The sequence below is a fragment of the Leucopleurus acutus genome (assembly GCF_964270905.1).
Source record: "Leucopleurus acutus genome assembly, chromosome: 15".
NCBI lineage: Eukaryota > Metazoa > Chordata > Mammalia > Artiodactyla > Delphinidae > Leucopleurus > Leucopleurus acutus.
The window spans coordinates 47,390,259-47,534,437 of NC_139157.1; positions in this window are offsets into that span (position 1 = coordinate 47,390,259).

The window sequence follows — 144,179 nt, forward strand, 5'->3', positions numbered from 1 at the left end:
TCTACCTGCAATGCCAACTGTAGCTAGCAATGGTCAACTTTTATGTCAAATACAACCCATTAAGTCTCCAAGCTAGTTGTCACACCCCCATTTCCTGCATTTATTAGGAATCTCAGGAGGGGAGCCAAGTTAGCAATAATCAGCCTCTCCCATACACTCCAAATGGCCGCACTTATCATGAAAACCTAAAGCTCACGTCTAGGGTATTATTTTCTACTGGTCCCAATATGTCCAGTCTTCAGAGCTCCAGAACTGTGTGAGACTCCCAGTGCGGCTGGGAGAATGTCCCTCTCCCTCACCGCTGGGCCATGCTTTGTTACTTGAGCTTATGTCCACAGTCTGAGTGGTTCCAACCAAGCACAGCACTCACCTGCTCCTTGGACTGGGTGGGGACACATGTTACAGTATCTCCTCCATCTCCCTCATCTTCTTTTCTTGCTGCCAGTTACAAAATAAAAATTCCCATGCATTAGATGAGAAGCAAACATGGCGGTGGTCTGTATTTGCGGGAGAGGATGGAGAAGGGGTCGTTTATTGGAAGCAGTCAGTTCACTATGCTCAGAATAAACCTTTATTAAACATTCTGAATTTGAATGATGTCCAAGGAGGGGAGAAAATATAGACTCAAGCTCTATTATATTCATGGCCATTTGAGAGGAGGAACCTCCTCCTTAAAGCCAGAAAAGTCATGTCTCATTCTCTGTTATATCCTCCATACACTTGCTCATAATGGAACATCAACAGTTACTGAAAGCATGAATAAATTAGTGAATATTCCTCTCTAGCCAACTTAATATATACTCAAAAGATGTGATTTTTTTTCAAATTTTATAATATATCTTAATATTTATTTAATGAAGTAAACGCTTCATTTCATAAAATAGATGTGACCAGGGGATTGTAAGACAACTGGTACATTTATTCTGTAGGTTGGAATTCTATCATGCGAATTTTTGGAAGATGTGATTCTTGTCAGACCAAAACATTTTTTTTTGAAGACATACTTTTTAATGTGTATTCTTACACCTTTTGAATTTTTTTTTACCATATGCATGGATTACTTCTTTTTTAAAAATAAATTTATTTATTTATTTATATTTTTAACTTTGGCTGCGTTGGGACTTTGTTGCTGCGCACGGGCTTTCTCTAGCTGCAGTGAGTGGGGGGCTATTCTCTGTTGCGGTGTGCGGGCTTCTCATTGCGGTGGCTTCTCATTGTGGAGCAGGGCTCTGGGCACGCGGGCTCAGTAGTTGTGGCTCGTGGGCTTCAGTAGTTGTGGTGCACGGGCTTAGTTGCTCCGCTGCATGTGGGATCTTCCCAGACCAGGGCTCGAACCCGTGTCCCCTGCATTGGCAGGCGGATTCTTAACCACTGCACCACCAGGGAAGTCCCAGACCAAAACATTTTTGATGAAGTATCAGGGCACTGAAAATGACGGCTTCCTGTGTGAGTGGGGATAATAAAACATGTTCATTAGAACATGTTTTATTAGAGATTGGGCTCAGATCAATCAAATGAGACTCAACGAAGAAAAACAAAGTGGTTCCCATATGAACAAATATGGAGGAAGCAGAGAATTGGGACTGTTGGTCCAGCTAAGCACAAGTCATAAATGGTTTAGAATCCACAGAGGGCCTCACGGCAACAGCAGACCGTGGTGTGTTGGGCTGGGCTGCAGGGATTTTACTCTAAGGTCAAACAGGCATGTGTTCATTACTTTGGATTTGGCCTTCACTAAGTACAAACCCGGTGGGGATACTAAGTATATTCTTCAAGTTCCAAATTTCAAAACCAATGTAGACCAATCAGAGAAGTTTCTGAGGAAAATGAGAACAATAAAAGTTTTGAAAGGTAAGTCTTATGAGAAAATACAAAAAAAACGGCCTATGTTTGTTTTTTAAGGAGAGAGATGAAGGGGAGCCATGAGTCTTTAAGTGATTAAAGTGACTTTACAGAGAGGACAAAAATGATTTAGTCTCTTAAGTGAAGTAAGTCAGAAAGAAAAAGACAAATCCCATACGATATTACTTATATATAGAAACTAAAATATGACACAAATGAACTTATCTGTGAAACAGAAGCAAACTCACAGACATAGAGAACAGAGTTGTGGTCACCAAAGAGAGAAAGGGGGTAGGCGAGGGATAAATTAGGAGTTTGAGATTAGCAGATATAAACTACTATATATAGAATGGATAAACAAGAAGGTCCTACTGTATAGCACAGAGAACTGTATTCAATATCCTGTGATGAACAATAATGGAAAAGAATACATACGTATATAACTGAATCACATTGCTGTACACCAGAAATGAACACAACATTGTAAATAAACTATACTTCAATTGAAAAAATGATTTAGGGGCTTCCCTGGTGGCGCAGTGGTTGAGAATATGCCTGCCAACGCAGGGGACACGGGTTCGAGCCCTGGTCTGGGAAGATCCCACATGCTGCGGAGCAACTGGGCCCATGAGCCACAACTACTGAGCCTGCGAGTCTGGAGCCTGTGCTCTGCAACAAGAGAGGCCACGATAGTGAGAGGCCCGTGCACGGCGATGAAGACTGGCCCCTGCTCACTGCGACTACAGAAAGCCCTCGCACAGAAACGAAGACCCAACACAGCCAAAAATAAAATAAATAAATTTATAAAATGGCTGATGTATATTTTTTAAAAAATGATTTATTCTCTCCATACACAGTGGAGAGTTGAAATAATAAAGACATGGTGCCGACAGTGCTTCATGAGCGCTGGTAAACCCATGACATAAGACAATGAGGACAAGCATTGGCATGGTCTGCTCCACTTGGAGTAAAGGCTGGCCTTTAGTCAACATATTACTCAAAAGCCCTGCTTTTCCACCAATAGCATAAACAAAATCTACCCTCACAGAAACCTCAGAAGGAGGAAACATTTCTTTATCCTCTCACATAGACGGTATCAAAATAAAAATATTACATTCTCAGAAAAAGCAATATGGTAGAGTGGAGAGGCGTATGTGATCACCACCAATGCCAGTTCCTTGTAATTCCTGTGCATGTGACTTGTTGAGGCCTTCAGGTGCTGGAGTAAGTGGGGATCTCTGTCCTCTGTGAACTTGGTACACTTTAATTTGGTTTATGCCTCCCCAGTATAGGCCTAAAACCTGTACAAGTTATACTGAGAAGCCAAAAGGAGGGTTTTTCATAGCATGCTGAGCAATATGGCTCTCCTCCAGATGTCTAAGCTCCCATACATCACCAGGGATACAGCCATAGGCACTCTACAGAAAACCTGATGGCTTCTCTCCAGCTCAGGCCTGCTCTGTCACCTCAGTCCCTCACTCTGGGCATATCTGTGCTGTTCTGTGTCTGCATTCTCTGTCCTGCTGCCTCTTCCCTAGTTCGCAAGCATGCTACTTTGTCTCCTCAGATTAAAGCTTCTTGTGTTGCCTCTGCTTGGCCCTCACTTCAGACTTTGCCTCAGTGTTTTCTTTTGGATTTCCTGGGACCGCATGTATGAGAGCCAGCCTCACCTCCCCACACGCCAGGTCGGAAGTCCCGGAACCCTCAGTCTAGGAAGTATCAAGCTTGATCATGCTACCCAAGGTCACTCTGAATAGAAATGAATTTTAAGTATCTAGACGCGTCATCGAGATGAAAAGTATAGACATTTGGCCCAGATTCAGAATCTCACAACCTGCCACTCTGTAAGAATGTGAAGGAAGGAGATGGAGGTCCCCTCCCCGCAACCAGGAAAAAGCACTCTCTCTGTTCTGGTAAGACTTGGGTCACAAACAGTATGCCTCCAGGGCTCAGAGAGGTGATGGAAATGGCTGAAGTGGACCAGGAAGAGGAGTGGTGGGAACCGTGGCCCAGTGGAGAGCACGCCCATTTGTATTAGTCTGCTAGGCCTGTCATAACAAAATGTCACAGACTGGGTGGCTTAAACAACAGACATTTATTTTCTCTTAGTTCTGGAGGCTAGAAGTCCAAGATCAAGGAGCTGGCAGGTTTGGTTTCTTCTGACACCTCTCTCCTTGCTGTGTGGATGGCTGTCTTTTTGCTTTGTATTCACATGCTCTTCCTCTCTATCTGCCAGTGTCCTAATCTCCTCTTCTTATAAGGACACCAGTCATATTGGATTAGGACCCGTCCAAAGACCTCATTTTAACTTAATTACCTCTTTAGAAACCCTATCTCCAAATCTAGTCACATTCTGAGGTACTGGGTGTTAGGACTTCAACATATGAACTGGGGGGACACGGTTTAGCCCCTGACACCATCTAAAAGAGGAGTCATTACTTGACTCTTGCTAACGTGTGCCGTCATAAGATGGGCCCAACATGGATGGTACATCTTATTTCTCAGGAGAAAGCAGAAATCTGGAAGTCCAGGTGAAATCCTCAATTCTTAAATGTGGGCTGTAGGGGTCCCCGGGGTAGCTAGTTTATGACCTCTTCAGTGAGGCATGTGGCTCCCCTTGGAGCCCCACAGTGGGCATGGCCACTTGAGATTAGGAAGCCTAAGCAGCTGCTAAATGTTCACTGGCCAGCCCCATGGGCCTCTTCCCCCAATAACGTGCTGATCTTGACCTTGCAATGGAGAGAAGGGCTGAGGGAAGACCAGCCTCAGCAAAGAGTGGAAAGAGAAAGAGCGCATTTCTCCCTAAAGCCCGGGCTCTGGGGTGTAGCATCCTGCCCCAGGCCCCAACCTGATTCTGCTTGGCCTTTCCAGGGCAGGAGATGACACCACGTGGCAAGTAGCCCAAAGGGGAAACTGAACAAACTATTATGTGGAAGTCAAAGTATTTAAAATTGTTGCTTTTCACACCACAAGCTTCACCCCCAGCACCAGGGCTCAATAATCTCACTGACTCACATCAGCACCACTGTCTTCAGGGATAGATGGATGGAGTATGGGTTGTTTTTTGTGTGTGTGTGGAGGACACAGGAATGCATGGGAGAGTTGGGTCCCCAAAGAGCCTACTCAGAAGCCCAATTCTGAGTGATCTTCAGGAAAACACAATCAATCGGACCTGGCTCTGTCCCCAAGAAAATCCTATAAGTAGGTACAGAGAAGAAACTAGTACATTTCAGAAAAGATCTGTTATTTCTCTGGGCTTCTTTCAAACACTTGGTTAGAGATGCTGCTTCCAGGTACAGCGCAGTAATTATGGTGGTAGAGGGACTGTGGGCCAAGAGTCATATTTGACCCTTAAAAGGCATAACTGTGCCAAATTCTGTAGAGTCCTAGTAGCTAAAGTCCAACAGGCCCCAGAGCTGTCTGGTAGGGGCCAGGGACTAAGAAGAATGGTAGTTAGGCATCTGTCAAATGGGCAGGAGAAAGGTCATGTCCCGAGAGGCAGAGGTGAAACTAGCAAAATAGATTCATGTGGGCAAGGGCCATGATCTAATTCAGGGAGGGCAAACAGGATTGCACTCATGTGCCAATGCTGATTGGTAGTGGCTGCTGGGAGTTGAACATGATCTGCAACCTTATGGGCAACCCGAAGGAAAGGCAGCTGAGACTGATTAGCTCTGTCTGCCCTGAACACAGGATGGGGAGTGGCCATGACTGTTTCATCCCTGCTCTAGGAGGTCAGGCAGTACCAATCAAATACCCAGGTTTGGAGATGGGAAACATCAAGGGTGTTTCAGCCACCGAGAGGCCAGAAGCTAGGTGAGGGGTCTCAGTACAAGAAGCCAGAACAGAAACAAGGGATTTCATGTTATTTGCCTGGGGAGAAAAGCAAAAACTTAGGAGCATGGAGGTTAAAGCAGAGAACTTGAGGTGCTGGTTTTTAAAAGCTAACTGATAACCGGAAGGCCAGGAAAGAGGTAGGAACAGGTGGTTCTCAATTGCCAAAACAATCAAGGGGCCAGGATGCAGGTAAATAGGGAAAGGAACGACAGCAGCAGTGATCAGGATGTGTGAGCGCCTGGAGGATGATTTGTTTGCCAGAGGAGCCAGGCAGCAGATACTCTCAGACCGAGGGATGTGGATGTGCATGTCTGACAGAGAACCCAGCTGCCTGCAGCTGCGTAAGAAAAAGCTGGGTCCTAAAATCACTTCAGGACCCAGCCGAAGACACGCCAATTTCTGGACTGCAAGCTCACTTATTCACTCGCAGGAGTATTTACTAAACAGCTGCACTGTGTCAGGAGCGGAGAGGAAACAAGACATACTTGGGCCCTTGAGGAGCTCAAAGTGAGGCAGGAAAACCAGGCAGGCCCCGGTCACCATAGTGAATGTGCTCAGCACTGTGCTAAAGGTAAACACGGCATGTGGTACACACAGGGCACAGGGGCGGCAGAAATGAATGCTCATATCCGAAAATGAGCTTGTTGGATGCAGGAGCCAGGACAGCAAATACTTATACAAAACTACCTAACATGTACCAGGCATCGTTATCAATGCTTTACACAGATTAACTCATTTCCTTCTCTGAGGGAGGTATCTCGTTATTGCCATTTTACAGACGAAGAAACCGAGGCTTAGAGATATTCAGTAACTTGCCCAAGGTCTCATATTTAGTTAAATGGCGGAGCCACAATTCGAACATTTGTGGTCTGCCCCCAGAGGCTGTGCCTTGCTGCTTCTTGAGGAAAGGTTAGAATTAGATCTAAAACGTCATTCTTGAAAGATGTTTCAGGGTTAAAATGGACCTTGGAGTCCATCTAGTCCAAGTGATACACCGGATTGGGATAGTTAGGCTAAAGCCCTCAAAAATCTTGGAATTCTAGATTGTTCTGAACCCTCTGAGACTTCAGAAGCATCCCACACTTCTCTATTAAGGGTTAATATCCCTAGGACAAAATTAATGGGTACTTGGCAAGGACGCTACTCAATCTGAAATAAAAAGAAATCAAGGATGAATGATCAGGAGGCTGGGGGCTATCGTACCAATAAGAAGCCATGATCCCTTGCCCAGTTTCCAGATATGAGCACGTTCTGTGGACTTGGAACCTAATAACTGAAGGAGAGGTTGGGTCCCCGGGACGAAGGACCCTGCAACATCATGGCAAGTGTACCCAGTAATGATTCCTCCAATCCTCCCCCAGAGAGAGGTGTGACCACTTGCCACACATACAATGAGGAAGGGAAATGCCCAAACATTCTGAGGTCTATTGAACATAAGATCTGACTTGATATTGATAACCGGAGACTCAAAGCATCAGCATGGCCCTCCTGTTAGAGTGAGGACATATCAGTTCCAAGTAATAAGTGGAGGTAGCCTGGCCCAGGTCTGGCTTACAGTGGGCCCAGCGTATCCATGGACCCATCCAATGGTCATTCCCCCAGTTTCTAAATGTACAGTTCAATACAAATACACCCACATTGATGCCTTGATCTGTGGGGAAATCCAAGTGGAAAACTCTGAAACAGCATTCTTCCCAAACCCAGTTCAAAACAGTAAATCAAAAGCAATAAAGCTTCCTGGAGGAATGGCAGAAGAAAACCCTAAAGGATGCATCTTACCTCCATTTACTTCACCAGTCGGGCCTCTGCAAAAACCAGACAGGGCCTGAAGGATGACCGTAGATAATACCACTCAACCAAGCCCAAATGCAGCTGCTGTACCAGATGTGGTATATTTGTTGGACCAGATGAACATGGCCTTGGTTACATGGAATGTAGCCACTGAGCTGGCAAATACAAAAAAGAGGACCAGAAACAGATAACAGTGTATATTTATACTGTGGTTTGAAGGCTAGATTAACTCTCCCACCTGCTGTCATAATATAGCCCAAAATAAAAGCCTGGAGTCGTTAGACATCCCACAGAATATCACACTGATCCATTATACTAACAACATCATGCTAATTAGATTGGATGGGCAAGAAGTGGCTAATGTGTTGCAGGCCTGGCTAAGCCACGTGCACTCTGGAGGGTGGGAGATAAACCCTATGAAGATTCAGGAATCCACCACATCAGTAAAAATTTTAGGTCTCCAGTGATCTGAAGAATGCCACGGTGTCCCCTCCAAAATAAAAGATAAACTATTGCATCATGCACATTGCTCCATGTAGAAAGAAGGCCAACAATGCCTAGTTCCAGGAACCTGGTTCAGACTTATTAATACTTCACACCACGCATGGGGGTTGGGGAAAGTGGGCAACAAGAGTACTCCTGGAAGCCACCGCTGCTCAGAAATGGCCAGCACCAACTTAACCATAAACAGAAATGAATGCAAACCACTTAATCCAAATGCATCCCTACCTCACTTTCTTTTACCAGGAACCCAAAAGGCCACTCCAACAATACTCAACACAGAGGAAGTAAGAGTATAGATCTTTCTAAAGTCTGTCCAGTGGACACAATGCTAGGGCCCCTCCCAGAGCCTTGAAAGGAGTCTGTACATGTGAGGGGCCCTGGAGTTCAAGTGCCATTAGCTTCTAGGTAAATCCATCAATGGCCAGGAGCCAAGAGAACGAGCACCTAGGTGAGACTTGAGGCGGGGGGTGCGGGGGGTGGTGTCAGGCCAAGGCTGGACCAGATATGAGTGCTTACTTTTTAATGCACTTCCAGAATCTCTTTCCTATTCCTATGTATATAAATGTTTTCACTACTGTGGCAATTGCTCAAGACTTTTTGTTTGTATATTTTATCAAACTAGATTCCATCAAATACTCCCATAATTAGGAATTGTTGGTGAAGTACAGGCACTGGGAAGGGAGCTGGCTCTCCATCCTCATCCAAAGAGAGACATGGAGGACTTCCCTGGTGGCGCAGTGGTTAAGAATCCACCTGCCAATGCAGGGGACACAGGTTCGAGCCCTGGTCCCGGAAGATCCCACGTGCTGCGGAGCAACTAAGCCCATGTGCCACAACTACTGAGCCTGTGTGCCACAACTACTGAAGCCCGTGTGCCTAGAGCCCATGCTCCGCAACAAGAGAAGCCACTGCAATGAGAAGCAACAAAGAGTAGCCCCCGCTCGCAGCAACTAGAGAAAGCCCACGCACAGCAACGAAGACCCAATGCAGCCAAAAATAAATAAATTAAATAAATAAATTTTAAAAAACAAGAGACATGGAGACCAAGAGTCTGGCGCCTTAGCTGCTTATCTGAGTGGGAATTAGAAAGATCTGGACATTCTTGCCACAGTCTAAAATTCAAGAGCTTTAGACCAAAGCATGAGAGCTTGTGGCTTCAGTTTTCTCCATCTGCAAATCGATGATATGTACCAGCCAGTGACTGCCAGATGAGTGGCACTATTGAACTGCAAAATATTAGTATCATTGCTTTTCCTCTTTGATCTCATGGGGCAAGATAAATTTATGATATTGTAATTGTTTCCATGGCAGCAAATCATATTGTCCCAAACAGGGGATTTTATGACTTCATGGCTGGATTAAGAAAAAGGAGAAATCAGATTGAGAGTGAGAAATTTGCTCAAGAATAAATATCTTTAATGATAGCAAAGGGAATAGCGCAAACTACAGATAGGCAAAATTGCTGTTGGTTTAAATGTTCTTTTCACAAGTTCATCTCAGTGCAGAAGCCCCTTCTCCAGGCACGTAATTTGGGTAATGATGCCTCTTTGCTTGAGTTCACAGAAGGCTAATGGTGAAGCTCATCTATTTCGGGAATGCTCCAGCAATGCTAATACTAATTGTTTTGCAGCAAATATCTGGATTTCTGCTGTCAGCTGTTTTGTTTGGCTTTTCTGTTTGTTTATTGTTGTTTTTTTAACTCCCTCAAGGTCTTATCTACACAAATTGATTTGAAATTAACCAATTTCCAGATAAAAATTGGCCTTTTGTCATCTGAAAATCTGTCAAAAACTCTCTCTCCTCACTAGAGGCATCTGCTTTGCCTTTCTTAGATTCCTATTGACTTTATTCCCACATTTCCAAAGTCTCTCATTAGTTTCTTCCTATTGCCTGATAAGAAAACAAAATTTCTTTCTAATTTTGAAGTCACTTAAATTTACCTCAGTTTCATTTAACCATAGACAACAAACGATGACTTGGGATTTTAAAACTCTAGGTCTCTCCCCCTTCTCTCCCTTGTCCTCCTCTCTCTTTTCCCCCATCTCCCTTCCCTTTCTTCTCTCCTTCCTTCCTTCCCCTTCCTTCTCTCTCTCTCTCTCTCTCTCCCCCCCTTTCTCTCTCTCCCCATCTCTCCCCCAACCCCACCCCAGTCCTTTCTTTGCATAGTACCTTCTAAGAGTGATCGCCTCCTCTCTTCCTTTTAACCCTCAAAAAACCCAGAATCTTCAAGCTCCTCCTGATTTGCAAACTTCTTGACAACCAGCTGGCCCAGAAGCACCACGTGGCTTCCACTCTGCACACCCTGCAGATTCGCTGCTTCTTATCAAGTTCCCTCAGTGACGTTCTCCATTCTTATTCCGAAGACTCCACCTTGTTGAATACTGTACAACAAATTGTAGGTAGACCTCAGATTTCTTGGTTTTCTAGTGCATGTAAAAGTTATGTCTACACTATCCTGTAGTCTTTTAAGTGTGCAATAGCATTATGTCTAAAAAATGTACATACCTTAACTTAAAAATACTTTATTGCTAAGTCGTAGTAGTAACATCAAAGATCACTGATCACAGGTCACCATAACATATATAAAAATAATGAAAAAGTTTGAAATATGGGGAGAATTACCAAAATGTGCGAGAGAGACATGAAGTGAGCAAATGTTACTGGAAAAATAGCACCATACACTTGCTCGATACAGGGTTGCCCCAAACCTCCAATTTGTAAAAAAAAAAAGCAGTATATGTGAAGCACAGTAAAGCAAAACACAAAAAATGAGCTGTGCCTGTACTCCTCAACGTGACTCTATTATCAGCTGCTCTGTGATGGTTAGTGTTATATGTCAGTTTGGGTAGACTATGGTACCCACTTATTTAATCAAATGCTAATCTAGGGGCTTCTGTGAAGGCATTTGGTCAATGTGGCTAACATCTACAATAGTTGACTTTTAAGTAAAGGAGATGACCCTGGATAATGTGGGTGAGGCTCATCCAATCAGCTGAAGGCCTTAAGAGCAAAAACTGAGGGTTTTCAAAGAAGAAATTCTGCCTCAAGACTGTAACATCAACTTCCGCCTGAGCTTCCTGCCTGCTGCCTGCCCTACAGATTTAGGACTTTCCAGAACCCTACATCATGTTAGCCAATTCTTAAAGTAAATCCCTTTGTGTGTATTCTCTGAAGAACCCTGAGTGACACAGGCACATAAAGAACACACTAGGTGTTCAGTGACATGCCAAGCAATATACTATGAAAAATAAAGGACACATGAGATGTGGTTCATTTCCCCCGAAGAGCTTACAAGTCATGGGAGAACCAAAACTAACTGTGCCTTCACCTGCTCTGGCCGGTGACTGGTGGGAGGATGAGATGCAGAAGGCAGTTTGGAGGTTTGAGGAAGGAGAGAAGCCCTGAAACTGCCATTAGCATCTGCTGGGTGAACGCGCATTTCGCATGAATGGAGCTATGCCAGGCAGAGGCAAAGGAGTGTCGAAGGGGGAAGAGTGAGAATTGGAAATGAGCCCAGCCTTTCTCCAGCAGGGCTCTGCTTCCAAGGCACAATCCTTACCTGGATCACCATCCACCTCCAGAAGAAGGTGGCCCTTCCTGAGTGCCCACTTCATCAATAAGACCATTTTGCCAACTCCACGACAGAGAACTTCAGAGAAATCTTTAATTCATTTTTGTCTTTATTAATCCATTCACAAATCCTGCTGTCACTTTTGTCTCTTGATATTTAGCCTTCCTACCTTTCTTTTTGTACCGTCACAGCCTGAGAACAGACACTGGTCATTTCCCATGGGAACCGTCTTCCACCCCTCTAAATCTACTACCCTCCTCCACTGACCCTTGCCACCTCAGCCAGAATTATCTTCCCCTGTTGGCATTGTTTTTTATTGAATCATCATTCTTATTTTACTTTTCTTACCCATCTTGGGCTGGGATTCTAGCAGCTTTCCACATCACCAAAGACAGAGCCAAGGTGTTGACCCTTCGTATCCAAGGACAGGGAGCTCTGCCCACTTTGCCTCTTCATTGTGTCCCTCCCCCTTGGCCTGACCTTCTTCTTGCCCCAAACCTGTTCCTAAGCTGTACCACATGCTCAGCCAGGCCACCTGGGAAAACTTGCTGAACCAATGCAGTACCCACACAGGCCTCCCCGGCTCTACCTGGTCATGCGGTTTCCCCCACTCCCTTCATCTTCTTTTCACCTCGTTCACGGGCTCATCCTCATCTGTCACTCCCACTCCTGGCAGATAAGTGTGATGTTAAGGGAACACATGGCCAAGGTTGGCCTGAGTCTATGGCTCTAGCCTGTCAACTCGAAGGACGGTTTCCACCTGAAGCAATTGCTTAGGTCCTAGATCTAAACATGTAGGGTGGAGGAAGCCCTCATGAAACCAGGGAAGCCCAAGCACAGGGATGTGCTCACAACTTTAAAAACAACAGTAAAAGGCAGCATTTCCACCCTGAAGTTTTGTTAAAAGGCAGTAGCAGGGCAAGCCCAGTTATTACTGCAAATGTGTACTGTGACTGTATCAGCCTTCAATGGGTTGAAGTTACAGGAAAATATTCCCTCCCCCACCCCCAAATCCCTATTCCCATCACAAAAACAGCAAGGTCATGGGCCAGGAACTGTGATTTTAGCCTTTCTCTGAAGACCCTCCCTCTGGCTCCTGACAGAGTTTGGAGATCACCCTTTGGCCCCGTTTTTCAGAGGGAATGAACACCATCAGCCTGTGAGCTAACTTGGCCTAAACATCACCCTTGAGACTCAGAACCTGGCTTCAGAAGAGTGGGAGGGGCAGAAGACAAGGAGAGAACAGAGACGGGGCAGGAACCCTCTCTGGCTGATTACTGTTATTGAAGTACCAGGTCAGGGGAAAGAAGTCTTCAATAGCCAATAGCCAAGAGAAGAAGTGGGGCTTCCCTGGTGGCGCAGTGGTTGAGAATCTGCCTGCTAATGCAGGGGACACGGGTTCGAGCCCTGGTCTGGGAGGATCCCACATGCCGCGGAGCAACTAGGCCCGTGAGCCACAACTACTGAGCCTGCGCGTCTGGAGCCTGTGCTCCGCAACAAGAGAGGCCGCCACAGTGAGAGGTCCGCGCACCGCGATGAAGAGTGGCCCCCGCTCACCACAACTAGAGAAAGCCCTTGCACAGAAACGAACACCCAACACAGCCAAAAATAAATTAATTAATTAATAAACTCCTACCCCCAACATCTTCTTTTAAAAAAAAAAAAGAAGTGGAGAGCCGGCCACCTTCTGAGAGTCACTGTCACCAAGGAAGGGTGAGCAGGGGCCCCTGACCTTCCCCACAGACACTGCCCGTCACCCCTTTCTGAGCTCCCCACTCCAACCTCTCCCGTTCAACCCTCCCTCCAGCTGGCAAACACACCCCACAGTCAGAGAGGTTGATGCCATCCGGAGTGAACTCTAAAGGTAACCAATAAGGCTTAAGAAAAACAAATCCCAGTGATCTATTTGGAGGAAATCTGCTGGAGAAATAAAAAGACAACGTTTTGAGTAGCATCTCCAGCACTGATGGTTGTGCGTGGTGCAAGTGAAACAGAACTTCAGTCCTGAGCTTCTCTACCAGGGAAAACAGTAAGGAAACGTCTATCTCGTCTTTGTTTGCAGGGAATTTTAGAAGCATTCCCATCTCTGCTGTTTTCATTCTGTGCTCTTAGCCAAACGCAAATCCTGAACCACACACTGGAGGTCGCTGTTCGTTACACTCCAACCTCATCTCGAAGTCGGGCGGGGGAAGGCCTGACGGCCTCTCCTCTCCACCGTAGGGCAAGCAACTTGCAGGCTGCAGCGGCAGGGAAATCTGCTTGGTCACACCCAGGCCAGGTATGTCAGGATGCAGGGGCCTGCAAGTACGTTGCCCTTCGTTACACAGACAGAAGTAAAAAAGGGAAAAAAGCAAATTACCCAAGGTGCTTCAAATTAATTTGAATTTGGTTGTGAAGTACTGCATACTTGGTGACCTTTAAATACTTCCCCTATTCCTGCATCTTCCCTTCCTCAACTACCCAATGGAATCACTTCTTTCCAAGTGACCCATCATGCACAAGAAGAAGGACCTAAATAAAAGCCAAGGTTTAAACAGATCATACCTGCAGTGAGCCACCACTACTGACACCACCGTGTTGGTATCCTTCCCAGCTGGTTCTGTGCCCAGAATATAAAACGGGTAAGAAATAAAATGACAAGACAACAAAGCAGATAACACTGTAAGCAATTACAGCTTCTCTTGATGCTGAGATTTCTAGAACTGCTACTCAAAGAGCGATACCATTCTAATCGAAGGCCATCACCCATGAACCAGAGTGCAGGCTGGCTGACTCCTATTATTCCTTTCCTAATTCTCCTACTTATGTTCACCTGTCCCTTCTTTAGTCCTGACTTTGTAAGCTGCAATTCATTCCACACAGACCAATCCCAAAGGCAATATAGAGGCCGGAGTTGGCGTAAATATCAACGGCGTTATTGTTTCCAGGCAAGTCACAAAGCATTTCTTTATTGTTTGCTGCATTTCCACTTCTGTCCTTTACTCTAGATCCAAAGTAAAATCTAGATGGTGACCCACAGTCGTTACACAGGCAGACACTGCTACAAGACAATGTATAATTCAGCGTTAAGATCGTAGCACAGGCTCCAACTCTCAGAGAAATTCCTAAAAGATATAGCCCAAAGCACTGATGTAGACGGCAAAGATCTCTTGGTGAAGAGTGGGGCTTAGACCCTTCTGCCTGCAGGCTGCGAGCAGAGGTGGGAGCACATGGGGCTGGGAGCAGCACAGCAGGGCCAGAGAAGTAAACAGGAGCATGGCTTTCCTGAGGAGGTGGGTCGCCTGCAGCCCAGCTGGCGCTCTTGTCCCAGGCTGAGGTGCTGTAGCTGAGTTGGAGGGGAAGAAGGGAACCACCAACAGTGCCAGAGCAGGAGGGGCACGATGTGTATCACGATGAGCAGTCTGGCTGTACACTTTTTTTCCTTTATCGTGGTAAACTATCCACAACATAAAATTTACCATTTTCATCATTTTTAAGTGTACAATCCAGTGCCATTAGCATATCCACATTGTTGTGCAACCGTCACCACTATCCATCTCCAGGACTTTTTTTTATCATCTCAAACAGAAACTCTGTACCCGTTAAACAATAACCCCCCATCCCCTCCTCCCTCAGCCCCGATAACCTGTCATCTACTTTCTCTATGACCTCATCCGATCTAGGTATCACATACAAGTGGAATCATACAATATTTGTCCTTTTGTGTCTGGCTTATTTCATGTTGTGTAATATCTCCAAGGCACATCCATGTTACAGTACGTGTCAGAAACTCATTCCCTTTTAAGGCTGAATAATATTCCATTGTACGTATATACTATATTGTGTTTATCCATTCATCTGTCGATGGATATCTGGGTTGTTTCCACTTTTTTGCCTGTTGTGAGTAATGCTACTATGAACATTGCTCTACAAGTATCTGTTTAGGTCCCTGATTTCAATTCTTTGGGGGTATATACCTAGGATTGGAATTGCTGGATCAATATGGTAATTCTGTGTTTAACTTTTTTTTTTTTTTTTTTTGCGGTACGCGGGCCTCTCACTGTTGTGGCCTCTCCCGTTGCGGAGCACAGGCTCCAGATGCGCAGGCTCAGCGGCCATGGCTCACGGGCCCAGCCACTCCATGGCATGTGGGATCCTCCCGGACCGGGGCACGAACCCGTGTCCCCTGAATCGGCAGGCGGACTCTCAACCACTGCGCCACCAGGGAAGCCCTGTTTAAGTTTTTGAAGAACTACCCCACTGGTTTCCACAGCAGCTACACCACTTTATATTCCCACCAGCAAAGCACAAGGATTCCAATTTCTCCACATCCTCACCAACACTTATAATTTTCTAGGCTTTTTTGATGATGGCCATTCTAATGGGTGTAAAGTGGTATCTAATTGTGGTTTTGATTTGCATCTTCCTAATGGTTAGTGACGCTGAACATCTTTTCATGTGCCTGTTGGCCATTTGTATATCTTCTCTGGCGAAATGTCTATTCAAGTCCTTTGCCCATTTTTGAATGACTGTACACTTTAGAGCAGCGGTCCCCAACCTTTTTGGCACAAGGGACCGGTTTCGTGGAAGACAATTTTTCTGCAGGATGGGCCGCTGTGGGGATAGTTCAAGTGGTAATGAGACTGATGGTTTAGGCAGTAATGCCAGCGATGGGGGAGCGGCAGATGAAGCTTCACTCGCGCCCCTGCCACTCACCTCTTGCTGTGCAGCCCGGTTCCTAACAGGCTGGTACCTAACAGACCGGTACCGGTCCACGGCCCAGGGGTTGGGGACCCCAGCTTTAGAGGAAGTATGATGTTTCAGTTCTGGCTTGGCCCCTTCCGACCTGTCTGACCCTGAACTGGTTACATAATTTCTCGGTGCCTCAGTTCCTTCATTTGTAAGGTAGAAAAAATAGTATTTACCCTATTCGATTGTATGAGGATTGAGTGAGCTCATATCTGTTAAGCAGTATGCATAGCGCCATAGCAGACACGCAGCGTTAGATTTAGGACTACATGAGGTGGCTGGGAGAGGAGACAGACTGAGTATGGGGGAGCAGTCGGGAGACAGCGTCCTGCCACCAGAGTTGGTGGGAATGGCCTCACTCATGTCCTGGTCCAGCCTCTTTATATAACAGGAGAGGAAAGAGACAAAAAGTGAAGCCCAAGAGCCCAGTGGCAGGAGGGGCCCTCGAGACTCCCTTTCCAGAGCCCAAGTCCAGGACTCTTTCTACCACACTTTCCCTCTCTGCCTTCGTTTCAGCCTGCGGCATTTGTTAATGTCTTCGTGGGAAATGACTTGAACATCTTCAGAACCACCTGAAGCTCTTCTTACTGGCATCACAAGCTTTCATCCACGGGCCTGCAAAAGCTGTCAGTTCTGAGGCTGGGACGGCAAGCTGGTGCGAGCCAAAGGCAGTGTTGCCTCCAGAATTCCATTTTGGAGAAAAGGAACCCTGGCCTCTCTCAGTGTTCGGGGCGCTCCAGCTTTCAGACGGCATCACAGTCCTAGATGACCTGTTCCCACCTTTCCCCCTTACCTCCTACACGTGTGGGAAGCCAGTTAGAGTAGAAGGCTAGGGCCCATGGGACCCGCACACAGGGCCCAGGAGTGCAGGCAGCTTCACCCACATCAGATGGTGGTCTTTCTGATCAGAACCATGCTTAACTTTGTGTAACTCTGATTACTCTGTGCCTGCCAACAAGGATGAAAAGGCTAACTGCCTCCCAGCTCCCACAGTGGCAGGGGACAGAAATTGGTGGATAAATGACCAGAAAATGAGCTGAGGCCGTATGGTCTGCAGAAGGTTTTCACAGCACCTCAGACACAGAACACCTGACGTTACTGATGCATCAGTATGGCCTCATCTCACAGTGCCCAAAGCTGAAGTTCATTTTCAATTTCCTAAACTGTCCCACCTCCAGCAGCGGAATCTGTTAATTTCAGCTTAGGTCAACCCAGCCACCCCGCGTCTCTCTCTTAGACCTGGCGGATGTGCTTTCTCCCGTCCGTTGCCCTAAACAACACAGCACCATGCATTTCAACTCTGATGAAGCCGCACGGCCCCTCTTTGCACAGTCTGCTTTCTGATGATTCACATCAAATTTCCTGTTTGTCTTCTTTTATCGAAGCATGGCTCCTGGTGTTTTTACCCATCTTCTCGTGGTGCATCCGGCCCAAGAAAACTTACCGCACTTGTCAGTTTAGCAGCTGTACTCCTCCGCTGACGCCACCCCAGGCAGAAGAAGACAGTTTCACATTTTAAAATGTTTTGATTATTTCTTCTTATACTTTTACTCTCTTTTTCTAGGGTTAGTAATAGTGGGTTTTTACAACCCCAGAGTCCTAAATACATCTGAAATAGCCTGTCCAAGAGCAAGAAGCACGAACAGGCCCATCACAAGGCCTCCCCAGGGCAGGAGGACGAGGCCAAGGGAACTGCAGCACGAAGGATGGCCCCCCCAGGCCCTACACAGCCATTTGGAGGATCAAGTCAGGGCTTTGGAGGTTGTCCAGTACAACACGGATTATTGACTCTGCCCACAGAAGGCAGCTGTGGTATAGACGGGTGGTTTTCAAACCGTGCTCCCCAGAGGTGCCGAGACAGAGACAGAATAGGTGGAGAACAAAGGAGAGACAGGCACTGGGCCTTCTTCCCTTCAAACAGAGCAGCTCTGAATTTCTATGCTTCATACACACTTTTCCTTAGAAGAGCATCTGTGGCCCCAAACATGCAAACCCACTAGTGAACTAGAAAGGGCTTTGTCCTGGAAGGCGGGTGCTGGGTCCAACCTAGCTCCGTGGCCTTTGGCAAAACACTAAGCTTGAAGTCTCCCTGCCACATCTGAAACTGAAAGCTTTAGGCTAGGAGATTGTCAAGGCCTTTAACAAAGTCTCATGATCTCCTCTTGAATGTTATTTGTAACCTTTAGATGGCCATGTCAGTTCCAAGTCAGAAGGACTCGGGACCGAATTCCAGCTCTGCCCCTGGCAGCTCTGTTACCTAAGGCAGGACCCTCCTCCTACCTGAATTTCAGATCACCCTCCCCTGTGACCACAAATAAAGACCTTGCAAGGTTATTGTGAGGATTAAAAATAATATCTAGAATTTTTCTCAGCTCAAGTAGTTGTTCGATAAAGGGTAGCTATGACCTGTCATGATTCTTATACATTTCCCTTAACTCCTTAGTGCCAGGAACTTGCCCTCTGGGTATCTGAATGAAAGTTCACCAAGATGTTCATACAAGGATATTCATAGCAGCAAAATTTATAATACCAAAAAAAAAAAAGTTGGGGGAGGGAGGACATATAGAATGTGCCCATCCATCAGGAATTGAATAAATAAAGCACAAATTAGGCCTTTCTGTATATTTGTATTTTGTGACCATGGATAGGTTTGTTCATTGATCTGTTTTATCAAAAGTGAGATTATAGCCTTACCTTTTGTTTATCTCTTCATACTTCTCTATATTAAAGGTAAGTTCAATAAATGTTATTTTTTAATGCAAAATTTTCTATATTCTCTATATATTTGGTAAGTAAAGAAATTCTGACTGTAAAGAGGCTGAAGATGCAGGTGATGATGTGTCACTTTCAGAGGGTAAAGGAATCCTGGGGTGTCCTTCAGGCCAGCTACCAACAAAGATAAGGCTCTTCAGATGGATTTTCTCTGGCAAAGCTTTTTTTCTGGACCACATCTGCTCCACCTGATGAATTACTTGGTCCTTCCTGGGATCTTCTCCAAGTGAAATAACCCTCTGACCCTTGTTTTTCTTTTTCTCTGTTTTACAGCAGAGAAACTAGGAGAAAGGGGAGTTTACAGTTCTCACCAGGGCTCAAAACATTTAACCAAAAGCTCCTCTGCACATCATCAGGGCTCTCCAAGGACAGACTCAGCGTCTCCATTTTCAATGTAGCTTTCTCAGCAGTTGGGTTGGAGAGTGAAGAGGCTTCACATTGCCAAGCAGATAATCTATCCCACTTAAAGAAAAAAAGGGCTACTCTCCTTACAGATAAAGCTCAGATCTTTGAGGTCTCTCGGTTTTATTCTTAAGATTTCTTTTCCTAACTGACTTTAAAATAAAATGTTCATTTTTCAGGTATTCAGCTCAGTGCTAAACAAATATCCCCACCTTACAAATTAAACACTAGCCAATACGAGATGAAAGGTGCAGGATGTCTGGCCTAGAAAATAAATTTGCAAGTAGGATTGTTTGGTCCCTTTCTCATCTGTGAACATCCCACACACACATGTTGAATATCACACTACTTCCTCTGGCTTCAGGGCCCCATTACAACATCCTGTCACACCTGACTTCTTCTGAAGTGTGTGGAGCTCTACACAACCTTTCCATCTCCTTCCCCACACGCCCTTCTACCACCCTACTCCCCTATCCTCATACAAACTTGAATTTTCTCCCTCCTCTTGTAAATATCAGAAGGAAAGTAGCTGATTCACTAATTTAGCTTATAGTGTGAATGACTGATGGCCTGATAATTTTCTCAGGGAAAGTGCAGTTTTTATCAGAGGCATTTAATGCAAATCTTTACCCTGCTGAGATGATAAATCCTCCACATTTTCTTTCCTCTGTTCCTAACCCAGCCCAGAATTGGATGTTGGTCCACAATCCTATTGTGGGAGGGGTCCTCAGGGCTCATAAGATCTCAGCTCATCAAGAAAAAAGCAGTTTCTTTCCTGGTAGACTGTTCTCCTGTGGTCCCAACTCCTTCCTATTTGGGTATCACAGTCTTCCCTTCCCTTCCTCCACTTTCTCCCCATGGCCCAGATCACAGGGGACTCTACTCTTACAACCAGGTCTCCTAGATGCCAGCCTTCCATGCCCAGACACGCATCCCCAGGCTTGGGGAGCACTGCATACAGAAAAGTAACTAGGATCTAGGCTAAGGGTCCCATTCATGAAATCATGATCACTGCCTGTTCAAGAGCCCCTGAGATGTCTTGAGTGTGCTTTCAGGAAGCACTTACTTTTCTCCTATCTTCTGCCATTCTCTACCCTCAAGATTCCCCCTGCAAGGACCACTGCCTCCTGGCTGTCCTGTAGCTCCTCTAATTACCTTGTTGTGTTTCTCTGAATCACAGTCTTTTTCTGAATCACTGTCTAGGGGTGAGGTCTGTTTCCCACCATTTTTAAAAAGACCTTTTGTAAGCCAAAATATGAGACAGTTGGGCCTACTCAGTGGCTTGGAGCTGCCAATGGGACCACTTTTTCATTTGAGTACAATTTTTATTTTATTACAGTTCCCCTTCCCTTTGGAAGTTGGCACAAATCCTCCAGACCAGGAGATATTGTGGAATGCTGGCTACACAAAATATCACAAAAACAAACATAAGCTGAGTGTATTGCTTACCGCAGGAAAGGAGAGCACTTTTCCTCAGAGTCTTAGTAGCATCTCCGAGCAGGAAGACCTAAGGAGATATATTTACTGAGATTTTGAAGTCTGGCTTAAGACAGGTGTTTCAAAGTAGGGGTATGGTCAAGACTGAGGAAGGATCATGATACAATTTAGGATTGGTGGACAGAACAAGGCAAGGATTTTGAGGCAAGAGACTCAAAGAGTCTTAGGGTATAAACTGTCATGGGATGCTTTTTTTAATTAAAGAATAGATAGGTCTTGCAGGAAGTTCCTACAATGATCAATAAAGTTATCTGTTCTTTTATCTCCCTGGCCAAGTGTTTCCTAGAAGAATGAAGTTATACGTTGAAGACAGCGGAAGAGTAAAGTCATGTGTGAAGAGGAAGCTGAGTAGGAGGTTTGATCCTCGATAGTAGTAAGAGGCAATAGTGCTGTCCTCAATCATCTCCCTCTATTTCCATCCTGTACAGCCATCCCCACCCTTCCTTTCAGAATCTGCAGACCTAGAAGTTTCAGTCCATCTTCTTCTCTCATAATGATTCCTTCCTCATCCACTTCACCATCTGGCAAGGTAAAGGATTCCTATTTTCATGCCTAGCCCAGCCACGCACTGTCTCTCCTCGAAGCTCATCCAGATCTCCCGCAAACGGAATTCCTTCCAGCCTTCTGGGCAGGCCCCGACAGGCCTGAACTCACACACAATAGGTATGCACCAGTGGTGCTTCCTCTCATGGACACTTGAAGATTTTGTATAAGAGGCAGAATGTAAAATGTGGGCATCTAAGGTGGCACCAAGTTTGAAAGTACCACAGAAAATTATCCACATTAATTACTTTGATTACTGAAGGAAATGGGACAGAGATGGCTACGTGTCCTCCAACATTTTACTCCCCCCTTTCACGGTATACAGTTATCACTGAATATTGGCTGCCCAGCCAGGGACCACATTTCCCAGCTTTGTTTATCTCTAAGTGTGGCCATGTGACTGGTTCTCACTAAAGAATATAAGCAGAAACAACTTCTGTCCTTCTAGGTCAAGGCTTTAAGAAGTGAGTGTACCTTTTTCACATCCTCCTTACCCTTCTGCCAGCTTGATGTGGATAACGCTAAGGCCCAGGGGATATCGGGAGATAAAAGAGCCCTGGGTCTCAGGATCATCAAATGGAGGAAAGACACCTGCCATGCCGGAAGTGATGGAGAAATAAATTCCTATTATGTTAACCATGAAAAAGGTTTGGTCTACTTGTTACAGCAGCTAATTCAGGAAGTAAAATGACAATAATACTCCCGTAAGGAGTCAGGAGAAAATGATCTCCATTTTAATTGTTTTGAATTAAAAAACCACACCACAGTGAAGAAAATCAGGTTCAACCTGTGGGACAAATTAATTTGGCTTTTGGCGTATTAATAAAGTGGCAGGTATTTACAGAACGTATTATTAGCTGACCATCCTTTGAGAACCAGTTTGCTTCTTGAGAAAGGTTTTGGCAGCTCTGAATAGGCTGTTAGTTCTCATTGTTTCCCTGCTCATAGTAATAAACTGAGATTATTATAATTTATGTATTTCAGATGGAATGAAAGGTAGAGGCAAAGTCACATTTGAGCCATTCTCAATACCTAGGCCATTCTTCTGGAGCTAAACTTGCTGCAGAATCAGGAGAACAGGGACTTCCTTAGTGGCACGGTGGTTAAGAATCCACCTGTCAATGAAGGGGACATGGGTTCGAGCCCTGGTCCGGGAAGATCCCACATGCTGTGGAGCAACTAAGCCCATGCGCCACAACTACTGAGCCTGTGCTCTAGAGCCTGCGAGCCACAACTACTGAGCCTGCGTGCCGCAACTGCTGAAGCCCACGTGCCTAGAGCCGGTGCTCTGCAACAAGAGAAGCCACCGCAATGAGAAGCCCATGCAACGCAGCGAAGGGTAGCCCCCACTCACCGCAACTAGAGAAAGCCCGCGTGCAGCAACTAAGCCCCAAGGCAGCCAAAAAAAAAAAAAAAAAATCAGGAGAATAATCTCTCCCAGCGCCCTTTTTAATACCCTCTTGACTGGAAGAAAGAATGCCCTTGCCACAAAGGAGCCCTCACTTCTGGGGACTGTCCTGCAATTTTGCCTCCCTAAGCGTGGGTGTTTAAGCTGAGTCAAAGAAAAAAATAGAACATGCCTACAGGATAGGCGAGAGCCCTCTTCTCCCTACGTTCCTATCATATTCTAGAGAAGGACATAACGTTGATCAAGAAACAACATCCATGCTAGGTTGCCTGGGACCACACGTGTACAAGGACTTAGCCATGCTGGTTCCCAGCCCAAGAACAGGGCGCTCAGCGGCGCCCTGTCTAATTCTGACGTTACCCTGCACCCATATGATGGTGGCAAAGCATTTGATCCCACCAATTCTCTATAAAATAAGGTTGATAAAATTGGCCAATCTCATGGGGGAGATGTAGTTAAGAGACAGTAAATGATTACAGATAACAGCAGTGAGGGAAATACACAGTACCAAATATAAACACTACAGACATGCTATGAGCCTCGATGCTGGGACGGGTCTTTCTATCACAAGGTAAAAAGAGTCCAGTGGATTAAAAAAAAATCTTTTAAAAAAATTTCCCTTTCTCAGTAAAACTTTTATAATGGAAAAAAATGTAGCATTTGTCTCATCCATCCTGAGGACAAAAGAATTCTACAGGCAAATAATGTCATTAGAAGAAGCTGTCCAGCTCACACTTGTTCATTCATTAGTAAGAGCGTGCAAGCTCTCTAGCAAACAGGTTTTGTGACATTCTCAGGTGAGGAGGTCACGTGCAGCACATTCCCAAGGGTGAGCCTGGATTTGGTGGAGTTATGTGTGGGCAAGGCCCACACGAAAGCAATGCAGGTGTTTTTTTGAGTTTTAGGTGGGAGTGAAGAGAGAAGCTGGCTTCAGAGACTGGAGGGCTTGGAAACCTGACAGATTCAGCGCTAGGTGCTATTTTTAGATAGTAGTTCTTCAGCCTTATTGACATGATAAATGCCAAGTAAAATAAGACTCTAAAGAAAGGCCCCTTATTTAACCACCAAATGCAGCAGAGAATAAGCTCTTCTCCTTAATGGGCACCTTTACTCAGTTGGTTATACCTCTTAACTTCTGGGTAGAAGTTCACATTTCAGTACTTGAGGAGTGGAGGGAATGTCTTAGGATTTTATTATTTTTCATAACATGAGATTCTAAAATAAAGAGATCTAAATTTGGTTTGGGTTCAAGTGTACTTTTTGTCTTAAAGTTTCCCAATGGAAATACCATTGAAATTTAGACCACCTGAGGGCTTATGAAATCAGAGATAAGTGTCGTCTTGACTAGGCTTTGTGGTATTGTCCCCTCACCTCCGGAGCTGGGACCTGCTCCCCTCACCTCCGGAGCTGAGGTGAAGGACAGCCCAAGCACACCTTCTGTACACCTGTCTGCTCTCCAGGAGCAGCAGCCACAGAAGAAAAAGTGGCTGTCCTTGTGGTCTGTTTCAATTTGAGGAAAAGATACCCATTGAAGTGAAGTCAAATAAAGGAGATTTCTTATGGGAATACTTGAAAAATAAAAAAGAAGTGGAGGGCTTCCCTGGTGGCGCAGTGGTTGAGAGTCTGCCTGCCGATGCAGGGGACGTGGGTTCCTGCCCTGGTCCGGGAAGATCCCACATGCCACGGAGCGGCTGGGCCCGTGAGCCATGGCCACTGGGCCTGCGTGTCCGGAGCCTGTGCTCCGCAACGGGAGAGGCCACAACAGTGAGAGGCCTGCGTACCGCAAAAAAAAAAAAAAAAAAAAAAAGAAGTGGAGTTCCAAGGCCATCTGAGAACAGGGGCTATAATAGAGCTAGGTCGCGGAAGTGCTGAGGTGTGGTCCTGCCTTCAAGGACACTCAGTGGACTCCAGAGGGAAGAATGAATGGATCTTCACTCCAAAAAGTTCCAAGATCTGCTAAAACTTGTGTCAGATGATGCCATCCCTCTGCTCAAAATGCTCCAGTGACTCCCCATCTCACTCAGGGTGAAGACAAAGTTACTACTGCGACCACGGACCCAGTATGACTCTCATGCCCTCCCTCACCCACTGCTTCCCCCTCAGTCACTCTGCTGGAGCCATGCTGCCCCCTTGTGGTCTTCCACACCCCAGGGACACTCCTGCCTCAGGGATCTTGCACTTGCTATTCCCTCTGCTTGGAACGCTCATCCCGTTACCTGCTATCACTTCTTTTAGGTCTTTGCTCACATGTCATCTTCTCAGTGAGGCCTCCCCTGACCGTGATACTTCCTGTCCAATGTACCTGCATTCTTTTAAAATCTGGGGGTTATGAAAAATTTTAAACATCCTCAAAAGTAGTATAATGAACCCCCATCTATCCATCATCAATCAGATGTCTAAATGTTACCGATCCTATTTCATCTATTCCTCCTCCTTATTTTCCCTGCATTGTTTCTAAACTTCCCCAGCACTGGTCACTAATGTAAAAATTTCTTCTTTCCTTGGTTATTTTATGTCTCCCGACGTGCATGTCACTCCACAGGGGCTGGGATGTTCGTCTGCTTTGTTCCCTGCTGCATCACCAGCGCCTGCCAGAGTGCCTGACGCACAGTGGATGCTCACTCATTATGGCGACTGGAGCAATGAAGCAGGTACACCACAGTGCCGCCTGGTTTCTTCCCTGCACCCTCCCCACCATCTGACCTGCACAGCCGCGAATTCCCCAGGCACCCCTACTCTGACTCCACCCAGTGGCTGTCAGCCACAGCAGCCACCTGTCCCCCTCCCAGATTCTCAATAGTTCCCAGGTCACATTCCCAAGAGGCAAAACCAGACTGGCCGAGCTCTCTGTGTGCCATGTCACAGCATTCTGGCAAGTCTATGAATTAACTTCCCCAGGGTCCTCTGGTCCCTGATGGTCATGTGACCCAAAAGTGGGTACCCAAGAGGGGTCCTAGGTGGGGCATTTGCCTTAGAAAAAGGTATGAGTGAAGGACATCCCTCTTCCACATGTAATTTGTTAGCCAATGTGATGAGATTAGCCTATGTTTCTTTTTTTTTTTTTTTTTTTTCTGGTACGCGGGCCTCTCACTGTTGTGGCCTCTCCCGTTGCAGAGCACAGGCTCTGGACGCGCAGGCTCAGCGGCCATGGCTCACGGGCCCAGCCGCTCCGCGGCATGTGGGATCTTCCCGGACCGGGGCACGAACCCGTGTCCCCTGCATCGGCAGGCGGACTCTCAACCACTGCGCCACCAGGGAAGCCCTCTTTTCCTTTTTTTTTAATAGAACTTTATTGGAGTATAATTGCTTCACAATACCGTGTTAGTTTCTGTTGCACAACAAAGCGAATCAGCCATATTCATACACATGTCCCCATATCCCCTCCCTCTTGAGCCTCCCATCCTCCCTATCCCACCCGTCTAGGTCATCGCAAAGCACCGATCTCCCTGTGCTATGCTGCTGCTTCCCACCAGCCAACTATTTTACATACTGTAGTGTATATATGTCGATGCAACTCTCACTTCACCCCAGCTTCGCCCTCCCACCCCATGTCATCAAGTCCATTCTCTATGTCTACCTCTTTATTCCTGCCTTGCAACTAGGTTCATCAGTACCATTTTTTTTTTGTTTAGATTCCATATATATGTGTTAGCATATGCTATTTGTTCTTCTCTTTCTGCCTGACTTCACTCTGTATGACAGACTCTAGGTCCATCCACCTCACTACAAATAACTCAGTTTCGTTTCCTTTTATGGCTGAGTAATATTCCATTGTATATATGTGTCACATCTTCTCTATCCATTCATCTGTCGATGGACACTTAGGTTCCCTCCACGTCCTGGCTATTGTAAACAGTGCCGCAATGAACACTGTGGTACATGTCTCTTTTTGAATTATGGTTTTCTCAGGGTCTATGCCCAGTAGTGGGATTGCTGGGTTATATGGCAGTTCTATTTTTAGTTTTTTAACGAACCTCCATACTGTTCTCCATAGTGGCTGTATCAATTTACATTCCCACCAACAGTGCAAGAGAGTTCCCTATTCTCCACACCCACTCCAGCATTTATTGTTTCTAGCTTTTTTGATAATGGCCATTCTGACTGGCATGAGGTGATACCTCATTGTAGTTTTGATTTGCATTTCTCTGGTAATTAGTGGTGTTGAGCATCTTTTCATGTGCCTCTTGGCCATCTGTATGTCTTCATTGGTGAAATGTCTATTTAGGTCTTCCGCCCATTTTTTAACTGGATTGATTGTTTGTTTGATATTGAGCTCCATGAGCTGTTTGTATATTTTGGAGATTAATCTTTTGTCTCTTGTTTCATTTGCAAATACTTTCTCCCATTCTGAGGGTTGTCTTTTTGTCTTGTTTATGGTTTCCTTTGCTGTGCAGAAGCTTTTAAGTTAAATTAAGTCCCATTTGTTTATTTTTGTTTTTATTTCTGTTACTCTAGGAGGTGGGTCAAAAAGATCTTGCTGTGGTTTATGTCAAAGAGGGTTTTTCCTATGTTTTCCTCTAAGAGGTTTTTATAGTGTTGGGTCTTACATTTAAGTCTTTAATCCATTTGGAGTTTATTTTTGTGTATGGTGTTAGGGAGTGTTCTAATTTCATTCTTTTACATGTAGCTGTCCAGTTTTCCCAGCACCACTTATTAAAGAGGCTGTCTTTTCTCCATTGTATGTTCTTTCCTCCTTTGTCATAGATTAGTTGACCACAGGTGTGTGGGTTTATCTCTGGGCTTTCTATCCTGTTCCATTGATCTATATTTCTGGTTTTGTGCCAGTACCATACTGTCTTGATTACTGTAGCTTTGTGGTATAGTCTGAAGTCGGGGAGCCTCATTCCTCCAACTCCGTTTTTCTTTCTCCAGATTGCTTTGGCTATGTGGGGTCTTCTGTGTTTCCATACGAACTGTAAGATTTTTTGTTCTATTTCTGTGAAAAATGCCATTGGTAGTTTGATAGGGATTGCATTGAATCTGAGAGTGCTTTGGGTAGTATAGTCATTTTCACAACATTGATTCTTCCAATCCAAGAACATGGTATATTTCTCCATCTGTTTATGTCATCATTGATTTCTTTCATCAGTGTTTTATAGTTTTCTGAGTACAAGTCTTTCTCCTCCTTAGGCAGTTTTATTCCTAGGTATTTTATTCTTTTTGTTGCAATGGTAAATGGGAATGTTTCCTTAATTTCTCTTTCTGATTTTTCGTTGTTGGTGTATAGGAATGCCAGAGATTTCTGTGCATTCATTTTGTATCCTGCAACCTTACCAAATTCATTGATTAGTTCTAGTAGTTTTTTGGTGGCATCTTTAGGATTTTCTATGTATAGTATCATGTCATCGGCAAATAGTGACAGTTTTACTTCTTCTTTTCCAATTTGTATTCCTTTTATTTCTTTTTCTTCTCTGATTGCTGTGGCTAGGACTTCCAAAACTATGTTGAATAAGAGTGGCAAGAGTGGACATCCTTGTCTTTTTCCTGATCCTAGTGGAAATGGTTTCAGTTTTTCACCATTGAGTATGATGCTTGCTGTGGGTTTGTCATATATGGCCTTTATTATGTTGAGGTAGGTTCCCTCTATGCCCATTTTCTGGAGAGTTTTTATCATAAATAGGTGTTAAATTTTGTCAAAAGCTTTTTCTGCATCTATGAGATGATCATATGGTTTCTATTCTTCAGTTTTTTACTATGGTGTATCACATTGATTGATTTGCATATATTGAAGAATACTGCATCCTTGGGATAAATCCCACTTGATCATGGTGTATGATCCTTTTAATGTGCTGTTGGATTCTGTTTGCTAGTATTTTGTTGAGGATTTTTGCATCTATGTTCATCAGTGATATTGGTCTATAATTTTCTTTTTTTGTGATATCTTTTACTGGTTTTGGTAACAGGGTGATGGTGGTTTCGTAGAATGAATTTGGGAGTGTTTCTCCCTCCACAATTTTTTGGAAGAGTTTGAGAAAGACGGGTGTTAGCTCTTCTCTAAATGTTTGATAGAATTCACCTGTGAAGCCATCTGGTTCTGGACTTTTGTTTGTTGGAAGATTTTTAATTATGGTTTCAATTTCATTACTTGTGATAGGTCTGTTTATATTTTCTAATTCTTCCTGGTTCAGTCTTGGAAAATTGTACCTTTCCAAGAATTTGTCCATTTCTTCATGGTTGTCCATTTTATTGGCTTATAGTTGTTTGTAGTAGTCTCTTATAATCCTTTGCGTTTCTGCAGTGTCAGTTGTGATTTCTCCTTTTTCATTTCTAATTTTATTGATTTGCATCCTCTCCCTTTTTTTCTTGATGAGTCTGGCTAAGGGTTTATTAATTTTGTTTATCTTCTCAAAGAACCAGCTTTTAGTTTTATTGATCTTTGGTATTATTTTCTTCATTTCTATTTCATTTATTTCTGCTCTGATCTCTATGATTTCTTTCCTTCTACTGACTTTGGGTTTTCTTTGTTCTTCTTTCTCTAGTTGTTTTAAGTGTAGGGTTACATTGTTTACTTGAGATTTTTCTTATTGCTTGAGGTGAGACTGTATTGCTATAAACTTCCCTCTTACAACTGCTTTTGCTGCGTCCCATAGGTTTTGGGTCGTCATGTTTTCATTGTCATTTGTCTCTATGTATATTTTTTATTTCTTCTTTGATTTCTCCAGTGAGCTCTTTGTTATTTAGTAGCACACTGTTTAGCTTCCAGGTATTTGTGTTTTTTACAGTTTTTTTCCTGTAGTTGATTTCCAATCTCATAGCATTGTGGTCAGAAAAGATGCTTGATAGGATTTCAATTCTGTTAAATTTTCTGAGGCTTGATTTGTGACCCACGATGTGATCTATCCTGCAGAATGTTCCATGTGCACTTGAGAAGAAAGTGTATTCTGCCCCTTTTGGGTGGAATGTTCAAGGGTCTGAGAAAATACTTGAAGAGATTACAGTGAAAAACTTCCCTAGCATGGGAAAGGGAATAGTCACCCAAGTCCAGGAAGCACAGAGAGTCCCATACAGGATATACCCTAGGAAAACACACCAAGACACATATTAATCAAACTAACAAAAATTAAATTCAAAGAAAAAATATTAAAAGCAGCAAGGGAAAAACAAAAAATAACATACAAAGGAATCCCCATAAGGTTATCAGTTGATTTTTTCAGTGGAAACTCTGCAGGCCAGAAGGGAGTGGCAGGATATACTGAAAGTGATGAAAGAGAAAAACCTACAACCAAGATTACTCTACCCAGGAAGTATCTCATTCAGATTCGATGGAGAAGTCAAAAGCTTTTCAGACAAACAAAACCTTAGAGAATTCAGCACCACCAAACCAGCTTTACAACAAATGCTAAAGAAACTTCTCTAAGCGGGAAACATAAGAGAAGAAACAGACCCACAAAAACAAACCCAAAACAATTAAGAAAATGGTAATAGGAACATACATATTGATAATAACCTTGAATGTAAATGGATTAAATGCCCCAATCAAAAGACATAGACTGGCTAAATGGATACAAAAACAAGACCCATATATATGCTGTCTACAACAGACTCACTTCAGACCTAGGGACACATATAGACTGAAAGTGACGGGATGGAAAAAGATATTCCATGCAAATGGAAATCAAAGGAAAGCTGGAGTAGCAATACTCGTATCAGATAAAATAGACTTTAAAATAAAGAGATAAGGAGGGACACTACATAATGATCAAAGGATCAATCCAAGAAGTAGATATAACAACTATAAATGTTTATGTTTCTTTTCAAGTGGGGGGTAACTCTCCTGGGCAGCCTCTAATCATTCCAGCCATCGTCAGAGTTACTGTGTGTCCCATAGAGAAGATATTTTTCACCAGGCTCCACCTGTGAGGAAGGAAAGGATGCAGAAAGAACAGCTTGCCTCAGTTCAATAGCTTCCATCACTTTCAAGGCTGTCAACCAGCAAAGGCTTCTGGGCATCAGACACTCTCCAATTAGGCCATCAATAAAAGCCAGGGGGTGTTACCAGCCATGAGGACAAGTTAGGAAATGGAAAGACCGGAAATATGCTAGCACCCCAGCAACTACAACTTGGATGGCTTGTCCAAAGCTCCTTGCCCAGTGTTTCCAGTCTACCTGCCACAGGTGTGTGGCTTCCTCCTTGGTCATCTCCTGTGTAAATCAAGCACTGACCAGGCAAGGGCAGATCCAGAAGAAAACATCAGGGCTGCTGCATTCATTTCAGTGAAGACTTTATTTTCACCAGGGCTGGGTGGCCCTGATAGCTCTGCTCCACCTGGCTGCCACTTGGGATGACTTGTGGGGCCACTTGGTTTTCAAAGTCATGTAATAACGTTGTAGAGACTCAGTAGCAGTGAGTCCCCATTCAGATTCAAAATTTTTAATTAACAGTATTTCCTCTACTGGATGTTGGATATGTTAGCAATGAGAATTGATTGGGACCTCACATGTGCATAGCCTTTTCTGGATACTTTCAAGAGTAGAAGTGGTATTCACCTGGTACTATCTGGCACAGCCTTCCTGCAGTTAAAATACTGCAATACTTCCGTACCACTTAGTAAGTAGACAATGCCCCAAGCACCCCACTCTGAAGTTCCCAGCCATCTCAGCCCCTCCTCCCAGACTTCTGCACCGTGGTATGACCCAGGAACGAAAGGGTTAATGATGGCCCACAGAGACCACAGGTATCCACTGTGATGGCTCAGCACCGGTACTAGACCAGTTGTTAAATATTTTGACTATCAGCCCTCTCCCCTCCCCCCGACCCCAGTGCCTCGCTTCTAAGTTAAAAACAACAACCACCGCCACCCCTCATTTTAGACATTTTTATCCTTGCTAATTTATAGAGAAGGATGCAGTGGGATTGGGATTGGGCCAAGTCTTAATCCCATACAGAGGCAAGACAGCCAGAAACAGAATTAATCATCTAAGTGGCGATGCTATAAGCATTTTCCTCCACTTTGGACATCTCTCCACCAGAATGACGTCCACAAGGACAGGAATTTTTGTCTGATTTGTACACCGCTGTATCCTAGCACCCAGAATTGTGCTGGGCACACAAAAAGCGCTCAATAAATCAATACAGCTCTTGAATGAAGGCATGAATTCCCTGATCTGATGGCCCAGTTCTTGCCTAACTTGACAAATCTGGGAAACCCTAAAGCTTTTCAGGACTTCACAGTTTTGATTTTTTTTTCCAGAATTATTCAGTCTCTTCACACCTCGAGGCCCAGAGGAAGCGTGTCCACCATGCTTGCCATTGCCAAAGTCTCCACATCTGTCGCCATGTGTTTCTGGGTAGCCATCCTCTGTGATCTATAAGGCATTCCATTTTCTCCAAGAGACTTTGATTTTCATTTCCAGAAAATTAGCCTCACACATGACATCATGTTGACCGATTCAGCAGAAGCCGCTCCAGGATCTCAGCCAACACAGGTCAGACAGAGAGAGGAGGGCAGCACCCTGCAGTCATGGCTCTGTGAGAGCCACACCGTTGTGGCTTTTTGTCTCAGGGTGCTCCCGGGGAGTGGAGGGGTGTCAAGGACCAGGAGGAAGAGGCTCTGGCGGCAGAGGCTTCCGAGACTCGGAGCAACCAAGCTGACATTCTCCAGCCTCTGAAGAAAGCTGCTCTGGAGGGTGGAAAAGTACTGCATTTGATTCACCAAGGTGTCTCTCATCCCCTACCCACTGCTCAGCTGTGCTCCCCGGATGTGTGTTTTCGCTCAGCAAGTTCTCTGCAGGGTTTGAATGGAAAGGGGGTGAAGTCTGAAGGAAAACTTGAAATCTGTGACATTTGAGAATCAGCTGTCTTGACTGTTTACAAAACTGTAGACGAAAGTGTCGCCCTCGGAACACACATCCCACAGGCAAATCCACACGTCCCTCTTGACATTAGTCTGGGGACCAATGTGGCTCCCACAGCAGATTCTCCAACGAGAGCCATGCCCCACAGGGCCTGCGTTCTCAGATGGATTGTATCTGTCTACTTCAATCTAATCACAACACCCATGGCACGTCCTACCAGGAGTCACAATGATACTTTGCTTTTAACCCCTTTCATCCATGCATTGCCATGCAGTTTTCAAACTTTAATGAATACCCTCTCTCAAAGTAGCGAGTGTCATTATCCCTGTGTCAAGGTTTGAGGAACCGAGTCACCCACAGGCTGTGACTCACAGGCCACAGGCTGAGTCAAGACGAGAGGGAGAGTCCAAATTCCTGACCAACAACTGCCCATACCACTGGCCTGACCCCATACCCATGGCCGGGCATTTCTTATTTGAAGCTGCTCACTTCACCCCACACCTCCTCTGAGGTCTTATTCTCATTCTACAGCTAAAAAGGGTGTGGCGGCCCAGGAGGGGTGGAGAACAGGAGAGAGGGATGGTTGAACACACATAACTCAGCACCTGAGGACCTCAGATATGGTCAAGAAAGTGAGCCTGAGGTAGGAGTTTTCTCTCATGAACGTCAGACCACAAAGCCCCGTCTCATTCCCCAAGCCTTCCAGAGGTCTCTCGCCATCTACGCTTGGTCCATGCCTCCCTAGAGCCTCAATTCTTACATCATTGCCTCAATCCTATGCCATCCCTTCTGGAAACACCTCCACTCCCTGCATTCCCTCTCCTGCTGATGGTCCTTTCTCTGAGGAGAACTTTGAAACGTGTCCCTTCCTGACCCCAGCGAAAGTTCTCACATTCTCTCCAATTTCATTCTCAGCAATCGAGATGTTGAAGGAAGGGACCCCCCACTAATGTAGGACCCCTGATTTCCTTCCTTTCTCCCCATCCCCTGATCCCACAGACACCCACAGTGCTCTTCCCCTCCTAACTTCATCTGGCCAAACTCTTCAACCCACTCCAAGATGACCCTCTTATATTAATTATCCTAAGTGACTAAACTAAATTCTTCATACTTTCCTTTCTGTCACCCTGCTTGTGACCAGCCCCTCCCTTTCCCCTCTTCCTTACATGCCTTGTCTCCTTCTGCAAACCCTCAGACCCAAACACCATTGCCCAGAAGGCCTGGCCCTACAGCTGACCTTCTGTATATGGAACTGATGGCGCTCTCTAGAAAAGGAAGCCAGGAGCTGATTCCATTAGGAACCAGCTCTCAGGGCATGGGAGATAACATCGTGTAGGGGAGATACACGGATACCTGGGAAAGTGTCTTGATTAGAGGTGGGGTTCCCACATGTTGCAAACCTTTTTCTTTTCCCAGAAGGAGGAGATACGTAAGGAAGGGGAGTCCTGACAAGTTCTCCTTCATCAAGAGGCAGTGCAGTGCCGTGGCCAGGGGAATGGGCTACGGAGCCCGGCTGCCTGAGAGCAAATCCTGGCTCCATACTGACCAGCTGTGAGACACACAGCTTTCTTCATCACTCGGCACTTCATTTCACTCTTCTGTAAGCTAAAATCATACCTCATCCTCAGGGTCATCATAGAAATAAATGACTTAAGGCATCGAAAGTTCCTAGAGCAGTGTCTCGTTCTTAATAATTGTTAGAAGCCAACATTTCTTTCTACAAACAGTTACTCAGTCCCAAACACTGTGCTAGGTTAGGAGCTGGCCCTCCAGGAGTCTAGGGGGGGAGACGGACAAACAGATATTCACCATCACCATGGTCCTGGCATGATGGGGATGTGCACAGGGCACTATGAGTTTGCCTTTGTGTGAATCAGGAGACAATTCTAGCCCCAAAGGCACATGCTAAGCAGTGGAACTCAGGCTGGAACTCAGGAATTTATTTCCTCAGCCAGGTGACATCATGCAGTGAAAAACACCTGCACACCTGTACATGGTGGAACTTCAGAATAGCATAACCCACCCTGGGGAGGAAAAGGAATGGGTCAGAGATGGGTTTGGAGAATTGATGGCTGAATTTATCCTGATTAGGGATTCATTCATCAAAATGGATGGGGGAATCCGAAGCAGGGTTCTAGGCAGAGAGAAGAGCATTAACAAAAGCAAAGAGGCAGGAAAGAGCACACTAAATGCAGAAAAGTACAATTAATTGAGTACTACCTTAAGCATGCGGCAGGGGATGGCAGTCGGTATGTTAAGCAGGGGCCAAACAAGGCAGCAGCGGGCCCACCAGGTCTAAGGGAAGATGGCCACAGGTTCAGCTCCTTACACTGACTCTGAGTTACCGACTTGAACCTGGTTTCCTCTTTCCTTCTCTGTTCTATTCTGGGGTAACAGGGGGTGTTGCTAACAGCTGGCACCCTCAGGGTCAGTGATCTAACAACAACTTTGGGCTGCCGTACTTTCTGGTCATCAAGATTAGACTGGAACCCTGTGTCAAAAGGGAGTCTCTCTAATTTGTCAAGAATCACTAAATGAAAGGTTAAATTATTTGTACCCTCTCTGCTCTATAACTTCCTCTGAAATCCCAGCGGGATCCTCACTTAAGTCACTTCAACAAAAGAAGAAATGGATACACTCTGAACGTAGAAATAATATTGCCAAAACACTGCACAGTTCCACTGAAAATGAAATACACCATTTCATGGCAATGTGGACATTCTCAACTATAACTTTGCTTTGGAGATTCAATTCCTATTTCACGTTTTGTTAATCAAATGTCACGGACAGTGAATATTTGCTTTCTCATTTTGCATTCTGGGAAAGCAGAGTAGATGGATTTCCAGGGCAGCCATATCAGTTTATACACAAAGCAACCCTAGACCTGAGAACTCCTTACTCCACCTCCACCTAGAATTCGACCCTTGACCCAAGTCTCTTTCAATCATCTCATTTAATTATTCAATAACTGTTTATTAAGTATCTAGTGTGGGTCATAAGAGACACATGATTTGAGTTTCTAACTTTTTGGGGAAGACCAATATGCAAATGGACAAATTAAACTACCGGGTGACCTGAAAAGAACAGAACAGAAACAGAAACAGGACAAAACGTTTGGAAATCGGAGAAGGACCAGCTTGGTTCGGGAGAGTTGGGAAAGGCTTGATATAAGAGGAGGACTTTAAGCTGGCTCTCGGAGGCTCTCTGGTGTTTCAGAAAACAACAAGCCATTCCATCAGAATGACTGTGATGGAAGGTTTGAGGGTCAGAGTGACAGGAGCTGAGCCATAGATGTAGGTTGGAACTGAATTTTGATGAGTCAGAGTCACGTGGTCAGGTTTGGTTTTTTAGAAAGATATTTCTGGTTGTATAAAAAGGATGGACTGGAATGCAGTGCAATGAGAAGCAGGGATTCCATGGATGGAGCCATTGTGACCTGCCCACGTGAACAATGGTGATGGCCTGACCTAACATGACACAGTGGGGGTATTTGTGAGGTGGAATTCTCTGGCTTTGTGACAGACTGACTATGAAAATGAAAGAGAGGAACAGTTCAAGAACGACTGGAATTTCTAACCTGGGAAACTGCGGAAGTAGTGACACCGTGAATCAAGATCAAGAATACCTGAGGTAGAGGACGTGATGGATAAAAGGGTTCCATTTGAGATGTATTAATTTTGAGGTGACTTAAGGCAGTCCAATTGGAAGTATCCAGTTGGTCACTGGGAACATTTGACTAAGCTTAGGAGAAATAACATGGCTGGAAATAGGGATCCAGAAATTATTATGCAGTGAACTAGATGAAATTGTCAATATTTGATCACATTTTACCTACAAAAATAGCAATTTTATTTGGGAGAATATTTCATATGGGAAAATATACTGAGTGAGAGGGAAGAGATGAATCCTAAAGGCAGGACACTATCTGGGAAACACTGACTTCTAAGGGCGGGCAGAGAAGGAGAAATTGTGAAGAAAATTGCAAAGAATTGGTGGAAGATAGTGACATAAGGGAAATTGAAGAGGGAGGAATGGTGGAGAAGCCAGAGTAAGAATGTTCATCAGAGAGGAGTGGGGAGAGGGCAGACAGCAGAAACAAGAAGAACTACAGTCCTGCAGCCTGTGGAACAAAAACCACATTCACAGAAAGATAGACAAGAGGAAAAGGCAGAGGTCTATGTACCTCATGAAGGAATAAGATAACACCCCAGAAAAACAACTAAATGAAATGGAGATAGGCAATCTTCCAGAAAAATAATTCAGAATAATGATAGTGAAGATGATCCAGGACCTCGGAAAAAGAATGGAGGCAAAGATCGAGAAGATGCAAGAAATGTTTAACAAAGATCTAGAAGAATTAAAGAACAAACAAACAGAGATGAACAACACAATAACTGAAATGAAAAATTCACTAAAAGGAATCAATAGCAGAATAACTGAGGCAGAAGAATGGATAAGTGACCTGGAAGACAGAATGGTGGAATTCACTGCTGCAGAACAGAATAAAGAAAAAAGAATGAAAAGGAATGAAGACAGCCTAAGAGACCTCTGGGACAACATTAAACACAACAACATTCGCATTATAGGGGTCTCAGAAGGAAAAGAGAGAGAGAAAGGACCTGAGAAAATATTTGAAGAGATTATAGTCGAAAACTTCCCTAACATGGGAAAGGAAATAGCCACCCAACTCTAGGAAGCACTGCGAGTCCCATACAGGATAAACCCAAGGAGAAATATGCCGAGACACATAGTAATCAAATTGGTAAAAATTAAAGACAAAGAAAAATTGAAAGCAGCAAGGGAAAAATGACAAATAACATACAAGGGAACTCCCATAAGGTTAACAGCTGATTTCTCAGCAGAAAGTCTACAAGCCAGAAGGGAGTGGCATGATATACTTAAAGTGATGAAAGGGAAGAACCTACAACAAAGATTACTCTACCCAGCAAGTATCTCATTCACATTCAATGGAGAAATCAAAAGCTTTACAGACAGGCAAAAGCTAAGAGAATTCAGCACCACCAAACCAGCTCTACAACAAATGCTAAAGGAACTTCTCTAAGTGGGAAACACAAGAGCAGAAAAGGACCTAAAAAAACAAACCTAAAACAATTAAGAAAAGGGAAATAGGAATATACATATCGATAATTACCTTAAACGTGAATGGATTAAATGCTTCAACCAAAAGACACAGGTTTGCTGAATGGATACAAAAACAAGACCCATATATATGCTGTCTACAAGAGACCCACTTCAGACCTAGGGACACATACAGACTGAAAGTGAGGGGATGGAAAAAGATATTCCATGTAAATGGAAATCAAAAGAAAGCTGGAGTAGCAATACTCATATCAGATAATATAGACTTTCAAATAAAGAACGTTATAAGAGACAAGGAAGGACACGTAATGATCAAAGGATCAATCCAAGAAGAAGATATAACAATTATAAATATATATGCACCCAACACAGGAGCACCTCAATACATAAGGCAACTGCTAACAGCTCTAAAAGAGGAAATCGACAGTAACACAATAATAGTGGGGGACTTTAACACCTGACTTACACCAATGGACAGATCATCCAAACAGAAAATTAATAAGGAAACACAAGCTTTTAATGACACAATAGACCAGATAGATTTAATTGTTATTTACAGGACATTCCATCCAAAAACAGCAGATTACACTTTCTTCTCAAGTGCGCACAGAACATTCTCCAGGATAGATCATATCCTGGGTCACAAATCGAGCCTCAGTAAATTTAAGAAAACTGAAATCATATCAAGCATCTTTTCTGACCATAACACTATGAGATTAGAAATCAATTACAGGGGAGAAAACGTAAAAAACACAAACACATGGAGACTAAACAATACGTTACTAAATAACCAAGAGATCACTGAAGAAATCAAACAGGAAATCAAAAAATGCCTAGAGACAAATGACAATGAAAACACGATGATCCAAAACCTATGGGATTCAGCAAAAGCAGTTCTAAGAGGGAAGTTTATAGCTATACAAGCCTGCCTCAAGAAACAAGAAAGATCTCAAATAAACAATCTAACCTTACACCTAAAGGAACTGGAGAAAGAAGAACAAACAAAACCCAAAGTTAGCAGAAGAAAGAAATCATAAAGATCAGAGCAGAAATAAATGAAATGGAAACAAAGAAAACAATAGCAAAGATCAATAAAACTGAAAGCTGGTTCTCTGAGAAGATAAACAAAACTGATAAACCATTAGCCAGACTCATCAAGAAAAAGAGGGAGAGGACTCAAATCAATAAAATTAGAAATGAAAAAGGAAAAGTTACAACAGACATCGCAGAAATACAAAGCATCCTAAGAGACTACTACAAGCAACTCTATGCCAATAAAATGGACAACCTGGAAGAAATGGACAAATTTTTAGAAATGTATAACCTTCCAAGACTGAACCAGGAAGAAATAGAAAATATGAACAGACCAATCACAAGTAATGAAATCGGAACTGTGATTAAAAATCGAAACTGTGATTAAAAATCTTCCAACAAACAAAAGTCCAGGATCATTTAGAGAAGAGCTAACACCCATCCTTCTCAAACTCTTCCAAAGAATTGCAGAGGTAGGGACACTCCCAAGCTCATTCTATGAGGCCACCATCACCCTGATACCAAATCAAGACAAAGATACTACAAAAAAGAAAGTTACAGACCAATATCACTGATGAATATAGATGCAAAAATCCTCAACAAAATGCTAGCAAACAGAATCCAACAATACATTAAAAGGATCATACACCATGATCAAGTGGGATTTATCCCAGAGATGCAAGGATTCTTCAATATATGCAAATCAATGTGATACGCCATATTAACAAACTAAACAATTAAAACCATATGATCATCTCAATAGAGGCAGAAAAAGCTTTTGACAGAATTCAACACCCATTTATGATAAAAACTCTCCAGAAAGTGGGCATAGTGGGAACCTACCTCAACATAATAGAGTCCATATACAACAAACCCACAGCAAACATCATTCTCAATGGTGAAAAACTGAAAGCATTTCCTCTAAGATCAGGAACAAGACAAGGATGTCCACTTTCACCACTATTATTTAACATAGCTTTGGAAATCCTAGCCACAGCAATCAGAGAAGAAAAAGAAATAAAAGGAATACGAATTGGAAAAGAAGACGTAAAACTGTCACTGTTTGCAGATGACATGATACTATACATAGAGAATCCTAAAGATGCCACCAGAAAACTACTAGAACTAATCAATGAATTTGGTAAAGTTGTAGGATACAAAATTAATGCACAGAAATCTCTTGCATTCCTATACAGTAATGATGAAAAATCTGAAAGAGAAATTAAGGAAACACTCCCATTTACCATTGCAACAAAAAGAATAAAATACCTAGGAATAAACCTACCTGGGGAGACAAAAGACCTGTATGCAGAAAACTATAAGACAATGATGAAAGAAATTAAAGATGATACCAACAGATGGAGAGATATACCATGTTCTTGGATTGGAAGAATCAATATTGTGAAAATGACTATACTACCCAAAGCAATCTACAGATTCAATGCAATCCCTATCAATTTACCAATGGCATTTTTTACAGAAGTAGAACAAAAAATCTTAAAATTTGTATGGAGACACAAAAGACCCCAAATAGCCAAAGCAGTCTTGAGGGAAAAAAAAACGGAGCTGGAGGAATCAGATTCCCTGACTTCAGACTATACTACAAAGCTACAGTAATCAACACAATATGGTACTGGCACAAAAACAGAAATATAGTTCAATGGAACAGGATAGAAAGCCCAGAGATAAACCCACACACCTATGGTCAAGTAATTGATGACAAAGGAGGCAAGGATATACAATGGAGAAAAGACAGTCTCTTCAATAAGTGGTGCTGGCACTAACAAACGCAGTAAGGTAGATAGCTAGTGGGAAGCAGCCGCATGGCACAGGGAAATTGGCTCGGTGCTTTGTGACAGCCTGGAGGGGTGGGATAGGGAGGGTGGGAGGGAGGGAGACGCAAGAAGGAAGACATATGGGAACATATGTATATGTATAACTGATTCACTTTGTTATAAAGCAGAAACTAACACACCATTGTAAAGCAATTATACCCCAATAAAGATGTTAAAACTAATAATAAGTGGTGCTGGGAAAACTGGACAGCTACATGTAAAAGAATGAAATTAGAACACTCCCTAACACCATACACAAAAATAAACTCAAAATGCATTAGAGACCTAAATGTAAGACCTGACACTATAAAACTCTTAGAGGAAGACATAGGAAGAACACTCTTTGACATAAATTACAGCAAGATATTTTGTGATCCACCTCCTAGAGTAATGGAAATAGAAGCAGAAATAAACAAATGGGACCTAATGAAGCTTAAAAGCTTTTGCACAGCAAAGGAATCCATAAACAAAACGAAAAGACAACGATCAGAATGGGAGAAAATATTTGCAAATAAATCATCAGAGAAAGGATTAATCTCCAAAACATATAAACAGCTCATGCAGCTCAATATTAAAAAAACAAACAACCCAATCCAAAAATGGGCAGAGGACCTAAATAGATATTTCTCCAAAGAAGATATACAGATGGCCAAGAAGCACATGAAAAGCTGCTCAACATCACTAATTATTAGAGAAATGCAAATCAAAACTACAATGAGGTATCACCTCACACCAGTTAGAATGGGCATCATCAGAAAATCTACAAACAGCAAATGCTGGAGTGGTTGTGGAGAAAAGGGAACCGTCTTGCACTGTTGGTAGGAATGTAAATTGATACAGCCACTATGGAGAACAGTATGGAGGTTCCTTAAAGAACTAAAACTAGAATTACCATATGACCCAGCAATCCCACTACTGGGCATATACCCAGAGAAAACCATAGTTCAAAAAGACACATGTACCCCAATGTTCATTGCAGCACTATTTACAATAGCCAGGTCATGGAAGCAACCTAAATGTCCATCGACAGACGAATGGATAAAGAAGATGTGGTACATATATACAATGGAGTATTACTCAGCCATGAAAAGGAACGAAATTGGGTCATTTGTAGAGACATGGATGCATCTAGAGACTGTCATACAGAGTGAAGTCAGAAAGAGAAAAACAAATATCGTATATTAACACATATATGTGGAACCTAGAAGATGATACAGATGAACCGGTTTGCAGAGCAGAAATTGAGACATAGATGTAGAGAACAAACGCGTGGACACCAAGGGGGGGGAAAGTGGCATGGAGTGGTGGTGGTGGTGTGATGAATTGGGAGATTGGGATTGACATGTATACAGTGATGTGTATAAAATGGATGACTAATAAGAAAAAATAAATAAATAAAAATCAACATTAAAAAAATAAAAAGAAAGGAGTGAGTATTCAAGAGCCTCAAAAGGTACAGAGGATGCAAGGAGGAAGACAAAAAACAGGACCTGAATCCGGCGGTGGAGAAGTGACTAAAACCTCACCGGGAATTTCAGCTGAATGATGAGACAAGAGGTTGAAAAGAGAGAGCTGTCAGCAGGTTTTCTTTGCTTGTGTGTCTTGTTTTTTAAGGTTTGGGGACACTTGAGCATATTTGTGTATAAAAGGAAGAAGCCAGAGAAAAGAAAGTAATTAAAGATACAAGACAGGAGAAATTGGGAGAGCTGGGTCCTAGAGGGAGCAGAGGAATAGACTTAGATGCATGGGGGGAGGTTTGCCCCAGACAGAGGGAAAGGGGTGGCTCATTGAAAGCAGTTTTATGTCCCTAACTATCATGTGCCTCTCTAGCCACTCAGACAGATCGAATTTATTACTGCTATGATGTCGTCATGGGACAAAAATCCTTCTCAAAGAGAAAGATGGCAGAGATTTTAATTACCGGAACTTCTTTCCTGAGATCGGTTGCCATGCCTTTGATATATTCTTGGGCACACCCACCTCACAGGCTGAAGCACCACCACTAAGCCCTCTCCACTGGCTGTCATGGGCCCACCCTCACAAGAAAGCCATCTCCTAAGAAAGACTTTAAAAAAACCCAATCAGGCTCTTTGGAGAGAACTGAAGAATGGTACCTGAATTCACTATGGTTGTCAGTCTCTGGAGAGATGTTTGGACGTTTCTTCTGGCCCTGAAACTGAGGGTCTCAACTCCTATCACTGAGAAGAGTTGGGGCAAAGGGGTTCCCTTTGGGGCCAGTTTCTAACACAAACAAAAGGAGAAATTAATCCCCCAGGAAAGTTGGTATTCTTTTTTAATGATGGATGACAAACATAGATGCTGTCTTAAAATTCCCAGCTAATCCTGTCCTAGTTCTCATTACTTTAAGGCCAAAGTGCTAGGATTATGTACTTTGTAGTCATCTAACCAGAATAGTAGGAGAAACAGGGTTAGGAACACAAGTCTCCTCAACCATGGAAATTAATAAATTAAAAAACCCAGCAGCCCAGCCCTCTAACAAAAGAGCCTGCAACCCATTAGGTAAGGGACTCAAGTTTCCAGCTGAGCTGACCATAGACCTGGTAGCCTGGGGAATGTGAGGTCTTGATAACAGAGATCAGGTGAGAGGGTCAGGGGATTAGGTGAGAGGCCAGGAAGGTTCCCACTAAGCCCCTCATACATAACCCACAGAGTACTTACAGGGATCCTAATTGTCAACTTATGGCTGTCTCTAGTACAAGAACCCTATCTGGTACAAGACGCTCAGTAAATATGTCTCTAACGAATAAGCAAGTGAAGAATGAGTGCTATTGCCAGGTAACTATACTATTTTTGCAAATAAGACTTCAGCTTGTCTTAGTGCTTGTGCACGCATCAGAGAGAAAATGAGGTGGGTCCTTTGGAGAGCTATCTTACCACCAGTTTCTTATCTCATATTACGAAACCAGTTTTTAAAAACAGACCACAGATTTTCAATCTGTGGGGTGTGTGTGTGTGCATAGATATGCATAGACACACACACACACACAATGGGGAGTGTAAGCATCAGTAAGACTATAGCTTGAAGTGAGGTGATCTGGGATCCTGAAAGATTATGAGAACACTAACACAATTTTATACCTAGTAGCATCAAGGGGATTTGTACCAGCCTTTTGAGATAAATAAAACAGTAATAAAATTTTTCCAGCATGAGTTTAGCTCCTGCCTTTTGTTCCCTTCAGATTCCCTCTTTTTTTCTATAATCTTCCACATTTTTCTTGCACTGTGAAGTGATTTTGTTACTATGGAAACCACAGGGTCTGCATAAAGCTCACGTATGATGTCAACTCATAAAATGATTGAAATTTGTCCCATGGCTTGATAAAAAGCATTTGGAGGAATTACCATACCCCAATATAGTAGTGTGCCCATATAAAACACATATCTGGGAATATACCTTATTTTTTTTCAAAGGGTGGACATTTGGGGGGGCCAACATGATTAATGAAGAAATATCTCACATATGCTGCTCTGAATGACCATATAGCTTGGTTAGGAAATTCCAGGTTTATAAAACCACAGTAATTATGATTTATAGCGTACGGAGTTTATCCCTCACACGCAAAGCTCTGCCTTGCTTGCCAGGCACTTAAGTCCTAGCTTTCTGCAAGAGCTTTCCTAGGAATATTTGACAAGAGCACATCAACCATCTAAGGGGGATCTTTTAGGTGACTTCCTGCCTGAAGGCAAAAGATAGAGAAGCTCAGCTGGCTGAGTCCTTTCTAGGCCAAGGAGAGCCTATTCTCCCACGGAATACCTTTCTCTGTTTCTTAGGCCAAGTTCTGCCTCCAGACTAACACATAGGTTTCTGATGTCATCTTCTGGCTTTGAGTCTGTATGTGATTCACTGGCAGTGGAATCTGTGCTAACACTCTGAGATCACTTATTACTCTTTTAACTAGAGGGAGCCTGGGAACCCACAACCAAAAATCTACCTGGTTTATTTGAGGAGAAGCCCCAGATCGGCGAGAGCTGCTAGAGCTGCTAGAAAACAAAGACAGAAGTCGAAGAGAAGGCAATTTAAAAAAAAAAGAAAAGAAAAGAAGGTGAGCCGCTCTGCTCCCTGGCTTCCTACTCTCCCCCTCAGCTACCCTTCCCTCCGCCAAGTCACTTGCTGGTGTATCATCACAACACCGCTCTGGAGAACGTTCTCGCTGCGTAATAAGATAGCATGATTATATGCATCAGAGCTGCTGAGGTTTTCCCCTATTTTCAAAGCAATGAATATCCTGTGGAAAGATAACAACACTTGTGAATAAGCCGAGATGACTTCCCTTGAACACACAGACAGCGGTTTGAAGGAGAGACCCGAGGACAGCCCTATTCATGTTTTTATTCTTTGGACAACCTAACCGCGTTGTTCCGTGGTGCCCCCAGGAACAAACCTGTCTGTAAACATAATTAGAAGTGTAACATCTTCAAAACTAAAATATACATTCACTCTTTCTCTCTCCCTCTCTCTCCCGCTTTACACCAAATAGCCTATCTAGTGCTGAGAGAAATGTGGAGATGTTCAACGTTCTTCAAAGTCCAGCAGAAACTCAGGGAGAACAGTTGTTGGTGGGGCTAAAATTTCAAAAATGTCAATCCTTGCAACACTTCTGTTTACTAAATATTGACACCTGATTCCACAGGTAAGAAAACCGAGACCCAAAGAGAGTCATCCATGCATATCTCAGGGTCCTTGTCTGGACCGGACTTCTGGGACCCAGGCTATTTTCTTACCACTAAATCAGGCTGTCCTTCAGAGTAGGCTGTGGCACTTCTAAAATAGCACGTAAGTGTGGTCGTTTGTACCACAGCTCACTAAACTCTTGGTTCCACTCAGATTGCCCTGAACAGCATATGCTCTCAAGTGAAAACATCACACCCTTGCTTTTATAAGGCTTGGGTCAAGTTCTTTTGACCATATGGACTCTGTCTGTAGCGTGGAAATGAAAATTGTCCATAGCTGTCAGAATATATTTTCCCTGGAGGGGAAGCAAAGCATCCTGGGGCTTATACCACCAGCCTCAGTGCCTCACTTGGCCACAGCCTCGTGGAGATTCTGAGGCAGGCACTAGAGACCTGATTTCTTTTATTTTGGTGGTGGTTTGGGAACTAGGATCTTTCTTCTTGAAAAATCTGTTCTTAGGCAGTAAATACCAAACTTAGGGGGCTGAGTCACTTTTCCTTATCCAGCTTTGTGTTTTGCTTCTTAGGCAAGTGGGAACCCTTGGAAAACCCAATTTTTATGAGTGTACGTGTGTGTGTGTGTGTGTGTGTGTGTGTGTGTGTGTGTATGAGAGAGAGAGAGAGAGAGAGAGATAGAGAGAGAGAGAGAGAGAGAGGGAGAGAGAGAGAGACTTGGGGAAGGGGGAGGAGGAGAAAAGATATATATTTATCCTAGAACTGATTTATAGCAGATAATTCAAGTTCTTAGTCTGTGGCCTTGAAGAAGACTGTGGTCTTACTAGCAGAAATGAGTTGATGTGCTATTTGCTGGGCAAGAGTTTCAAAAAAGAAGGGAAAAAAAAATAAAAACAGCCATGTGCAGAAAATGCCTTGGCAGATGGAACACATCTCTTCCAGACCCCAGGTCCTTCATTACCAAGTATCCTCCTTTTCTTGGTGTTGGACCCATTCACTGGTGGGGAAACAAATGCCAAGAGTTTCCCAATAGCACCACTGAAGCTTTCTGATATGAAAATCTGGACTGTTACAGGAAACTCTTGAACAGAGACATCTAGCCTGCTTTGCCGAAAGGCTAAGGGGGTTTCTTAACCTAGCTAAGCAGGGCACAGCCCTGTACAGCATGATGCTGTGTCTTCCTTCTCTGTTCTTGCCTGAGCCTGGAGATGCAGGAACTCAGAGAAGTTGTTTGTTAAACTTCTTAAACTTCTCACTTGATTGACTTCATCTTCTAAATCTGAAGCAGACCACAAGAGTAGGACTACATTAATAGGTAACGATCATTTTCATTTTGTCCCAAGACCAGAACATGCATTTATTTGGCAAACTTTAATGGGATATGTTGATAGGGACACAGTGAGGGACCTGCCAGTTTTCTTTAGCATCTGAGTCTTGCTTTCCACAAATACTCAATTAACCTACATGCACATTAAACTTCTGTTATGTGTTTGGAATCATGTAGACACTTTAGGGAGACAAAACAGACAAGGCTCCTCATACTGATAAGGGAGCAGAGATTAGCGTTGATTCGCATGTGAATGGACAACTAAAAATACAAAGGTAACCAGAGTGAGGTGTCATAACTCATCAGGGTATAAGCACATCATATTTTCATCTTTTATTTATTCCTTCATTCAACAAAATATTAATTTCCACCTATTATGTGTCAGGCACTGTTCAAGGTGTTGGGAATAAAGGAGAAAACTAAACAGACCAAAAAAAAAAATCCCAGTTTGCATAGTTACTACACTCTAAAGGAGCAAGTCAGACAATAAAAAGTAAATAAAATATAGATAGATCAACTGTGTCGGATGGAGATAAGTGATATGGGCCAAAATGAAGCAAGAAAAGCAACGGAGAGTGTCAGCTATGTGTGAGGTGGGGAAGGGGTTTGAAATTTAAATAGAGTTGTTGGGGAAGCCTCACTGAGAAGGTGACAGTTGAGCAAAAACCTGAAAGCAGTAAAGGAGGGAGCAAGGTAAAACGGGAGAGGGGAAGAGCGGTCCAGGCAGAGGGAACAGCAAGTGCCCATGTCCCGTGACGAGAGTGTTGCTGACATGTGTGTGTGGAGCAAAGCAAATACAGGGAAAGTATAAAAGAAGACATCAGAGAGCTATGGGCTGGGCAGGGCATGAGCCAGATTATGGAGGGTCATTTAAAGCATCAGTCCCCAACCTTTTTGGGACCAGGGACCGGTTTCGGTTTCATGGACAGCCGGAGGAGAGGCAGAGGGGAAGGGGGGATGGTTCAGGCAGTGATGCGAGTGATGGGGAGCGACGGGGGAGCGGCAGATGAAGCTTGACTCTCTCGCCCGCCGCACAGCCCCTTCTGTGCGGCCTGGTTCCTAACAGGCCGTGGCCCGGTACTGGTCCACAGCCCAGGGATTGGGGGCCCCTGATTTAAAGGACTAATGATCAGTGATGTTGAACACCTTTTCATGTGTTTATTGGCCATTTGTCTATCTTCCTTGAAGAAATATCTATTCAAGTCCTTTGCCTGTTTTTTAATCGGGTTTTTTGGGGTTTTGCTGTTGATTTGTAAGAGTTCTTTATATATTCTGGACATCAAAACCTTATTCGATACGTGGTTTGCAAATATTTTCCCCCATTTTGTAAATTGCTTTTTCACTCTCTTGATAATGTCTTTTGATGCAAAAAAGCTTTTAATTTTGATGAAGTCTAATTTATGTTTTTTTCTTTTGTTTCCTCTGCTTTTGGTGTCATACGCAAAATATCATTGCCAAATCCAATATCATGAAGAATTCCCCCTATGTTTTCTTCTAAGAGTTTTATAGTGTTAGCTCTTATGTTTAGGTCTTTGATCTACTTTGAGTGAATTTTTGTATGTGGTGTGAGATTAGGTCATTGGAGTGTTTTGAACAGAGGAGAAAACACGATCTGGCTTCCATTCTTTAAAGATCACTGGCGGCTGTGTTGGGGCCAAAGTGCAGCCAGCTGTGCTTTATTCAATTCTTTCACGTACCAACAGTTGGATTCCCAAACCACATCTCAGTATGCTTTTATAACTTCTCAGTCACACCTTTGTTCAACAATTGTCTAAATAATTTGATGCTACTTTTGCATAAGTATGTGCACAGATCCCCCCTCCCCGACCCAACAAAAACCCTAACCCATTTTATGGGGAATAGAAAGATGACTACTTTCCTCTACAATAATATTACGCTTTTATTATTATTTACTTCTTGAAGATGCATTCAACAAGTATTCATTGCCTGTACTACAAGCCAGGCACTTTCCTAGGTTGAGGAGTTAGAGTGGTGAGAAAGGCAGATCTTATGTTCATGGAGCATACATTCTTGTCATGCATTAAAAAAAACTGACCTACTGAACAAATGGTCCTCATAGCCAAGGATTACAAAAACAATAATTAAATCAACTCTTGAAAAAAAAAACACCCTTTCTATTCTCGGTTATACCTAAAAAGTCTATTGAAACATGAAAACCAATCAATGTCAATACAATTGGTAAATAATTCATAGAAAACTGTGCTACTCAAACGCAGATGTTTATTTTTCCTGTGGCCATAGTCAGCAAACCATATCTGTGAATTCATTGAGTCCTACTTTGTTTTCAATTCAGAAACTACTATGTGCCATGCACTGTTCTGGGAGCTAAATGAATAAGAATGCGGTGTGAGCTGACATGAGAGAGGAGGGCAGAGGCCAGATTGTGGAGGGCCATATAGGCCCCTGGAAAGAGTACGCCTGCTTAGAACATGGTCCAGGGTTAAATGATTTCAGGTGTGTTCTACAGTGTGGCATCGTGGCTCTCAACCCAGCTCTGCATTATAACTACCTAGGAGTGTTTTTTTTTTTTTGGCTGCTTTGGGTCTTCGTTGCTGCGTACAGGCTTTTCCTAGTTGCGGCGAGCGGGGGCTACTCTTTGTTGCGGTGCGCGGGCTTATTGCGGTGGCTTCTCTTGTTGCGGAGCACAGGCTCTAGGTGCACAGGCTTCAGTAGTTGTGGCACATGAGCTCAGTAGTTGTGGCTCACAGGCTCTAGAGTGCAAGCTCAGTAGTTGTGGTGCACGGGCTTAGTTGCTCCGCAGCATGTGAGATCTTCCCGGACCAGGTCTTGAACCGGTGTCCCCTGCATTGGCAGATGGATTCTTAATAACTGCACCACCAGGGAAGCCCTACCTTAGGAGTTTTTAAAATGCCAATTCCTGGGCCCCACCCTCGTAGATCCTAATTTAATTGATCTGGGGTAGAGCCAGGCCATCACTAGCTTTTAAAGCCTCCCTATGGGATTCTAAAACACAGCTAGGGCTGAGAACCAGTGCTGTGGAACTTTGTGGCTGCATTTACCTACTCATCCATGTATCAAAGAAGCCCAGCGTAGCTGCTTTCTTTGAAAATAACTTGCATTGCTTTATTTTTTTCCTTATAACCAAAGTAACATCTGCTTATTGTAGAATAATACATAGAAAAGAAAAACATCACCCCAAATCCCACTTCCCAGAGATTTCTTCTATCAACATTTTGGTGTATTTTCTTTTTGTGCATTTGTTTGTGCTCTTCGTCCTCTAAATGGTATCCAACTTCTTTCATCATTTAATACTGTACCGTAAAGAGCCATCCAGTGTCAGAACGGAGGACTATTTTGACCCTGCCTGCAGGTGAACTCTCAGCCCTCCACACACAGAAATGGGATAGTTCTGTTTAGGCAAGTATGTTTGCTTGACTCTTAATTTTCACTTTTTAAAAAAGGACCTTAGTCTTAATCTCTACCTGACTGATTATCCAATCACATCTCTCCGTCCTTCACCAACAGCAGAGGGTACCCATACTCAGGGACTTGCCTTGAATTCTTTCACATGCTTTTCAAAAGCCTGGTTGACAGAGATATCTATAGAGGATTGCCTGAAGGACACGAGTCTGTTTATTCCTCTTGGTACTCTAAAATGTGTCCTTGCAGTGCGCCAGACGTTGGAGGATTGCATGCATAAAGCACACTATTTTAACTCCTTGTAAAAATGCTTTTACAGGATTGAACCGCAGCTGTATATCATTAGTCTTATTGGCATCATAAGAAACGGTTCTCTGAAGTTTGTCATCATAACTATTGTGAAAGTAGACACATTATTATGCTGGATATCATTTACTTTTATCACTCGGTGTTCCTTTTATAAGAATCCACAAAAGTGCTCAGGAAAAGAACCACAATTTCTATATATTAACCTCATGCACCTCGTTACTCTTAATTTTTTTGTCTCCATTTTCCTTTGGCAGCCAGGAAGCTCAGTAAAATGGTACCCCAACTAGCAATTATGTCTTACCAGGGTATGCAGTCATGCATTTCCTCTTAACTCTGGCTTTATGAAATCTCTATCCTCATTTTCCCTTCACCTATTTTCTCTTTAACTATTGATTTTAACTTTTTAAGTTGGGTATATTTTTGAAGTCTTTGGGGGAGTGTGGAAGGGAGTGGGAAGAAAACAAGGAAGAGAAGATAAAGAAAATATAAAAGGAAGAAGAGAGAGAGAATGGTGGGAGGGGAAGAAGAAGGCAGGCAGAAAGGCAATAAAGGGCAGCCTAATAAATAGTGTCAAAGCTGGGGCACAGGCGTCTTAAGGGGGAAGATATCACCTTGTGTCTGATTGTGCTGGACAGTGATGGCCTGAAGAAGTCAATGATAATACAAGCTCTTGCAGAGAGCCTGCCCTCTGCAGGGCCCTCTGCCAGATACTTTAAATGCATCACCTCATTCAACCTTCATAGCAACCCTTAGAGAAAGGCACTGTCTCAGATCTTAAAAAAACCAAAATGCCAGGGATATAGAGAGGGGAAGTAACTTGCCCAAGTTCACACTGTAAGTGGTGAAACTGTTTTTTTTTTTTTTTTACATCTTTATTGGAGTATAATTGCTTTACAATGGTGTGTTAGTTTCTGCTGTATAACAAAGTGAATCAGCTATACATATACATATATCCCCATATCCCCTACCTCTTGCATCTCCCTCCCTCCTACCCTCCCTATCTCACCCCTCTAGGTGGTCACAAAGCACCGAGCTGATCTCCCTGTGCTATGCAGCTGCTTCCCACTAGCTATTTATTTTACATTTGGTAGTGTATATATGTGTGAAACTGGTTTTTAATCCAGGTGTTTGCTAACCACCACAAGCCTGCAGATTAAGGCTAATATGACTCTTAAAAATGGACCGTTGAAATCTTTCAGAGAAATCAAAACTCCAGCCAAGTGGCCTTTCCTTTTTAACAGTCCCTTACTTTACCATCATCTTGGTGTCTCTGTGTGTGTGTCTGTCTGTGTGAATGTGTGTGTTATAAAGGATGACTTTCCCCCCTTCATCCATCTATTTCCGTCTCCCAAAGAAATGTACTTACATTGAAAATAAGATCAGGAATGGCAGGGAAATAGGACAGACTTGCTGGCAGGAAGAGCAAGCAGGAAAGCCAAACGGACAAAGGGAAAGCTGACAAGACAGAAGGAAAAGAGTGAAGGATGGGAGAGCAGCCGGGAAAAGGCTCTTGCAAAGAACTGAAACCCTGACTGAAGGCCAGGGAAAAAACAAAGACGATCTTGGCAGCAAGCCTGGCATAAGAAGTGGCAACTAGAGCTAAAATAACAACGAGGTGCTCAGGAAAAGATGAAGTTCTAAGGAGAGAAAGAGCGAAGGCTTTTTCACCCCCTCCTCCCACCTCTGGGTCCACAGCACAGGGCTGGGGTGGACAAGGCACAGTGCGGGGAGCGCAGCACCTGCCCTAAGCCCTCAACACCCCCATCATAACCCAACTCTTACATTTTAAAAAATTGGAGAGCTCGAGGTTTCTATTTTTAGTAAAGAGAATTTTTTTCTTTTATCTCCAATTACGCAGTTGTTCTACAGAATCGTAATTTCCCAACAGCTCGAAGATCCAATTAAAACACAGCATTTTTTTAAAAAAATCTCTAAAACCCCGAGGGAGCTTTACGCTAATGCACAGATGAAGATGGATTCGTGGACTCTCGGGTGCTGACCGACAGCTGCACCATGCAAAGCGAGGCTCTGTTCACAAGTGCACTGATGCTCCGCACGGGGCTTAGTGGTTCCATTAGCAGGAAAGTGGAAACTCATCGTTTTCCTCTGGGTAAGGGACATAATCTCTACTTCAACTCGGTCTTTTTAAAAATTATCCCGGTCACAACACAGCTGGCCATACTGTCAAAAGATTCCATTCAGGAAAGCACCCAAAAGCCCAGCATTTATACCCTGAATGAAGATAATGACAATTCTTTTTTCTCCCCTCCAACGTTTTATTTTGAAAAGGTCAAACCTACAGGAAGGTTGCAAGAAAAGTACAGTGAATATCCATATACCATTCAACTAGATTGGCCAATTGTTAATATCTTGCCACATTTATGCCTTCTCTCTGTGTGTGCGTGATACCTATACATACACACGTAATTACACGCTCACTTTTTTGCAGAACCTTTGAGCCTTTAAAGAGTTGTCTGCTGACGTTATAATCCTTTGCTCCAAATATTCAGCATATATGTTCTAATAACAAAGACACCGTCTTTCATCATCACGGTACAATTACCATATTCATAAAAATTCACAATTGACAACTGACATAATACTATTATCTAATAATATACAGCCTACATTCAAACTTCTCCATTTATCCCAATAATATTCATCATAGAGGAGTTTGCCCTCCCAATCCAGGATCTTAACAAGAAGCAATCATTATATTTCATTGTCATGTCCCTTTAGTCTCCTTCAACCTAAAGGAATCCCTCAGCCTTTTAAAAACAATTCTTTCATGATATTGACATTGTTTTAAGAATCCAGGCCAGTTATTTTGCAGAATGCCCTCAATTTTCATTTGTCTATTTGTTTATTCACGATTAAATTCATGTTAAATACCAGAAATACTGTTAGTTTGAATCAAGTGAAACTGTCATTTTTAAAGACCAAAACCAGTCAAATATCAGCAATTTAACGTGGTTCAACTTAACGCATAAGGAATATTGTGTCCTTATTATATCACATCAAGGACACATGATGCTTGTTTGTCCCATTATCAGTGACGGTTGATGGTGTGATTAAAGTGGTATCCACTGGATTTCTCTATTGTAAAGGTATCTTTTTCACCTTTGTTATTACTAAGAACTCTATTATTAGGGGATCCTTTGAGACTATGTAAGTATTCTGTTTCCCAGTGGTCTTTTGTCCAGTTATTTTATCATTCATTGATGATTCTTGCCTGAATCTATTAATACTATGGTGGATGTAAAATGGTGTCTTCCTGTTTCTATCACTGCTTCCGCATTTGTTAGCTGGCATTCTTCTGTAATGTGCTTTACCTTCCCACTGTTTACAAACTTTTCAGTTAGCAAGGACTCATGAATTAAAGGTTTTATCTATTTATTTATTTAGTAGAAAAGAAAAAGTTTAATGAGGAACAACACAATAACATAGTCTCAAAGTATATTCCCACAAATTATTTGAAAAATTACTATTTTCTCCTTGTAATTAACAAACAAGGATTTACTGTATAGTACAGGGAACTATATTCAATGTCTGGTAATAACCTATAATAGAACATACCAAGTCCTTCTTGTTTTTCTAATGCCCGTACACATTCCTCCTACAATGTATATTATATACTTTGTCAAATGTAAGTTTACATGTCCTGAGAGGCAGTTCCAGAACCAGTCATAGAAGTGAGACTTTTAGTGTTTGTATTTGGTCTGAACTTTCCATCTTTTTTAAACAACTTAAGTCAGTTTCCTAAATTTGATTAACTTTTATTGGGAAACTATTCTTGGTTGTCGCCACTTTGTTGCTATCTGTAGTTATACGTGATGGAAGTATGTGATAGAGGGGAAAGCATGGGCCTGGGAGCCTCATGGGTTTGGACTGAATCCTGGCTATGCCTCTTAATGGTTATGCAAGCTTGGGAAAGTTATCTTACCTCTCTAAACTTCCATTTCCTCAACTAAAAAAAAAAGAGAGAGAGAGATTCTAATCCCTGACATAGGGTGGTTGTGAGTACTCAGGAAAGCTGTATACAAAGTGACCAGTTCAGTATCTGGCATATAGGAAGTGCTCGACTGAGTGGTAGTTATTATTAGTACTATTAATGTCTTTTTTTTCCCACACTTACATTTCTTTGCAGGTTTTACCCATTCTTAATTTTACATCTCCCAAATTATTTTTCTACAAATGCATAATTTTGTACTTCTCCAAAGTGAAAAGTCATTTTACTCTTTCTTATCCATCTCTTTAATTTAGGTCCTTTTGCATCTAATTGACCCTTCTTGGTGTTGCATCCCCTCCTAACCCACAGCATCTGCAAACTTCACTTAAACCATATTTCTTTCATTTCTTTGCAAAATTTGTAATCCTGAGTTCATTTTATATTCTCCTTATCCTCTTCCAGAAACATCCTCTTCCGAAAAGTTCGTTTATAGTCACCCTATATTTAGTTAGGAAGTTTCTTTCCTCCCTTGCTTTTTCTCTCTCACTTGCTTTTCTCTCTCCCTCTCTCCCCCCCACCTCTCTTTCTCCCTCTCCCTCTCTCCCCCCCACCTCTCTTTCTCCCTCCCCCTCTTTCCCCCCCACCTCTCTTTCTCCTGCCCCCTCTCTCTCTACCTCTTTTTGCTTTTCTTTCTTTCAGGTGATAGGTATGTTTTGGAGTACCTGCTAGGCCAGACAGTGTACCAGTAGGTTCCCTGATCTCAGTCTAGTAAGAAACAGGTACATAATTCAAGGTAGACCAAATATTACAAAGTTATAAGGTGACTAGGAAATATAAAGGAGAAAGAAAGGTAGGATGAGTAAAAGCTGGACATTTGGTGTCTTGGAAGATAATTGGTAAAAGTTTAAAACGAAACTCTATTCTAACCTAATCTTAAATAAAGTTAAAATTTTCATCTAACACTGCAGGTTCACCAGGATTACACATATTTATGGACACACTGTACACATAAGTGCCACATTCAATTTCTAATGCAGAAAAGTCTACTGCTATCATTTAACCCTTCCATACAAGGAGAACAGTGTCTGATGCTATAAATAGTAAAAAAAAAAAAAAAAAAAAAAAAAAATCCTGGGTAATTTTTTCTGAACTATCTTCCAATTTACTCTTCTCTTTTTATCTTCATCTATTATTTTTAACCCATATGATGAGCTTTAAATTCCAATTGGGTTTTTTCTAGAAGTTCTTCATGGTTCTTTTTCAAAATTGTTTGGCTATTCTTTGAAATTTCTTATTCTGTGTAGGTATTTTCAAGCTTGTCTTTTATTTCTTTAAACATAGCAAGCATGGTAGTTTTATAGTCCTTGAATAATAATCCATTATTTGAAGCCTTTGTAGATTTGTTTCTCCTGTTTTCCTTCTTGGTACCAATCTCCTTGGGTGCTTAGTTATTTTTTTACAGTGAGCAGCTCATTTTTCATGGAAACTTATTTGTGGGACTTCTTTGCGGCCTATTATGAAGAAGGTTTCATCCAGAGAGAATTTCTTGTTGCTTCTGCCCAGCTGCCTGAGGCCGCTGCCATTCCCAGACCACTTTAATCTAAATTTAGGCTTGAAGTTTTTTAACTACCCAAATGATATGAAATTTGTGCTAAAAAAATGCACCAGGGCAGATTTTTGTGGGCTAAGATGTGTCCCTTCTGACACTGGCTCTGCTCAGGACCAAAGCCACTTTTCTTAGAGTCCACTGGAGGTAGGGGTAGGAAGGATACATTCATTTCTGATTGACCCCTCCCCTGAGGATGTAGCCCTTTGGGGTCCCAGTTTTATGAGCAGGGTCTCCCATTAGATAGTCCCCTACCTTAGATAGGCCCTAGCCTTTGTTTTATGTCCTCTCAGTCTTGGACCATTAAAACAAATCCAAGTTTGCTGGGTTCAGCAGTTTTTGGCAAAAACTTAAGGGCAAAAATAGTTTTCTTCTCAGATTGTTTGCCTTTACTAAGATTGGCCTGATCACTTTTTACAATATTTTTAACCCTTCTAGGCTTTTAAAACGTTTTAAATTTCGAATTATCAAGATTTTCCGTTTTCTTTTAATGGGAGTGTGCAAATCCCTCTAAGAAATAGAACTCTAAATCCGCAGTAACTGTAGCAACTTCTCAGACATCACAGGATCATTCAATTTTTAAAAATCACAAAAAACTACTTGCTTAAAAGTTTTCCATCCCTAAATATTCCAAGTTGTTTACTTTCAATTATAAAACCTCTTATTTAAAATACATTCAATAATCTCAATAATAGGTGTGTGCTCTGGCAAATCCTGGAAGATAAAACTTTCAACACTGATGGTTTATATGCGTGTAATCTTTATGATAAAATCTAAACTTCCTAGAAGAAGCAGAGAATAAAGTATCTTGGGTGGTTACATGTTTTGGCCAATAATGGTTAAGCCAAAAATGGTCTTTTTGTTTTATTTTTATTATTTAAATTGTCTTAAATATGTACAATATACATTAGTTAAATATGCAAAGCACAGTTTAATGATTCAGATTCTTACAATATTACTGTTATTAAAAACTCTCAAAGGTATTTAACACCCTTTATTTCAAAGTAGCCTCTAGAAGTTGTTCCAAAAAAGTTAAAGTATACATTTAATATACAAACCCATCTAATGTTTACTTGGTATTTGTCTATTTGTCATCCAAGTCAAAAGGTGAGAGACAGCAAATGGTGTTTGGTTAATTCAGGCTAATAAATTAGGTGTGCTTCAGTTAATTCTGGTTTTTATTTCCAAACAATTCTTATTTTTCACACAGTGAAAATGGCCAGAATTACCCCTCTTCCACAGACCGGCAAACAGAATGTTACCGATTGATTCAAGTAGTAAATGATCAGTTCAATGTTTAGGTGGTGGAACTGTGCTTTTATTTCCCCTGATACAACTTTGGAGGGAAATTCAATCATTTTTAAAACCCTGAAAGAAGGCTTCGGTGGTAATTCAACTGGCAAGAAAATCCAACATATAAGCAGTGGAGTAGGACTTGGGAAATCCTCTGACTCAGTGGATTTATTCAACAATTATTTACTGTGCACCTACCTTGGAGACTACGTGAAACAGTGCAGACACACAGTAAACAAGACTGAGTGTCTGCCCTCCAGGAACTTTGTTTCCTAAGGCAGTCTAAGACCCTTGGAGGTAGCAGTGGGGACGACAGTTTTCCTTCTCCACCACTTTCCCTCCCCTTCATCTCTGTTCGTCTCAGCAATTGCCACTGCCCCATTGTAAGCTAGGGTGCGGTTTTGGGGGAATATGATGGGAACTGGGAGGTCCCCTCACCCCAGCATCCGCCTTGTTGACCAGGGTCCCAGCCTGGTCCCAGGCATGCATGATCTTAGTTCCCTGACCAGGGATAGAACCTGCACCCCTGCAGTGAAAGTGCAGAGTCCTAACCACTGGACCGCCAGGGAATTCCCCTGGTTCCATTTCCTCATCACCTTCTCTAGATGTCCATCCTATACCTCATCCCAGAGCTCACACACTGGAACCCAGCAGTACCTAGGTCAGGCTTTATTCTGAAATATGGATGCTTATACGATGGTCTTATGTAGCACCCAAGGCAGCAGAGGTCCTCCTGACAGAGCAGCTCCATCCTCAGATGAGTTTGCAGGGGTTGATATCAGTGACAAGTCTAAAGTAGAAGGATGTGAGTGGACTTATAAGCACACAGGAGACACATCCTGGGGATTCCTAAAAATAACTGGGGGGGAGCTTCACCTGGGAAGCTGAGGTCCTTATCTGTCAGTGGGAGCATCAAACCAGCAAAAGGTAGGCTTTTATGGTTAAGGCAATCTCATTGTTATCCAAAGCTAGTGAAAACTGAAGACATTCAGGACACGTACGTTGTCTCCCTGACTCCAAAATGCAAATCAAAAAGAGAAAGAAGGGATTGGAGAGGACCACGGAAGATCCTCAGAGAGAGCCTTTTACTCTCAAAGTCTCTTTTAAAAAGCCACACGACTGCTTCACAGTTGGGCATATGGGAATGAAGGAACAAGATTGAGTAGGCTCTGTCCCACAGTGGGTCTTAGAGGAAAGGACCAGGTAAGAAGGGATAGTGTCAGGAGATCAGAAGAAGTGGGCAGCCTTGTTCTGGATGAAGTCAGAAGAAAGCAGGCATTTACTAGGACCAAGAAATATGCCCAGACTTATTTATGCCAGTGGGCATCCTGGACTCCCTCCCCCAACTCTCCCCTCAACAGTAACTTATTCCATCACCACCCCTGCAGGCTCACACTCACCCCTTCATCCACCCACCACCTCCTCCCACTTCATTTTAACGCAACAAACAATTTACGAATTTTAGTATCATGACTCTCAACCTTGGCTGCATATTAGAATGACCTGGGGAGATTTTTAAAACCCCAGTGCCCAGGCCAATTAAATCAGAAGTGAAACCAAGGCATCAGTAGATTTTAAAGCTCTCCTGGTGATTCCCGTGGACAGCCAAAGTTGAGAACCTCTGTTATAGGAGCACGAATTATTAATAATAAACTGAATACTGCCTAGCTTTTCTTCAAAGGCAGACTGTCAAAAAGGAAAGCAGACTGGTGGGCTAGGGTACAGGAGGAATATAGAGAGCAGAATTTTGTATCAGTAATGAAGACAGTGTGTGTGTATCACCCCTGTGTTCTATGAAGAGTTCATTCAAATTTAGAACAAAAACATTGGGATCTTACAAAGGAAATTGCACAAAGGTCATGAACAATTCACATAAAGAATTACAAACCGTAAACAAACACAGAAATATCCTTTTTGCTGATAATCAAAAAACCTAAATTATAAGCAATCTTGAGTTTCCATGTCATAACCACTAATGTAAGAAGTAAAGCTTAAATGACACTTAATTTTGATGAGATTGCAGTGAAACCAATATGCTCACAAATTGGTTTTAAAAAGCTCTTTCTGGGTAGCAAATGGCAGCATGAAAAATATTAGAAAGGTGTATGGGCCCATGGACTACTAGAGGTTTATTTTCAGGAAGTATTTAAACTGAAGCAAAAATATCGTAAATCAACTGTACTTCAATAAAAAAACAAATACAAAAAATGAACTGAAGCAAAAAGAAATACACCTGACAACAATCTCTGCAACAAATTCTAAATAGCAAAAAAAAAGGAAACAACCTAATTTTCCAACTTCAGGGTAATGGTTTAATAATTCATGGTATACCAGCACCTCAGAACATTATGCAGTCATTAAACTGACAACTGTGAAGACTGTGAGGAAATGTGGAAAAAAACTCTCCCTTGAGGGGCCTGTGCCCCAGGCTCAGCACAGCCCCTCTGCACAGCACTCCGCCTGCCGGGCCAGTCTGAGGAGGAAGCTGTAATTTGACCTGATTTCCCAGCTTCCACTGAGAGACCACCGGATGTAACTCCTGTCAGCTCTCACATCTCTGCTCACGTCCCTCAGGACGGGGAGCCCAGCCTCCTGCCGCCTGGGCTCTTATCCCCAGAGCTCTGAAAGTCCCCTCATCTCACTAAGCCTTCTATCCCCACCCCCAAAGCCCTGCAGTCTGTCCTCTGGAACCCATGAGGTGTGATCCGCAAGCCCCCTGTGTCCCCAGCTTCATCTCTGAGCCTCACCTTGTCATCCTAACTCAGTGGTTAGAAAGCATTTTAGCAACTGGAAATGATAGTTGTCAAAATGACTGGATGCTGCTTCTGCCAGGGGGTAGGATTTGCTGCAATGAGCACAACAGTCCCTCACAAGGAGGAATTGCTCTGTATCCTGCCAGATGAGCATGTAACTTAGGAAACCGTTTATAATCATCTGAAGCCAGAATTTAACTCTATTCTATATAGAAACCCCAAGTATTTTTCATACAGTGGTAAAATATGTTGAATTTTGCAGAAATAAAACTTCCACGTTAAATTGGGGGAACACTACGCTTTGTTTTGTGCACCTTCAGAGAGTTGGGCAACATTTTGGGAAATCGCGTCCAGGAAGGCAACACACCTCTTACGGTCTGCCTGTACTGCAGTCGCGTTCACAGTGTTCCCTTAATGGGTCCAAATAGTGAACAACTTCATTAGGCCTTTTAGCAGAGCCATGACCAAACACTTTTACATGTCAAAATGAAATTATCTTATTGTTAAGTTACTTTCCTTTTTATCTTTGTATTATGTTACAGCTAGGGAGTTACAGATATTACAGAATATCTGTTATAAAAGGGGAACATTTGTTTTAATCAATATTTTTTTATTGAAGTACACTTGATTTACAATGTTGTGTTAATTTCTGCTGTACAACAAAGTGATTCGGTCATACATGTATATACATTCTTTTTTAATATTCTTCTCCATTATAGTTTCTCATAGGTTATTGAACATAGTTCCCTGTGCAATACAGGAGGACCTTGTTGTTTATCCATCCCATATATAAAAGCTTACATCTGCTCACCCCAACCTCCCACTCCATCCCTCCCTCGGCCTCCTCCCCCTTGGCAACCATCAGTCTGTTCTCTATGTCTGTGATTCTGTTTCTGTTTCATGGATAGGTTCATTTGTGTCATATTTTAGATTTAACATATAAGTGACATCATACGATATTTGTCTTTCTCTAAAAGGGGAGCATTGAGTCTAGTAGGGATGAGCATGAAGCTTCCTGTGTAGCTCTTGCAAGTGGAGACTGTTGTTCCTCCATCCTCTCACACAGAACCTCAAGCTGGTCCCCCATCGCTGCCTCCACAGCATGCCTGCTATATTCTCTATTAAAAATCTCAGTTCTTTCTGAAGAACATGTCATCAGACTATAGCACCCATGACCCCCCTGCCTCAGTGCTCTCAACCACTGACTCCCAGGTCACTACCCTTCATTTATTGATTTTTTTTTTTTTTTTTTTTTTTTTTGGTGGTACGCAGGCCTCTCACTGTCGTGGCCTCTCCCGTTGCGGAGCACAGGCTCCGGACGCACAGGCTCAGCGGCCATGGCTCATGGGCCCAGCTGCTCTGCGGCATGTGGGATCTTCCCGGACCGGGGCACAAACCCATGTCCCCTGCATCGGCAGGCGGACTCTCAACCACTGTGCCACCAGGGAAGCCCTATTTATTGATTTTTAACATGTGGCTCAACTGTCTTCCTTTCTACCAACCCTTCTGTCATCATTCCTGGAAACCTCAACCTCTCTGAGGACAGTCTACCATCATCCCGGCTTTGCAGGTTCTTCATCTCTTCACCTCTGAAAACATTTTCCCACCCTACCTTAGCCACCTACTACCATGGTTATATCCCAGTCCTCATCACCACCAGTGAGGGCACCACCCCTAATATCTCAAGTTAAAGCCTCCACTCTCTGAGTACTGCTTGTCCTTCCAGCTCAGTCATTCTAGTGTCCTCCTCGCAACAAGGCTTACACCCCATTGGGACTCCTGATTCATTGGACCCATCATTGCTCTGCTCTTTCTCCCCCTACCCACATTTCTGCCCCCGTCCATGTCTTTACCTTTGTCCTTACTATTGACCAAGTTCTGATCCCATGATACACAATTTTACACAAACGCACACCCCTATATCTATATCCATACCCATACCTCCTTTGTTGCTTGTCCTGTTCATTTTATTGTCTGACAAAGTTCCAACCACAGTTAAACACTCTACTTCCTGCTGAGTGTAGCTGAGAAAAACACATCATCTTTCAAAATGGTCTAACTTTATGACAAAAACTTTCAAGTTGGGGGCTTCCCTGGTGGTACAGTGGTTGAGAATCTGCCTGCCAATGCAGGGAACGCGGGTTTGAGCCCTGGTCTGGGAAGATCCCACATGCCGCGGAGCAACTAGGCCCGTGAGCCACAACTACTGAGCCTGCACGTCTGGAGCCTGTGCTCCGCAACAAGAGAGGCCACGATAGTGAGAGGCCCGCGCACTGCGATGAAGAGTGGCCCCCGCTCGCCACAACTAGAGGAAGCCCTCGCACAGAAACGAAGACCCAACGCAGACAAAATAAATTAATTAATTAATAATTTAAAAAAACAAAAAACTTTCAAGTAGGGGTTAGGTTCATTCACACTGATAATATAATCCTAAAAGATGTCTCTAGGGAGTTGACGTTCTCACTGTCTAAGGGCAACTCTGTCACATTTTCTCAAATCACTAACACCATCCTCCTCTCCTCACCCTCTGATGATGATCTGAACTTTTATTTCACCGATCGAATAGACCAAATTTGATGAGAATCACTTCATCATTCCGCTAATAAATCTAACAACCTATCTGCATCTGCAGACGGTACACATATTACGTCTTTACCAATATAAAATGGATAAACTGTCCATATTCTCAGACCAACCCTCCACTTGAGCACTGAGTCTCATCATTCCCATCACGTCTCACCTGCTTACAACCTTCTTCCTCCAAAGTATACCTCCTCTTATGAATCACTATTTTGTCTTCTCATTCCCAAAGTCTGCACACTTACTCTTATATGTGCCCCACCCTTAACTGCATCCTTTTCCAGCTCCTACACTATTTCTCTGCTTCTGCTCACAGCAAACTCAAAAGTTGTCCCTACATGATGTCTCCATTTCTTCACCTCTCATTCTGTCTGTAATGCATCTTATCAGGATTTCACCCTCACCACAGCACTGAAACAAATCTTATTAAGGTTGCCAACGACCCCCATTTGGCTAAACCCAATGGACAATTCTCTGTCTTCAATCTTATTCCACCTCTCAGGAGCATTTTACCACATCCATCATGTCCTTCCTTCTTAAAGCATGTTTTCACTGCTTCTAGGATACTACACTATCCTGTTTCTTCTCCTGTCTTACTGGCCACCCATTCTTAGTTCCCTTTCCTTCACTTGTTGCTTCTCTTCTGCTCAACCCCAAAGTCTCCTGAGCTTAGTTCTAATCTCTTTCTCTTCTATCTACCTGATATCTATGGCTTTAAATATCACCTACAAGCTGATGACTCTCAGTTTATATCTCCAGCACCAACTCTTCTCCGGGGTTCAGATGCATATCTCTCAGTACTTATTTGGCAACTCAAACTTAGCATAACCAACAGGAAATGCTTGATGCTCCCACCCACCCCCCCTGCACAGTCCGCTCTTTCACGACTCTTCCTAGTCACCTTTAATGGCACCGTCATCCACCCAGTTGCTCAGATCAAAAACCGAGGAGTCCTCTCGGACTGATCCCTTTCCCTCATCCTCACATCCAATCCAACAGCAATCCTCTGACTCTACTTATTTTTCACTGTGGGAAATACAAACATGTAGCATGTATCTGTTGTCAAAGTTACTCTTGTGAATGTGTGCCACTGACTGAGGCTCAGACCACAAGTGAATCCAGCCAGTCAGAACTCACCAAATCCCGACCACTTCCAGACACTCTCAAAGTGTTTATTACCCAGCTGTTTCAGCTGTCTGTTGCTGTATAACAAACCACCCCAGAATTTAGCGGCTTAATACACAACAGTTGTTTATGTGTTCCCGATTTGGCAGATTGGGCAGCTCGTGGTGGGAATCTCTGATCCACAGGGCAACCACTGGGGAGCCAGCTGGAGCTGCAGGGTCTACCCCTACCATGGTTTCACTCACAGGCCTGGCAAATTGACATCGACCACTCAGCTGAGGTTATTGGCTGGTGACCTCAATTCTCCCTTACGTGGGCTTCTCCCCGAATCTTCTTGGATTTCCTCACAGCAGAGTGAGTTCCAAGAAGAAGGAAAGAGAAGTTGCCAGTCCTCTTACAGAGTAGGTCTGAAATTGGTATGGGGTCACTTCTGTTGTACTCTATTGGTCAGTCACAGGGCAGCCAAAATTCTAGGGAGTGGATAGACTCTACTGCCTAATGAGGGGCAGTGACAAAGAATTTGTAGCCATTTTTAATTCACTACACCAGCCTTTTAAACAGTATAACTGATCTGTAGTTGATTTGGTTCTTTAGAAACAGTGGTGTGCTGGTAAATGTTGAACAGCTGACTGGAGGGAAAGGGGGAGCAGGTGCTGATTGACAGTATTTGCCTATTGCCATGGTGTAAACTCCCCCACCATGACTGATTTCAGGCTACAAATGATGACATCGACAAACACAGAGTTGGGAAGAAACGCACGCAATTGGCTCTTACAAGCCACTACAGGCTAGCTCCGGGAACAACACTGACCAACTGAAAAAGAAAATTCTGCATGGTTGTCCAGACAGTAAATGGTTATTGAGGGCCTACTATGTATGAGGCATTAGGAAGAGAGGTGACCAAAACACACCTGAAATCTGCCCTCATGGAGCTTGCATTCTAGTAGAGGAGTCAGATAATAAGCAACAAAGTATTGATTGAATACTATAATGATAGGTGCTATTGTGGAAATAAAACAGGACAAAGAGGAGAGAGTGGGAAGTACTCTTTTAACATAGGGTAATCAGAGAAGACCTTTCTGAAGAGGAGACATTTAAGTAGGTTAGCAACCAATAACAGCAGAAGCTAACTCTTATATATCACTTTCTATGTGCCATGAACTCTTTTGATCAGATTACATATATTAATTTATGAATTAAATTCCATAAGAAAAGGACAAATTTAGTTCAATAAAAGATAATGCTATAGCCCTTCAAACATATGTCTAGAGCAGAAGAAAACATTTGAAATAGGTAATGCCAAAAGCCAAAAGCTGGCAACTTGGGAAGGACGTGATTTGCATTTGACTCTCACCCAATCCCATTAACTGTGGTACCACCTGTGGTAGGGAACGCAGTTGTGAGAGGACGATCTCAAGAGTGTGTGAGAGGGGAGACAAGATTTACACTCAGGCGCTGAAGCCATTTAGGAAAGGGTTTACAAACTGTCTTTAATTGTGATATCATGGCCTTCCCAACAAGGGCTGTATCCAAGAGAAATGCCATAAATGTACGGTGTGTTTTATGGTCCAGACATCTTCAAATTTATCCTCAAAACCACTCCATGAAGGAGCTAGGGCAAGAAATAACCCTTTTTCACAGATTAGGCATCTTGGACTCACTAAACAAGAGAGGACTGATTTTCTGGCTCTAAATCAAATTAATTCAGTAAATACGTATTGAGTGCCTGTGATGGATCAGGCATGGTGCAGGTGCTGGGGGCGAATTCTTCCCTCCCCACTTCCCCACCAGCCATCCACAGCCCTGGGAACATGGCGGTTGTGATGCCACACTCTCACTGGCTCCACACACGTACCAGGGTAACATACCCCCACTGATGTCTATTTCAGGCACAGGAGGGAGGCAGGGAGAAGTGAGACCCCTTCTGGGCATAGCAGTGGATTTGGAATCTCACACATTCCTGCCTTAAGCCCCCTCTTTCAGCAAGAAAGAGCAGAAACAATCCATCCCTGATTTTTTAATTTCCCCATCTGTAAAGCAATCTCAAAACTAATTTCCCTTAAAACTGAACATCCTTCTATAATACTATATACCAAAATACAGATTTTGTACTCACCATTTTTTAAATCCTAAGAGATCTCCTCTCCCTAAATACATGCTGTCATTGCTCTCAATTAAACAAGTAAGAGCTGGAGCAGGCAAGAGAAACCGTGCTCCCTGGCAGAGCCCTGGGGCTGATGAAAAGCATTGACTCAGTGGGTCAGAGAAACACGTCCCCAGAGACACCATCTAAAAGCACACTGAGAAATCTGAGTTGAACCACGTGTCAGAGACCCATTGAGCCTTTTAAATGGTTAAGGGAAGGCTGTGATCGGCAGAGTGAAGGGCAGCTGAAAGATCAAAGACTCCACAGAGCAAAAGACAACCCAAGTCGGCAGTGAACAATAACTTGTTTTCTTCCTTAAGGAGCAAAACATGCTAGGGCTAAAGCCAGAGTGAGTACATTCAGGCTTTATCAAATGGCGCAGGAAACGTGTATGTGGTTATGCGAGTGAGGGAGAGGTGCAATAAAAAACTAGTTTATATGGTCCATAAAGATTCATTAAATCTGTCTTGAACTGTGAGGGAAATGACTGGAATTAGGGTCTCCAGTTTACAGCCAAAGGGACCAGTGTGAAAGGAGTAAATTGCTGGAACACTGTTAAGTAGATGAACAGAAGCAGAAAAGAAAAAAAAAAAATCCCAAATATCTTATTCCCCTGGACTGTCCATCAGAGAACATATCCTTTATCTTAAAATGATGGTTATCTAGTTACTTTCAGCCTGGGGAAAGATCTGAAAAGTGGCAAAATGCCTGATCTATAGGCTCTCTTGGGAAAGGAGTAGGGTTGATAAGAGATTTTCCTATCAGTGGAAGACCAAGATTGACTTTCAGCTAGGAATCCAGCCAATTTAGTACTTCTTTCCTATTGTGAAGAAATACTATATATGGAGCCTTATATAGTATTAAGCCTTAAAGAAGCCTTAAAGAAACTGGTTAGAGGGGAAAGATAAAGCAAAACCCAAGTGTAGAAAGGCAGACAAGTAGGCTCAGGTGGCTGGGTTTCTATCCAAATCCACCTAATTATGCATGTGGCTTGGCTGGCAGTTTGACACCAGCTAGGCTTGTCCCCAGGCACCCAGGCTAAGCCTGCAACCTCCAGTCTGCACGGGGTGGGTGCAGTATAAACCTTGTATAAGCAACCCAGGTTTTCTGTCCTTGTGCCCAAAGGAGAACGCCCCCAGACTGGAGTGTACTCTTCTTTTTAGAATTGTTCCTTCTTTGAATGTCCAAGATCCAGCTACTCTTTGTTCCTGCTTACACATAGCTTAATACAGTCTCTCCTCCCTCCCCTAGGCCTTATCCTCTTCCTTTTTCCACTGATCCCACCCAGAAAGGACTGTATTTCATTGTCTGTAACTAACTCAGTCATGTTTCCTGCACCAAGGATATTATCACAAAAAAAAAAAAAAAAAAATTCTACTACTTGGTGGCATTTACAGGAACATCTGAAAAGAAATCTTGTGGACCTCAGTCTTGTTCTCCTCTCCAAGCAAGCAAAGCCAAGAGGGACTTTCTTCATTATGAGGTGAATTTTACAGGGATGCATCTTCCTTCTGCTGTTTTCTCTTCCCTCCTTCTCCTATTTCACTCCCAGCCCCACCCTCAAGCTGCAGAGTGAAAAGGGAGCTTACTGTCCATGCCCTCCTCCATACACTCAAGGATGGAGGGTGACAGGCCCCTGCAGACTGGGAGTCCATGCATGGGCAGATTCCCAGGCTCTGGATGGTGTCCATGGCCTGCCCCTCTTCCTCTGTGTCAATCATCCCCTTCTCCCCCGCCAAGCCAGCTGTCTGCACCTGGACATCTCTGTCACTCTGCTCCCTCACTCTGCCTGGCCAGAGGCCACATTGGCATGGTTCCTGCTGGGGTCTGTACTCTGCTGTGGGCAGCCAGCTGGAACTGGGTGGGGGTGGGGTGGACACCAGTGCCCGAAGCAGCAGACCATGCCCTGGCTTCACCTAGCTTTTTACCTGGTGTAAACAAATCTACAGGCTTCCAGGGAGCTTTCAAATGTGTGCTCTAATCAAACGAACAAGCGTATTGCAAAGTCTTCCTATTAGTGAACAATGTAGCTTGGGTTTACGTGGGAAGGCATATCTGTAGACCAAAGTCAATATTATCATTCAACTAAATAATATCTTCAAAATGCAATTATAAATATTCAGCAAAAATAGTAGATTTTTTCAATAACCTTCAATTTATTTAAAGTTCCGAGACTTCCCAAAGTTCATTTAATCTCTCATGAGTTTTCACACAGCAACACTTCCAGGAACCAGAATTACACTGTTTTTGCAGGTCACCCCAGTCTACACCCCATTTTGTTGAGGCTCCTTGGTTATAAGCAACAGAAAACCAAATCTACTGACTTAAGCAGAAAAAGGGAAATTGTTTGGAAGACGTCTACATAGCTCATAGAACCAAGTGAAGAATGTGAAGGAAGGAAGGAACGAGGTGGTGCTGAGGCCCTCAGCTGCAGGAGGTCCCGGCCGCCTCACAATGCATTGCCGTGGCCCTGTGCCCTGTGCATTCATTTTCTATTGCTGCCATAACAAATTATCAAAAATGTAGTGGCTTAAAGGAACATAAATTTCTTAACTCACAGTTCTGTAGGTCAGAAGTCTGGCATTGCTCAACTGGGTCCTCTGCTGAAGGCCAAAGTCCAGGTGCCAGCCACGCTGAGGTCTTATCTGGAAGATTAAGGAGAGAATCTACTTCTAAACTCACTCAGGTTGTTGGCTGAATCCACTTTCTTGTGATTATAGGATTGAGGTTTCCACTTCCTCAATGGCTATCAGCTGGGAGACCTCATCAGCTCCTAGAAACCACTGCACTTTCTTCTCATATGGCCCCTTCCATCTTCAAGCCAGCAGTGGGGTGTCATATTCCCCTCGTGCTTCAAATCTCTCTGACTTCTGCTGCTTTGAAAGAACCAGATAATTAGATCAGGCTCACCCGGAGAATCTCCCGTCTTAAGGTCAACTCTGCCACATAGCATAACAATTGTGGGAGTGATAGCTCATCATCTCATTATATTATAGGTTGGGGGGAGGGGATTCGAAATTCTGCCTACCACACCGGGACTCAGGTCCCATAACTTTTAGTCCCTGTCTGTCTGTGTCACTCTTCACATTCTCAGGAGAGAAACTCTGATTGGCCAGTTTGGGTCAGGCGTCCACCCCAATCAATCAATTATGACCAGGGGACATATAAGAGGGGTCAACACCTGATATCAGCGGCTGTTCTGAGAGAGGGTAAGATTGTTGGGAGATGGGCATGGATCACAGGAGAAGCTGTTGGAGGGGGACATAGGGAAGTGAAGCAAGGAGAGTCCCATGCGTAGCTGGCAGACAAGCCAGCCCAACAAGGTGAAGAGCCTAAGAGAAGCAGGAGCCTAGTCTATGTGCTCATATTTTGTCCTTGTATTTTCCACCGGGGTTAAAAACCTGTAATGTTCACACTATGCAAAATAGAGCTGGGACTGGTTTGAGTTAACGAGCACATTTCTGAGAGCTATACGTTTTTCCTCTGAAGAGTTGGGGATCTGTATGCTCCCCTATACTTCCCTCCAAGGGTTTATGACAGTACCCCACAATGGGGGTCAGTGGAAAGCAGTCCAGAACCGAGCAAAAACCCTCTGGCTTTATTAGGGTATTTTCATGCCCTTTTTCCCACTTCCAAGAAAACCAGGGTTTGGGGGGCATCATCCTGCTGATTTTAAGGACTAGAAAACTGAATCCCCAGGCAAAAGCAATGGTTTTCTTTGAGGTGAGGTCCAAGGCTCTTGGAGAAAAGCCCTTAGGAAAATATCTGATAGATATTTTTCTTTATGGTAATGGTGACAAATGAATGCTCCACTTTTGTATAGTAGCACTTCATACTTTTCAAAGTAAGAAAAATCAAAAGATGGCGGAGGAGTAGGACGCGGAGATCACCTTCCTCCCCAGATACACCAGAAATACACCTACACGTGGAACAACTCCTACAGAACACCTACTGCACGCTGGCAGAAGACCTCTGACCTCCCAAAAGGCAAGAAACCCCCCACGTACCTGGGTAGGGCAAAAGAAAAAAATAAACAGAGACAAAAGGACAGGGACGGGACCTGCACCAGTGGGAGGGAGCCGTGAAGGAGGAAAGATTTCCACACACTAGGAAGCCCCTTCGCGGGCGGAGACTGCGGGTGGCGAAGGGGGGAAAGCTTCGGATCCGCGGAGGAGAGCGCAGCCACAGGGGTGCGGAGGGCAAAGTGGAGAGATTCCCGCACAGAGGATCAGGGCCGACCGGCACTCACCAGCTCGAGAGGCTTGTCTGCTCACCCGCCATGGCGGGCGGGGGCTGGGAGCTGAGGGTCGGGCTTCGGTCGGAGGGCAGGATGAGGACTGGGGTTGGCGGTTAGTGGATAGTGCACCACAGCTAGCTGGGAGGTAGTCCGGGGAAAAGTCTGGACCTGCCGAAGAGGCAAGAGACTTTTTCTTCTCTCTTTGTTTCCTGGTGCGCGAGGAGAGGGGATTAAGAGCGCTGCTTAAAGGAGCTCCAGAGACGGGCGCGAGCCGCGGCTAAAAGCGCGGACCCCAGAGACGGGCATGAGACGCTAAGGCTGCTGCTGCCGCCACCGAGAAGCCTGTGTGCGAGCACAGGTCACTCTCCACACCTCCCTTCCGGGGAGCCTGTGCAGCCTGCCACAGCCAGGGTCCCGGGATCCAGGGACAGCTCCCCTGGGCAGAACGCACGGCGCGCCTCAGGCTCGTGCAACGCCACGCCGGCCTCTGCCGCCGCAGGCCCGCCCCGCACGCCGGGCCCCGCTCCCCCTCCCGGCCTAAGTGAGCCAGAGCCTCCGCATCAGCGGCTCCTTTAACCCCGTCCTGTCTGAGTGAAGAACAGACGCCCTCCAGCGACCTACACTCAGAGGCAGGGCCAAATCCAAAGCTGAACCCCTGGGAGCTGTGAGAACAAAGAAGAGAAAGGGAAATCTCTCCCAGCAGCCTCAGAAGCAGCGGATTAAAGCTCCACAATCAACTTGATGTACCCTGCATCTGTGGAATACATGAAAAGACAATGAATCATCCCAAATTGAGGAGGTGGACTTTGAGAGCAAGATTTATGATTTTTTCCACTTTTCCTCTTTTTGTGAGTGTGTATGTGTATGCTTCTGTGTGAGATTTTGTCTGTATAGCTTTGCTGCCACCATTTGTCCTAGGGTTCTAGCCGTCCGTTTTCGTTTTTTAATTTTTTTCTTTTTTTTCTCTTAATAATTATTTTTTTTATTTTAATAACTTTATTATATTTTACTTATTTTATTTTACTTTATCTTCTTTCTTTCTTTTTTCCTTCCTTCCCTCCTTCCTTCCTTCCCTCCTTCCTTCCTTCCTTTCTTCCTCCCTCCCTCCCTCCTTTCTTTCTTTCTTTCTTTCTTTCTTTCTTTCTTTCTTTCTTTCTTTCTACTTCTACTAATTCTTTCTTTCTACTTTTTCTCCCTTTTCTTCTGAGCCATGTGGATGAAAGGCTCTTGGTGCTGCAGCCAGGAGTCAGTGCTGTGCCTCTGAGGTGGGAGAGCCAACTTCAGGACACTGGTCCACAAGAGACCTCCCAGCTCCACATAATATCAAATGGCGAAAATCTCCCAGAGATCTCCATCTCAACAACAGCACCCAGCTTCACTCAACGACCAGCAAGCTACAGTGCGGGACATCCTATGCCAAACAACTAGCAAGACAGGAACACAACCCCACCCATTAGCAGAGAGGCTGCCCTAAATCATAATAAGTCCACAGACACCCCAAAACACACCACCAGACGTGGACCTGCCCACCAGAAAGACAAGATCCAGCCTCATCCACCAGAACACAGGCACTAGTCCCCTCCACCAGGAAGCCTACAAACCCACTGAACCAACCTTAGCCACTGGTGACAGACACCAAAAACAATGAGAACTACAAACCTGCAGCCTGCAAAAACGAGGCCCTAAACACAGTAAGATAAGCAAAATGAGAAAACAGAAAAACACACAGCAGATGAAGGAGCAAGATAAAAACCCACCAGACCTAACAAATGAAGAGGAAATAGGCAGTCTACCTGAAAAAGAATTCAGAATAAAGATAGTAAAGATGATCCATAATCTGGGAAATAGAATAGACAAAATGCAAGAAACATTTAACAAGGACCTAGAAGAACTAAAGATGAAACAACAATGATGAACAACACAATAAATGAAATTAAAAATACTCTAGATGGGATCAATAGGAGAATAACTGTGTCAGAAGAACGGATACATGACCTGGAAGATAAAATAGTGGAAATAACTACTGCAGAGCAGAATAAAGAAAAAAGAATGAAAAGAACTGAGGACAGTCTCAGTGACCTCTGGGACAATATTAAATGCAACAACATTCACATTATAGGGGTTCCAGAAGAAGAGAAAAAGAAAGGGACTGAGAAAATATTTGAAGAGATTATAGTTGAAAACTTCCCTAATATGGAAAAGGAAATAGTTACTCAAGTCCAGGAAGCACAGAGAGTCCCATACAGGATAAATCCAAGGAGAAATACGCCAACACACATATTAATCAAACTGTCAAAAATTAAATACAAAGAAAACATATTAAAAGCAGCAAGGGAAAAAAAACAAATAACACACAAGGGAATCCCCCTGAGGTTAACAGCTGATCTTTCAGCAGAAACTCTGCAAGCCAGAAGGGGCGGTCAGGACATATTTAAAGTGATGAAGGAGAAAAACCTGCAACCAAGATTACTCTACCCAGCAAGGATCTCATTCAGATTTGATGGAGAAATTAAAACCTTTACAGACAAGCAAAAGCTGAGAGTTCAGCACCACAAAACCAGCTCTACAACAACTGCTAAAGGAACTTCTCTAGGCAAGAAACACAAGAGAAGGAAAAGACCTACAATAACGAACCCAAAACAATTAAGAAAATGGGAATAGGAACATACATATCAATAATTACCTTAAATGTAAATGGACTAAATGCTCCCACCAAAAGACACAGATTGGCTGAATGGATACAAAAACAAGACCCATATATTTGCTGTCTACAAGAGACCCACTTCAGACCTAGAGACACATACAAACTGAAAGTAAGGGGATGGAAAAAGATATTTCATGCAAATGGAAACCAAAAGAAAGCTGGAGTAGCAATTCTCATATCAGACAAAATAGACTTTAAAATAAAGACTATTTGAAGAGACAAAGAAGGACACTACATAATGATCAAGGGATCGATCCAAGAAGATATAACAATGGTAAATATTTATGCACCCAAATTAGGAGCACCTCAATACATAAGGCAAATACTAACAGCCATAAAAGGGGAAATCGACAGTAACACATTCATAGTAGGGGACGTTAACACCCCATTTTCACCAATGGACAGATCATCCAAAATGAAAATAAATAAGGAAACACAAGCTTTAAATGATACATTAAACAAGATGGATTTAATTGATATTTATAGGACATTCCATCCAAAACAACAGAATACACATTTTCCTCTAGTGCTCATGGAACATTCTCCAGGATAGATCATATCTTGGGTCACAAATCAAGCCTTGGTAAATTTAAGAAAATTGAAATTGTATCAAGTATCTTTTCTGACCACAACTCTATGAGACTAGATATCAATTACAGGAAAAGATCTGTAAAAAATACAAACACATGGAGGCTAAACAATACACTACTTAATAACTAAGTGATCACTGAAGAAATCAAAGAGGAAATAAAAAAAATACCTAGAAACAAATGACAATGGAGACACGATGACCCAAAACCTATGGGATGCAGCAAAAGCAGTTCTAAGAGGGAAGTTTCTAGCAATACAATCCTACCTTAAGAAACAGGAAACATCTCGAATAAACAACCTAACCTTGCATCTAAAGCAATTAGAGAAAGAAGAACAAAAAAAACCCCAAAGTTAGCAGAAGGAAAGAAATCATAAAAATCAGATCAGAAATAAATGAAAAAGAAATGAAGGAAATGATAGCAAAGATCTGTAAAACTAAAAGCTGGTTCTTTGAGAAGATAAACAAAATTGATAAACCATTAGCCAGACTCATCAAGAAAAAAAAGGAGAAGACTCAAATCAATAGAATTAGAAATGAAAAAGAAGTAACAACTGACACTGCAGAAATACAAAAGATCATGAGAGATTACTAAAAGCAACTCTATGCCAATAAAATGGACAACCTGGAAGAAATGGACAAATTCTTAGAAAGGCACAACCTGCCAAGACTGAATCAGGAAGAAAGAGAAAATATGAACAGACCAATCACAAGCACTGAAATTGAAACTGTGATTAAAAATCTTCCAACAAACAAAAGCCCAGGACCAGATGGCTTCACAGGCAAATTCTATCAAACATTTAGAGAAGAGCTACCACCTATCCCTCTCAAACTCTTCCAAAATATAGCAGAGGGAGGAACACTCCCAAACTCATTCTACGAGGCCACCATCACCGTGATACCAAAACCAGACAAGGATGTCACAAAGAAAGAAAACTACAGGCCAATATCACTGATGAACATAGATGCAAAAATCCTCAACAAAATACTAGCAAACAGAATCCAACAGCACATTAAACGGATCATACACCATGGTCAAGTGGGGTTTATTCCAGGAATGCAAGGATTCTTCAATATACGCAAATCAATCAATGTGATACACCATATTAAAAAACTGAAGGAGAAAAACCATGTGATCATCTCAATAGATGCAGAGAAAGCTTTCGACAAAATTCAACACCCATTTATGATAAAAACCCTGCAGAAAGTAGGCATAGAGGGAATCTTCCTCAACATAATAAAGGCCATATATGACAAACCCACAGCCAACATCATCCTCAATGGTGAAAAACTGAAACCTTTTCCACTAAGATCAGGAACAAGACAAGGTTGTGCAGTCTCACCACTCTTATTCAACATAGTTTTGGAAGTTTTAGCCACAGCAGTCAGAGAAGAAAAGGAAATAAAAGGAATCCAAATCGGAAAAGAAGAAGTAAAGCTGTCACTGTTTGCAGATGACATGATACTATACATAGAGAATCCTAAAGATGCTACCAGATAACTACTAGAGCTAACCAATGAATTTGGTAAAGTAGCAGGATACAAAATTATTGCACAGAAATCTCTTGCATTCCTATACACTAATGATGAAAAATCTGAAAGTGAAATTAAGAAAACACTCCCATTTACCATTGCAACAAAAAGAATAAAATATCTAGGAATAAACCTACTTAAGGAGACAAAAGACCTGTATGCAGAAAATTATGAGACACTGATGAAAGAAATTAAAGATGATACAAATAGATGGAGAGATATACCATGTTCGTGGATTGGAAGAATCAACATTGTGAAAATGACTCTACTACCCAAAGCAATCTACAGATTCAGTGCAATCCCTATCAAACTACCACTGGCATTTTCCACAAAACTAGAATAAAAACTTTCACAATTTGTATGGAAACACAAAAGACCCCGAACAGCCAAAGCAATCTTAAGAACGAAAAACGGAGATGGAGGAATCAGGCTCCCTGACTTCAGACTATACTACAAAGCTACAGTAATCAAGACAGTATGGTACTGGCACAAAAACAGAAAGATAGCTCAATAGAACGGAATAGAAAGCCCAGAGGTAAACCCACGCACATATGATCACCTTATCTTTGATAAAGGAGGCAGGAATGTACAGTGGAGAAAGGACAGACTCTTCAATAAGTGGTGCTGGGAAAACTGGACAGGTACATGTAAAAGTATGAGATTAGATCACTCCCTAACACCATACACAAAAATAAGCTCAAAATGGATTAAAGACCTAAATGTAAGGCCAGAAACTATCAAACTCTTAGAGGAAAACATAGGCAGGACACTCTATGACATAAATCACAGCAAGATCCTTTTTGACCCACCTCCTAGAGAAATGGAAATAAAAACAAAAATAAACAAATGGGACCTAATGAAACTGCAAAGCTTTTGCACAGCAAAGGAAACCATAAACAGGACCAAAAGACAACCCTCAGAATGGGAGAAAATATTTGCAAATGAAGCAGCTGACAAAGGATTAATCTCCAAAATTTATAAGCAGCTCATGCAGCTTAATAACAAAAAAACAAACAACCCAATCCAAAAATGGACAGAAGACCTAAATAGACATTTCTCCAAAGAAGATATACAGACTGCCAACAAACACATGAAAGAATGTTCAACATCATTAATCATTAGAGAAATGCAAATCAAAACTACAATGAGATATCATCTCACACCAGTCAGAATGGCCATCATCAAAAAATCTACAAACAATAAATGCTGGAGAGGGTGTGGAGAAAAGGGAACCCTCTTGCACTGTTGGTGGGAATGTAAATTGATACAGCCACTGTGGAGAACAGTATGGAGGTCCTTAAAAAACTACAAATAGAACTACCATATGACCCAGCAATCCCACTACTGGGCATATACTCTGAGAAAACCATAATTCAAAAAGAGTCATGTACCAAAATGTTCACTGCAGCTCTATTTACAATAGCCCAGAGGTGGAAACAACCTAAGTGTCCATCATCGGATGAATGGATAAAGAAGATGTGGCACATATATACAATGGAATATTACTCAGCCATAAAAAGAAATGAAATTGAGCTATTTGTAATGAGGTAGATAGACCTAGAGTCTGTCATACAGAGTGAAGTAATCAGAAAGAGAAAGACAAATACCATATGCTAACACATATATATGGAATTTAAGAAAAAAAATGTCATGAAGAACCTAGGGGTAAGACAGGAATAAAGACACAGACCTATTAGAGAATGGACTTGAGGATATGGGGAGGGGGAAGGGTGAGCTGTGACAAAGCGAGAGAGAGGCATGGACATATATACACTACCAAACGTAATGTAGATAGCTAGTGGGAAGCAGCAGCATAGCACAGGAAGATCAGCTCGGTGCTTTGTGACTGCCTGGAAGGGTGGGATAGGGAGGGTGGGAGGGAGGGAGACGCAAGAGGGAAGAGATATGGGAACATATGTATATGTATAACTGATTCACTTTGTTATAAAGCAGAAGCTAACACACCATTGTAAAGCAATTATACTCCAATAAAGATGTAAAAAAAAATCATTGAATTATATGCCTTGTTAGGCTCATTTGAGGGAAAAAAATGTACAGTTGGCCACATTTATCAAGTGCCCACTTTGTGCAGAGTTCCCTGGGAGAATCAGAGAGATAGGAAAGAAGCAAAAAGACGTTGGGATACAGTGGAGGAAAGGGGACCAAAACAAATTATGCCTGTAACTGTGTTTTACTTAAAATGAAAGAGAGCTTCTCCAGAAGAAATGATACAAAACCCTCTAAAATCACAAAATGAAATTAATTTGTATTAATTAAAGTTCATATGTCATACTGAACACAGTGGTTAGGACAACCTCAAATGGAATCACAGGTCCAAGGCTTGTAGGAATGACTGTCTTTGTTTCACTTACTTCAGCTCTCACCGCCAATCTGTTCCTTACATTCGTCATTCTTACTACCTAGAAATTTTTCCCTCATTCCTTTAAACTGTTTTCCTCCTTGTCTTCAAAACTCTTCTGAAATGACTTATTCCTTATACCTCTTCCCTTTGCCTACCTGTTCTTTATTATCCTCAACTCCCCAGTTACTCTCTGAGTACCAACCGTAGGTCCCCCAGCAAGAAAAATGAGCACCATCTTATCTTTGGTAAGACAGACAGAACAGTTCCACCAGCCCAGGGCTTGGTCCCATCCTATGAGATGACCAGAGGGGTATTGAAACTATCTTCACTGATCCTGGGTGGTCATTTTGTTTTGGTTTGCTTTTTGCCAATTTGAGAAACAAAAAACATCATCTCATGTATTATGAGTTCCTAGTGATTCTACATGTTGGTTAAAAATTCAGCCTGAGGGAGACAGGGAAGAATAGAGAGTGACTTCTAATGGGCGTGAAGTTTCTTTTTGGGGGGACAAAATTGTTCTAAAATTAGATTGTGATGATGGTTTCTTGACCTTATAAATACATTTAAAAAACCACTTTAGGGCTTCGCTGGTGGCGCAGTGGTTGAGAGTCCGCCTGCCGATGCAGGGGACACGGGTTCGTGCCCTGGTCCGGGAAGATCCCACATGCCGCGGAGCGGCTGGTCTCGTGAGCCATGGCCGCTGGGCCTGCGCATCCGGAGCCTGTGCTCCGCAACGGGAGAGGCCACAACAGTGAGAGGCCCCGTACCGCAAAAAAAAAACAAAAAAACAAACCACTTTAAAAAGGTGAATTGTATGGTATGTGAATTGTATCTCAATAAAGGTGTTTTTGAAAATTAAAAATAAAAGAATGGGGAGGGGGAAACTGATGCAATAATTATATTCCACATATATAGTTATTATATATAATTATTGTTATGTCTTAATTTACTCTTTGATATGCCTAAGGTTCCATTTATTTCCCATTGGTTTATTTCTGAGCTGCCAGTGTACTAGATAGCTGAATCGGTCTGATCTGTTTATTTAATTTAATATTAATCACTTCATTTAATGCAATATACTATATATATTCCTGCTGAATTTATGTTCAATTTTAACAATAATTTGTCTACTTCTTTATCAAGTAATCAACATTCTGAGAAAAATAGAATTAAGATATTTGATTCAACTGCTGGGATTAAGTCCTCTAAGTATTGCTAGGTGGATCATTCTATTCTCTCCAAAACGAGTTTGTTCCAGAAATCACAAGGACAAATAAACACAATTTCTTTTCACGTCTTCAAAAAAATAATAAAGGGCCTCCCTGGTGGCGCAGTGGTTGAGAGTCCGCCTGCCGATGCAGGGGACATGGGTTCGTGCCCCGGTCCGGGAGTGTCCCATGTGCCGTGGAGCAGCTGGGCCCGTGAGCCATGGCCGCTGAGCCTGCGTGTCCGGAGCCCGTGCTCTGCAAAGGGAGAGACCACAACAGTGAGAGGCCCGCGTACCGCAAATAAATAAATAAATAAAATAAAATAAAATAAAATCCAGCCTGAATAACTTATATTTAGGGCAATTTATTGATGCTTCTTGTCTATCATGTGATCAAATTTGTTAAGCAGTCCATGGACATTGGGAAAGTATGGGCATACCATTTTCTATGCAAAGTCTTCTATATGGCTAGTTAACATGCTTATTGATTTATTCAAATCCTCTAAAATTAAAAGAAAATCTAATGGTGTCTGTCAAAGACCTTTTTTAAAATTTTTAATTGCAGTAAAACACCCGTAACAAAATTTACCATCTTATCCATTATTAAGCATAGAGTTCAGTGGCATTTACTACATTCACGTTGTTGTGCTACCATTCATCCATCCATCCAGAGAATTCTTCACCTTGAAAAACTGAAATTCTGTGCCCATTAAACAATAATCCTCTACTCTCCCCTCCCCACCCAGACCCTAGCAACCACCATTCTGCTTTCTGTCTCTGTGAGTGTGACCATTCTAGGTGGCTCACATGAGTGAAATCATACAGTATTTGTCCTTTTGTGACAGGCTTATTTCATTTAGCATCATGTCCTCAAGATTCATTTATGTTGTAGCATGTGTCAGGGTTTCCTTCCTTTTAAAGGCTAAATAATATGCCATTGTATGTGTTTACCACATTTTGTTTATCCATCCATCCATCAATGGATACTTGGGTGACTTCCACCTTTTAGCTACTGGGAATAACGCAGCTATGAACACTGGTCTACAAATAGTAATTGAGTCCCTGTTTTCAATTCTTTTGGGTATATACCCAGCAGTGGAATTGCTGGATCATATGGTAATTCTATGTTTAATTTTTGAGGAACTGCCATATCATTTTTCATAGCAGTTGCACCACTTTACATTCCTAACAACAGTGTACAAGGGTCCAAATTTCTCCACATCCTCACCAACACTTGTGAATTTGTTTCTTTGATGGTAATCATCCTAACTGGTGTGAGGTGGTATCTTATTGCAATGATCTGTCAAAGACTTTTTTTTTTCTTTGCTGTACGCGGGCCTTTCACTGCTGTGGCCTCTCCCGTTGCAGAGCACAGGCTCCAGACGCACAGGCCCAGCGGCCATGGCTCACGGGCCCAGCCGCCCCGCAGCATGTGGGATCTTCCCAGACCAGGGGACGAACCCGCGTCCCCTGCATCGGCAGGCGGACTCTCAACCACTGCGCCACCAGGGAAGCCCTGTCAAAGACCTTTGTAATTCCCATCACAACTGTGGTTTCCTTCTTGTACTCCAGTATGTAATTGTGCTTTATATACTTGATACTGTTTTTTGTGCAAAAAAGCTAATAACTATTACATATTCATTGTTTTTTGTATCTTTTTTGCCTGGCAAATAACCCTTATCGCTTGGCAAATTGCTTCTTAAATCCCAGCAGATATTGAAGATAGAGGTTCACCTCCCTGATCAGTCTCTGGGACTTGTGGCCCCTCCCATTGTCTTTCATTCATTCTTTACCTTGCATAGGAATTAACATTGGCAGGCCAATCTCAAAAGGCTGTTACATACACACTGAACTCTGTGAAATCAGAAAAATAGGCTGACTACAATTGAACCATTAGTTCCTCTAACTCCACATCAGCCTGCTATTTGTATTCTGCAAAGTAGAAGCCAGATGTAACCTGCATCCATCCTCTTGCTGCTCCCCACCTTCACTTGCTCAGCTGTCAATCAGTCGATCAGTAAATATGTGAACAGAGCCAGATCTTGTGCTAGGTACTAGAAATGAGGCTGTGAACGTACACACAGCTCCTGCTCTCATGGATCTTATAGTGGAGAAAGGAGATGTTAAAAAAATAATTGCAAGTAAGGTAAGTCCTACAAAAGAGAAGTATGGAGTGTTAAGTAGCACAGACAGAAAGATCTAGCCTGGTGGAGGAAACAGGGAAACCATCCCAGAGGAAGTTACATTTCAGTTGCTATATATAGGATCAGTCATTCGGTCAGTCACTGAAGAACCATGGAAGAGCTTCATCGTTCAGAGCACCGACTCTGGAGCTAGACGCCGTATTCAAACACTGCTCTGGCACCTAGTAGCTGGAGGGCTTTAGGTGATTTATTTAACTTCTCTGAAAATAATAGTTGTCACAGTTAATTGATACACATATCAGTTTCTTGCACATAGTAAGTACTCAATAAATATTTATTATTCATTAAACCAATATGAGTGCTTACTACTCCAGCCACTGTGGTGGATGCCGAGAGGATGATGATAAAATAGACATAGGCATCGATTCTTGTATTAGAGTCATCTGAATATACCTTGATAGGAAATGGACTGCCAGAAAGGTCTAATTTGATAGTTTTTATAGAGAGTCTCTAAAATGCCCCCACTCTTTGGCTGAACAACTGAACTGCCATGTTGGCAGTTGCAGCAATAAATCCTCATGCAGTGGGACCGCTGTAGTGCCCCAGACGAAGAAGCCAGGGGAAAGGTGAAATTAAAAGATGTTCACTATAATGGGGTCTTAGGTACAGTACTTCCCTTTTTATTCTTTATTTATCTGTATTTTTTTTTTTTTTTTTTTGTGGTACGCGGGCCTCTCACTGTTGTGGCCTCTCCCATTGCGGAGCACAGGCTCTGGCCGTGCAGGCTCAGCAGCCATGGCTTACGGGCCCAGCCGCTCCGCGGCATGTGGGATCTTCCCGGGCCAGGGCACGAACCCGTGTCCCCTGCATCGGCAGGCGGACTCTCAACCACTGCGCCACCAGGGAAGCCCTATTTATCTGTATTTTTAAAAATTCTACTGTAATAGACAGATACTGCTTTTGCAACAAGAAAAAATTTTTTTTGTAATTTCAAAAAACCCCCGAATGCAAATAAGTTGCCAAGTTTCCTGAATGGGTTACTTCACAACCTGTTTCCTTCTTTTATATCCCATTGCTTCATCTTCTACAACAAATCCCATCCCCATCACACCACACCCGCCAGTGCACCTATATATCCACATGAATTGTTTTAATGTAATTCTTATTAATATAACAATGATACAATTAGCCCATAACACTATGAACAGGCACATCACACTCCATTTTAATAATATAATGACAAAGAAATTCTTGAATTCATTGCTTAATGTTAGAGTAGAATTTTGCAGAATAATCACTAAAGATTATAGCAGGTATTTATGAAGTGCTTGATCTGTGCCAGACATGGGACAGGGTCCCTTACTTACTTCAATGGAAAATACACAATTTGAAAAAGCAACATTTCCCTTCTCCAATACAGAATTCTTATTAGATTCTATCTTTTCCGAAAAATGATTCTTTCTCTTCCAAGAACCTCAAGGCATTCCATTCACATCAAGTATTCCATTTAAGTTCTCTTGCCATCACTAAGAGGAAAACACAGGACTGGATATCACTTATCTCTCTGTAGAGTTGAGGAAGCTACAGAGATGTGATTTCCTCAAAATCACACAACTATCAGTGGTAACTGAACATCTCCCCATTTATGGAGCTGAAGGCATTGAGAGAACAATTCTTTAATAGACAGATTTTGTTGTCCTACTTTGTATTGGTCTTTTGTGCAGGGAATCAAAGACTGATTCACTCATGTACATCCATACTGCGTGCCAGGCTGTGCCAGTCACCAGCAACAAGACGGACACAGTCCCAATCCTCATGATGCAGAGGTCCTGCCTGTTCTCAAGGAGTTTACAATCAGGGGATAAACAGGGGAGCATCTGCAAGCTAGGTATGGGGCTTAAGAAAGAGAAGTGAAAGTTATGTGGAATTGGAAGTGTGCATGAAAATGCTGACGTGAGAATAAAAATACAATAAATACACACAGTTCAAAGAAGCTCTCGGGAGAAGGAGAACGTTGCATGTTGAACGTGAGGAATTGAGGAAGCAGAGTTCACAGGCAGAGATTATAACCTGAGAACATTGCAGGCAACCTTGAGAGAAGCTGTGCCTCCAGGGGAGAGGCACAGTCAGTTTGAGGCAAACTTGCAGGGAGAGCGAGAAGGAAATAAAACCTAACTTCATCCAGCTACCTCCTCTGACCTCCTGCCAGACCTCCCATCAGCCACGCCAAGGAGCAAGAGTGTCTGTTGATACAGCCTAGATGGGTCAGCCTCCCAGGCCCAGAGCAGGGTGGAGGGTGCTGGACAGTGAATCTGGAGGGAAGTATAGAAGATAGCCAACACTTGTGGTTATGCGGCTACATTGTGTTCCTTGATCGACTCCTTCGGCCTCTGTGGACATCAGTTTCTTTACTCTTGCCGGGAAGGCCTCACTCCAGTTATCCTTAAGGCATCTCCCAGGGTCAGCCCTGTACAAAAAAAGAGTCATCGGTCCGAACTAGGCTTGTATTAAGAATTAGGGGAGATTTCCTTCTACCATCTACCCAGAGGCATTCCTTCCCAACACCTGAGGCATATTTGGTGCTAAACCTCCTTGATAGGAACCCTCTTCACTGGTGAATGGAAGAGTCTTTGTTAAATGACAAAAATGCCTGTGGACTGACGCTCTGGGAATGTTAACCTTGGTGCATACCTCGGGGGAGTCAGTCCCCCTCTTGCCGTAGCAGCGAGGAAGCAGAGGTAGACACAGAAGGTCATCTCTCCTCTTTAAATGTAAATGCTATTTTAACACAAAATAACTGAGGAGCAAGGATATGAAAGGGGAGGGGAAGATTACCATTATCACTATGGAAAATGACTTCCACCAGCTCCTCCAAGGATGCTACATGGAAATCACTGCTGAGAAGTGCAAGACGCTGGCCAACTGGCCAGCAGACAGGGCCTGAATAAAGGGATTGGTGTTTAAATCAGGGACCTGCAGCTGTGTGAAGCCCAGGGGCTCCGATGGGTCTCCCATTGTCCAGCACAAAGCACAGTTCATTTATACTGAGTGTGTACTGGGAATTAGCACACCCATTAACTGGAGAGGATGAGCTTACCAATGGTGGAGAAACGTTCCCTGCCTCCCCAGTCAAAACCAATAAGGCATCATGGCTCATTTTATCCATGCATTCCAACATACTTGCAGAGTTGTATACTTTGATTTCTTAACCTGAACGGATGGGAGAGGTGATATGGTGAGGAGGTTATGTGGGCACTGGGGCAAGTCTGCCTAGATTCTATCCTTCACTTTGAGCAACTTTAGCAAGTTACTTATCTGCAGTGTAGTTCCTCACCAATAAAATAAGCCATAGTGCCTCCTCATTGGACTACTGTGAAGATTAAAGTATCTAATGAAGAGCTAATAAAGTTAATCAAGGTTGAACAGTGCCTAACATATGAGAAGTACTATATGTGTCTAATAAAATATTTCAATAGGAGGGCAAGGAATAGAATCCAGAAATCCTCTAACTCAAACTTCTGGTGAGTTGCCTAGATGAAGTGGAAAAGACAAAGGTAATTCCTATTTGGTTTAAGCAGGTTCCCAAGTTAATTTGAGAGGGGATTTACTATTGTTGTTGTTTTTTTTAATTTTTACAGATGTTAAGAAGTATTTGGCCTAGAGTCTTCATCTATTACAGCTGTCACATATTTATATTTATGTGTATATAAATAGACTTGCACACATATGGGCCAAATTCTTCAAGTACATTATCTTCTCTCTGAGTTGATTCAGTAGTAGTAAAAAGAGTACTGAATCTGAAAGTACATTAGGGTTTTGTTGTAGGCCCTTTTGGGGAGATCTGAGGTAAATATAGCTTCGGGATGTGTCTCACCATGTAGATATAAGGTGATCTCTCAGAGTGTTATGAGGATCAAACGAGTTAATACAAGTAAAGCACTTAGAACAGTGCTTGAGACACAATGAACACTCAGGAAGTGTTAGCTATTTTTTGTTATTATCTCCAATGTCCCTTTCAGGGCTAAATGGTGTCAGGGCACCTGTTCCCAAAGGAAAGGACTGACTGGAGAAATCAGCTCAATGAGCAGTTCTGCCAGGGCTGAGGAAACAAAAACTGCTATAACCTTGGAAAATCCACATGCAAGAATTGCTAGTGAAGAACCTGTTGGCATATTTCCAGATCCCACCACTATACCCGGGCCCCTTGCACAGGTGCTGCAGCTCAGGGCTAGACTGGGCACCCCTGCCTCTGCTCAGTGCTTCCTGAAGGTCTCCGGAGGGGTCGACATGATGGCCCCTGTGCTCTATGAGTGTTTGGCCCCCCTCAAATGACATGAGGTGCTCAGGTTTGCAAATCCAAAAAGAATTAATCTAAACAGAAATAGTCTCTTCCCTGGAGGCAGTCACTTTATAAAAAGGTGTCAGGATCATTTACTTTATGATTTCTCATTTGTTGAGCCCTTCTTCTAAAACAAGCCTTGTCATATTATTCTTTTCCCTTTAAGAGAAACTTATTTGCTGTAATAGCTGCTGGCAGCTTTCCTTTACAAAAATTAAAAAAAAAAAAAGTCTTCCTGATAATTACTCTTGGCTATCTACAATGGCTGCATTACATTTTTTGTTTTGTGTGGTATTTTGCCCTGCATCACTTTACTTCATTTAAATAAATGCCTTGTTAATAGCTTAAACTAGTTGGTGTATTGTTTCTGTTTGTAAAGTATTTTGAAAGTTAATCTTTTCTCTTTTTTTTTTTCCTGCTAAACCAGTCAACCTGATCTCCAATTTTGTGGCCTAGAAGGTTTTGAGGAATAGAAAATATTGTCAGTGTCAGTCAGACTGACAGAGAGAGAGAGAGAGAGAGAGAGAGAGAGAGAGAGAGAGAGAGAGAGGAAGGAAGGAAGGAAGGAAGGAAGGAAGGAAGGAAGGAAGGAAGGAAAGAAAAGAAAAAGAGGGAGGGAGGGAAAGAAGGAAGGAAGAAAGAAGAGAGAGAGAGAGAGAGGGAGGGAGGGAGGGAGGGAGGAAGGAAGGAAGAGAGAGGGAGGGAGGGAAGAAGGAAGGAAGGAAAGAAAAGAAAAGAAGAAAAAAAAGTAATGGTGTGAGACTTTGAACGTCCGGTCAAAAGGCACTGCAGCTTCCTGTATATTCTCTATCTCTGGATCAGTTTCTCTGGTGAAGCCAGACTCCATGTTGTGAGGACACCTGAGAAACCTGATGGAGAGGTAAACATGGTGAGGAACTGAGGCCTCCACCCAACAGCCATGTGGATGTGCCATCCTGGGAACAGCTCCTCCAGTCCCGGTCAAGCCTTCATATAACTGCAGTCCTGGTCTATACCTTGACTGCCAGGACTACCTAGCTAAGCTGCCTCTGGATTCCTGACCCATGGAAGCTGTGTGAGATAATGTTTGTTGTTTTAAGCTGCTAAATCTTGGGGTAATTAGTTACAGAGCAATAGATAACTAATGCAGTAGGGGTGGAGTTCCTGGTCTACCTACACTTCGACCCAGAATAATAACAACATACACACACAAATTAGAGAATAAGACCAGATATAATAAGGTGCTAATTGTGTAGAGTAGGAAACAGGACTGTGCTCAATAAGGTGATAATTCTAAAGTACGAAAAACAAGCTGGAGAAGGAAGGCATCAATTTTCCAAAAGGAAAGTAGGGTTGGAACTTCGTGCTTTATTCATCCACACAACAAATAAATTGACACCCACTATGTGCTATACACTGAGCTAGGAAATTAAGCTACAAAGATAAATATCTTAGCGATGATTCCTGCCTTCAAAAACTCCACGGTTTAATGGGAGAGAGGAACAAGTAAACAAAGAATTACAACATGGGTGATAAGTGCTCTGTGATAGTTCCCTACAATTTTTGGAGATTCAGGAAAGCTTCATAGATAAAGCAACATCTAAACAGAAACGAACCCCAGGGTCACATTAGCCAAGCAAAGAGGAGGAGGCGAGGGACAATGCTCTAAACCAAGGGAACAGCGTGTGCAAAGACAGGAAGAGGACGAAGCATCTGAAATAAACTTCAAGATGTCTTGAAGTTTGGACTGCGAGAGAGCCCAGGGTGGGGAGAGAGAAGGTTGGAGAGGAAAGAGAGGCTGGAAACTGCAGCCCTTGAAAGCCCATTAAAGAGTCTGTGCTACATCAAAAGCGAGAGGGAGCCACCAAAAGGTTTTAAACTCCAAAGTTTTGGCAGAATAAGAGGCGAGAGCAGCACCATTCGAATGTATAGCGCTACCCAGTTTACTGGGCCTTCAAAGATAATCCATGTCCTTAATCCTACCAGTTAATCCCCAGGTAGGTATTATTAACGCCTCTGTAAGGAAGAGACAACAAAGGCTCCTCGTTGAGAGTTTTGCGCTCACGCAGAGTCACAGGCTAGTTGTAAGGGGCAGAGCTAGGGCTTAAAAGCAAAGAAGAAAAAGAGAGAAAGGAAGAAGGGAATATAGAAACGGTCGATAGGCAGGGCCTCGGTTTGGCAGGACAGTACAAAGGACAGGATTATATTTTAAAAACCAACTTCAAGTATCTATTATTGTAATAGACTTTCTTTAAAAAGCATGTTGCCTTTCTGTAGGGCTGTGAACGTATGGGAATACGTGTAAGAACCACTGTAATTACAGAGAACTCAAAATAACTCTGACAGGTTCCTGCTGCCTTCTTTATAATGGCATGTGCCCAGTGACTTTTATCGGTGGCCCTGATCTAAATTCATATAATGACAATGCCCAAGTGATAGATGCTACTCCAGCGCCATTTTGTGCCATTTGTAAACGTGATTCCCAGCCAGGCTCCCCAGGGAGCAGCGCCCCTTCCCAGCCTCCCTGCCCACCTCCAGACTGCTGCCCCCCAGGGAGCACTCCTGTCCTGGCCTCAAGAAGAATCAATAGCTGAAGCATGCCTGCTGAGCAAAAGGACATTTCAAAAGCCCTTAAGTGAAAAAAAAAAAAAGTCCTTTGCTGCATTCCTGAGAGTACGAGTCATCATTTTCTCCAGGCCCTTCATTTACATAATTTACCTAAGTATAAACTCACAATTACTTTTAAGAACTTCCACCTCGAGGCTTACAAAACAGCAATGTGAAATTCATTTGTATCAATAGCTGTTGTAATGAGCAGCAGATTGTCTTTACACCAAATCAAATGTCTGGGTATATGTTTGTGAGTTTGTTTGTTTTCGTATACTGCTTTTCATTTTTCTTTAATATTTTAGTGGTAGCAGAGAAAGAAAATGAGTATCTACCATGGGAGATAGGAAAAGGCTGAAGATGATGAAAAAGAACAAGATAAAGGCAAATACATTTTTCTAAATTTGATGGATCTGTTCATACGTAGGTAAAGAAAAATGCAGATTAAAAACAAGTTCATGTATAATGGAGCCATGCCTTTGATAATATCTGAATCCTCTAATGGATCCCAGTCTCAAAATCGCAAAAAAGAGCCAATCAGACCTTCTGTGCCTGATTAAACAAAATGTGCAATAAAAGTTACCTTGCACCATCTAGAGGTTAAAAAATTGAACATGGATCTGATCAAGCCTCTGGATTGACCTACCCACTCACAGGAAACACAGAGAACAGAGGTACAAGTTAAATGACACCACAGGGAAGCAATTAGCTAAATCCAGAACATGGGACATTCTTCAGGACAAATGACTTGTTTTCTCCCATAAGTCAATAGCATGAGAAGAAGAAAAAAAAAGAGGGAGGGATGAGATAATAGAGGCTTAGAAAAATCTTAACAACCAAATACAGTGTGTGGAACTTCTCTGCAAATGGATTCCAACAAACCAACTATAAAAAGACATCTTTGAGGCAATAAGCAAATTTGAATAGGGTAGGGTGGTGATTTTTGTTTTATTAAATAATTTTGTCATTAAGGAGTGGTGGTGAATGTTGTTAGGCATGAAAATGGCACGGTGGCTTTGTTTTTTAAAAAGAGCTCAGTAGAGACATGTGCTAAAATTTATACTGGTGAAATAACAGAATATCTGGGCTTTACTTTTAAAATACTACAGTTTTTTTTTTAAGAAGGCTACAGGAAGCAAGATGGGCAAAATGTTGTTTGGTATTGAAGCTGGTCTAGGGCATATGAGGATTCATTATACTACTCTCTCTACTTCTGTGTGCTTGAAATTTTCCATCATTAAAATTAAGGGGAAAAAATGAACTCCCTTAAGGATTGATTTCTGTGGCAGGGCATGACTATATGGTGGTTTAATCTCATTTATGTCACTTATAAACTAAGTGACCTCAGGAATGAAAACTCTTGGAGCCCAACGAGACCTCAGGGATTCTTTTGTTCCCTTGAATTGCAGATGAGAATGTTGGTGCCAAAAAGGTAAGTGAGTGATCCAGGCTATACAGCCAGCCTGTGAACTAGCAGGAATAAAATCCGGATTCTCAGTCCAGCTTTCTTTCTTCTCCACCCTGTGACAGACTGATTACTGAATCTTCCTGGAACCCAGTGTCTTTATCCCTAAAATGAAAACACCATACTCAGTCTACCTAATTCATTCAGAATTACCCTGGGGAGGTGAGAGGGCTTTATAAAACTCTTCACAACTGTAGGAAGTTATTAACGTGATCTCCCCAGTTACATTTACCCAATATCAAATGGCAAAACTCAGAGTCACCAAAAGAGGGGAGTGTGGGAAATGGGGTAGGGGAGAGTCATAAAAAACAACAGAACCACAGAATGGTTTTAACGCTGCCAAGACCAACTCCGTGTAACCTCCCCCAGAATGAGAGATGATTGCGGGTGGAGCAATAATACCTCCAAATTATACACGGGAAAGGCTACAGCTCATCTTGCATCTTTACCTGATAGAAGCATTCAGACGGCACCTCTCACGTGACACGAGTTGCCCTCAGGGGTACTCCCCTGTTCTTTTCTGGAAACTCCTTTGCCTGAAAGCCATATGGCTCCCTGCTGGGGCCCAGGCACAATAGTGTGTCTGCCAACCAAGAGGTGTGACTTCTCTAATTGGCAAAGTCTGTTCAAGTGTCTGGCCACCAGCTGACAGACGCCAATGTTGACAGTGGGGAGGGGGAATCTGAGAGGGTGTGAGGGGAGGAGGGGCTATGATGTCGGAGAGGCAGAATTCTCCCATTACATTGATTCAGCTTTTCCCCTTCTCTCATCTTTAGAGTCGAGGGATATCAGCAACGTAATTGGCTGTTTCGGTAAAAGATATTACAGTAAGAGAAGGCAGGTGCCCGCTCAGGAACATCTGCTCTGCAGAGCGCCTACAAAAATAACTCTAGGACCATGAAGGAAAGGCTGAGGCTGGTGAGTCCCAGAGGAAGGGAGGAGGAGGAAAGACAGGTGGAGAATTAGCTACCCACCTGACAACATCTACCCTTCCATGCTGGCAAGCAATGGACCAGCAGGCAGCAGGCAGAGCCATGTTTCCAGGGCAGCAGAGAAAGCCTTTCTATCTATAAAATGTGTGCCATGATTCCAAACACTTGCAAGAAAAAAGAAGTCCTGCATGGAGTGCAAAGTCCAACAACTTCATTTCTTTCATTCATTTTGTCATTCAACAAACATTTGTTTAGCACCTGCTCCATCCCAGGTGCCAAATAAGGTTCTGGGGAATCAAAGATAATGTGAGGACTGGGAGAAGCAAAGGGTTTATAGAGACAGAAAAGAACAGATTTTTTTTTTACAATAGAGCTAAACCCTGGTTTCTGTAAAGCCATTACATTCAGACATGAGTATTTGAATCTAGGCTCCCCGTTGACTTGCTGGGTGACCTTCTTACAGCCACCTAATCTTCCTGAGATTTTGTTTCCTTACCTGTAAAATGGGAATAAAGCTGCTTTTCCTTTTTACGGGAAGTTCAAGGGAGACCATATCTATGAGAGGTCTGTAGATGTCCCATGTGTAAGGTAGTTTTACCAACGGGGTTGTGTGTTTTTCTACGTAAGGAAGTCTTCAGATTTCCAGAAAATTATGTATCACGTTGTTCTCTCTTTTCTGAAGTGTATAAGACCACACAAAAGAGAAAATAATCATAACAAAGAGATTCCCCACAAAAAGAGATCCCTGGGAAGAAGCAATTGTTCAACTGATGTGTGTTCCAATGAAGTGCAAAATACATACCATGGCAGTGGCTGCCACTTATTTAGCATTTACTTCACACCAGGCACTGTGCTATGGGTTTTACACACATACACACATCTCATTTAATCCCTAAAGCAGTCCAGTGAGTTAACTTTATTATCCTCACTTTACATGTGAGGCCACTGAGAGCCAGAGAGGCTAAACACTTGCCCAAGATCACATAGCTAGCAAGCAGGGGTGCCTTGGTTCAAACCCAAACGCACCTGACTCTGGGGTCCTTGTTTTTAAGTCTTAGACTGCACCATCTCAGCTGTTGGTGGAAAAGGACAAAACTATGACTCCAGCCAGCCAGCAGAGTGATGCACAGAACCATGAGGTGGCAGGGCTGCAGGAGATCATCAAGGTCATTTGCTCTCCCTCTTCATCCCCCAGCTCATTTTATATAGGAGAAAAGCAGGTCACAAAAGATGAAGTGTGCTGCTGGGAAACGTCACCTGTCATTCCATGATCTTCCCACCATATGGCATGGCCCTGGCTTTGGGTCACTCATCAGAGCCTTAAGATGAGGGATTTACAGGAGGTGACTTCATAAGGATCAGAGCAGTCAAGGATCAGAAGCTTACCATTTCTGGGTCTCTCCATCCCAACTCACTTCCTCCTCTAATGCCTGGCCTCTCATCTAGCTTTTGAAAAAAATCATACCCTCGTCCAGTGATTCTCAAACTTCAGAGGCATCAGAATCACCTGGAGAGCCTGTTAAAACCCAGATTGCTGGGCTCCACCTGAGCTCCTGATTTAGGAGCTTTGGGAAGGTGGGGTGCAAGATTTTGAATTTTTATCAAGTTCCCAGGTAATGCTGATGCTGCTTGTCTGAGGACCACATTTTTAAGAACTATTGGTATATAGCACTGATCTTGAGGATGGGTGAGTATTTAATACGATATTTAGTCAAAAACCACTAGTTTCTCCCTAATACCAATTCTTCCCTTCTTCTGCCTTAGTAGAACCTGATTATTTAGCTGAGCACGTAGCCAACCAAAACAGAGACAACATTCTCTAAGTCCTTTGCAGCCAGGTGGTCACTGGTAGACCATAGGATCTAGTTAGAGTGAGGGCATACGAGCAGTTGTGATGCATGTGGCTTCCAGGTTGTGCCCTTAAAGGGAAACAGCAGCCCCTTCACCCTCCTCCATGCTGGCTGGAATACAGACATGGGGGAAATCACCTTGGACTCTGCAGAAGGAGAAGGGCCACTGATGACTTAGTGGAACACAGTCTTTAACCATCTTGGACTTTTTTTTTTTTTTTTTTGCGGTACGCTGGCCTCTCACTGTTGTGGCCTCTCCCGTTGCGGAGCACAGGCTCTGGCCGCGCAGGCTCAGCGGCCATGGCTCACGGGCCCAGCCACTCCACGGCATGTGGGATCTTCCCGGACCGGGGCACGAACCCGCGTCCCCTGCATCGGCAGGCGGACTCTCAACCACTGCGCCACCAGGGAAGCCCCATCTTGGACTTTTATATAAAACAAAAATAAACTCCTATCTTTATATAAGGCATTGTTATTTTGGGTCTCTGTCACTTGCAGTCAAACCTACATCCTAACGGATACAGACATACCAAAAAAATAACTTAGAATGCCAGGAAATAAGGTAGATAGGTAGATCACTAGGGTACCTTAACGGATAGGTAATTGAAGGAGACTCATTCAGCAGTCAGAGTCCAATACGTAACAGACACTTGATCTGGAGAGCTAGTTACACAAATAGATCACCAATCAACTCCAGCTGGTTTGGCCAAGGTTTAACTTTGCCAGAGTCATTTAGCTGTTTGTAAAAATTTCATTTCCCTTTACAATTATAGAAAACGTTCCTCATTCATTTTATTGCCCTGCCCTACATTATACCTATAATCTTCCTAACTTGGATTGTTATCTGATATACAATTAAGTTTCTAGAAGACTAGAATCTCAGCAGATGATTTAAAATAAAAGTTAAATGGATATAATTTGTGTTTATTTTTGTCTAATTGAAACCAAATACTATAGAATTGCCAGTGTCTAATTCACAGGGATGGCTTGAGCCAAGTGGATACAGCTTCCCTTTAAATAGCATCTTTGAGGAAAGCATATGGGGATGAGACTATAATTGTCCAAGGAAGGAAGGGAAGGGAAAAGGTCAGATCTCACCATGGCCAGGTTCTGTCGGTGAAGATTACTTTCATCTATATGTTACTTTCCAAAACTATATGGTCCCTATATTGGTCTTTGAAAAAAAGTCAGATCAGGAGTCAGAAGAAATAGCAAAAATCAGAGCATCTCAATGTTGATGAAAAACAGCAACAAAACATTTTGTAGCATGTCAGAGTTTGCACAGTATTTCACAACACATTATCATCTCCTTAGATGAAAGAAGGCAAAAATATTTCTCCTTTTTAAATAAATTTCCAATAGTGATCACCCACAGTTACATGAAGTTCCTGGCTAATGGTGCTACATAGAAGCTTTAGAACAATAAACTTATTCACAGGATTGGTTGCCAGCTCCTCCTCAATAATATATGCCTCATCTTGAGTGGTTCCAAATTGAAGACGGATTTGAACAGAAGTCTTTTGAGAAACTGTTTTCTGACACTTCTGCATGTTCTTAGAAGCTAGAGCAGTACCTGACATGTAGACATAAGGGGAGAAAGAAAAAGAGAAAGAGAAAGGAAGGAAGGAAGGAAAGAAGGAGGGAAGAGTAAGGGAAGGGATGGGAAGGGAAGGGGGAGAGGGAGGGAGAGAGGAGGAAAGAAAGAGAGAGAGAGGAAGAGTAAATGAATATAAAATACATAGATCAAACAGAAATTGAAATGAACAACTTGGAATTCTAAACATCCCATGATGCAATGTACCTTCTGGGGTAATACGAGCTGGTTGAAAAGAATCCCACCTTTTCCTTTGTAATTTAGTCTTCGGCAGAGTTGTAAGGTGATTACAGGTGATCGTGTACGTGGCTGGCATTCAGTTACATGGGGCAATTAGGAAGCAAATGTGTATTTACAAAAGCCGTTGACAATACTTATGGTATGACAGAACATCTGTGCTAATTATAATTTATGAGCAGTACCTAGGAAAATATATTTAAAAGAATACACTAACTAAGCAGTTTCAAAATAATCTTCAAATTTCAGTAAGGGTGCCTCTTGCAACATCCACTGTGATTTCATCAGATTCTAACTGTAACTTTCAAATTAGACTGTGACCATGGACCTCCCAAAAGTCTGATGTCATAGATGGCAGATAATTTCACTGCTCTCTGAATGTTTACCTAATAAACTAAAAATAATTTTTTTTAATAACCTTGGAAAATATGGTGACTCGATGCCCTCCCGGACTATTAATCATTCTTGTTGATTATCTAAATCTGTTTTTATTAAGGTCTAGGGAAAATAAATTAATGAAAGGAAGAGACATAATGGGGAGTTAGGGGAAAGGAGGGTGGATTGGGGTCAGACCCACTGGGAAGATGACCGAGTCCTCCCACAACGCATTTCTTGTGATGACAGTCGGAGATGAATGGGGGAGGGCTGTGGAGGCACCTTTAAGGTGTCTATTTGATTATATTAGGGTTAGGAAAATAAGTTTCATAAAACACTGCTAAAAGTTGTTTCAAGAAGGCACCAGTCCATCATGAGGATTTTTTAAGTAAAGAAATTAAAGGTTATTTGGCTAGAAGATACCACTCTTTTCACATGTTCCTTGATAGTTAAGCAACATGCACAGCAATGCTCATCCTATTCCAAGAAGATGGAAAACAAGAGGGCTAATTACAGGATGTTATTTTAAAAAATAATGCTCAAGTAATTCTTTTATTTGTCAACTTGATTGCAAGCCATAAAAAGCGATTAAAATACTTATTGTGCTGTAATTTCTTTATAAATTGGTATTTTTAGAGTCATGTTTCCAAATGATAGCATCTACGGGACTCGCAGAATTAAAAAGCACTTGTACAGCAAAACAAGTACTTACCAGCAGCTAGTTCTTATCAACACAAAATGAAGCAAGTTTTGATTCCCATCAGATGATAGGCATTTAATTACCTCAGAGCAGGGAAAGCTTGGAAAATGGGGTGGTTTTTACCAGGCTTTTAAATAAGTTGGTGACCAGCAGCTCCAGAAACCCAACATCTACCTGAACTCACAGATTTAGGAGCTGAGCCAAAAGATGCAGGCCTGTATGGACATCTGGTGCTGGCAGGCACTTGTACACGCTGAATGAATGAATGAATGAATGGTCAGGTACTGCTCAGAGATGACTGACCCAGGGAGCGAAAGGATTTTAGAGGCTGCCTATTTTTTTGATGATGGATATTTTCTAAACTTATTTGCAATTCTGACTCTAACGACTAAAGTTTGAAGTGACCCTTTCCATAGCTGATCCTCAAACACCCCGTCACCAACTGCTCCTCCCTCAAATGTAACAGGGACCCTCACCCCACTGCAGCCACAAACTGAATGTTCACGCCATACGAGGCACTTTTTCTCCTTCCGCCTCCCTCCGTAGGGTCAGGCAGCTGTTTTGACGTAAGAGCCTAAGGGAGAAAGGTACCGAATTGCTCATCCAGGCAGGTGAAAGCCTCATTATTTTGCAGGTTCAACTGCCTGAGAAGACACCATCGTCCAGGACCCTTTTGTCTTCTCCCTGCATCTGACACCTGCGGGTCATCCAGGAGAGGACAGAGGGAGCCTCTGGACTCTGGGGACAGGCGTAACCCTGGACAAAAGGACAGAGGGATGGGGGCGGGAGCAGGGGAGAAGAGCCAGACCTTGAAAAGGGAGAGAGAATTACCTCTGCCGTCCTAGAGACCACCAAGCCGGTTCTTGAAAAGTTGGAAGATCTGGCTGAAAGCTGAGGACACCGCCATTTTAGACGCTTTCAGATTCTCTCTGGGAACTGCCTCTTTCCTCCCTTCGGTGACATAGGTGGGATTCTGGGGCTACATTCAGGTGTCAAAAATGCACACATGGGGCTTCCCTGGTGGCGCAGTGGTTGAGAGTCCGCCTGCTGATGCAGGGGACACGGGTTCGTGCCCCTGTCCGGGAGGATCTCACATACCGCGGAACGGCTGGGCCCGTGAGCCGTGGCCGCTGAGCCTGCGCGTCCGGAGCCTGTGCTCCGCAACGGGAGAGGCCACAACAGTGAGAGGCCCGCGTACCGCAAAAAAAAAAAAAAAAGCACACGTTAACCCATTTTTGGTTAATGTATTTTTATAATTCAAAATGCCGTGTTTTCCGAGATAAATGTTGAGGATACCCTAGTGGGGAGACCCAAATGCGAGACCAGTAATGCTTTACACCTGGAGAGAGACACACTCTTACCTGTATAGGAAGGAATCCTGTGGTTTCCTGACTTCAGTCACTCCTACCCACCGAGCTGTGAGGTACACGGCATCCGTTCTGCGCCTCCCCGCTCACACCCCCCGAAGCCCAGCCCTCACCCCAGCGTAATAGCAACAGAAGAGAAGACTGAGGCTCAGAGAGGCTCAGTGACTTTCCTGAGACCACTCAGCCAGCAAGAGCAGCATCGTCCCTGCTGACAACCCAGGCCTTCCTTCTCCTCTATGTCGTGGTTAGTCACTCCGGGCTGTGCATGCATGTTGATCTGTTTGTTTGTTTCTTTGTGTGGCTTATTTTTCAAAGGTTTAATAGTGTGCCTACAGAGATCAAATTTGTGAGGTTTTCCCACTTTTTCAGGAAGGTAAGTTCCAGAAAACCCTCTTGAATTAAGAGTGGCTTTCCTTCTGGGGAGCTGGGGGTAGGGGCAGAGTTTCCCAGGAATGACTGAAGGTGGATTCACTCTGAAAGTCAGGGACAGAGTGAGTGGCTCAGTTGGCCAGGGAAAGGACAGCAGTCTGACCCCTTCAGGGGTAGGGGTTCCTGGCGAGGGAGGCTCAGAGCCCTGGCTGGTCAGTCAGTCAAGGAATCTGACAGTGTGGCCCCAGGCAATTTTTTGCCCTGTGCAGGCTTGGGCCTGGGAGGTGAGAGGAAAAGCATGGAAGGAAAGATGCAGCCTCCTCCATATACAAAGCCAGCTTCTGTCCAGCACCTGTGCCCTCCCCATGGCAGAAAAGAGGTCCCAACATTCTCGGTTCGCACCTGAGCAGGGGCTGGGCCGTGTGCACTCGTCCACCTTCCATGCATCCAGCCCTCAGTGGGCAGAGAGAGCTTAGCCAAGCCAAGGCACCCATCGGCCCTTACCAGCCCTCAGAGAGGAGGCCGCTAGGGGCCAGGTATGGGGGGCCCAAGCGTCTGTACCAGCCTCAAAGTGAGTGGGAAGGTGGTGGGCATGCCAATTTAAAAGGATATTGCCAAATACTAGATTTCAGTCATGGCCAAGCAAGTTCTGTGCATAAAACATTGACCTTGTGCCGAAAGAATTTACCCCTTGAAACGTACGATACTTTTTCACGGAGGATCTTGAGACCAGCTGATTTGGGGGAAGAGAGGGGTCAAAGGCAAGCTTGTCTTTTGTGAAAACAACTAATAGAATGTGCTTCTAATCACTTACGAGACATCACTGAAGACCAGCTCTGAAGCGTTTACCGTTTTTGTCACACAGGTTTTTGGTTAATTTCATTTGATCAATGAAATTCCATGTCTAACACACCTAAATTTGAGGGTTGCAATTCATCTCAACCACATACACTACCTACATTAAAGATACCAGTCACTTTACCAGGAAATCATGCTGTGTTTCATTACGAGGAATAAACAGCTGTGTTCGTTGTAAAGGACACAAGAATTTGTTTCTGAGTATGAGTAGGGGGGAGTGGCCTGGGGATTAGAGACCAATATTCTAGTCCCCAAACATCTTTGTAGCCATAAACATCAGTTTTCCTGCCTTTAAAATGTGAAATTGACCTTGATCGGTAACTCCAAAAGCATGGATTTTAGTGAGTACAATTACACACTTTTCATTTTAATAATTACACATGTATTTCAGTATGTACTAGAAATATATATATATAACTAGCTCATGAAAACTGTGACTTCCTATATATTATTGTTAGGGTGGAGCTCTGCTGGACATTGGTAATGAAAACTGTGAGAGTACTTGAATGACAGGATAGCACATGCCTGTAATGGGCAAAGCTCCAGGCACCTGTTCCTCACCCATAATTGCTCAGAAGCACAGATAAAGCAGGTGCTGTTCATGGATGACTTGGATTCTTATTCCCTGAATTCCTAGCCATTATCAGCAAATTCTGGCAGGAATATGTCAACCTACCACCTTCAAAAGTTGACAATCGAGTAGTGTAAAAAGTCTGGATCAATGAACATAATTATAATTAGAGGAGGTAGATCATTTATCTTTGTCCTTTCCAACTAAATACACACCTGACTTGGATATCATGGTGCCAGTTAAGCAGCTGCGGGTGCTGGACCCTGGACATGGACTGCCTGGGTTCAGAGCCTTGCTCTGCCTGCTGATTAGCTCTGTGACCTCTGACAAGTTGCTTAACCTCTTCACACCTGGGTTTCTTCATCTGTAAAACATGGAGGATGCTAAGTACCTCGTGAGGTCCTTGTGAAGATTAGTGGAGTGTGAAAGCTCTTAGATCTGCGCCTGGTACATGGCAAGCCCTCCATACTTGTTAGCTTTTAAATAACTCTTTAAAATGTTTTCATTGATGTAGAACTTCATTTAGTCTTACATTTAGCAATGTCAAGTTACCAATCATAAATGGCCTCATTGCTTTCACTGAGAAAACTATTTAAATATATATTTTTATAAATAGATTCATTAATACTTGTAATTCATTGTTAACTTTTATGTTTTAATATTATTCTTTTGTTTTTATTAACTTATTTTTACCGTAATGCTCTATATCTGGCAAGTAATACTGGTTTTCATTTGTGAAAATTATATAAACTTTCATTTAAATAAAATTATTTCAGTTTTAAAAAAGATAAGTATGGGCTTCCCTGGTGGCACAGTGGTTGAGAGTCCACCTGCCGATGCAGGGGACACGGGTTCGTGTCCCGGTCCGGGAGGATCCCACATGCCGTGGAGCGGCTGGGCCCGTGAGCCATGGCCGCTGAGCCTGCGCGTCCGGAGCCTGTGCTCCGCAACGGGAGAGGCCACGGCAGTGAGAGGCCCGCGTACCGCAAAAAAAAAAAAAAAAAAAAAAAAAAAGATAAGTATATGTAAAGAAGATTATTAGATAAATAATTGTACAGGGGATATGCCACTAAGTCCAAAATCATGGAGCTGCTCCAAGGACTGAATTTTAGAAACTCAAACAGATCGCTTCCTAAGCCTGCTTTCTCTTCTAGCATCCTATTATTTCACAGTCTAAGTATTGCCCTTTTTCCCCCAGCTTTATTGAGGTATGATTGACAAATAAAAATTATATATTTAGTTTATACAATGTAATTTTTTGGTGTACAGTGTAATGATTTAATATATGTATGTACTGTGAAGTGATTATCACAATCAAGTTAACACTCCCATCACCTCACATTGTTTGTTTGTTTGTTTTTAACCTACTTATTGAACTATTGTAATAGCCAAAAACTAGAAACTACCTACTCGTCAATAATGAACTGATGAGATAAATTAGAGTTCTACAGTCCAGATACTCTGTAGCTGTAAAATAGAATGTGGTAAATTCAAACATGTGTATATGAAGAGACCTCTAAGACATATTGTTATGTAAACAAAAATTAAAGGTACAAATTTAAAATCGTTTAAAGGCTATATACACACTACACACATGTATTTACACACACAAATACATAGCTGCATATGCAAAGGAAATTTCTGTAAGGGCATAAAATATCAGTTAATAGTGGTTAAATCTGAGGAGGGGAGCTGATTTCAAAGGTGGGACCATAGCATGGTTTTAATAGGTACCATTTTGGACTTTTTTTTTTTGGAATTTTTGAATTTTATTTTATTTATTTTTTTATACATCAGATCCTTATTAGTCATCAATTTTATACACATCAATGTACACATGTCAATCCCAATCTCCCAATTCATCCCACCACCACCACCACCCTGCCGCTTTCCCCCCTTGGTGTCCATACGTTTGTTCTCTACATCTGTGTCTCAATTTCTGCCCTGCAAACCGGTTCATCTGTTCCATTTTTCTAGGTTCCACATATATGCGTTAATATATGATATTTGTTTTTCTCTTTCTGACTTACTTCACTCTGTATGACAGTCTCTAGATTCATCCAAGTCTCTACAAATGACCCAATTTCATTCCTTTTTATGGCTGAGTAATATTCCATTGTATATATGTACCACATCTTCTTTATCCACTCATCTGTCAATTGTTACCTTTTTTTTTTGGTGTGTATAGTGAGAACACTTAAGATCTACTCTCTTAGGAGATTGCAAGTATACAATACAATATTATTAACTATAATCACCAGGCTGTACATTAGATCTCCAGAACTTATTCATCTTATAACTGAAAGTTTGTACCCTTTGACTGACATCTCCCCATTTCCCCCACCCTCCAGCCCCTGGTAACCACCATTCTACTCTGGTTCTACGAATATAACCTGAAGTCAGGGAGCCTGATCCCTCCAGCTCTGTTTTTCTTTCTCAAGATTGCTTTGGCTATTCGGGGTCTTTTGTGTTTCCATACAATTAAAAAATTTTTTTGTTCTAGTTCTGTGAAAAATGCCATTGGTAATTTGATAGGGATTGCACTGAATCTGTAGTACTATTCTGCCTTGGGTAGTATAGTCATTTTGACAGTATTGATTCTTCCAACCCAAGAACACAGTATATCTTTCCATCTGTTTGTGTTGTCTTCCATTTCTTTCATCAGTGTCTTATAGTTTTCCAAGTACAGGTCTTTTACCTCCTTAGGTGGGTTTATTCCTAGGTATTCTATTCTTTTTGATGTGATGGTAAATGGGATTGTTTCCTTATTTTCTCTTTCTGATATTTCATTGTTAGTGTGTAGGAATGCAACAGATTTCTGTATTTAATTTTGTATCCTACAACTTTACCAACTTCATTGATGAGCTCTAGTAGTTTTCTGGTGGCATCTTTAGGATTTTCTATGTGTAGTATCATGTCATCTGCAAATAGTGACAATTTTACTTCTTCCTTTCCAATTTGGATTCCTTTTGTTTCTTTTTCTTCTCTGATTGCTGTGGCTAGGACTTCCAAAACTATGTTGAATAAAAATGGTGAGAATGGGCATCCTTGTCTTGTTCCTGATCTTAGTGGAAATGCATTCAGCTTTTCACTATTGAGTATGATGTTAGCTGTGGGTTTGTCATATATGGCCTATGAACAACTACACACCAATGAAATGGACAACCTAGAAGAAATAGACAAATTTTTAGAAAGGTACAATCTCCCAAGACTGAATCAGAAAGAAATAGAAAATATGAACAGACCAATTACCAGTAATGAAATTGAGTCAGTAACTTAAAAACTCCCAACAAACAATAGTCCAGGACCAGATGGCTTCACAAGTGAATTCTACCAAATATTTAGGAAGAGTTAACACCTATCCTTCTCAAACTATTCCAAAAAATTTCAGAGGAAGGAACACTTCCGAAATCATTCTATGAGGCCAGCATCACCCTGATAGCAAAACCAGACAAGATATCAAGAGAATATCACTATGACATTTTAATCTTGATTTGCATTTTCCTGATGATTAATGATGTTGAGCGCCTTTTCATATATCTGTTGGTCATTTGTATATCTTCTTTGGAGCAATGTTTATTCAGGTCCTTTATCCATTTTTAAATAAGGTTATTTGGGGGTTTTTTGCTATTGAATTTTATGAGTTCCTGATATATTTTGGATATTAACCCCTTATCAGAAATATAGGGTTTGCAAATATTTCCTCCCATTCCATAGGTTACTTTCTCATTTTTTTTGACTGTTTCCCCTGCTATACAGAAGGATTTTTTTTTTTTATGTAGTCCCACTTATTTATTTTTGCTTTTGTTGCCTGTGCTTTTCATGTCAGATCCAAAAAACTCATTTCCAAGACCAATATCAAGAAGCTTTTTCCCTATTTTTCTTCTGGGATTTTAATGGTTTCAGGTCTTATATTTAAGTCTTTAACCTATTTCAAGTTAATTATTGTATATTGTGTAAAATGGGGTCCAGTTTCATTCTTTTGCATGTGGATATCCAATTTTCCCAGCACCATTTATTGAAGAGATAATACTTTCCCTATTGTGTATTCTTGGTGCCCTTGTCAAAGATTAATTGACGTATTGCCCTCTTTGAAAGATTTTTTTCTAGTATTTTATAATATCTAATGACTTGTGGTTGGAAATGTAGGAAAAGCTTAAAAGGAAAGGAAGAGATGCTATTTCATTAACCTCTAAAGCAGTATTTCTCGAATTTTAGCATGAATAAAAATTATCCAGGGATCTTACGATGCATATTCTGATTCAGGAGATCTGGGGCAGAGCCAAAGATTTGCATTTCTAACAAGCTCCCAGGTGATGCTGCAGCTTCTGGTCTGGAGACCACACTTTGAGTAGGGCAGGTGCTAGAAGTATATCTAGAGAGAGGAGCTGTGCTGTGCCAGGATAACTGTTATACAATTAAAACAGATATGTCCTTGACTTTAAGACTAATCCTTATCTCTCTTTATTGAAAATAGGAAACTCCATCTTCTCAGTAAGACATGGGTTTAAAAACGTTTCCCAGGTCTCATGAGGTATTTGCAAATAATATTTCTGTCTACCTAAACATTCTAGGGCATTCAACTGAAAAATTCAGAACTAATAAGAGGACTCAGTTATATAGCCATCCATAGGAAAAAAAAAACGATTTCCTATAAGCCACTAAGAAGCAGCTGGAAAATATAACTGTATGGAGTGCGGAAGAGAAGTCTTATTCACAATAGCAAACAAAAAAATACAAAGTACCTAAGGCTTTGCTTGGCTAAAAATATGCAGGAACTATATAAACAAAATAAAATTAGAATTTAACTAAGGTATATCTACATGAAAAAGAATGAAGTTGGGCCCTTACCTTATACCATGTACAAAAATTAACTCAAAATATATCAAAATCTAAACTTAAAGGCTAAAACTATACAACTCTTAGAAGAAAACATAGAGGAAAAACTTCGTGAAACTGGAATTGGCAATGATTTTTTGGATATGACACCAAACACACAAGCAACAAAAGGAAAAAAATAGATAAATTGGACTTCATCAAAATTAAAACTTTTGTGTGTCAAAGGACACTACCAAGAGTGAAAAGACAATCCATGAAATGAGGAAATAGTTACAAATCATACGCTTGATAAAGGGTTTATATTCAGAATATATAAACAACTCCTATAACTCAAAAACAACACAAAAACATGGAAAAAAATGGACAAAGATCTTGAATAGACATTTCTCCAAAGCAGATATAGAAGTGGCCAATAAGTACATGAGAAGATGCTCAACATCACTAACCATTAGGATTGGTACTATCAAAATAGGAAGAGAGGGAGGGAGGAGGAGAGGGAAGAAAGAGAGAGAGAAAATCACAAGTTTTGGCAGAAGTGTGGAGAAATTAGAGCTTTTGTGTGATGGTGAAAATATAAAATGGTGCAACTGCTAATGGAAAACAGTATGATAGTTCCTCAAAATTTTAAGATAGAATTACTGTATGATCCGGCAATTCCACTTCTGGGTATATACCCAAAAGAATTGAAAGCAGGGACTCAAACAGATACTTGTATACCTGTGTTCATAGTAGCATTATTTGCAATAGCCAAAAGGTGGAAGCAACCCAAGTGCCCATCGATGGGTGAATGGATAAACATGTGGTATACACATATGATGGAATATTATTCAGCCTTAAAAAGGCAGGAAATTCAGACACATGCTACAACATGGAAGAACCTTGAGGACATTATGCTAAGTGAAATAAGCCAGTCCCCCGCAAAATAAATACTTCATGATTCCACTTATATGAGATACCTAGAATAGTCAAATTCATAGAGGCAGAAAATAGAATGGTGGTTGCCAGGGACTGGGGGAAAGAGGGAATGGGGAGTTATTGTTTAATGGGTACTGAGTTTCAGTTTGTGATGATGAACAACTTCTCAAAATGGCTAGTGATAATGGTAGTACAACAATGTGAATGTATTAATACTAAGTGTGTCACTGAACTCTATACTTTAAAAACGATTAACATGGTAAATTTTATGTTATGTGTACTTTACCACAATTTAAAAAATCCAACCAAGGAACATAGACAGCTATTTGGATAATTGGAAATCGGTGTTGTAAGTTTGCATTAGCTCTTCCTATCTTCTGAATCCTAAATTTGTTTCTATCATTTTTATCAGAGACAATTTTTTGCTTCTGTTGCTTTCCTTTTTTCTTAGGGCAGCTCAGATGACAGTGAAAGGGTTAAAAAGTGATATTTGTTAGAAGGCGTAAAGATGCACGTGTTTCTGCTCAGTTGGGAATGCCTTGTCTGGTGGGGCCCAAGTCAGGAAGGTGTGTTTCCTATTAGAAGGAGCTGTCTCAGACGTTCTCTCTGCTGCTCACAGAAATGGCAGGACTCAGGACCCAGGAGCAGCAGAATGGGGACCCAAGATGAAAGACCAGTAAAGAAAGCAAGAAACCATCCCCAGTTGTGCTAAGTGCTGAGTTGTAGGCATTTTTTTCACCCATATAGGTGGTCTCCTAGGCTTGCAAATGAAGCGTTCTTGAAAAATTGTTTGAATTTGAATGTCTGAGAATCACACATTAGGGCACATGTTATGGATTGAGGGAAGACTGCTTTATACTCAAAGAGAAGAAAAGTAGTGAATCCCTGGTAATTGATCCCTAAGGCACTGCCTCTCTCAGGCCTGGGTGACTCAGTGGACTAAAGAGAGGCTATTGAGTCAAGTATTCTCCCTTTCTTTGCACATCTTCCCTGATTCCTTTACAGGGGCCCCAGCAGAAGATCATGAAACCCTCAGTCTTTAAACTTGCACTCTGGGACACACTAGCTATCTCAGGCAGAGGTGGTACTTCTTTTTTAGCATGGAGACAGGCAAAACACAAACAAATAAAAGCTAAAATCTTAAAAGCAAGCAAATAAATAAGCATGATAATTACCAACTGTGATACATGCAATTAAGGAGATAGAATGATGTAAGAAAGAGCAACTTGGGGTGGTACCATTTGAGATAAGGTAGAGAAGGAGAGTGTCCCTGGGGAGGAGCCATTTGAGCTGAGAAGTGAACGGCAGGAAGAGAGCGAGCCCTGGGCTCCTGAGACAAGCAAGACCAGAAGGTGGTCAAGGAAGAGAAAGCAGAAGAGCAGGGAGGGAGAAAGTGAGGGCAGAGAGAGGCAAGCAGGGGCCACATCTTGGATGGTTTTAGAGACCATGGTGAAGACAGAATTTTATTCTATAAGAAGTAGGAAATCAGACACTATAGAAATATATGACTTGGCAAAGCAGGATTTAAAATGGCATTTAAACAAGCTATTGTCTGTCTCTTATTACACTACATTTATTGCATTTAACTGTACAATTTAAATATATATTTAATACTTCATTTTATAGTAGTTTTAGGTTCACAGCAAAATTGAGAGGAAAGTACAGAGATTTCCCATATACCCGCTGCCTCTACACATACATAGCTTCCCCCATTATCAACATTCACCTGAGAGTGGAACATTTGTTATAACTGATGGACTTACATTGACACATCATAATCACCCAGAGGCCAGAGTTTGCATTAGGGTTCACTCTTGGTGTTGTATGTTTTATGGGTTTGGACAAATGTAAAATGACATGTACCTGCCATTATAGTATCATATAGAGTATTTCCACTGCCCTAAAAATCCTCCGTGTTACACTTATTTAACCTTTCCCACCTCACCCCCGTCTCTGGCAATCAGTGATCTTTTTACTGTCTCCATAGTTTTGCCTTTTCAAGAATGTCATACCATACAGTATGCAGCCTTTACACACTGGCTTCTTTCACTGAGTAACATGCATTTAAGTTTCCTCCATATCTTTTCATGGCTTGTTAGCTCATTTCTTATTATCATTGAATAATATTGCATTGTCTGGATGGACCACAGTTGATTTATCCATTCACCTCCTGAAGGACATCTTGACTGACTCCAAGTTTTGGCAATTATGAATAAAGTTGCTTAAAAATCTATGTTAAACATAGGTTTTATATCATTAAGTCTACTTTGTCACAGGTAAGTTATTCTATTATTTTAATATACAAAATAGTATTTTCTTCATAATTGTGGTGAGTACATTATTCTTGTTTTATTATAGATATTGTATGAATATTTTTAGCTATTTCAATATTAAACTCACACACACTATTCTATGCAGACAAGTCCAATGTTTAGGCACCAGCTATCTTCCCTCTGTGTGTGCCAAGGCAGTAATTTTCCTGAACTGGTCTCATATTCAGACTAAGACTTGATAACATTCATAGTTATCAGGTATGTTAAGTACAATTCTCTCTCCTTTCTTAGACCTTAGGCTGAGAGTAAACCCTGGCTTTCTAGTAAATTGCTCCTCCCATTAATTTATTCACTTGTTGATTCATATTTTTCTAGTCATTAACTCAATATATATTTCTTTAGTATCTATTATGAGCCAGGTACTGTGTTATTTCTGGAGATATAAAGATGAATAAGACAGTTTCTGCCCTCAAGGAACTCATATCCTGGTAGGGGAGACAGACACTAAATAAATAATAATGATGCAGTTGTGACATATCTATAATTATAATAGCAGCGTGTGCAAAATGCAAGGGTAAACCAAAGTGGGAGAATGATTCATTTTGCTTGGGGTGAGCTGGCACAAACTTCACAGAGCCTTTGGCATTTGACCTGGGTCTTAAAGATTTGAGAAGTTCTTTCACGGGGTAGCAGTGAGAAGACTTTCTAGAAGGAGGAAACATCACAAGCAAAGAAGATAAGCGATATATATATTTACACATTTTTATATTTTTGTCAGAATAATATATATACATGGTTTCAAAATATAATTTTCAAGAAACCTCTCTGCCACAACTTCATTCCTACTCTAGCCCCAGGGTCATCCTTTATTTTTTTCTAATAACCTTTTTATTTTAGAATAGTTCTAAATGTGTAGTACGGTCGTCCTCGGTATCCATGGGGTATTGGTTCCAGAGCCTCACTCGGATATCAAAATCTGTGGATACGTAAGTCCTTTATGTAAAATGGCATAATATTTGCATATAACCTACTCATATCCTCCCAATACTTTAAATCATCTCTGCATGACTTGTAATACTTAAGACAATGTAAACAATATGTAAGTAGCTGTAAATGCAATGTAAATGCTAGGTAAATAATTGTCAGTGTGCAGCAAATACAAGTTTTGGTTTTTGGAACTTTCTGGAATTGTTTTCAAATATTTTCCATCTGCCATTAGTTAAATCCGTGGATGCAGACCCCACAGATAAAAAGGGCCAACTGTAATTTGTTACAGCAGCAGCAGGAATGTAATACAGGGCTTCCATCACATAGGCCGTTCCCCATAGACTTCAACTTGGGGTGATCGGTTAGGAAATCACCCTTTTGTTGGAGAACTCCAAAATGCTGGTATATGGCCATGTTTTCTTGGGAACTGCTCAGTTTCTCCAGCAAAGAATCCTCCCATGTCTTGTCTGAAAGACTACCTGCATTCAGAGGAACATTCTAGGAGGGAAAGGCTTTAAGGAGTCTACCCATTCTGTATGCAGATTTCCAATTAGTTCCCCCATTTATAGCCCTATGCCTAACTCCTGGCCAGGTGTGCATATTGTCCCCAAATCCTAAGCCTTTTTTCTCCTCCTCTCTCTCCAAAGAATAAATCTGCCTCCCGACTAGGGAGTAATGATTACACAGCTGCACGAATTCTATGTCTGGGCTGGAAGCAACGTGGATAGTCTGTTCCTCACATATTCTTAAACCTCTTCCCACACCCTCCCCCGTATAGATTCCTCAATTCCTGAGCTTCTCCAGGATTCTACAGGACTATCCTACTCTCTCCTTGTGGGTACACTCTGCTTGTCTCTTAGCATACGGCATCCTCAGTCCAGCTATATCAGACACCTCTCCTCTATCCCTTTTCTGGCTTTTGAAATACAATTGAAATAATTCATCAATTAATGTCCTCTCTCCTACTCTCTTTGTACTTGCAAGTTTAAGCCTCTTTTATCCTTTCAAATATTTTGGTAGGGTCTTCAAAAGGAGAGGCTATAAACTTGCATGTTCATTCTTCTATCTTTAACCTGAACAAAAGGTAAAACATTTTAACGGTTAAGGGTACAGATAGAACCTTCGTTTAAATTCTGCCTTCATTCACATACTCTCCCTAAAATCGGGCAATGTACTTAACCTCTTGAAACCTCTATCTCCTCTCTGTAAAATGGGTATAATGCTGCTCCTACCTCATTGGGTTGCTGTGAGGATCAAATAAAATATTTGTTTGGCACAGTGCCTGACGTCCAGCAACTCCTTAATAAATGTTAGTGATTGCCATTCTGCAGGTTAGACAGGATTTTCACATGATGGAAAGGAGAACTTGGGGACATGAGGCTTACAAAAGTCAAATTAGTGTTATAAAGAGATAAACTGTATCATTACCGATGGCTCAGAAAAGACAGGAGGCAGGAGGTCAGTTGTGAGGCTATTGTAACAGTCTAAGCAGGACATATGAGACCATGAACGAAAAAAGTGGCCGTCTTTGTTGAAAGGATAGGATTGATTCAAGCTAGCTTGAGACAAACAGTTCTCAACCCTGGCTGACCACTATAATCCCCTGGGGAGGTTTTTGAAATTGTTGATTGCCTGAGTCCCACACCCAGACCACTGAATCAGAATGTCTGTAGGTGAGGCCCAGGCATCCGTGGTTTTAAAGCCTCCCAGGTGATTCTAATATGTCTCCATTCTTGAAAATGACTGGTTTAGATGTTGGAAATTATAGAGCTGATCAAGTGATTGTCGGAGGGCACAAAAGAAGAGAAGTTCAGAACTACCACCAAGGTTCTGGTTTGGCGGATGGGTTGGGTTGAGCTTCAGTCTTGGGAATCTGTTTAGGGGGTAATTCATACTGCCGCAAGCAACTTTTCACCCAACCTCCTCTTTAGAGAGAACAGAAGGGGGATGTCTGATGAAACTGCTAATCAAGTATATTTCTAATTATCACACTGCCTGTCCCCACCTGTTCCACCTTTAGGGAAAGCAAAACGTTGGAACACTCTTTCTCCCCAGTGCATTCACAGCTGTCCAGGGGTTGCAGCCCGGGCTTCGGGGTGCCACAGACAGTCACTGGGCCCCCATGGAGCGGGGGGTGGGAAGTAGGTTGCAGATCACTGTCTTTGACGGGAGCCGGAAGCCAGGCTTGCAGTAGTCTTATCTATTCGGGATTTACAACCTGCTTACCTTCTAAAGGATTTCAGGTAGCTTATCAGATTAAGCTAAGCACATGGTTAGGAAACCAAACCAGAGACTACCACCAAAGGGCCTGGAAGAAATAGCTGTTTCCGGGCACTGAGATGAGCTGGTCTCTGTAATTGGGCCCTGATGTCAGCTCTGAGTTCTCCAGAGGACACTGTGGGTTGTTTGTTTTTCAGGTTTAGATGCTCAAAAAAGCACGCCTCTTTCTAGGTGGGACCGGCCTTTTTCATGAAACAGACTTGAAAAGGTTTTACTACATGTTTCTATCCTACCCCATATAACAAATTCCTGGAAGAAGAGAAGCTAAGTAAATGGCTCCTTAGAGACTCATGGTACTTAGAGACTGAGTGGTTATACAACTCACAGCACGTGACTGGGACTCAGGCCTGGGCTCTGTATCAGCAAATCCCTGGAGCTTCTTCATCCACAGAAAGACCGGACTGAGCAGATACATTTCATTTCTGCCACTTGGATGCATTCCTTTGTGATTACATTAGACAGGAAGCATAGAACTATACATTCATTAGATTTTTATAGCAAATGTATCCTCTAAACCCTCTCTTTCAAGTAGTAAGTGAATCAGTTGAGCCCTTAGTCTGTGCTCAAAGTGTTAATTCGTGGTCAAATCTCCGCTAACGATCTGTAATGCCAAATTTTTCTTGTTGGTAAAGTGAGAACCAAATAACTTAGATGTCAGATATGGGAAGGACAAACCATATCATAGTCTCAGTCAAACCCAAGGTCAGCCCACATCAACCTGAAAGTGGGCGATAAGGACTTCTGCGGGCAGAGCCAGTGTTTAATTTAAAAGAGAGCATTGACTCTTCATAAGAATCTGCAAAATGGAAAAGGAATTAACGTTTACTGGGCTCCAAGTCCTGCTCTGCAAGGTGATGTGTACATATACATCTCCAAGGCCCAAGGCTCCAGGGAACTCGGGCTAACTTTGCTGGTGCTATATATACATTATTCCATTTAGTCCTCACGAGAGTGATGTAAAGCAGGCAGAGATTTCCCCAAATTACATTTGAGGAAACTGAGGTTAACTAATCTGCCCAACGTTATGCAGATTGGTCTGTGTTCTTCCACAGTCCCTAACCTTTCCCGTACCCCCTTGATCATCAATGTACTTGGTTGAGTCTCTAAAGTTCCATCTCATACAGCAGGGAAACTTATTTTCTGCAGATCTCTTTGTTAAAATTGTAAGAGTACAGGGCTTCCCTGGTGGCGCAGTGGTTGAGAGTCCGCCTGCCGATGCAGGGGACACAGGTTCGTGCTCCGGTCCGGGAAGATCCCACATGCCGCCAAGCGGCTGGGCCCGTGAGCCATGGCCCCTGAGCCTGCACGTCCAGAGCCTGTGGTCCACAACGGGAGAGGCCACAACAGTGAGACGCCCGCGTTCCAGAAAAAAAAAAAAAATTGTAAGAGTACAGTCAAAAGACATTGACATGGTAGCTAATAATATCTGTTACTTTTGTATAATTCTTTTTTTTTTTTTTTTTTTTTTTTTTTTTTGCGGTACGTGGGCCTCTCACTGTTGTGGCCTCTCCGGTTGTGGAGCACAGGCTCTGGACGCGCAGGCTCAGCAGCCATGGCTCACAGGCCCAGCCACTCTGTGGCATGTGGGATCCTCCAGGACCGGGGCACGAACCCGTGTCCCCTGCATCGGCAGGCGGACTCTCAACCACCGCGTCACCAGGGAAGCCTCTTTTGTATAATTCTTTCCAATGATTTTAAAGGTCTGTCAATCTATGAGATTATTATTATTATTTTCCCCAAAATTCTATGAGTTGGTTCAGGACTGGTTGAGTTAATCCCTCTTGACTTTGTGGAAAACATGAGGCACCCCCCCCCAGAAGTTAAGCAACTTGCACGAGGGAGTCAACTGATGAACAAACCCAAAGCAAAACTGCTCCGCTCCAAACCCAGCCATCCCTCCACCTCAGCACATTTCCTCAGTCTTCATTTCAGCCTTAAGGATGCTCCTTCCTCTAATGAGGGGCTATTATCACCTGTCAGAAGTGGTTTTGCCTAAATCCGTTTCATCAGGTAGCAGAATAACAAAGAGGATTACCTAGCAATCGCAGGCAAAAAAAGGATGGGAATTGCCCTGCGCTGCTGAAAAAATGCACAGGAAAAGCAGTACAGGAAGCTACATGTAGGGTTTAAACAGCCCAGTTCCCGGAGTCAGACACCCAGGGCCACATCCAGCTAATTCTACTGGTGAGGACCAAATCCCTTTCCTCTGCTGGCTGGAGGGCCGGGGTTGGAGTGTCAGGTGGGGTTGAGGGGGGAATAACGGTTCTCTACGCCAGGAAGGGCGCTGACCTTTGGTTTATTATTGGCACGGCCTCCATGCTGGCAGTTTTCTGCAACAAATGGTAGAAAGATCACTTTTCACATTTGATCCTCATTTCCAGAAAAGGAACCTCTATTTTAGGTATTCAGTTATATTCAGTAAGTACTTATATTGAACACTGAGGTCAGCATAGTGCTAGTGTTAGGGAAAATTGCTATTATTATTATCCAAGTGAAACATTATGAAAGTACAGTGTGCTAGTATCAGATTAAATATTAGGGAAGCACCCTGTGCTAACATGGCAGGGGAGAGAAAATAAACTTGGGGTTTTCATTATAACTCAGGAAAATAAGTCGAGAGCCAGTCTGGAGACCCAGAAATGGACCCGGAAGAACTGCTTGGCACCTTCACAACTTCTAGTGAAAAGGAGCAAAATGACTCTAAGAATGCTTCACAAAATCAACTGACTCGAAATTCTCCATATCTAGGGATATCAGATTTATGTCTAAAATGGCAAAAGAATCAAAATCAATCTTTCTGAGACACAAAAGGGATTCCTGAGTTTGCATTTGGTTTTCAATGTGACAGCGTCTTCCTATAAAATTAGATACCGTGTAATTTTTGAGAGTTCTATGAATATCAGTGAATAATTTAAGCAGCCATATTTCTCTTTGGATGTCTAATTTGTTCTGAATATATGTTCCTGTAATACATCAATGGTGTTTTTCTCCATGCAGCACACCAGGTTCACGTACCATAGCAAAGCCTGAGTAACCCAGTAAAAGCATGAAGGGAAAGCAAGCTGTTCATCTTTGCAAGGTGTTTAGCATGGACCATATTTAGACGATTTTTTTTCCTGATAGTTTTGTCACTCTGAAAACTGGGTGTGTAAAAAAGTAGTGCTGGAAATGCATGGCATCACAGCAAAACTCCACGTGATGTTTGCTGTTCGACTCTCATCTGTGGTCTTAGTATTTCTCTTCACTGTTCGTTGCTTATGCCCTGACAGCTTTAGCCTCCTGCTGGCACCACTGCTTACTTTTTATTCCCCAGATTGCATCATGTCAAGGAAGGAAAACCTCAGACCCTGATTTCTTGTCACAATTCCCTTTTAGCCTTGCTCAAGCCCAGTTCACTTAAAAAAAATTTTTTTTAATGTAAAAACATTAAAAAAGTTTTGTTTGGGGGCTTCCCTGGTGGCGCCGTGGTTGAGAGTCTGCCTGCCGATGCAGGGGACACGGACTCGTGCCCCGGTCCGGGAAGATGCCACATGCCGCGGAGCGGCTGGGCCCATGAGCCATGGCCGCTGAGCCTGCGCGTCCGGAGCCTGTGCTCCACAACCGGAGAGGCCACAACAATGAGAGGCCCACGTACCGCAAAAAAAAAACTTTTGTTTGAAATTTAGATTAAAAAATAAGTTTTTAATCCAAAGATGTTCACTTCCGAAAGAATAGAGAATTGTAAGTCAGAGGAGCTGGACCTGTCCTGGTGCTACAGCTAGAAGCTGTGTTACCTTCGGCAAATCACTTAGTCCTTTGGAGGCTCGTGTTTTCATCTGTAAAACAGTGGGTCCCAACACATTCTATAATATACACACACTCATTCATACACAGTCTGAATGCCTGCCAAACCCTCTGCTGAGTGTTGGAAAAAGCACAGAGATGGCAAAGGTGTGAACCACATGGTCAAGGAATATTCATCCTGGCATCGCTGGTCACTGACTGACACTGAGCTCTGCTGGGAAAGTGACAATACTGCCAAAGCAACCTACTGACTTTTTATTTTTTTTTTTTTACCAAAAAAGCCATATTTTAAGAGAAAATTTTAACCTATTTTCCCCCACCCAAAATAGAAATGGAGCCATAATGCTAGGTCTATTATTATACTGTGCGTGTCGTATGCAAAGATGCTGGATCAGATTAAGGGAAGGGAGCATCTCAGAATGAGTGCCAAGCATTCTGCTTCACTCCCTGAAAGGCTCTCTTTGCTGAACATTTGGGGCAGCATTTCCCAAAATGTGTTCCCTAGTGAACGGTGCTAGTGTTCTGTGAAGGAAAGCTCCAGCATTATAGACGCTGGAGGAATACTAGGCAAAAAAGTTAAACATGTTTCCTTAGAACAGGTTTTCTTGATGCCTTTATTGTGTAATGTGACTCTAAAAGAGCAAGGGGGTATATTTTGAAGCATTAACCAAACTTATAGAAATTGTTGGTCTGTTTTCCAGAGCATTTCATGAGGCCAGTCCTCTACGGGACTAGCCATTAGGACACTTGTGAAAATAGTAATTTATTTAAAAATGCACATCTTTTACACAAAAACTTGTACATGAACATTCAAAGCATCATATTCATAATAGTCTGAAAGTGGAAACAACGCAAATGTTCATCAACTGATAAATGCATAAATAAAATGTGGAATATCCATAGAATGGAATATGATTCAACCATTAAAAGGAATGAAGTACTGCTACCACATGAATGAACCTTAAAAACATGGTACAAGGAAAGAAGCCAGACACAGAAGGCCACATATCCCATGATTCCATTTATATGAAATGCAAATCCATAGAGACAGAAAGCAGGTTAGTTAAGGAGTTGATAAGGATTGGAAGTGAGGGAGGCCATGAAATGACAGTTAATGGTAATGGGGTTCCTTTGGGTGGAGGTGCTGAAAATGGTCCAAAACTATAATTTAGTGATGGCTATACAACTCTGAATATACTAGAAACCATTGAAGTGTGTACTTTAAATGGGAAAACATTATGGCATGTGAATTATATCTCAATAAAGCTGTCAACAAATACATATCTTTGTGGGGAAAAAAGATCAACTGCAAGGGGTTGGGCCTGTCTTTTTGAATACTATCCATTTTTAGTTATGATTTATCTTCTTAGAGGTTTGCATGCCATACTGGAAGGAGTTGACCAGGTTTAAAACCTACTTGTACCGTTTACTGTTTAAGCAATCATGGAAGAGTCCTAACCTCCCTAAGGGCTCCCTTTCCTTACCTAAAAATAGGAAAAATAATTAGACTCCTGTGAGGATTAATAAAATCATGTAGACATGTTCTTTTTTTTCTTTTTCTGGATATTCTTTTGAAAAGTAAAAATTTTATAAAGGTTAGTTATTATTGAACTGTAAACAGTAACGGATCACTTGGGTATGAAACCTATGAGGTCTTCAGCAGGTTTCTGAACCTTCCTAGGACTGTTTTCTCCTCTGAGATAAAAAAATACTTTCCTTGCAGGGTTGTTAGGAGAATCTAATGGGTTAATAGGTGTAAAACTCTTAAAATAGTGTCTGACATTCAATAGTTATAGCTTAATTTCTTATTTTTCTTGCCAAATTTACTTACCAATATAATTTTCAGACATTGTATTTTTTTCTTATTTCATTCTTCTCTTGTCTTGATCTCTTTGACCATATCTAATACAGAATTCCCCCCTTTCTTTTTAGTGGTTCTTAGTTATAAATCACCATATCCCTGTTCTCCTTCCATTATTCTAGGCTGTGCATGCCAAATTATATTTGTTGCTTCATAAACATATGCCCACTAACCCATATTGTAGTTTTTTGGCTTGTTTCCAATGTGTCAGCAACCCCTTTGCTCATTGGTTCAATTATCTGGATGATGATGATGATTAAGAAAAAGACTACAACGAAAAGGGAAGAGAAGAATAAAATTCTACCTGGCAAATATTTATTATCCACTCTCTTTTAAAGAAAAATAGTTTTTAAATGGTAATGTTACGAGAGAAAAGTGGGATGCTAAGTACTTGTAGGACATATTTGTGCATTTATAAATCAGTATTAATGAGCTGAGTCTAAAGGAGTAGTAAAGGATACAATGTATCTCCTCTGACAGTCACTGTATCAATGCTTTTGGGTAACTTTGGTCACTTTCTAGCAAAACTTCCTAACAAAGATACTTCACTTTAATCAAATGAGAAACATGAAAATTCAAATTTTAGAAATAATGAAAAGGAGAAAAGAAATAGGACTCATGAGACCTATGTACTAGTTTTAGTTTCTTCCTCTGTATACTAGACATTCAATAAGATCCCTTTTAGCATTACAACTCTCTGTTTCTAACATTTAGAAGATTATGTTCAGCATTCATTAATTGATTCATTTAATAAACACTTATTAACATATAATAAACAAATTAAAAAAATAAACAGTTATTGACTGCCTATAGTATACTGGAATGTAGCATGTGTGGTGAGTACTCTGTGAGAGGAAACTTCACAGGAGGGTACCTCACCCAGACTGGTAGTTTAGCAAAGCCTTCCTAGTCAACATGATATTGAGCTAGGTCTTAAAGAAAAATGAAATAAAAAGAAATTAGACAGCTGAGAGAAAGAAGAGCATTCCAGGGAGTGGAGGAGCTGCCTCAGGCACAAAGGCTTGAGAGCAGCCACCATGTTCAGGGAACACCTTAATACTTTAATTTATAAATGCGCAGTGCAATCTGGCTGGTAAGGAAGTGTGTGAAGGACAGGGCATAATCTGCTGTGTGTGTGCCTGGTATATTGCTTAGCATGTCATGCTACAGAGTTTGGACACTGTCCAGGAGGCAACAGGGAACTAAGCTTTTTAATTGGATAGGTGACATTTGCATTTTAGACATATTTGGGAAACATTCAGAAAAAAATAAGAGAGCAGGTGTAGAGGCAGGAAAACCAGTTAGGAGGCAAGCAAAGATAAGCACCTGAATTGAGGTGGACACATTGGAAATGAAAGGCATTGAGGACAGATCTGAGTCATATTCAAAAAGATACAACTAACCCGGGTGTCAAATTGGATGCACAAGCTAAAGGAGAAGAAGCCAAGAAATTCTCCCAAGTTGCTGTTGGGTGACTGAGTAGATGGAACACCAGCCTCCAAGGAGAGTGTTTGGATGGGGATGCAAAGAGAAAAAATTCTGTTTTTAACATGTTTAATTAGAAGTGGCTGAGAGACATGCAAGTAGGAAGAGCCAGCAGGTGTTTGTTCTATGAGTCTAGGACTCAAAAGAAAGATCTGGGCTGGACTTCTAGTCCTAGTGGCCATTAGCACATACATAAAAGTCACTGCCGCTGGACTGTAAGTTCAGTGGGCAGGGACTCTGCCTTACTCACAGCAGGAATTCAAGAAATAATCAAATGAATGAATGTGATCCCAAAGGGAGTGAGAAGACTGAAGTCCAAACCTGGAATTCCTAACATTTAAGTTGAACACACAAAGGAGGATGAGAAGAAACAAGAGGAGAGAAAATGAAAACACTAAGTGGAAAAGATACATGCACCCCAGTGTTCATAGCAGCATTATTTACAATAGCCCAGAAATGAAAGCAGCCTAAGTGTCCATCAACAGAAGAATGAATAAAGAAAATGTTTTAAATATATACATATATATATAATTACATATATATAATTTTATGTATCTATAATTATTGACATAAAAAAGAATGAAATTCTGCCATTTGCAGTAATGTGGATGGACCTAGAGGGTACTATTCTTAATGAAATAAGTCAAACAGAGAAAGACAAATACCTGTTATCACTTACATGTGGAATCTAAAAAAATAAAACAAACAAACGAGTATGACAAAACAGAAACAGACTCACAGATATAGAGAACAAACTGGTGGTTACAAGTGGAGAGAGGGAAGTGGGGAGGGGCAAGGTACGGTATTAAGAGGTACAAACTACTATATATAAAATAAATAACCAACAAAGATATATTGTACAGCACAGGGAAATATAGTCAATATTCTGTAATAACTTTAAAAGAGTATAATCTATAAAAATATTGAGTCACTGTGTTGTAAACTTGAAACTAATATAATATTGTAAATCAACTATGCTTCAAAATGCATACATACATACAGAAACAAGAGGAGAAATAGGAGGAAACCCGGGGGGAGAATGAAGTGATGAAGTCCAGGGAGGAAAATATCCAAGAAGGAGAGCATTACAGCAGGATGAAAGAATACTGGAGGGTCTGATAAAATGAATTGAAAGCATGTCCATTGGCTCTCACATCAAGGAGGGGTTGGTGACCTGGGAAAACAGTACTGGCTCAGTAAAGGGGGGTACCGTCCTTTTGAAGACTCTTAGCTGTGAAGGAGAGGAGAGAGGGTAATAGCTGTAGGAGACATTTTGCAGGGGAGGGGTCTTTCTTTGTTCTAAGATGAAAATGTCATAAATAAATCTATTTGATGAGAAGGAAAAACTAGTAGAATGAAAAAGGCTGAGGCATATAAAAGAGAAGAGATAATTAATGAAATGAGTTTTACAAAAATCTTCCTAATTAGAATCCTCTATTCAGGGAGCGCCTCATCAGCCCATAAATTGCTATATGATTTACAAAACAAATAGATTTATATTTCTTTTAAGAAATACTTCAGTTGTAGAAATCAAGAAATACCTGTGGGGACTACCCTGGCAGTACAGTGGTTAAGACCTCGCCTTCCAAGGCAGGGAGTGTGGGTTTGATCCCTGGTCGGGGAGCTAAGATCCCACATGCCTTGTGGCCAAAAAACCAAAACATAAAACAGAAGCAATATTGCAATAAATTCAATAAAGACTTTAAAACTGGTCCACATCAAAACAAAAAAACCTTTAAACAAGAAAAGAAATACTTGTGGTGTTGCTCCATTATCTATGAGAAATATCCATACATCAATTAAAGTTTCCTTTTTTTGTTTGTTTTTTGCAGTACGCGGGCCTCTCACTGTTGTGGCTTCTTCCGTTGCGGAGCACAGGCTCCAGACGCGCAGGCCCAGCGGCCATGGCTCGCCATGGCTCACGGGCCCAGCCGCTCCGCGGCATGTGGGATCTTTCTGGACCGGGGCACGAACGCGTGTCCCCTGCATCGACAGGCGGACTCTCAACCACTGCGCCACCAGGGAAGCCCTAAAGTTTCCTATTTTTAATTATAAAATGAGACTATGCCCATCGATCGCATATATTATTCCTCCTTGCCTCCTGTCCTCCCTCCCTCTCCCTCTCCTCAGCCCCAAACAATGATTTGTATTCAGAGCTCCAAATGGAAGAAGATGCATCTATTCCCAGAGTTCTTTCATTCCAACCCACAGGCTTTTTAGTTTTCGATTTACATGCAGAAACTGAAACAGAAAAATGAAATCTCACTGAAACCATGCATGCAATCCTGTGGGAGGAATGCTTCAGGAACCTGGTAAAACAATGGGATTCTGGAAAGCCAGGCTCAAAGCTCCTCTCATTTGTAGGAGGGCAATACCACCCATCAAAAGCAAATGAAGAAACCTCTGAACAGATAATGAAAGGAGAAAAAATACAATATAGTGCATTCACGCTTGTAGAACTGTATTAAAATTCAACCGCCCCTGCTTCTAAGCGGCTACCGTCTTATTGTTCATCTTTCTATCTGAATGGACAGGTCTGGTATTTCAGTCTTGGTGGAGTGGGGGAGATCCTAGACAAAGGAGTTTCCTTAATTCCTTCTCTTCACATCTCTCTATGTTAAATAGTAAAGTAGCTCATTTAAAACATCATATTACTCGATAGCTTAGAAGTCGAATCACTAGTTTTCTAAAATAAAAATAATGTATGGACTTTATAAAAAGCTCCAACAGAACAGATGATATGAAGCAAAAGGTAAAAGTCCCTCCAGCTCCTTGTTGCCCTGTGACCTTTCCCCAGAGGTAACCACTGAGAGTAGTTACTGGGTATCCCGCCAAAAATTTTCTGAGGAGGTGTGAGCAAAAATAATGAATACATTTCACTGATGGTGGTGATAATCACCTGGGCCCTACCCCGCCCCAGTCCCGGGCTTTTGTTTCCAAATCTGCAAGTGGGTCGACCTGTTTTTTCCTTTCGAACTGAATCAACTGAAATGGGCACCCCAGCTGTACATTATAGTCTTGGTTGGGTAGTGATAAAGTCCTAAGTAGGTTTTAGAAGTTCTGTGAGGGAACTTCAACCCTCTGATGGGCCTCTTTCTCCTCCAAAAGGAAAAAGCAGCTTTGAAAAGTTAACCGCCCGCTGAGGTCCCTCTCTGACTCCCTCCGGGGCTGCTCTCAGGAAGCTCTGTCCTTTTCCCAGCTGGAACCCCCCTTCCTCGGATGGGGAAAGCGTCCTGCTGCTGGTTTAGCTTTAATGAGTATCCAGTTAAATAGAAAGTCCAAATCCTCTTTTCTGAAGACAAGAGAGGGTAGACCTGAGGTGGAACATACCATGAACTAGGAAGTAAATGAGGGAGAACCAGAATTTTTTATCATTATTATTACTATTATTAACCTTTAAAAAATTCTCAGGATGATTTGCTGTTTCCACACATACCATTTTTCCCTGATCTGCCTGAGAGAGCTCTCCTTCATCATATTGAATAGTTATAATACCGCTTAAAATGTGCAAACCTGTGCGTTTGTTGACAAAAGAGAGCTGTCATATCTTTTTCAGACTCAGACTTTCCCCTCTGCAGGAACCTGAGCAAGTAGATTAGTAAAAGGGGAAAAACAGGCCGGGTCATATACTTTTTTGGCATCGACCCAATTTTCCAGTCTTCAACGTTCTCTGCCAGTTTCCCTCTCCTCATCATTGCATTGTGCTACTTGAAAGACACAGTGGAAATAGCTATGGGAACACAAAGAAAGAAAGAACACACACCATGGGGTTAGCAGAGAGGAAACCCTCATAATAGATTTCAAAAGAATAAATCCTAGAGCAATCCTGAGTTTTAAAAGATTTACCAGAAATGTAGGCAGAACTCCAAGACCGTGAATGCTGGAAAAAATTACAATATCGGGCATTGTAAGATAGGAGATAAGGAGAAGAGAAATTCCAAATGAATTAATAATGAAATTCATGTATGGTTTCTTGTTAATAAGCCCCTACCAGGAACCTCAATATCCAACCTCGTTACTCTGTTAGTTGGAATAAATATGATGTAATATTTGCTAAAGTAATTTGTATCATCTTATTTGTACATCAAATAACTTCATGTACTTGGTCCTTTCAGGTAGCAAAATCCTATGTAAAGTGAGAGTTTTCCAGTGGATTTTTTTAAATCAAATATTTCCTATAGATATATTGCCTGGTTTGTCTTGAGTTCTGACTATGCTTTCACGGGAATATTGAAATCTATAGCTTGACTGGACCACAGCTGTATCCTCAGTCTTATGAACTCATGAGGAATATACTCATAGCAAAGAAAGCACTAGAAATTGAACTATAATAAGAATCCTCCCTAACGTCGCCTCAAGAAAAATAAACTGCGTTCGGAAGTATATCTTTTCTTCACTCCAGTGTGGGCTCTGGCAACATGTGACGGTTTTTAATATATAATATGGATTTATTGGCTTTTTCTTTAAAGGTTGCAAAGATAGATTCATTTTATGGGTGTGTATGACCAATATACAAGTTTCGATAAGTTTCAAGTTATACTGAAATTTTAATAGCTTGGCTTAAAACCAAAAACACTCGTCAAACATTCAGGGTTTACTGGCTTTTTTGATGTTTGGAACTCTGGAAGCAATAAAGAAGACATAACAGTATTTTTTTTAATGAATTGGTGAATAGATTTGTCTAAAATAGAGACTCAGCAATCCCGTCTGTAGGGTCCCTGTCAGAAATGCTATGGAAAGTAGGCAGGATTACAGAGCCTATGGATGTATTGGGGACCAGACTGGTATCAGAGCACAGAGTCATCACGGGAGAGAGGAAGACGCAGTGGCTCAGGTGTCGTGAGATGGAGACTCTGGCCGACTCTACGGTTGCTTACCCAACATATCCCTCATTTTGTTCAGATATTGGGCAGAGAGGAGCCCAGTTCTGGCCGACCCACCCACCATCTGCCATTTCTGTCCTTTGAATTTCGTGAAGCATTTGGCTGTGGCAGCCATGTTGCAATCATGAGAAGATGTGAAAAGCCAACATGCCATGGATGGTAAAGCAGAAGGATTGAAAGAGCCTGGAATTTTGATGACCCCATTGAGAAGATGAACCAATGTCAGCAACTGGCTATCTCTAGACGTCTTGATATGAGAACAACAAAACCATTTGTTTTAGCCATTGTTCATCAATTTTTCTGTTATCTGCATCTGAAAGTGTTGCTAATTACTAAGGGAATTATAGTCTTGGTTCTAAAACTGAACCCATAGCATGACACTGAACACACACACACGTGCACGCACACACAAGGCCTTGTTAAAAAAATAAAATGAAAGGAATGACCTCTCAAATCCTCAGTTTCCTTATTTATAAAGTGAGGAATAAGGACCAAAAAAAAAAAAAAATCACTGCAATCTTTTCAAGATAAACAAAGCAGTCTACCACTTTGAAACAATTAAAAGTACGTATTTTGAGGTCCTGCCTAAGGTATTAAGTCTTTCCTGGCCGTGTGCTATGGGTTTAGTCTGTATTACCTCATCTAACCTTCCAACAATCCTTTAAAGTGAGTGCTCTTAACCCCATTTTATAAATGAGAAAGCTGCAATTGAGAGAGGCTGAGTAACACACCCGAGGTCACAAGGCTGAGTGACAGAGTCAGGACTAATAGCAGGTCTTTTTTCTGCATCTGAAGCCATTCACCACCTAGAGAAATACAGCAGAAATTCATCCTAACGCTATCACTGTGAGTGAGACCTAATGCCTTACAGACACTGTGCTGATATCTGTTGTTTTACATTTCAAGAGACAGGACTTGACCTATGATACAAACAAAAACTATGTAATAGCTACTCCATCCCACCCATCACCATCTTCAGAGATGGAATGATACTGCCCACAGGAGGTTCAAGACTCTCCTAAGGGAATATTTGAATATATTCTGATACATACATAAACAGCTAATTGAAGCACTGAAGTTCCACACCATAAAGTGTGTCTATAACAATTTTGAATTGGAAGAACTTTGAAAGCAGAAGTAATCAGAGCCCACCTGTGTCCATTCAAATACAGAATGTCTGTCATTGATGGTCTTTTCTGGTACACAGATAAAATAAACTGCGGGATTCACTTTAGATAACAGAATGAATGAAATGTCAACTAAAGGGATCACTAGCTACATCGGTGAGAAGGGAGGAGTTCCTGACCAAAAAGATGACTTTGGTTTTGTAATTATGATTAATTTTTTCTGGCAGGTGAGGCCACAGGTCTATTAAGGCATATCACAATTCATGATATTAAAACCATATCCTCTGAATCTGGAACAACACTCATTTATTCTCTGAAATTAGTTTATTACTAAGACAACGTTTTTGGTAGCAAATCTTAAAAATATAGACAAGAAAAAAACAAACAGTAAAGAAAATCACCCGTGGTCCCACCACAAGATCTAACATTTTAGTATGGATACATTATCTGAATGAATATATACAGTGTTGCTATTAGTAAAAAGAGAATGTTGGTAAGACAGCAGCAGACTGCTGTTTCCACATTAACAGCTGCACATCCTTGGGCAAGTTTCTTTAACCAACCTCAGCTTTGGTTTCCTTACCTATAAAGTAGGAGTAATAATAATACCTACTTCATATTTTTTTTTAAGTGACGATTAAATGTTATTTTATGTAAAGCACTAATAGTAGTGCTGCTGGTGGGTATATAGCACCAAATAAATGTGCACCATTGTCATGTAATGTTTTGTAACATATCCTACCATCTCTTACATGTTATTTCATAATCTACTACAGCATAATTTTTAGTGGCTGCAAAGAATTCAATTGTAACGATATGCTGTAATTCAGCCAGTCTATTATTGTTGAACATTTCAGTTATTTCCAATATTTCACTAGTTAACACAACTTAATACTGTGACAAAGATAAACTACTTAATAGTCAAATTTTTGCACACACCCTGATTATTTCCTTCAGATGTACTCTTACGAATGAAACGGCTGCCCCCCTCGTACCACCACCACTTTGAAAAATATTCAGTATTTTGCCAATTCGATGGTTTAAAAAAGATTTGCCTTTTCTATTTTAATTTCTCTTCATGGATTACCACTGAAGTGAAATGCTTTTTCATTTGTTTATGAACATTTATGTTTTGTCCTTGAGACTTGCCAATTCCTGCACTCTTGCAGGACCCAATTTCTTAAAGAGGTGTAGGCACACTGTGTCCCCACCCATCACTGTTCTCTGATCTCCCAGCCCACGCCCCACCCATCACCAGTGACCTTCACTTCATCAAATTCTGGGATCATTTTTCTGACCTCATTTTTCTAGACCTTCAGGGAGAATTTGATACCATTTACCACTTCCTCTTTAAAGCACTCTCCTCTCTTGCCTCTTCTGAGATACCACAACTTCTGCTCTCCCTAGCTGTTCCTTCTCAGTCGTGTCCTCTACCTGACCACTTGTGGCCTGGTCCTGGGCCCTCTCTCTATGTGAACTCATTCATTTCCCGTTTAATGAGCACGTACACTAATTACCACGTTTATATCTCTAATCAAAACTTCTCTCCTGAGCTTCAGACTCAGACATTTAACTGATAGAGCATCTCTTCTTGGATGTATCACAGTACTCTCAAATTTAACATGTTCTAAAGGAAACACTGATCCACCCCACCCCCCCGCTATTTCCTCAGTCTCCCCTGACTTAAACATGACTACCGTTTTCAGAGCTACTTAGGTTAGAAACCTGAGGGTCATTCTTGGCTGCTTTCTCCTTCCCCATTGGTCCTTTCCTTCCCACTCATAAGCAAGTCCTATTGTTTCTTTTTCCAAAATATATCCTAACCCTTCTAGCTCCCTTCCTCTCCTCTATAAACCTCAATCCGGGTCAGCATCACATAGCCCAACCTACACACCACCATAGTCACTTCGCATCTTGTCGCCCTGTTCCTTTATTCTCTTGCATCCCTGCAATCTGTTGTCCATAAAGCAGTCACAGGACATGTTTTGTAAGTGGAAAATTTAACCATGTTATTTTCCTGCTCAAAGCCCTTCTTTGGAGTCCCATACTTTTTCAAATAAATTCCCAACTAGTTAGCATGTTCTAGAAGGCTCTGCATGACTTGCTCCTCATCTACTTCTTCCATTTCACTCATCACCGCTTTCCCTGCCCCCTCCCTTACCACACTGCCCTCCTTTCCACTCCTTGTGTCACTAAACATTTTACCACTCTAGGGCCTTTGCAAAGGCTGTTCCTCCTACTGGAAGGCTCTTCCCATTTCCTCCCACCCCTCTTCAGCTAGAAGCCTCCTTTTCATCCTAAAGGTCTTGTTTATATGCCACTTCCCAGGGAAACCCTTCCTGATCACTCTACCCAAATACTCTCACTCTGTATCCTCTGTTCTCTTCATAGCACCCTTCCTCCCAATGAACAGGCTCTCAAGAAATATTTCTTGAATAATGAATGAATGGGTACTTTACCCAATTTAATTTTTATTCATATCTTAATATTTTCTTGTTGATTTTCAAGAACTTCAAGCATTTTTAATCTATTAAGCATGTTAATGCTTTCTCTTTTGTCTTTTGCTCTGTTTTGTTTGTGGTGCTTTTTGTCCATAGATGTTTTTCACTTTAATGTACTCAAATGTATCATTTCTTTCCTCTAAGATTCTATCTCAGTTCTCAAGCTTAGGCTGGACTTACCCATTCTGTTATGGACTTACCCCAAATGATGCACCTTCATCTTCTTCTATCTGGTACTTTAGTATTTTAACTTACATTTTAATCATAAATCCATGTAGAATTTGTTCTGCTATGTGACATGATGCAAGATTTAATTTGTACCAATAATATTTATTCACTATTCCTTTCGTTTATGGCTGATTTTAAGTGCCACATATAATATATAATTACATACTTATAAATATTTGGGTGCGTTCCTGCAATCTGTAGGATATTCCCTTTGTCTGTCTGTCTGTCCTTGCACCAGTAACCACTCTATTTTATTATCTGGTAAGGCCAGTACCCTCTCAGTATTTAAAGGATTTTTAAGGGCAATATTGACTGCATGGAAGTTTTCAAAAATTTTAGTCTATTCTCACTCATTTTCTCCCTTCCAGATAAACTTAAAAGAAAAAAAAAAAGCCCCAGTAGAATTTTAATTGGAATTGTACTTGATTTAGAGTTTGATTTTAGGGAAATTAAAATCTTAACATTATTAAGTCTTTCCTCCTAGGAACATGCTCCATCTCTCCATTTAAACTTTTTTATTTATGATTCTCAGTAGAAATGTGCAGTTTTACATATATACACTACCAAATGTAAAATAGATAGCTAGTGGGAAGCAGCCGCATAGCACAGGGAGATCAGCTCGGTGCTTTGTGACCACCTAGAGGGGTGTGATAGGGAGTGTGGGAGGGAGATGCAAGAGGGAAGAGATATGGGGATATATGTATATGTACAGCTGATTCACTTTGTTATAAAACAGAAACTAACACACCATTGTAAAGCAATTATACTCCAATAAATATGTTTAAAAAAGAAAACAAACAAAAAAAAGAAATGTGCAGTTTTCATACATAGGTCCCGCTCCTTTTTAGGTTAACATGTGGTAGACACTGCCAGTGCCATTCCCACCAAATACCTTTGGCATTCCCATCTACTTTCCAGGGGCTGCTTCCTGGGCATCCCTGTGCCTCTATAAGGGGGGCCCTTTTCTGGCCATAGGAGCCCACTAGGACTATTGGCAGGGCCAGCTGGAAATTTGGAGTTTATTTCCCTAGAAATAGCCTTTCACTAATGATGATGGAGAATTGATGAGTAAACACTCCTCTGCCTTCTGTTGTAATAACTCCGTCGTGTGCTCACATTGTCTCCCCAAGGGGCCCAGCAGGTTGATGCTCTCTTTTCCCCCAGGAAAATCTGGCTTGATTTTCCGTGATGTACCCTTTGCTGACATCCTTCCCATCCTTGTCTCCCATCCTCATTCCCAGCTTGGGTTCCTGGGATCACTCTTCAATAAACAACTCTAACATTCATCCTTGTCTCAAGGTCAGCTTCAAAGGGAACCCAAACCCAAACCAAGACATAATCCCTAATCATTTTTGGTTGCTATTGTAAAGGAAACATAAAAATTATAATTTCTAATTAGCAATATAAGAAATATTGATTTTTTTGTCTATGGTAAAGATAGATCATTTACATATATAATGCCATATTCAAACACAAGTTTTTGCCATGAAAAAATTAGTACTGTTATATTGGTTTACATATATACTCTAATGTGCTGCAAATTACTGTATATATTACACAGCTATACAGAAACAGTATATAGAGTTGTATACACAACTGCCACGTGCACAGTATTTTAGGGGCAATTTGGAGAATTTTCAAGGGTGATTTTTGCCATGCACAACTTTGACCTCACTCACCGTTTTTAGAACCTAACCTCATGATCTTAGACAACTGACTTTGTTACTGAATTCATTTACTAGTTTTAATAGTTTTTCAATTGATTCTTTTGATCTTTCCAGGTAGGCAATCACGTTAACAGGAAATAATAAGAATTTTGTCTCCTTTTCATTACTTATACATACGGCTTCTTCATCTTGTTTTATTGCATTTGCCAGAATTTTCAGAACAGTGTTAGGTGTGAGTGGTGAAAGGAATATCCTTGTCTAATTTCATATTTGAGTGGAAATAGAATGTTTCTCTTTCTATTGAGAGAGTGTTTGAGAAAGAGTGTTTGGTGAATGTATACCTCTTATTCAAAGGCAATTAAATAAAATAAATGATAAATTAAATTGAATTAAAATAAATGATAAATTAAATGCAGGATGGAATAAATTTCAGTTTTACCCCAGTATATTTTCTGATTTCTCAATAAACCATTCCTAGTAAACTCGATTCTCTTGGTTTACAATGAGTATAATTTCTATAACACCATTAATAATTTGTCTATTTGAAATCTTCTCTGGCTGCTTTATTTTCATGGGACTTTTGATTCCATGGATCATATGAAGAAGCATTGCTCCTTTAGACTGGGTTGGAAACTCCAAAGCTCAGGGCAGTTGACCTTGATTTGCAAGTTAGAAAAATTAAACATCTAAAATCTAACAGGGATCTGGGTTTCCATACACACACTTGCCAAATTTACACACCCCACATAACTATTTCTGCTCTTATTATTGGTTCTGAGAGACCCAGGTGTTTTCATATAGACACAAAATACAAAAATTTAAGGTGATTTTAAAATTTGGAAGTAATATCAGCTATCCTCCTCTAAATTTCATTTTGGGGGTTGCTTTACTAACTTGGCCAACATTTTGTTTTGGTAGTTTTATAACGTAGCAGTCTTCATCAAGCCAGACACTAGGAGGGCAATGGTTTTGCACGTGTCAGATGGCGCCAATTTTGAGTTAGCCTCCATATCTGTCGATAGTGTGTGAAGGGAAAAACTTCCCTGAAGAATCCCTGGTGCAATTTTTATTCCTCAGAAAAGTTCAAGTTTTATTCTGCATGAATATATGTTGAAAATTCCTCAGTCCACCTTATTCTTCTCCCACTTCCTATTTTCTCCAGATTAGTGAAGGCAGATTCTGGGTCAGGGATGCTAAAGTGGATGATGAGGTGGAAATAAACACTTTTTACCAGGTCCAAAAGAATTGAGTCTACTTTAAGGCACAATAAATTGAAGGACTTTATTTTTTTTTTAACAACTTTATTGGAGTATAATTGCTTTACAATGGTGTGTTAGTTTCTGCTGTATCACAAAGTGAATCAGCTATACGTATACATATATCCCCATATCCCCTCCCTCTTGCATCTCCCTCCCACCCTCCCTATCCCACCCCTCTAGGTGGTCACAAAGCACCGAGCTGATCTCCTTGTGCTATGCGGCTGCTTCCCACTAGCTATCTATTTTACATCTGGTAGTATATGTAAGTCCATGTCACACTCTCACTTCATCCCAGCTTACCCTTCCCCCTCTCCGTATCCTCAAGTCCATTCTCTACATCTGCGTCCTTATTCCTGTCCTGCCCCTAGGTTCTTCAGAACCATTTTTTTTTAGATTCCATATATATGTGTTAGCATATGGTATTTGTTTTTCTCTTTCTGACTTACTTCACTCTGTATGACAGTATCTAGGTCCAACCACCTCACTACAAACAACTCAATTTCGTTTCTTTTTGTGGCTGAGTAATATTCCATTGTATATATGTGCCTCATCTTCTTTATCCATTCGTCTGTCGATGGACACTTAGATTGCTTCCATGTCCTGGCTATTGTAAATAGAGCTGCAATGAACATTGTGGTACATGACTCTTTTTGAATCATGGTTTTCTCAGGGTATATGCCCAGTAGTGGGATATTTGCAAGTACTTTAATTTATTCATCTTAATCACCTATTGACAGACACTTAAGATGTTTGCAATCTTTCATCATTATAAAAATGCTGAAAACTTTGTCCTTAAGCATACACCATTTTGAACATGTGTGAACATGTCTGGCTTGAACATAAGAAGATATGTATTAGACAGATACTGAGATATCTTAGTGAGTCCAAGAAGGAGTTGACTAACCAAGGTAGAGAGGAAGGGAAGAAGCCAACATGCTGAAGGAGCCTCAGCAGCAGGACTTTGTAGCTCATCTTCCCAGAATGCTGTCAGTTTTACCATCTACCAATGCAGCACACTGGCTAGATGCTCACTGAGCCATTTCCTCTTCTGCCTGGGAACACCACTAGACTACGTTTCCCAGCTCCTTTGCATAGAGGTGTAACCATGTGACTATTTCTGGCCTATAGCATGTGAGCAGAAATAACACATGCTACTTTTAGGTCTGACTTCTAAAACCTGCCAAGCAATTCTCTCTCTTCCCTTGCTTCCCATGGATATGAATAGAATCCCATGAAATTCTGGGAGAAGAGGAGTCCCCGAATCACTTGGTGAAAAGTTGCCCTACAAAAACCCAATTGGACTGTGACCTGATAGAGAGGTAAATCTTTGTTATGTAACGCCACAGAGGTTCAGGGATTGTTTGTTATAGACTAAAACACCCAAGTCTGCATATCTCTGATCCAGTTTTCAAGTTCTCAGTAAATAATACTTAGCTCATTATGGGATAAGTGTCTACCCTGATCATTTGGCTATGGCTAGGCTGGGGTGTTGCAGGGTCACTTCATGTCGACATAGTCTCCAGAAGCCCACCTCTGGGTTTTGGGAGCCATCCCCCAAAAGTGGCAGTCATTGTGAGCTGGGAAGCCACTACACGAATATCTTCTACATGAAGGATTATCATAAACAGGAAGAGGCTAAGGCTGACAGAGCCTCTTATGCTGGATCTCAGGGTAGGAGCAGGAGTAAAAACTCAATCAATCTTCCGTTTCCTCAGATGCTTCACCTCCCTATAAGACCCGTAATAAACCCCTCATGCTCAGAAAAAACTCTCCGTGGGAAATGTGGAACAAATGAAAGTTAAAAGATCGCTCACATGAGACACTTTGTTCTAGAAGGTATTGTGTACCTTACTGGAGTGACCTAGCCTGTCATCCTCTTGCCAAAGAGCAGCATTTTGACTGGAAAGGAAGAAATTCCTGTTAAATGCATAGTGACACTCAATCATGGAACCTTGAGGCTCGTGGAGATATGGGTGTACAATTGCAGGGGACATTTGTCATTTTTTAAATTGTGGCCCAGCATTCCATTTCCTCTCTTACTTTGGGAAGAGTCTTATTTATCTAAATTGATTGGAAGCAAGGTCTCACCATTTTCCACAGAAGCTAAAGAAAGCCAGATACCGCACCGTCTCCTCTGCCTCCTGTTCCCATCCCTCACTGACAGCTACTGTATGGCCAGCCTGTTGGATGTTGCCACCCAGGAACTTGAATCTTCAGCAACTGAGAAGAGAATGAAGAGACAGCTTAGAATTCCCCTCCAGGCAGAAGTCTCTGGCAGTGTGAGGACCCCAACAGAGCTTCCTAACCTAACCCGTCCTCAGATGTGCCCCTGGGTGGTGATTTCTGATTCCTGCTTGTTTTCTGAGCCTAGTTCTCGAGTCTTCTAATTGATTCTATGAGCCACCCAATATCCTTCTAACAAATTCCTTTTTCTGCTTAAATTAGGCATACTTTCTAATGCTGCGACCAAGAACCTTGACCGATATGGTAATTTTCTCTTCCTTCTGTTCATTTTTTCCCTTGACAACCTGAAAGAATATTTGAATTCTTGAAAGTCGCAAGATAAATGTTATAAAATCCATGTTTCATGCAGATGTAGATCACTAGAGTAAATTAGAAAGTTGAGACATTATCTTCTTTTCTTTGGGACGACAACAGGCTATGAGCAGTAAAAATACCTGAATCATCAAAGGCACACACTTGAAGCTCCACCGGTCAAACATGCACACACACACGCACGTGTGCACACACACACACACACACACACACAGTACCTGTGGGCCTCACTATGCAGCTCTTGAGTGTCTTCTCAGGGATGGCAAGTCAGGCTCAGCTCACCCAAAGAAGATCAGGCCTAACCAACCTATGCCTGCACAGGGAAGTCTGAAGGCTTCTGATCCAATTATCTGCACCAGGGTGGCGCTTCCTTGTGGTTCAGCCACACAGGAGGAGCTTCAGACACCATCACTGCATAGAGTAGAGCCAGGAAATAGATAAGAGTAAGTAGTCAAGAAAGGGCCAGAGTGAGAGGTACAGCCAGTTAGGATGTAAAAGAAAGTGACTGGCCATCTTATGACAAGAGAGCCTCCCTTGTTAGACTCTTGCAAGCATTCCGGTAGGAGATCTGTTAGAAGGTAACTATATGAAGTTAGAAATGTTTCCACCTAGACCCTCAAGTTTACTAAGTCCCATTCCCATACACTTGGACCACACCAGAAGATAATCCAGGCCTCCTCTGGGAAGCCAGGCAAAGAATCAAAGACCATCTTCAATTACCACTACCCTTCCCACCCTCCCTGTGGTCTGGTTGGGATATGGCCTCTCTGCCTCTGTAGATCCAATCCTTTCCAACAGGCCCAGCTCACCCAGTAATGACCCTGACACACTGAGAGCACCCATCAGAGGTCCATGGACCTGGGCTCTAAAACCTTGTTCATGACAATGCCTGTTTATTCAGCCTTGTCTCCACCTTTTTAAGAGGGAAGGGGGCTGGAGAGACACATACCAAAAGGCCGCACCAAGAGGAGCAACTGTCCAGTTTGGACAAAATTTTCCAAGAGAGCTAGTGTGAAAGTAGTGCCAGAATCCCAGCTTCAGAAGTTGGGTGTGGTCTCTTCCAGAGGAAGGTTTAACACCACCTGCCCCTACCCCCTCCTGATCTCAGGCTGGATGTGGTACGGAGGGTCCTTCCCTTCCCACATGAGATTTTCCCAGGACCATCTCCTGCTGGCTCATGGCATGCTGTGGACCCAATATACTCTAAATCTATTGGCTATGATCTAGACATCATGGATTTTATTTTATTATTATTATTTTTAATTTATTTATTTTTGGCTGCGTTGGGTCTTTGTTGCCGCGCACAGGCTTTCTCTAGTTGCAGCGAGCAGGGGCTACTCTTCATTGCGGTGTGTGGGCTCCTCATTGCGGTGGCTTCACTTGTTGAGGAGCACGGGCTCTAGGCACGTGGGCTTCAGTAGTTGTGGCACGTGAGCTCAGTAGTTGTGGCTTGAGGGCTGTAGAGCGCAGGCTCAGTAGTTGTGGTGCACGGGCTTAGTTGCTCCGTGGCATATGGGGTTTTCCTGGACCAGGGATCGAACCTGTGTCTTCTGCATTGACAGGCGGATTCTTAACCACTGCACCATGGGAAGTCCTGTGGATTTTAAAATATGTAGTTCTTTCTATTAGAACTTGATGGCATGAGATGTCAGAAGCAAGAGTTTCACAGTAAACCAGGTGTCAGGGTACAGAGAGGTTAGCCCTGGGACCAGTTTCCCAGGGGTCTCCTGCTTTCAAAGTTAAGTTTTTGGAGAATCATTTTTACGAGTCCCAAGAGGCTCACCAGTAGCTAGAACAGTAGTTGTGGGCAGATGGGAGCAGAAAGCCTCCAACCCTCCCAGCCCTGGCGGGAAGATTCTCCTAGATACCACCTCTGTGGCAAGAATTCTTCAAAAGGAAGGAAGAAGAGCAGAGAAGAGGAGGAAGAGAAAAGGGAAAATTATAGTAGCAAAGAAAGAAAAAGTTTTTTAAGTTTTATTTTTAGTTTCTTCTGTTGACAAATAATAAGTGCCCAATGCAAAAAGTTCGGAAAATTAGAAAAGATAAAAAACAAAGATAACCTATAATCTGATAACTTGGAGAAAATCACTGTTAACATTTTTAAGTATGTATTTGCATACTTTTCTTTCTATGAAAATTTACCTATGTAGATAAATTTTAAAATAATGGAAAATACATGTATAAGCATATATATATATATATATATATATATATATATACATACACACATGCATGCATACTAATTTGTTGTTCAGTTTTTTCTCTTAACACTTTATTGTGACAATCTTTCTACATAAATAAATGGCATCATCTTCATTTTTATGGCTGTGTAGTGTTCTATTACATAGCATAGTTTACACACCAAATCCCTTATTAACAGACTTTTCTCAATTTTTCACTATGATAAACAGTGTTCCAGTTACTTGCATCACAGGTATATCTTTGCAAACTTGTTCCATTCTTTCCCAGAAGTAGAATTGCTGGGTCAAAGGTATATATATATATATATTTTTTTTTCTTAACATCTTTATTGGAGTATAATTGCTTTACAATGGTGTGTTAGTTTCTGCTGTATCACAAAGTGAATCAGCTATACGTATACATATATCCCCATATCCCCTCCCTCTTGCATCTCTCTCCCACCCTCTATAACCCACCCTTCTAGGTGGTCACAAAGCACCAAGCTGATCTCCCAGTGCTGTGCAGCTGCTTCCCACTAGCTATCTATTTTACATTTGGTAGTGTATATATGTCCATACCACTCTCTCACTTCATCCCACCTTACCCTTCCCCCTCCCCGTGTCCTTAAATGAAGTATGTCAGAAAGAGAAAAACAAATACCGTATGCTAACACATATATATGGAATCTGAAAACAAAAACAAAAAATGGTTCTGAAGAACCTAGGGGTAGGACAGGAATAGAGACGCAGATGTAGAGAATGGACTTAAGGTATATGCTTTTTAAAGGGCTTTTCATAAATGTTACTAAGTTGTCCTCTGGAAATGATATACCAATTAACACTCCCACTAGCAGTGTAGGTATCCATTTCCCTACATTCTTTTATGTCTTTGGCCAACTAGGTAGTTGAGAAAACGATATCTTTGCATTGCTTTGGTTACAGGTAGTGTTAAATCTCTTTCATGTTTACTGGCCATTTGGCGGGGGGGGGGGGTGGGGAGAGAGAGAGAGAGAGAGAGAGAGAGAGAGATGCATTTCCTTTTCATGTGTTTTTAATTAAAGTGTTCATCTTTACTTTCTTGTTGATTTGTCAGCACTCTATATTAAGGATTCTTACCCTTGCTATATGTGTTGCTATTAACATTTAAGAGAAGATTAAAACTGAAATGTAATTATAAAGCAAGAAAATATTTTAACTAGTAAAATTAAAAATGAGGAAAATGTTACTTTAAAAGCAAGAGAATAAGAAATTAAGCTGAGACAAAATAAAGCCCAGATAGAAATAGGAAAATTTAAGGTGAAAGAAATAGAAAAAGAAGCAGTACCAGTCAAATCAAAGAGAATTTCTAGAACAATGCCTATATTCTAGTTTGTATATTAAAAGCTTTCCATAAGAAGACAGAACTGGGGGCGTAGAGGACAATATGACTTATCTCTGGAAGGCTAGGGACAGTGTCACGGTTCTTTAATCAAGGTCTGTGTAGACACCAGCACAGTAGATCAAAATGGAGAATAGCATCTAAATCTTTCACAGTACTCTATATACTTGTTCAGACCATTAGCTTATCCTCCTAGGAGGCCAAATCCATTGAAATACACATTTAAGAAGGGCAACAGATAAAAAGGTAGGCAAGGAAAGAATTACAAAAACAGGATGAAGTCTTGATAGGAGCAGGTTAATCTGTCATTTTAATTGCATTGTCTCTTCCTTTTGTCCACTAGTTAGATCAAGAAGCTTTTAGAGTTACAGATGCTAAAAAGTGACTCTTCTTGAAGAAACCATAAACAATGAGATGCCTCACACCACCTACTCCAGATTTTATGTAAGACAAATTGAGTCTCACATGGAATTGCACGTGGTTTTTCTGAGAGTACATGACACTTTATCTTTAAGATAAAGTGGTTTTAAGAGTGGTTTTTAAGAGTGGTTTTTCTGAGAGTACATGACACTTTATCTTTAAAAAGGAGGAAGGTACGCTTCCATGTCCATTTAGTCTTCAAACACGTAGAATGCGTCAGATCAGTTTTACTATATCCCCACTTTACATATGCGAACACTAAGGACCAGAAAAGATAAATGATTTGCCCCATCAAGGTGCTCTCAACAGTGTGCACTGTGGAGCTGGAATCAGAAACAACCTACACCAGTGCTGTCCAGTAGAAATATAATGTGAGCCACATATGCTGTTTTAAATTGTCTAGTAGATACCTAAAAAAGTTAAAAGAAATATGTGAAATTAACTTTAATATTTTATTTAGCACAATACATTTAGACTATTAACATCTTAACATGTAGTTAATATAAAACTCAATTAGATGTTTTACATTTCTTTTTTTAATGCTAAATCTTTGAAATCCAGTATGTCTTTTACCTTTACAGCACATTTTTTTTCTTTTTTTTTTTTTGCGGTACACGGGCCTCTCACTGTTGTGGCCTCTCCCGCTGCGGAGCACAGGATCCGGAGGCGCAGGCTCAGCGGCCATGGCTCACGGGCCCAGCCGCTCCGCAGCATGGGGGATCTTCCCGGACCAGGGCACCAACCCGCGTCCCCTGCATCGGCAGGCGGACTCTCAACCACTGCGTCACCAGGGAAGCCCTTACAGCACATTTAAATTTGCCCTAGCCACGTTTCAAATACTCAAGTACATTTCAAGTACTTAATAGCCATGTGTGGCTAGTGGTTACCACACTGGACAGCCTGGTTCTAGACCAGTGGTTCTCAAGGTCTGGTACCCAGACCAGGAGCATCAGCATCACCTGGGAACTGTTAGAAGTGCACATGCTTGGGCTCCATTCCAAATCTACTGAATCAGACCCTCTGGGGGTGGAGGCCACCAATCTGTGTTTTAACAAGTCCATTCTGGTAATTCTGATACAAGCTAAGGTTTGAGAATCATTGCTCTAGACAATTGCCTCTTCATCCCAATCCAAATAAACCTAGGACAGCCACGGCAGCCTAGTACTGACGAAGAGGAGCCCATTCTCTTGAGATAAACAATTCTTGGCTAGATAAAGTTGGCATTCTCTTATATGGAAATCTTCTAGTCCTAGTTGTGGTTCCATTTCTTGGGACTATGGAATGAATCATCAACACATAATTTAAACCAGATTTCATTTAACATTTTATTTAAGGAAGAAAAAATTGCCAGTAACCACCCTAGACAATCACCTTGAGTTTAGTTATTAATTTCTCTTGTCCTCAGTTTCCTCACCCATAAAACAGGGATTAATAAATGTTAGCAACTTTAAAATGTACTGTGTACATAGCACAGGGAACTCTACTCAATACTCTGTAACAACCTATATGGGAATAAAATCTAAAAAAAAGTGGATATATGTATATGTATAACTGGTGCGCTTTGCTGTACAACAGAAACTAACACAACATTGTAAATCAACTATACTCCAAAAAGATTAATTAACAGAAAACTAATATTACACAGATTTCTCAAGGGGAAAGTTTCTATATAAATATCTCTCTTAGCTAAAAAAAAAAAAAGTACTGTGTACCAAAAAGAAAAAAGACAACAAAAGTGACTGCTATTTTAAAACTACAGTTAAAAAATCAGTGGGCAGGAAAGGTAATATAGATTTTGAGCATAGAAGCAGAAGCCAATGCACTTATATTTCTCAGAACATTAGATTTTGCTGAGGGAGCAAGGTAGGGTTCTTGCCAAAATCATCAAGGAGAATGAATCCGAGTATGCCTTAAAGTGGAACTTTCAGTAAACAGGAATTACCTATAAAGAAAATCAGGAAGCTGAAGGTTTTTTTTGTTTTTTTTTTAATGAAGTTACATCCTGCCATAGAAAACCTGAATAGGAAATAAAGACTGATGTGCTCTCAACTGTATACTAAACCAGCTATTATTTCCATCAAGGAAAATCTGAGCAAAAGCTCAGATTTAGAGAAGGGAAAACAACATGGGAAGGCTGAATGTCATGAGAAACCAAAGACAACCAATGGCTACAATTAAACATGATTTTGGAAAAAACTATGCAAATAAACCTCTACTCTGTGATTGCAGATTTCTCAGTCGCCGCCTGCCCTCTCCACCCCCTACCCCCATTTCCGTAATACTTCCTGCAGACTTTTGCTTGTAGATATATAAATGTCATATACTCCGCACTCTTCGGTTTGACCGGAGAAAACAATTTCATCACCCTAACACTTTTCCAGTTTATTCTCCCACCTTCAAATGAAAAGACAGTAGAAAGGCAAGATAGCCCTTTCTCAAGGCAGGTTCCCATGGTTTTGAAGGAATGGCAGATGCCTTTCTGCAGTGGCGGCTGCAATCTTCCGCAAAGCAGAAACTGCAGCTCACACCCTCTTCTTTCCTCACCCTAACCCACTATCCCAAGTCCACATAAACCTTAAAAACACACACACACACAACTCCTGCAATCTCGCATTCCCCTCACACCTTACACCGCAAGCAAGCCAGGATGCCCGACGTTACAGAAGCGCTCCACCCACTCGGTGGCCCCACCCATCACCACCCCGCCCCCGCCCCCAAACGCCCGAGGGGCCCGTTGATAGGGCAGCGAAGCCTGCCACTCTCGCGGTGCGGCCCGCCCCCTCCTCGCTCCCCGCTGGGGCTGGAGGGGCTGGAGCATCAACGCGAGTAGCTGCGAGCAGCCGCGGCAGCGGCTGCGCGTAGTTGCAGTTGCGCCATCTGTCAGGAGCGGAGCCGGCGGGGAGGGGGCTGCCGCGGGAGAGGAGGAGGGGTCGCCGCGAGCCGAAGGCCGTCGAGACCCGACCGCCGACCGGCCGCGGGAGCAGAGGAGAGGCTGCACTCGGAGCCGCGCGTCCACCGCCGTCCGGGCGCGCGGCGCTTCAAGCCGAGCACCGAGGGCTTCCCAGGCTCACACAAAGCCGCCGCCCGCGCCTGGGAGGGATCCGGCCGCCGGGCCGGGGACACCCGGCGCCGCCCCCTGGGCACTCTCAGAAGGCCCACCGGCTCCCGGGCCCGCCGAGGAACCACCGGAGCCGCTTCGGCCGCGCCGGAGGAGGGCGGGGAGAGGACCATGTGAATGGGCTCCGGAGCCTGAGCGCAGCGCAGGTAAGCGGCCGGGGATGCGCCGCGGGGCTGCGGGGATGCTGCGGAGACGCCGGCCGCCGGCGCCCCCGCGCAGCGCCGCCCCCGCCGCGGGGCCCAGCGCTGCAGTCTCTGGGCCACCGCCGTCTCCCGGGCGCCCCGCTGGGCTGCCGGGGAGTTGGTCCCGCTCGGAGTCTTCCTGTGGTCGCGCTGGAGGACACCTCTGCGGGGTGCGGCCCCGAGGTAGCTCAGGCATGGGGGGCGCATTTCCTCGCGGGCGCCGGCTGTGAATAGGAATTGGCTTCGGGGCTAGGCTGGCCCAGACTCCGCCCCCGCCCTCTCTTCGGGGGCCCCCCGCGGGGACCCGGGCTGTGTGTGTTGTTTTAATGTCAGGGATGATGTAATCACTTAATAATTGAAGCCCAGTGCTGCTTCCCTCCCCACCCCACTCCACCCCTGCCCCACTCCTCCACCTCTCGGCCTCCTCCTCTTGCGGCCGTCGCCTTCCCCATCGCATCCTCCTGCCTATTTCTGGCACGTCCCTTGCACTTCCCCCATCCTCCCCTCCACTCTTCCTGTGCCACCACCCACCCGTCCCCAGTCCCCCGTGCTGGAGCCGTAGCTCCTCTTCCTCTGACCCCCACATTCCTCCTGCTCCCTTAGGCTCCTTTCTCCTCCCTTCCCTGCTCGCTGGATTTCCTTTCGACTTCCTTAGATCGATGACTGTTTTTGTTTGGTCGCCTCCCCTCTCTTATCTGCGCCCACAGGCGGAGGGGACTGAGCCAGAAAGAGGCCACCGAGCTTGGGCCCAGGCAGAGATTTGCTGGGACTGAGTGAGAAGAGGGATAATAAAATCACCCTTCTTGCCCCTCCTCCCCCCAATAAATCACACAGACTCGCCGGCTGTGTGTGTGTGTGTGTGTGTGTGTGTGTGTGTGTGTGTGTGTGTGTGTGACACAAAGAGCCCTTTCAGTGCACAGAGAGGAGACGCACAAAGTACCCAAGGATGGGCGCGATGCTTCTTGTTTCTCTTCCCTGGGGCTTCCCTTTTTCTCAGATAAAGCAGTTGATCTTCTCTCTGAGAGTCTTTCCTGCCACATTTACCAAAAAATAAAAGGCCCCAGATGCAGGGTGGCAGGTGCTGGCATTTTGCTGTATTCATGGACTGGTAGTGTTGACTGGCAGCTGCAGTATTTCTTAGATTTAAGGGGGAAATGATTTCAGCTGTCTGAAGAGTTGCTTTACTTTCAAGGTAGCACCCTCCCCCACCCAGTTTCAACCCCCTCTCGTCGTAGGGGGTAGGATAAATTGGTATGGGGGAAGAAGACTTTTGTTTCTGAAAGAGAGTTAAATTGATGTTTGCTAGGAGTGAGGCAGCCTAACTTGCTTCTTCTCTCAAGTCTAAGGAGTAATGAAGTCTTTTGAAATGAAGTCTTGTCTGCCTAGTAATTGTTTTACCCTTATATTTAAACAAGCTCCTGGGGACATTGCTAACACAGCACTAAATTGGTATTTGGAAGACCACTGGAGACTGTGTCTCTTCCCTGCTTCAGGGTAGCCTTCAGATGCCCACATCCTTCCTCTCACCACCAAGTTGACTGTAATACTTTCCACCCTTTGTGCTCTTTCTCCCGAGTCCCTGCCCCATGGGTACTGTGCTTTCAGATGAAGGGACTCACAGATTTTTGGAGGAAGTGGTTTTGGTAACTATCTCAGGTTTTGGAGGCACTTAGCTATGATCGAAGGATGTAGAGAATCTTTTGACTGATCTCTTAAACCATCTACTGATGTTCCTCTTAAAGAGGAAATATAAATGTAAATCTGGGGGCTTAATGTTCCATTTTGTAAGCCAGTGACTATTACATCCTTAATCAATAATGTCAAAACTTAGGTCGAACCCATTGATTCCTAAGAGCATGGCTCTTTGACTATTATAAGTAATAGAACTGTCTCATGTTCTTCAAGAATTTTATTAGAAAAGAGTTGTTATGGTTCATTAAACATTTACTTCTGCACTTTCTAAGGACATCCATCTTGGAACTTTTTATATTAAAAAAAAGCAAAAGGATTAATGAGCGTACTGTAAAAAAAAAAAAACAAAAAACAAACAATGGTTTGTTTGTTTGATGCCAGACCCAGGAAAGAAAGTCAGTGCACAATAAACTTGCGCTCTGTTGACCGAGTTCAAGAGAATGATGAGGTTGAATGTGAACAAACGCATACTCTGCCTTCTGCAGTTTTATTCTATGCTTTCTCCTGGGTCTGGAATCTCCAACCCCACCTGATTTGCTTGGGTCCCGTTAAACCTAGAGCCCAGCTGAAAAGTCTTCTACTCTGGGATGCTTTCTCCATCTTTTCACCTTCAAACAAATCACCATGTGTCCAATTTTGTTTTCATACCTCAGCAGCTGGCACATGTCTATTTCCAGCATTAGTTTGAGCAACACATTGGAAGAAGGAATCTGGTCTTATTTATCTTGTTTCAACAAGTGTGAGCTAGGTCTTTGGTATGTGCTAAGCACCTGGATTAATTAGGCTACTGTTAACAGCTGTAACAAATAGGCCTGCAAAAATATAATGCCTCAAAAGCAATAGACGTTTATTATTCCTCATGTAATAATTCAAAATGGGTATTTCTGATCAGTGGGTGGCTTTCTTCCATGCAGTGATTCTGGACCCCAAGTTCTCCCATCCCATAGCACTCCATTGTAACCTGCTTTTAGCTGGCAGAAGGACAAAAGAGGGAATAGAGGGGCCTAGGCCTGGAAATGACACCCATCACTTCTACTTACATACTTTACTTGAGGGCTAGTTATATGGCCACATTTAACTGCAAGGGAGCCTGGGAAATATAGTTAAGCCATGTGACCAGAAAAAAGTTCAAGAAGAAATGTATTTTGGGCCAGCAGCTTTGCCATATACTGCCTCTCAACAAGGCACAGTCGTTGCCCTCAAGGAGTTTGTAGGCTGATGAGAATTAAATGGTAACCTAGAGCCTGTACCCATCATTGTCTTGTATCTTTGATTTTATAAGTTCTGACCTTCTCATTTTAAACCTGTTTCCCAAAACCTTGCTTTTTGTCGGTTCTAGTGGCCAGTTCCCACCCAGTAATTTCCTGTAATACAGTGACCTGATGGCTCCTGTGCTGACTTTGATGTGGCTCTCCAGTAGCACCTTTGTTGGCCAAGATTTTTATCTGCTGATTTTATAGACTCCCCAAGTGGCTAAGTGGGTCTTTAGAAATCACAGTCATACCTTCTCTAATTGGAAGAGAAAATTAAACAGACTCGAGAGGAGAAATTTCTTGCCCCAGGCCATGTTCATGGGAAGGGAGCCTCATCTGCCCAGCTCTTCAGTCCCCCCTGGGTCCCCTCCATCCCGCAGATACCCTGAGTTGGTGACTGTGAGCCCTGCATCTTCCGTGGAGTTAAGTGAGCTCCCAGACCTCCAGGAGCGGGGTGAACTGCTAGTGTTCTGGATAATCCGTGTTCTCCACAGGCCTTCCTAGGAGCAATTCTGTCTGTACTAGTCATCATACTTAGTTATGCACATGTTTTTGCTATAAACAGTTTATTATATTCATCTGTTCTGCAAACATTGGCCAGTATGTTATTGTGTGCAAGGCACTGGGAGATAGGATTATGAAAATGAATACTTCTGCTGTGTTCTCTCTGTTCAGCTTAGTCTGCTAGAGGAGATAAAAATAATACATAATAACTACTTTTACTGAGTATTTACTATGTGTCAAGCACTGTTTAAGCTCTAATCTTAGCAATAATGGTATGAACACCTGAAACTAATATAAATTGTAAATCAACTATACTTCAATTAAAAACAATAATGATATGAAGTAGTTTCACTTATAATCCCCATTTTACAGATCAGCATTTGAAGCAAGGGAGGTTAAATAACTAACTCAAGATCATACATGGCTAGTAAGTGGTAGAGTCAGGATTCAGGCCCAGTTAGTTTGGTTTCAAAGCCCTTGCTCTTAGCCATGAGGCAATATGCAAAATACTACCTATGGATATAATGATGATATTGATTAAAATGTGTTACATGCCATAAAGGGGGGTGGCGTAAATGCTTTGGCAATTGATACTTTTGGTTGTTGGGAAATATAACTATGTTTAAATAAAAAATAAAATGTCCATTTCTACCACCATGCTTTCCATTTTAGACCCTCATTTATTGCTCACCTAGGAAATAAAAAACATAAATTAAAAAATGGGAAAGCAAAGCATGTTGATACTGGAAATACTTTTACTCTGTGTGATTCTTTATTTTCAGCTGGGTCCCTGTGTGTCCCACAGATAGGTCTGTAAGAATTTGTGAATCGTCCTACATATTTACTCATCCAGCAACATTCATTCATTGTATCTACCACTTGCCAGACATTGAACTAGATGCTTCAGAGACAAAGAGTTATAATCCTGGCCCAAGGAACTGCACGAGGAAGTCTCTGACCACTGTGATAACTGCCGTGATTCTAGGGGTCTGCAAGAGAGCATGAACTCCACAGAGAGGTGGGAAAATGGGGTGGCGAGACAGAGAAGGCCAGAGGAGGAATTGGCCAGCTGAGTGTTGTGGGAAAGCCCCAGAAGGAGCAGCCCAGAAAGCAGGTGCACAGACTTTTTAGGAAACTGCAAGTCGTTCAGGGTGGGTGAGGGTGGTAGAGAGATGGACAGAGGGAGAAGATGGGGCTGGTGGAAGAGTACTTAAATGTCAGGAATGCCATTTAAGAGTTGTAAGTAGAGGTGCCACTTTGGTCTGATTTGTTTTGTAAAGATCCATCTGGCCACACTGTGGGCTGATGGCCAGAGGTGGTCAAGACAGATGCAGGGAAGGTAGTTGTGGAAACTCAGATGAGCCATAGATGAGGTGCTGCACGGAAGTGGGGATGGAGCCAAAGAGACAGAATAAGAGAGGGTGAGATAGCATATTGTGTGAGGGGAGAGGCAGAGGGGGGTCCTTGGGAAGTAGGTGGAGAAAGACATGCAGACAAGCAATGCAGTAAAAGCAGCAGGGAGTGGGTGTTTAAATGATGACTTTATCACGGACACTTTGGACTTTCCAGTCAAAGTATCTTGTAGGCAGTTGAATAGTAAGGGACTTAGAGATCATGTAGTCCAGCACGTCCATTTTACTTATGAGGAAAAATGAGGCCCCGAGTGGCTAAGTGCCAAGGTGGCAGTCACCACTTAAAGCCAGGTTTCAACCCTTTCAGCCCAGGTGTGGGCTGTGGTCAGGAGCATGGACTCGGGGTGTGGTCCTGGTCTGACCCCTTCCAGCTGTGTGAGCTGGACCCAGTTACCTAAGCTCTCTGTGCCTCCCTTTCTTCACCTTTATAATGGAGTTATAGTTCCTACCTCAAAGGTTTGCTATGCGGAGTCCATAATTAATACATGTAAAGTGCTCAGAATAGTACCCCACACATAGAAAAGCTGTGTGTTTGCTGCTGTGGTTCATGTGTGTATATATGTAGATACATACATATACACGTAACATGTGTACATCTGACACATATATCCCTTAGGGAAGGGAGGGTAAAAATGTATTCTGGGGCTTCCCTGGTGGCGCAGTGGTTGAGAGTCCGCCTGCCGATGCAGGGGACGCGGGTTCGTGCCCTGGTCCGGGAGGATCCCGCATGCCGTGGAGTGGCTGGGCCCGTGAGCCTGCGCGTCCGGAGCCTTTGCTCCGCAACGGGAGAGGCCACAGCGGTGAGAGGCCCGCGTACCGCGAAAAAAAAAAATGTATTCTGTGCAGAAAAGGACATTTTGAATATTTTAGAAAGAGATGTGGGTGATTGTCAGTTCTGAATCAAGAATTATTGGAAAACATAGGAAATTAGTTGAAATAATATGATGGAAAATAGCATTTTTAGCAAGTCTTCTTAAGAAATGCAGAACCTTTTTTATTCTTCAATAGAAAACATAAAAGTACTTTGAAGTTAGCCCTATAAAAGGATATCTTTGTTTTAGTCAGATAACCAGAGTTTTAACCTATTTTCAATGTGCATCCCTTGAGTTTGACTTCAGAATGTCATCGTGACTTTCTGAAGGTAGAATAAACCGCAGAATAGGAAAAAGCCCCGTGAGTTATGAGTTTCATGCACTTGGTTCCTATGAAAAAAAGGTGATTTGGGTTATTTAGAGGAAAGTAATTTTTTTCCGTGTTTCTAGTTGAGCAAATCTAATTTTTGGCTACTAAAACACATGAGAAGCCTGAATGGTATTATCCAAATGGACGTGGGTGACATGTAGTTCAGACAGCTTCGGAGTAAGTGGCGCTCTGGACTTGATTAGAACACAGTAATCCTGGAAGGATATAAATTGAACTGGATTTATGGTCTAATAAAAACGTGGGAAGAAAAGATAATGCTAACTGACTCATGAAAGTTTAACAACGTTTGTAAGGCCCTGAGTTGGAGAGCTCTCGTTTGGATGAGAGCGTTTTCCCGCTCGTCTCAGCCTGCTTCCAGAATGACCTGCGTCGTGTCTTGC